Raw genomic sequence first — 144179 nt, 5'->3', positions numbered from 1 at the left:
AGGATGTTGAATGGTAATAGAATGTGAGATGTCCTTATTTTTAGTGCAGAAAAATCATCCTTACTCCTGCCCAAAATTCAAATATTGATTTATTTTGTTTTTTTCTTTAGTTTTTTTTCTTTAGATTTTTGTCTTTTAGTTTCACCACTTGTCGTGAAGTCTATGAATTTTTCTTCCTCATCAATTGAGAGTCCTTCGGAAGTCTTATGAAATGGATCCCTAATCCACTCGTAACTTGCTATCAGTTTGACATCAGCATGAAAATACTTCTTAAAATTCTTTACCAGCATGGCTAAATGATTTTCAATGGTTACAAAACAACTTTTACACGTTCTTCTTCAGCCTTGTAAGTTTTAGTACAATCATCCGCATTTGCAAACATTGTTAGGTTTTTTTGCTTTAAATTTCTGCTCCACAATTTCAATTTTCAACAAAAAGCATTAACTTTATCACTCGTATCCATTATATGTGTATTTGCTCCTTGGAGTTGAAGATTCATTTAATTTCTCGAATATGTCGACCAAGTACCTCAATTTCATCACAAATAAACCATTGCGAAAATTCTCGGCCTCCTGTCTGTTTTCTTCTTCTAGGAAAAGGGCAATTTGTTCTTTTAACAAATTCATAAACACGTTGCAAAAATTTCCCACGTGATGACCATCTTTCCTCGCAATAAAATAGAAACGCTGAATGTACTGAACCCATGTCTTTACAAAGTGCGGAAAAGATTCTTGATCTCAGGGGTCTCATTTTTATATAATTTACTACGGTTACAACCGTAGTTAACACAATATTCAAACCAGGACTCATTTCTTTCGAAGCCAAATCTTCTCTGTGGATCATGCAATGTGTGCACTGAGGCGAGTTTTGTTTTACAAGTGCTTGTATACCTTGGAATCTCCCGGACACTGAACGAGCACCATCGGTGCATACTCCGACGCAATTTTTCCATTCTGTTTGCCTCGCTCATAAAATCATTTAAAATAGCAAATAATGTGAGCGCTGATGTTTTGAGTTCTATTGGTTTGCAGAAAAGTAGTTCTACTACTGATATATTATCACAAATTCGAACATAGGAATTAAATGAGCATCTTTATTACTATCTGTTGCTTCGTCAAGCTATATTGAAAACAATTTGTCACGCAACTTCGAGAAAAGCTTACACTGTACATCTTCAGCTATATCACCAATTCGACGGGCAACAGTATCATTTGAAAGATATATGGACTGCAATTGTTTTGAAAAATTATCTCGAAACATAGTTTCTACAACTCAATTACTGCTTGCAAAATAAGCTCTTCACCAATGCTGTGAGGTTTTTTACATCTGGCTATTTTATATGATATTTGTAAGATATAATTAAAGCTCTTTTATTCACAGACAAAGTCTCTTCAAAAAATGATTTTTGCTTTTTATATGATTTTAATTTTAATTCGAAGAATTCTCTGTGTTTTTAACGTACTCACTATGAAGCGTTTCCAAATGTCGTTTAAGTTTATTAGGTTTCATGCTATCTGCGGTTAACATTTTTGAGCAAATGATACACAGGGGCCATTCTTCTTTATTTACTTCAGTACTGGTAAAACCAAAATTTAAGTATTCTTGAGAATATTTCCTTGACTTTATTTTCGAAACCACACTCATCTGTGTACTTGTTAATGCTTGACTATCGTCTAATGCTTGCTTACTTCCGCTTAAAAATTTATTCAAGAGTCTGCATAAAGCTGCTGCCGTGAATATTTTATATGATGAATTGCAATTAACACGAAAATATATATAACATACACATTCACAATAGATTCGATAGCGATAAAAGGATCGACTCGAATGAGACTGGCTGGAATTGAAACTTGCGTTATCGAACATTTTCCTTCTTCCTATGAGAAAACATTTGCTCCGCGCATGCTCGAGACGGCATCGGTCGTGAGGATTCCCTTCCACAAATATTGCTTATTTTTTTCACTTTTGTTTTGTCATGCTTCTGTTTTATTTCTTTTATTGTTCGAAAAAATGTATTCTCAATTTCTAAATTTAGCTCACCCCGTCTAGGTTAACTTTCATTTACGAATTTTCCAACTTTCATATTCTTTTACGTTATCTCCCTGTTTGGTTTTCATTTCAAATATTTAAACTTTCTCCGCTGTCATTCGCTTCATCTGTTCACCGCCCGCTTGTCCAAAATGCAAGATATGGTTTCTCGCCAACGTTGGCTCGCTTTTACTCTTGTTTTGGCAGTTAGTTAAAAATAATTTAAAAACAGAATCCAAAATACTCAATATACATTATTGTTGTATACATTTTATTGTAAGCGGAGGGCGCGATGAAAATTATGATTGAAAACTGGGCCACGAATATTGAAAGGTTGAGAAACGCTGATTTAATATATAAAATCTAGTAATAATATAGTAGTGCTTAATATATAAAAATGAATTTTTGTTTGTTCGTATTTTATGCGCTCGAAACAAATCGATTTATACATTTGTATTATTCGACATTATTTTAAAATTGACAAAAGAGAAGTATCAAAAGCCAAACGGCACATGTCACTCGGAGTGAATCGCACATATATGAAACAAAATAAAATAATTATCATGGATGCCAATCAATGTGAGTGAAATGAAATCGAAAATATTTAGTGCAATCACTCATTTCTTTTCTTTCCGTTAATGAATAGTCATCTACACAAGATACTGTTATTAAACGTGCACGCACTGCGGTGAACCGCACTTATTATTCAGATTTTTAATCTCACTCATACAATATGGAATTATTATTATCGTTGCCGATCAAGATAAGATATATTATGGAAATTTCCCAGCGCAAACAGTCATTTTTCTATTTATTCACTGAATGACAAACGATATTTCGGTTATACAAGCGTATATCGTGTTGATTGCTTTGAAAACAAAAACACTCCCCAAACGTTCATCACTTAGTAGATCAACCAGAACAGCATTTAGAAATGAGCAAATTCATTCATTCCTCGTTCATTTCTCAAATGAACGAGGAATGACAAGCGAGCCATATGGCACATCGCTTGCGATGTGCAAATTCACGTGCTTCAACGTGCGGCAAGAATCGAAAGACAACTTTTTTGTACTAACCGATCGCGCGCATCAGAATCAGAAGACCGACATGGAGCAAGCATCGGGGAAACTACTCTTAACGGAAAGTCGAAAGGGATGTGCTCATTCCACGCATTCCCATTATTCCCATCGACACGCCTTCTGATTTCAAAAGATTGCATTTCCTCATTTGGCTAGCATTCTCGATGACCATGAACAAGGCGCAAAGTCAATCCCTTCAAGGGTGGATTGAACCAAGAAAATCCATGTTTTTCACATGACCACGAATCGGACAGGCAAGAAATTTATTTGTTTTGGCTGAAGACAGATAATAAATTGTCTACCCTAAAGCACTAAAATAAGATAGTAAAAAAAAAAAGAATAAATATTATATATACTTTTCCTTTATATATCATTCCATTTCAATGAATGTATTACTCATTGTCAACAAGAAAATAAATATATTTCTTTCTATCGTTCCTCATGTAACAAGATACCTATTTGAAATTTCAAACGATATTTCCAAAATTATTTCTTCTGCTGCAGCAAAGCGCCGGATACCAGCTAGCTTTTTATATAATAATTTTTCTTCTAGTTATATACAATTATTTTTATAATTATATATCATAATTCTTATAACTATACTTCCTCTTAAATTTCTATTCACATAAGGAGCAGCAAGATAAGTGATGAATGATAGCTTTTAAAAAATCTACAATAATGGAAATGAAAGATATGAGTGATGCTCAGCAATTTGTTTTCCGTGCCTGTCACATGCATCTATCCTGTATATACGCGTTTATACAATGAAATCTTTGGCAAACAAAAAAGCATTTGCATAGAACACTAAGTGGACGATAAAGCATGGAGGAAAACTGATTCAAATTTGTCAATGAATAAAATGCGTTATGAGTGATTATAGGAATGGTTTATAATGATAAAGAAATGTACCCATTAAGTGCAAAGAAATAAAAAAAAATTATTTCTCTCTGAATTGATAAGATATTAATTTCAACATTAACATTAGCATTTATTATCAATAATAAAAAAATATTTAATTTTATATTTTTTGCTCATATAACAAAACTTTCCATTCGGGGGCTTTCAGCGCAATGGAGAATCGGGCTCAGGTGTAATCGAAATAAAACTTTGAATGCCTTAAATTTTTCTTTGAAGAAAATAATCACAATTCTTCCGAAAAATTTTCATTATGATTATTTTGTCATGAATAAAATAGCAATCGCTTTTAACATATTGATTGTAGCTTTACAGATGCTTTTAAAATGCACAAAAATAAAAAAAAAATATGCATTAACACAGATGTACACATCTAAATATGGAAGCAACCCGCTAAAAGAAAATGTCTCCCAATGTAATCCTGATATATTATTCAAAAGATGTATTCTGAGTACTTTTTTCGATGGGGAATCTGTCTATTCCTGTCATCAAGGAAGAGTCTTGCAATAAGAAATGTCAAAGTTTGCCCAATTTTAAATATGTAGACAATTTCCTACGAAAATTTTAAGCTCAGAATCTTTTAGTATTCATTACTACCTTTAAAACGGTACTATTTGTTTTCATATAGGATGATCGATTGCAAAATAAATATGGGTGGCTCCTTCTTTTACCGCGGTAGTAGGTAGTTATTGCCTTATCAGGATGATGCTTTTCAAGCAAAGATGCAACAATGTCCGAGGTTTTCAGCATCTGCCTTATTTCACTGGAAGGTTATGTCTAGTGTTCCTCCCTTTCCTGACCAAATCTCCTCAGCACCTTTTTGCTATAACACAGAATGCAGATCCATTATCTCTTCGGTAGTTCTGACTATGTTCATCCACCAGTTCATCGATATCGTTCCTATCTACTTCTAGCCCCATAATCGGGGCTAGAGACAAAATCTCGTCGATTAAGACTCCTTTGGCATTTGCTCAAATCCTTCGAAACTGCTTTCGACGACGCTATTCTCTCGCGTAGATATAGGGGCTCTCTTCAAACAAACGCTCAGCACAGACTGATACAAGCGACGCTATGACGTCTCTTCGTCACTCGTCGTCACTCGTTCTGTGAAACATTGTTCGTTAAGCGAGCCACTTTTTTACATTTTTTCCCCCGAAATTATACGAATCACTCGTTATGCGAGATACTCATTAAGTGAGATTTGATTGTATTTGAAAAAATTCTCCTTTCATTTCAAAGTAGGGAATAACATTTTGCGATAGAAAATGTCCTTTGGATTTAAAGGTATCAGAGCTGCTGTACTACTAGTTAATGAAAGGGGACTTCATTATACGACGAATCTAAGCATAAAACTAAGCAGTCGAGGGGAGAACCCTGACTGTTACAAATGCCATAACGGATGAGAAATTTTATTCAACGATAGCCCCATCCCTATTCACTTGCGAATGCTATTTGTATGCTTTGCTTTTCTGGACGAATTCATAAAAACGGCGAGTGCACGTGACACAGAATCAGCGAAAACCTCCGGATTCGTAGCTGAAGAAAGACAAATGGGTATCGTAAATCTTTCGTGAATGGCCGATCTAAGATAGCTTAGACGATAACAACAATTCTGTTTACGTTACGAAGAGCAAGGTTGTCTCATATTTAGGTGTGAACTGTTCTCAGCAGTGCATTTTATTGTTTCTATTGTTGCGGAGTAGAGAAATTGTACGAAAATGTTACATTCGCGAATGTTCCGAAGGTGATCGAATAACAAAGTTGTAAATAAGGCGGTATTTTAATACTTTCCATCGTATATCTAACGTCATGACTTCCGTTTTTAAGGGCTAAAAGAAAATGTCAATGACATGAATTTACAAACTAGAGAAACGCTATCTGTTATCGTCTTGTTTGTTAACAACAAGGAAAAAGAGATTTTTAGAATGCCATTACAGATAAGAAACTATTCACTGAAACATAAAAAAATAAACTTACTCCTTCCGTCCAATTTCCACTGTCTTATTATCTTTTTCCTTCAAAATTAGGGAAAAAACTCGGTTTAGACAATCTTTTAACATAATACATAAAATAATAAATTTCTTTATTCTCCATATTCGTTTTTATTTCGCGAACTAGTTTTTCTCGGGTTTGGTAAGTTAATGTAATATTAAATGTGCAAATAATGAAAAAGTATCAGGACGTGCGAAACTATGAAAATTGATGGAGATAGTTCGTACTGTTTGCCCCATATGAGAAAATAACAACCTGTAAGTGAAGTAATTACCCAATTAATTCCACCGGGCAGTAATATGGTGGTGGTGGCCTGGTGGTAAGGTCTCGGCTTCGGAACCAAAGGATCTCAGGTTCAACACCCGTCTTCCCTGAAGCATTATCATGTAAGTGGGCCTAATGCGCGCAAAATCCGTTGGGGTCAAACGTCCTCCCGCTCTGGTGTGATGTGCAAAGCTTAGAGAGGAGGGCGACAGCGCAGGTGTGGACCTCGTCAACTGACCACAGCTCAAAATTACGAGATCCGTCCCGTAAAAACCCCAGTGTTGCTTTAAAACGGGACGTTAATCTAATTAAACTAAGCTTTAGGATTGAGACTTGGTATCAAAGCTACAATATACAGTCTATACATTTTATTACAAGATTTTTAATACAATATGAGCATTGTTATTAGGTAAGAAATGTATTTTTTGAAAACAAGAATCCTATTTGAAGATTATATTTTCCTCCAAGAATCCTACAAAAAGAAAAAAAAAATGGTAGATGGGACAACCAAAGTATAACGGAGGGAGTAAAATGAAAGCACAATATAGTGACTGCACATATATATTGTGAATGAAATGCCTCGAATGTAACAGCATTATATACACAGCGTCCTGAAAACGGGACTTGCCACATCCTACTATTTGCACATTCTCTGTAGCGTCTCACTTCTCTCCTTTATATCAATCATTTCAAAATGAAAGCGCAATGTAATGCTTAAAAAAAGACACAGAGGGAAAACACATACAGTGAATACAGCAGCTCTAAATGTTTAGTGCCCTAAAAAGAGAACTAAACACCCAACCTTGCCGTATCGTGTAGCGTGTGTATTGTTTTCTACACTTATCTCTTTTGCATGAATTACTAGAAATGAAAGCAAAATATGATAGTCTCTTTGATGCAGTGTGAATTGAGATGTTGCGAATGCAACAGTGCTAAATTCTCAGTTCTCCGAATACGGGACAAACGAGAGTTCACACACATTTGAATCGAAAGGAAGAAAACTGGTATAAAAAAATTCTACAGGTTATGGGAGCTCTAAAACATAGTTCATTTAAATCTCGATATCTAAGTTTTTTTAACGATTACAAAAATTTCTTTTTCTGTATCGTGTGTTCGAGAAAGAAAAAGTAAAATTAAAGCAGTTGAAGTTGAATGTAAACAAAACGCTAAATAGTTCATTTATTTATTTCACAAATTTATCATAGAAATCCGTGCGTCAATGGATCTCCAAGCATTTTTCTATGTTGACGCAAGGATGAGGCATTCGGCACAAAGGAGAATCCAATGCAAACGCACAAATGCGCCTTCATTCAAAGGAGGTTTGAGTTTTTGAATTTAATATCAGATATTTTAGAATTAGATGGTATTTAATATTTCAATTTAAAAAAAATCGGAATTTTTCCTTCATCTTCGAATAAAATCATTTTTTACCAAATTTTAAGCAATCTTTTTTTGCAACCGACAAAAATATAAATTTCTATCAATGAAAACAACAATAAAAAAATAAACACTGACTAATCAAAATCGAAGAAATGTATTTTTTTAAAATGACAGCTGAGTGGCAACTCATTCTAGAACACCCCATTTAATTACCGTCTGTTACGCCACCAAGGAAAACAAATTGCGCTAATAATAGGTCAGTAGGAATTTTGGCTTCCTCTGCCCAGGCACGTCAGCCGAGGAATTGATTTTCAGTCGACTTGATTTTGCATAATGAACAAAAAGTAACTGGTTTAAGCAGCGAGCTCAGTCCCACCGAACCATAATTTCCTGGGGGCTTTCCTCTCGGAGCGGCAGCGAATGAAGGCGTCGAGTTTTATTCTAGGATTTGTTTCATTTAAATTGGCTTCCTGAATTCGCACTGATCCCTTCCGTCACTTAAATTAAAGAATTTGTACAGATTTGTTTGTAACACTGGTATATATTATTAAGCAAGAACTCTGATTGATTGGCCTTTAAAGGTTAAACGTTCTGTTAGTATTAGATTAGGAATGTCTCTCAGATAATAGCTCTGAAATGAAGGATTATAGTTTGTTTTCAGCGTGAGGAGGCGAGTACTTTGTTTGTTTTAAATTTCCGTTGTTTTTATGTTGTTCCGTTCCGTTGTTGTTCTACTGATCAAACAGATTGCGCTTCTTTGATGAACAAAATGAGGGCCAGGAAGCAAGGCATGAAATGTTTATCTCCTAAGAAATAATGGTTGTTGTTGTTTTTTTATTTCCAAAATGCAAAAAATAAATAAAAGTTTTAATTAATATTTTTTAAAAAAAACTGGTTCGAATTAAGATGCTGATGGAAAGCAGAAAAAGAGAAATCAGGCAAAATTCATCCGTAATATTTTTTACTTTCTGTTGTTGTTGTTCCTACTTATGGCACTTTGTTTATGTGATTTTATTATTTATAATATTTTGTTTTTATTTAATTACTTTATTTGTATTTTTTATTCTTCGTATATTTATTCATACAGTAAAGATTAATACTGAACATAGATGGCGCAGTATGCGCTAACCCATATGTATGCTTGGAATGTGGGGGAAGCGCACTTAAGCTGTTTTTGTAAACACTTCTCCCTGAGAGTTGGTGTGTAACTGGTGCAAGTAGGCACCGCTCGCTCTTTTGTTAGCGGCAAAAAGAAGTATTCGTTCGCTCTTTGTTAGCGGCAATTTCTACTTTAATTGTATATAGTATTATGTGTTACCTTATATGTGTGAAGTCATCGTCCATGTGTTGTTATATGTGTGTGTGTGCAAAATAAATAAGAAAGGACAAGAAAGCATCTTTCCTTGGCTTAAATACACACAACCAGCTCTACACACTTGTCATAGACAAGCCCGCCCACTTAGTAATTTTAAGCCGAGTGAGTATCTCTTGTTTTTTCAGTAGCGCCATCTACGGCCAAGAATGTATCTTAGCTACTCATGAGTCGCGGTCCTTTTCCCGGGGCAGACTTCGTTCATACATTTCATACACTCATCCACACATCGTAATTTAGACTTGAATCAAAGAACCATCACCTCTGTTCCAATACCCCAAGTGGTATTGTCTCGACTTGGTGGCTACGACAGATTTATGCCTACTTCAATCGTCATGTGCACAAAGAGTTTTCGGCAGGGTCGGGGGGGGGGAGGTTCGAACTCATAACCAACCTAATGTCCTACCAACAAAGCTATCCCAGCCCTTCTTATTTTCTTGTATGCGAAATATTGAAAACGAATTACGATCGTCAAATTCGGACTCCAGATTTTTGTCGAATCTCCGCGTTGTAGACATCCCTGAGTTCGAAAAACATATTTTTGGCATTATGTCTATCTGCATGTCTGCCCGTCTGTCTGTGATAGAGATAATTCAAAAGCATTTTGACTTAGATGGATGAATTTTGGTATGTGGGCTTTACACCAAATATTTCGATTTCAATTAAATGTTTAGCAAAATTCTTTCAGAGGACTCCGGTTGTTCCAATATAAGTTAATTCGATAACTACAAAATGAGGAGAGCTAGATGGACAAAATTCGATATACAGATTTTAAATCTATATACCAAAGTGTGAGCCGAATCGTGCTATCAAAACATGTAAATGCGATATCTGAAAAACGCACCGACTTAAATATATATCTATGTCAAATTTTGTCACTACAAGTGTAGTTCTATGACAATTTTTTTTTTCCAACCTTACGGGAAAAAACTTTTATGAAAAAATTCCCACATTTTGGCAGGAATGAATCGCCAAAAAACTTTCCAAAGATGACACGATATTCAGTAAAAATGGCAAATTGACGCCAAAAGTATTGTAATTATTGTACGCCAATAACAATCCAGAGGTTCTCTGTGATTTTTATTAGAGGGTATGCGAGAAAGTTTTGGGGAAACCACTCATTCTGGTTTTCTTTTCAGTCATGAGGTTAAAAATATATATAGGTAATCATGGACGTTTCTAAATATTATACCATTTTATCATACCATTACTAAGAGCATCGTAGACGTCTACATATTCATTTCCATAAAAAGACAGAAAAGTGAAAAAAATACATAACTGTCACCGATGTTTATTTAAGTACATCTTTCTAATTGCGATGTCCGGCCAATGACAGGTAGAGCATAAATTTCTCCCACCCTCTCGACCTTCGTCCTAACCACTGCGCAAGAGATGTCATTAGGACGGCGCTTAAATCAGTCATGCGTTTCCTTTGGCGGATCAATTACAAGATCCTTTTTATAGATCCTTCCACTCTTACGAAAAGTCCGGTGTCTTTGGTTTTCCTGTAATCCGCCGAGAGCTAGACAATGCCTCGCAATTGTTCGAATGCTTTACGACACTCATCCATTTGAAGATTGTATGGATCATTCGCCCACATCACGAGATAAGGAAAATTTCAGTTCTTCGGCGCGTGTCATAAACGCATCCATTTCACTGTGCAGATTGGTCGAAGAGGCAATTGATCCGTGAGATATAACTTTGACTGACTGCAAAATTTAAAGGTTATAAAAGTTCATTTTTTAAAGAACTTTCTTGTATACGAGGTATAGAGGGAGTACTGCAATCATCAAAAAATTCGAACTCGAAATTTTGTCACATCTCCACGTTTTAGACTACCACGAGTACAAAAAACATACTTTTGGCATTACTATGTCTGCCAGTGACAAAGATAACTCGAAAAGCTTTGAGCTAGACAGATGAAATTTGGTATACGGTCTTTACACCAAATTAGATTTCTATCAAATACCGAGCAAAATCCATTGAGTGGAGGTCTGTGCGGGGTGTTCGAGTATAATTTAACACGATAATTACAAAACGAAGAGACCGGGATGGAAAAAATTCAGTACACAGATTTAACATTTATACTGCAGGACAACTATCAAATTTCGATCCGCCAAATTTAACAAGGAGTTGAAAGTCTGTCGGTCTGTACTTTCAAAAGGAAGTAAAAGCGAACACACAACTCAAAAACACAATGACTTAAATACATCAAATTTAGTATGTTATTTTTTGAGTATTTGAAATTACAATTGAGCTACAATTGTAATTTCGAATGAATTGTCATTGACTACAATTGTAATTTTTTGATGCATTTGCTAAAGAACTTGAAAGATGTAAGCAATGCCAAATTTTCCTGACCCGAATTATTCTACTTATTTCTCTAAAGGTCTTGGCTCAGAACTTAAAATGACACTTTTTAAATCTCACGTCAATAAAGCTGGTAATATCTCTCATTTTTCGCACATTAGGGACGATAAACGTCCCCAGAAAAGAACTTACAGTTGTTGAGATTCCTTTCAGCTCCAACATGTGAAGTTTGTGATGAAACATGGCTACTCACTGTGTTTGTTTTCTGCCTCTCATCTTATTTACGGTACTCACTGCGGACATCCTGAGCATTAAATAATCTAAATGCGAAGGTTTCTATCGTTTCCTGTTATGATAACGTTTTTCCTTCACCTAGTTCATTATCATCAATTTAAATTCTAATAATAAACTAAAAATTATTTGCTCTTTTTTAGAGCTAAATCATAGTTTTAATAATTTATTAGTCTTTAATCAGCAAACTCATAGCTTTTTAAGATTTTAGGTTTGATTAAGTTTCATATTAATTTTGAAAATTTGCTCCCGATAACAGCGCACTGAAAAATACTGCGTTTAATAAGGCCCCTTGCAATTCAAAAAGCGAAAAAAATAGTAAACAAATCAGCAATAGGGTTGTTAGAATTACTCCTATTGATCGTTTGGGATACCATATTAGCGACACATTCAGGGGCTACCCAAGAACGTGTTATCGTTGATCCTCTTGGTTTATGGTCAAAGAATTTTGAATGATGTTTAGATCACGCAGCACGAATGACATAATTCACAGACAGCATTCAATTTTATGTTAAAAATCTTTTTTCACGTTATGACTTATAAATCTTTGATTTATGGGATAACGGAAATGCTTCACTAAATGTCAGTGCAGGGATTATTACGTTTACGATCATATTAATTAACAGAATTTTTTCGATGCAGAATACTGGACTTGAACAAGTTGCGTCCAGTACAATTTTTCTTTCAATCACTTATTTTACATTTCTGCGTATGTTAAGAGTTTTCGAGTCGTAAATTATGTCATTCTTATCATCAATGTAAATTATTTCTTTAAGATTTTTAATATTATTTGTTACACTCTTTAATGTTTGAAAAGTTGTCATATGTAACGGTTCTTAGATCCCTAAAAGATTTTGGAGCTTAGCAAATCCATGCTTATTCGAAAAAAGAAAGTTGTACAAAAAAAAAAAAAAAAAAAAAAAAAAAAAGACTTAACTAGCTAAAAAATAAATTATCAAGTAATTTGAAATATTTTTTTTTATTTCTGTAGTTATTAGAAAAAATTAGAAATAATAAATTTCAAAGATTTTTTGAGATTTTTTGATCTATAATTTTGTTATGGAATCACAAAGAAGTAGCTATAAGACGTTGCCTCATAACGACGCTTCTCTAACTCGCCTTCTATTAAAACTTCTGGAATTTTATTGATCATCTGTAATGCTAAAAATGCGAAGTCATGGGGAGCATGACTAAGGCGAGTTGCGACAGGATCTTGAATGCAAATGTATCTTTCCATAGTTTGAGAAAATGTGGCTTGGGTGTAAAATCTTCATCAAGGCCTATCGTACTAATACTGTAAAAACACACAAACAGACAACTTGTCAGCTGATATTTCACGAACTCCTTTTCTTTGTCAACATTCAATTCAACTTGCTTTTGCATATATTTCGAAGCGAATTATTAACAATCATGCCAACGATTATTATGTTAAGCAATTTTTAATCTTAAAAAGTTTCTTTCTGACGCATCATTTCTTTTAGGAAAGATATTACCTCAAAACAAGCGGGAGCGGTCTCACAAAACATTCTCGCTACTCTCTAATAAAGGCGAATTTGCGGTTTAGACGAGTTTTTTCCCAACCGATTGAAGCCAAAATTTGACACAGAACTGCAGTTACAATCACAAAATTACATAACAAATTTGATAAATTTAAGTAACTGTATTTTGTTAAAAAAGTTATCGCGTATACATGGTTCTGAAAGTACAGACCGACAGACGGTCAATCCCTTATTTGAATTTGGCCCAAAATTTGATAGCTATCTACATCGAATTTTATCCATCTAGGTCTCTTCGTTCTGCCCTTATCGTGTTAACTTATATTCGAACAGCCGCACAGACAAAATTCGTCTGAACGGGTTCAAAATTTGATAGGAATCCTTTGTCACAGATAGACATGCATTTTCCAAAATTGTTTTTAGAATTCAAGGATGCTTAAAACACGGAGATTCGTCAAAATCCCGAGTTCAAAACTTTTGACGATGACAATGCTTTCTCTTCGAATACTTCGCATAGATCTGACGCTTATAAGCAAAGCTGAATGAAGCAGTGTGGACATTTTTAAGTGTTTTGGATTACAGTACCAGGCATTTCAGAGCAACATCTCTCAACAACAAAAGAAAAAAATCTTCAAACTTTTGCTGTATGAAACAACAAATCTATTTTTACAATCATCATTGGAAATCTTCAGGCGGTCCCAACTAAATCTTTGTTGTCACTTTTGAACCAACACACGCTTTGTTTACAACTCTCATCCCGCGTCTATTTTTAATTTGCAGCAGACACACGAAACCTCGTGCAGCCTTTCGGCGCCCAAGATGAATCACGTGACGCACTCACAACTACGGGAACCACGTGACTCATCGTAATGACGTTGATTCCCACTTACGAAAGTGAATCAAGGATTTCTGGAGGCTCCCGAATCAAACAAACCACCTTGAACTTGTTTCTGGGAGCTGCGCAAGTCATTCTCGCTTTTTGAAACAGATGGAAAATTACAATGTAAACTGTTATGGGTGTATTAGCAAAATTATTAGGAGGCGGTTCTATTTTTTGAAAGCTTTCTTTGTAAATCCTGGAATGTCACTTGAGGCTTAAAATTTTGTTGGGACGAAAAAATTCATAAAAGGCTATGAAATAATTCATTTTAATTTGTATATTTTTTTAAAAAAAAGGCATATACTGCTGATCTGTAAAATTAAAGAACTCGGAAATTCATTCAAATGTATCGATAGGTCAAATCTCTCTTTAGATTCTTTAATTCCTTATTAATATTCTAGCTGACTTAGGCGACAAGCTTGTTCGCTCATTATTGACATTTTAGGCAATAAAACAATAAATATAAAATGCATTTTTAATGAAATTCTCTTTACTATTTAATACGACTGGAAGACGAGAATTTAGTTGCATCAGTATACAAATTAATGGATGCAAATTATAAGATGCACATTCTACGAAATAAAAGCAGAAGCGAAAATCCTACTCGGAGGTAATATCCAAAGGATGTAATTTTTTTAATCGTAATTTTAACTCTGGCAGAAGCACACGATTGAGTGTTTAGACGAATGAATTTGAATTTCATCATAACTGAAACCAAATTAAGTAAAAAAAATATTGAAAGTAAAGTTGTAAAAATAAGCGGAAATAAAACTGTTATCATTAAAATGATAATTTTTGAATTTTAAGACAATACAAAAATAATTTTTGAAAGATAATAGTTTTGGAAGATAAAAATATCAGTTCCTTAAGAATGTCATAGCGATTATCCATCTAGCGATAATCTATTTCGTGCTTGATTAAACTTTCATACTTGTTCGGTTTTAAAAAAACATTAAGTTTTGAAGACAGAAACTTGCGCAATATGTCAAACATGGCAGGACAGTATTTGGAAGTCATATAAGGTTTGAGAACACAGGCTAAACAAACACGGTTTGAGAACACATTTTATTCCTTGCGCTGATCATTCTTTAAATTTAACTGGCAATTTTTCTGCATGCAATTTTAACACAACAGTTCAATAATTTATATTTATACAAAAATTTTTTTTTTTTTCTTTGCATCGAGTCATCGCTGGCAAATATTAAATAAACACAGTTTTTCGAGTTTCCAGTAAGACGTATTTACGGAACAGTTCGCAAATTACTTCTTCGGGGCGTTGTACAAGAAATACAGAAACTGATATTTTGACTTATTTATTTTTCTGATTACCCTTATGATACTGAGCGAGCATTCAGTTCAGAAATTATTCCAAAAAGAGTATGCAGAGAATACGTCAACGTAATTATTTTCATCTATGTAGCCTTCGGGTACACCATGGACAGAGGCAAGACACATCCGATATGGGGGTAAACATCATTTCTCTAATTTGCTTCAAAATAATTCCTATTAATTCATTTTACATTTAATGAAAGGAAATTAAAGATTATTTAGCTTTTAAAAAAAAATTCAGATCCGACTTTTTCTGCTGATTTAACGTCGTTAACATCCATCGCATTGAGTTCTTAGGCGACCGACTCAAAATGATCGACAAAATGCGACATCTTATTCACTTGTTGCCTTATCGGTTATATTGCCAAATGTAGTCAAATCACTTAAACCTTATTTGGATATTTCGATTGTTTAAAGTATATTAAATTTAAGATGGTTTTTAAATTGTCATATTCGTTAATGCTCAGCTCTCCATAACTATCCTGAAGTGGTGAAAACTTTTGCCGATGAAACTCCCAATCACTTGTCGGCAGTGGGAGGAGGGGGGTGGGGGCAAGCGGTTGCCGGTCGGGAAGGAGGGGGTTCAATTGTCCCCCTGCTGACGCCGTTTCTGTCCATGGATAGCTACAATAAGATCATGTCTAACGTCCAGTTTTACAATTGGCATTAAATTTTTCTTTTCTCAGAAATGTCAGTTGGACAGAGGAACTTAGCTTTAATCCAGAAGGAAGCATCCATCGTAATGACGATAAATTTTCAAATAATCCAATTTTCGCACAAGAGACTTTGCATTAGTAACCACTTTCTGTAAATGTGAAGTGTATCATTTTTAGTCTATGGTTGCACTTATTTTGTATAATAGTATGTCGCAGGATGATCGAAATTCAGTTAGTTCTGAATAACATTGTGTTTGAATTCTTTGACAGTATTTCTATTGTAACGTTTCCGCGTTTCCCTCGTTTGGTAATCTGCTTTCCGATCAGATGTAACGTCACCCGTTTTCCCACACATAGTTAAGTGTCTACAGACCGCCAGATGTGGATCCTTTTCACTTGGAGAGTCATTGTGTCTGGTCATTTGTTACTATCCAAATATGGAAACACAGATGTGTTCCGTCGCTTCAAACAGATCCATCATGTCTTCAAAGGAGAAGAACGTCAAAACATTCGCATGCTTAACTTTTGCTCCTTATGAAGAGACTCCGAGAGTCAACCACCAGCAACCGTTGTCATTAAGTGTCAAATTCAGGTGGACTTCAGCCGGCGTTAGTTGATTAATTGATTATAATTAACATGTGTTTGGGAGGTGTCAGCAAAAGACATTCCCACTATCTACTGGAGACCATCGAGGAAGCATTGCTGAACAGCTGTTGGGTAATAAGGAACTCAAATTCACCAATGAGAAAGTCAGAGGCGGAGATCTGACAAAAATAAAATGAGGTTTTTTTTTTTTGTTTTTTTTTGTTGCTGTTTGTTTGACAAGAAAGAAGAGATGAGAGCAGTGAGAGGCGTGGAATGAGAATTCGAAGAGGCGGTGTCCGAAGAAGTTGTTCCTGATTTTGTGCGAAGCTCCATGGGATTCGGATTTCTGTGTTAGGATGCACCCGATAAAGATCGGCGGATTTCTGGAGTGGCTCCTGAAGTAGCCGTTTGAGCTTACAACCTTTTAGGGGTTTTATGGTGTCTATTTTCCGGTTGGATCGAGGAACTATTTCGTGATCGAACTGTTATTTGATATTCGTAAATAATATTAACCTAGACTAGAACAAGTTGTTTTTGTGTGGCATATATAAGGCTGTAAATAGGAATTGCAATACCGGTATACCGGGATACCGAATACCGGTATTTTGAGCCATTTTATAATTTCGTAATACCGGTATTCACAAATTTAAATACCGGTTTTTCGGTACTTACTAGAAATTTTTTAAATTGTCTCCACTATATGTTCAGGGATCGCCAACATAGCAAAATAGTATACGTTTTTGTTTTTATGTCTCTCTAAAGGGCGAAATTAATTAGCTAATTAATGGCTTAATGAATTGCTTAAATCTAAATTAGCGAAACATGGATTATCCCTGAAAGAAGATATTGTATCCGTAACGACTAATGGAGCAACAGTTATGAAAAAAGTTGGAAAGTTGATTGGTGCAAATTAGCAATTGTGCTTTTCTCATGGAATTCAAATAGGATAAATAGATGTCCAAAAAAAAAAAAAAAAAAAAAAAAAAAGAACAGAAGAATCCAAATACTGTGGATATAGAAACTTCGGATTCCGACTTTGAAGAGAATGAGAGTGATATTGACAATGAAGATAATGACAATATAACTGTTGAAGACGATATTGCTAATGAGGATGAAATATTAACCCATCAAAAATTGCTTCCTATAATTTATAAAGTTCGAAAAATTGTTAAGATATTTAAACTTTCCCCTACAAAAAATGCCATATTACAAAAATATATACTAACTGAAAATAAAACGGAATATATGTTAATAATAGATTCTAAGACACGTTGGAACAGTTTACTCCTAATGATTTTTGAAATTTAGAATTCCCGATTTTTGAAATTTAGAAATCCAATCCAAAAAGCAATAATCGACTTAAACCTGTAAATTAAATTTCAGATAGTGAATTCGACTTAATATCCAGAACTATATCAGCTCTACTTCCAATAAAACTGACTATAGAGGCATTATGTCGGAGAGATTTTAATTTATTAACAGCTAATGCAACAATAAATTTCATGTTTCAGTCATGAAATAACAGCATACATCATTATCAGAAGAATTATGTATTACATTGAAAAATCGCACAGAAGAAAGGCATACCGAAATAGAAAATGTCTTATGGTATTTACATAATTATAATGATTTTTAAAATAAAAATGAGAAAGAAGAAAAGAAAATAATTTAAATTTGATTTTTATAGTAAATTTTCTTAAAATTTTTTACTCACAAATCTATCCACATTCGGAAGAATTCGGTAGTTATCGAAGATTATGATGACACTAATGTGGATAATGAAAAGGAATCGTCTCTAGAATAAAAATTAGAATTAGCGATAAATAAATTTAAAAAAATCAACGAACTAAAATACAATACAGAAATCAGCTATATCCAAAACCATCCGACAAGAAATTGATTTATTTGAAAATGAGGGATTTAGAGGTAAATACTTGGAAAAAGTATATCGCGCATTGCTAACAGTATCACCAACTAGCGTAGATGCCGAAAGAGCGTTTTCGACAGCTGGTCATTTTCACACAAAATTACTTTTCAGGCTTAAAGGCAGTACAATTGATACATTATGTTTTTTAAGATCGCATTTCAAAAATTTGTAATAGTACCACAGACTGAATAGTGATATTTACACTTTTTTTGTGATTTAAATAAATAAGTTGTTCCTTTACTTTTTTGTGATTCTTTATATGCTGTTATAATTTATAAGTTACAATTTTTTTTTTTTTTGATATTTACCCTCTCTAATAAAACTGGCAAATAAAACAAAAAAACACCTGCGTTTTCTTTCTTTTTCTAAAATTTCTAATACCGGTATTAAAACCGGTATCCCGGTATTAAGGTCTAAAAAATACCGAATACCGGTATTGAAATTTTGGTCCGGTATTGCAACCCCTAGCTGTAAATAAAAGAATTGTTTTGCAACGCTACTCTCTTGTTTGATCGATCAGGATCAAAATATTACGCTATGGACGTTGTCGCAGCTAAATGTTTCTCCTCCTCACTACGCGTCAGCTGTAAGACAATGATTGGAAGTTGAATCTCTTCATAGGTGGGTTGATTTACTTAAACCTATTGAATTTGCTCATGACTTGACGTCTGCTAACCTTTATTTATGGGATTGCTTATGATTTTCTGTGTAAAACACATCTCTTGTTGACGCAGCAAAGCTCTACCGAAGATTTCAAGAAGTCGGTCTTGATGTCACCAGTGATGAAGTTATTGTTAGATAAGTGCGACTTTCTGTTGGCATTGAAAGTATTTATTGTGAACAATTTTTTACTGCTTGAATTAACGTATTATTTGCCCATTTTTCAAAATGTAATGAAAGTTAATAAATGCATAATCCAGCGTGTGATTTCATCCTATTGATAACTTTTTGAAATATTTATATTTACTCTGAAAAATGCAACGAGTGACAGGAATGGGAGTCTCAAAAAATATGTAATCAATAAATTTACCTTTTAATATCTCAAAAAATTTCACAGATATAAAAATGAACGCTGCGTGCTTATACATGCATGTAAGAAAAATATTATATTTAGAGACATATTTTTTTTATCTATGGAGACCTTGTAAAAAATTAATTTTGGCAATTGTTTGTCATTAACTTCTACAGAAACCAAAATATTTTCATACATTTTCGTACCTTTTTTTATGAAACTTTAATTAACTGAAAGTATGTGTCTTAAATAATATAGTTTAGGAAATAAATGTCTGTTTCAATATTTTGGAACACTCTGTATATTTTTTTTATCTCGCCGTCTTCTTCGCCATCTTTAGGTTATATGCCAAAAAAAATATGTAAACGTACAGTTCCTTTTAGCCTTTCATTTTCTAACAAACAGATTTTTGGTCTTTCTTTAACCAGTAATATCTGACATTCAGGTACCCCCTCTCTCCTCTCCGTTGTTAACTGTTGCTGCCTTGTCATCTGACTGAGTTACTGGACTTTGAAAGGTTGAATTCAACATTTTAGAAAATTTGAATATTAAGTTTCCTCATACAGAACGGATGGATGTAAATGCGAAATCTGTACCAAGTCGAAAATATTTCCAATCCCTCCCCCCCCCTCTCTCCTCTCTATCTATTTATCTATTTATATATATATATATATATATTATTCCGGAAGGCATAATTTATGAACAAGCAAGAAGCGATGATATACAAAAAGTTTAATCGATCACAAAAATAATCGTAACCCTTTCAAAACAATAATCTTATAAAAATAATCTTTCTATTATCTTAAGATATAAAGTATTACCTTTTTAATGATATCAACTTCACTTCCGTAGAATTTCCCCCTTACTTTTAATAATGTGTTAAATTAATTTGTTATACTTTATATGTTATATGTTTTAAATGCAATGATAGAATTCAAACTCGTCTATCAAATCATTCAGTTACGTATTTTTGCCAATCATTAATTCCATAGCTGGATTTTCGCTTCCATTTTTATTTCACTGGATACACATTTTTAAAGTTGCAGTAAGTTGATTCAATTGAATTCATGTTTTTCAATCGCATGAAATAACAAAAGGAAATATTTTTTTCAAAAAATATAAATTCCATAAATTATTTGACAATCTACATGTCAATAATCAGGGCGAACAGATTGGTCTTCAAAGGTGGCTGGTGACTTAATAAACCTAAAAATAATATTTTCTAAATATATTTCTGTTTACAAGTGCTTTGGCATTCTTAAACGCACACGTTGTATTTTATTCTACGAAAAGTATTTGCTTGAACATTCTCTGAATTTGTAATTGCTGGAATTTTGTTTTTAGTTGTAGTTTAATAAAACTTGTTCAACATGCGTGAATTAAATCAAGGATCTGTTACCTGTGACTAAAGAGATTCGTCTTTCTTGAAATTGCTAATCTCTTAAAATGAAAGCAAATTGTTTAAAAATGCGACTACGAACCAAGAAATTCAACGTTTCTCCAACGGCCATGTTGACAAATTTTAGACTGGGAGTTCCAAGCAGTCTTACCATTTCCTAACTTAAAATTCCTTGCGAGTTTGAATATAAAAATTACATGATGTAAAAATATTTGAGTTTTGCTTTTTCTTACCAACATATAAAACAGATAAAAGCTGGCTAAAAAGAGGATACAGTTATTAGTTTTGAAATAAATGTTCATTTTTATGGAAAAATCTCACGATGATAGAAATTATGTCGCTGAAAAGATGATTTTCTGAATTTTATGACGATTTAAAATTTGATTTTATGCTATATAATCTGAATTATTATCCTCAAAGAAATAAAAAATTTCGGTTATGACCAATGAACAATTTAGATGAAAATAATTAATTAAATACTTAATTAATTTATAAAAAATCCTTTCAGGTTGAACATTGTCAAACTGTGTTCATGGCATGTTTGTCAGTGTTAGATCTAGCAAACTGGCCTACAGAAGACCAACACATTCATTTATAATGTGTTGTATACATATTCATTAATAAGTTACTTCTATCATTAATTTGTTATTAATGATAGAAGTAACTTATTAATAATGTGTCCTCTTGAAATAATGAAACAACAAAGCATTAAAATTTATTTTCGTCGTACTTTATGGGTTTGTTTCGCTATTTTGGTCAAGAATGAAAAGATAAGTTTTGATTACTGCTTTAAAACAGTAGATAGGATTGTGAAATGACTCATAAAACAATCGTAAAGATAGGAAAGTGGGAAGGTTAAAGCTATTGAAACAAAGCCATTTCTTTTCGTTGTAGCAATCTGTTACATTTTTTTAAAGAAATATAATTCTTTTCCCTTCTAAATATATTATTTTATATGTTTTTTAACCTTCCAATTATAAATAAACTGGAATGTTTGCAAATGTTGTAAATTGTATAAGTTTTCGAGAACATTCTAAATGAATAATAAACGATAGAAATAACCAGCAGGAGCGGTCTCTCCAAAACTTTCTCGCATATACTCTAATAAAGGTGAATTGCATTTTAGACGCGTTTTTTTCCTATTCATTGAAACTAAAATTTCACACAGAACTACAATTATAGTCACACATACTCATATTTGATATATTTAAGTTGGTTTTTTTTTATATATATTAAGCTCTTGCATGTATTTTCATCATTTTTTCACTTTAAATATGTATTTATTGAGAGAAATTGGTAAAATATATATCAATCAAAATATTTTTCATCACTTTCTACAACTTTTTCCCATTTTCGTTCAATAAGTCTCGCCATTGATTGTCTTCGAATTTTTTTGGTCCTCCAGGCAGTTCTTTGTCATTGACTTCGAAATCACAACACTTAAATCGTTGAAATCGAAACCGGCCATTGGGATATGATGGAGCAGCATCACCGTAAGTTTCTAAAAGTGTCTGATCGGCTTCGGCAGCAGACTTCTTCAAATCAAACAAAAAAAAGCAATGAATGTCGAGAATACAATTTGGAGCGTTCCATGATTGGGGTCTTTATACACTGAATAACTCAATAATACTAAATGGAAAACTTTCAAAATGATAACAATAAAGTAATAGTAAATTGGTAAACCCAAAACCATTGTCATTTATATAGATACTTCGCATGTTTACCAACAGATTTCGCTGATTAGAATACATGCGAGCACCTAATATTTAAGAAGTTTAAACCGTTTCAGTATTGTGTTTTTGAGTTATCGCGTTAACGTTCTTCTGAAAATACAAACGCGCAACCCCTTCTTGGATTTGGCTGGATATTTGATAGGCGCCTGTGCTATAGATGTTAAATTGCAGCCGTCTAACTCTCCCCGTTTTGTAGTTGTCGCGTTCAGTGACATTCGAAGAGCCGGGCAGGTATATTTCCTCTGAAATGGATTTTGTTCAAAATTTGATAGAAATCTGCACATTTATTGTAAATATTATATACTAAATTTCATCCGACCAGCTCAAAATGTTTTTTAATTATCTTTGTCACAGACAAACGGACATTTTTCAGAAATGTGTTTCTCGAACTCATAAAGGTTTCAAACACAGAGATTCATGAAAATTTGGAGGTTTTTTTTAACAATTATAATACTTTTTCTGGACATCATCTACGGAAAGGTAAAAAGTACAGTGGGTCATAGAGGACATGTTGAACAAAGGAAACAGCATACAGTTCTCCCATAACATACTAAATACTAGGCATGTAATCGTTTACTATATTGGAAACATTCAGTACATTTTCACTGAAAATTGACAAGCGAAATAGAAAAAGAAATAAAATGTGTCTTATTTACTTAATGTGGCTTCAAAGTTAGAAATAATGAACCTTCGGGTTTATCTCGGATATATATGAATTTCAAAGAAAGGATGCTTCTCTTTTGAAGTCTAATGATCTATTCGAAATGAATTAAACTTTTATTCGGCAAGCTGTACACTTGGTTTTCTTAGAAATCATCATTATGAATCCTAAAGGCGTGCTTTTTTGAAAATAAGTATTATTGCTTCAATAGCTGCAATTTGATATCTTTCTTTTGGATGGTTTCAAAATGACTAATATAATTTACAGTATTGACTATCTTAAATACTTAAGAACCGAATAATTTTGTAGGCATATTTGTAGGCGATCTAGGCATGTAAGCAAATCATCGGAGATCGAATCGACTCGTGTTATGTTATTAAGCAACATTTGAAGATTTTATGTCACCACTGAGGAATTTATTTTTAAAATTCCTTCATACGGTACGAAATCAAAATCAAACGATGGGACGTGTATACACGTTACACGTCGAACGCCGTACAAATAATGGCACAGCGAATTTTGCGAAAAATGCATGATAAAGCGAATGAGATTTCATTCTTATTAAATAAAAAAATGACACGTCAAACGCATCAAAATGATGATCTGGATTGACGTGTATGTACGTCGAACGCAGTTAACTGGTTAAACTGAAACATTATTCTGTTTTATGGGGCAAGCCTGCCGGTGATTCCAAGAACTTTAAAAATCTGTTTTACACATTTTAAATTCTAACTATAGTATAGTAATTCTAACTAAGTATAGTTAATTTCATTCTCTAAATCTTTTTTTTTTTTAAATGTATCTTCATTTTCAGTTGCTGGTTTCACATTTCATCCGCATTCGATATCAATGTAGTGAAGAAAAATAAACACGAAAAATCAAATCATTTTTTAAAATCTTGGCTTGATATTCATAACTTTATTTTATACCAATGTGATTTGATTTAGCCAACATACATGCTATGCGGATTTTGCTGGTTTGCAAATAAAATAATTTAATTGATAAAATACAATGAAATAAGAAACTCCAAACAAATGTAACATTTAAAATTATTTATTTTATAACACTTATCAAATGGAATATAACATTACCAGTGAATAGTTGATACTCTAATATATGAAAAATTAATTCATTATTCTTCAACCCTTTGCACTCGTAGGTCTCCTCTCTGACACCATTCAAGACGTGCATCATTCATTTGTTTATTTATTTTCATTTTGATTGTCAAAAATACCTGCAGAGAAGTTGGCAGAGTAACCTTTCGGTAGAAATGCATCTTAAAATAATTCTATATATTTATTTTTCGGAGCAATAAACAAGTCCACGTATTAGGAGAGTAATTATGCATCGACTTCCAAAATTTACGACCAGAATATAGATATCGTTCTTTCTATTGTATTTTTTTAATATTACTTTACAAAATACAATACAATCCATTGACAGATTGATTTCAATCTTTTTATAAGAGATGAATAAAGGAATGAAAAAGGATAAGAATTGGTGTTGTGACACTCTGAAAAATGAATGCGTGACCAATCAGTCTTTCTTCGGCATTCTTATCGAAAAACTAATTCTGTGCGCAAGATAAACATTACATATACGAAAAGTTCATGCCTCAACTTATTAAAGATTAACAAAGATATATCTACTCTTTATGTAAGTAAACAAAACTAGCTGAAAATATCTCCCAAAATCTTTCTCGTATACTCGCTAATAAAGGTGAATTTGTGTTTTAGAAGCGTTTTTTTCTCAACCGATTGAAACCAAAATTTCACGCAGAACTACAATTGCATTCAGGAAATCACACACCAGATTTGATATATTTAAATTGTGGCGTTTTTGAGATATCGCGTTAATACGCTTCTGAAAATACAGACCGACAAACGGTCAGCCCTTTGTTGGATTTGGTTCAAAATGGTCAAAGGTGTCTACGTCCTAGATGTTAAGTCTGTGTACCGAATTTTATCCATCTAGCTCTCTTCCTTTTGTAGTTATCGTGTTCACTTCTATTCGAACAGACGGGCAGAGTTCCTCTGAAGGGATTTTGCTCAAAATTTGATGGAAATCTATAAATTTGGTGTAATGACCATATATACCGAATTTTATCCATCTAGCTCTCTTCCCTTTGTAGTTATCGTGTTCACTTCTATTCGAACAGACGGGCAGAGTTCCTCTGAAGGGATTTTGCTCAAAATTTGATGGAAATCTATAAATTTGGTGTAATGACCATATATACCGAATTTTATCCGTCTAGCTCTCTTCCTTTTGTAGTTATCGTGTTCACTTCTATTCGAACAGACGGGCAGAGTTCCTCTGAAGGGATTTTGCTCAAAATTTGATGGAAATCTATAAATTTGGTGTAATGACCATATATACCGAATTTTATCCGTCTAGCTCTCTTCCCTTTGTAGTTATCGTGTTCACTTCTATTCGAACAGACGGGCAGAGTTCCTCTGAAGGGATTTTGCTCAAAATTTGATGGAAATCTATAAATTTGGTGTAATGACCATATATACCGAATTTTATCCGTCTAGCTCTCTTCCTTTTGTAGTTATCGTGTTCACTTCTATTCGAACAGACGGGCAGAGTTCCTCTGAAGGGATTTTGCTCAAAATTTGATGGAAATCTATAAATTTGGTGTAATGACCATATATACCGAATTTTATCCGTCTAGCTCTCTTCCTTTTGTAGTTATCGTGTTCACTTCTATTCGAACAGACGGGCAGACTTCCTCTGAAGGGATTTTGCTCAAAATTTGATGGAAATCTATAAATTTGGTGTAATGACCATATATACCGAATTTTATCCGTCTAGCTCTCTTCCTTTTGTAGTTATCGTGTTCACTTCTATTCGAACAGACGGGCAGAGTTCCTCTGAAGGGATTTTGCTCAAAATTTGATGGAAATCTATAAATTTGGTGTAATGACCATATATACCGAATTTTATCCGTCTAGCTCTCTTCCTTTTGTAGTTATCGTGTTCACTTCTATTCGAACAGACGGGCAGAGTTCCTCTGAAGGGATTTTGCTCAAAATTTGATGGAAATCTATAAATTTGGTGTAATGACCATATATACCGAATTTTATCCATCTAGCTCTTTTCCTTTTGTAGTTATCGTGTTCACTTCTATTCGAACAGACGGGCAGAGTTCCTCTGAAGGGATTTTGCTCAAAATTTGATGGAAATCTATAAATTTGGTGTAATGACCATATATACCGAATTTTATCCATCTAGCTCTCTTCCCTTTGTAGTTATCGTGTTCACTTCTATTCGAACAGACGGGCAGAGTTCCTCTGAAGGGATTTTGCTCAAAATTTGATGGAAATCTATAAATTTGGTGTAATGACCATATATACCGAATTTTATCCGTCTAGCTCTCTTCCTTTTGTAGTTATCGTGTTCACTTCTATTCGAACAGACGGGCAGAGTTCCTCTGAAGGGATTTTGCTCAAAATTTGATGGAAATCTATAAATTTGGTGTAATGACCATATATACCGAATTTTATCCGTCTAGCTCTCTTCCTTTTGTAGTTATCGTGTTCACTTCTATTCGAACAGACGGGCAGAGTTCCTCTGAAGGGATTTTGCTCAAAATTTGATGGAAATCTATAAATTTGGTGTAATGACCATATATACCGAATTTTATCCATCTAGCTCTCTTCCCTTTGTAGTTATCGTGTTCACTTCTATTCGAACAGACGGGCAGAGTTCCTCTGAAGGGATTTTGCTCAAAATTTGATGGAAATCTATAAATTTGGTGTAATGACCATATATACCGAATTTTATCCGTCTAGCTCTCTTCCTTTTGTAGTTATCGTGTTCACTTCTATTCGAACAGACGGGCAGAGTTCCTCTGAAGGGATTTTGCTCAAAATTTGATGGAAATCTATAAATTTGGTGTAATGACCATATATACCGAATTTTATCCGTCTAGCTCTCTTCCTTTTGTAGTTATCGTGTTCACTTCTATTCGAACAGACGGGCAGAGTTCCTCTGAAGGGATTTTGCTCAAAATTTGATGGAAATCTATAAATTTGGTGTAATGACCATATATACCGAATTTTATCCATCTAGCTCTCTTCCTTTTGTAGTTATCGTGTTCACTTCTATTCGAACAGACGGGCAGAGTTCCTCTGAAGGGATTTTGCTCAAAATTTGATGGAAATCTATAAATTTGGTGTAATGACCATATATACCGAATTTTATCCATCTAGCTCTCTTCCCTTTGTAGTTATCGTGTTCACTTCTATTCGAACAGACGGGCAGAGTTCCTCTGAAGGGATTTTGCTCAAAATTTGATGGAAATCTATAAATTTGGTGTAATGACCATATATACCGAATATTATCCGTCTAGCTCTCTTCCTTTTGAAGTTATCGTGTTCACTTCTATTCGAACAGACGGGCAGAGTTCCTCTGAAGGGATTTTGCTCAAAATTTGATGGAAATCTATAAATTTGGTGTAATGACCATATATACCGAATTTTATCCGTCTAGCTCTCTTCCTTTTGTAGTTATCGTGTTCACTTCTATTCGAACAGACGGGCAGACTTCCTCTGAAGGGATTTTGCTCAAAATTTGATGGAAATCTATAAATTTGGTGTAATGACCATATATACCGAATTTTATCCATCTAGCTCTCTTCCTTTTGTAGTTATCGTGTTCACTTCTATTCGAACAGACGGGCAGAGTTCCTCTGAAGGGATTTTGCTCAAAATTTGATGGAAATCTATAAATTTGGTGTAATGACCATATATACCGAATTTTATCCATCTAGCTCTCTTCCCTTTGTAGTTATCGTGTTCACTTCTCTTCGAACAGACGGGCAGAGTTCCTCTGAAGGGATTTTGCTCAAAATTTGATGGAAATCTATAAATTTGGTGTAATGACCATATATACCGAATTTTATCCGTCTAGCTCTCTTCCTTTTGTAGTTATCGTGTTCACTTCTATTCGAACAGACGGGCAGAGTTCCTCTGAAGGGATTTTGCTCAAAATTTGATGGAAATCTATAAATTTGGTGTAATGACCATATATACCGAATTTTATCCGTCTAGCTCTCTTCCCTTTGTAGTTATCGTGTTCACTTCTATTCGAACAGACGGGCAGAGTTCCTCTGAAGGGATTTTGCTCAAAATTTGATGGAAATCTATAAATTTGGTGTAATGACCATATATACCGAATTTTATCCGTCTAGCTGGAAATGTTTTTAAGTTTCTTAGTCGAAGACAGATATTTTTAAAAAAATATGTTTTTCAAATGAAGGAGGTCTAAAACGTGGTGATTCGTCAAAATCTCCAGTTCGAATTTTTTATCGACTACAGTACTTTCTCTGTACTTCTTTCGCATATGAGTTCTAATACTTCTCATATACAAAAGATGTTAACTACTTTTTTGTATGTGTTTCGTTTCCCACGTTTAAAAGTTTTCTGGGCTCTCTATTTATTCACGCAAGCGCACACTCGTGACAATTTTTCGGTTAGTTGCTGCAGCTGTGAAAATAGTCCAGAGCGTAAAGGTTCGAGTCAACTTCAGACTTCTGCAATCTGTCGTCGCCATGAGGACTGCTTTTGGTTGCTTTGATCGGTAAACTGGCGAAAACCAGAAGAAGCGGGAGAAAAGGAAAGATAGTTTCTTGTTTTTTTCCCCCAATAGAAGTTTCTTATCTGGAGGTTGCTGACTTCGAAAACTGCCCGCCCTCAACTCGTATATCTCAAACAACTCGCCGATTAACCGAAGGCTCCTGACAAGAGCTATTTTTATTATTAGAAAAGATAATCGCGACGAATGCAACCTGCTGATCTGGTTTAAAATGAATTCCCCTCCCCCTGAAATAGTTTACTCAAAAACTGCGTTCTTCCAGCGCATTTTTGTGATCTCGTTATTTATATCTTCTACAAATTCCCCTAGTCGAAAGCGTTGTCCTTTATTTATTCAGATTTTTAAGTTTTTCGATTCCAAAAAATCTTATAAAGGGCGATGAACTGTAAATTATTTAGAACAGAATTTTATTTAGAATTTTAATGATTCGAATTTGCTGAACATTTTTCAAAGCAGAGTATTAAACAAACTATTTTTTACATTAATGGTTAGCGTAGGTTATTTAAAAGTTTTTTTTTTTTTTTCCTTTCACAATTTGGTGTATCAAAGTGAAAAACCACCCTCATTACAAACTTTTGCCTTCTAAAGTTTTTTTTTTTTTTTTTTTTTTTTGTCAAGATGGATATTATATTTTTTTCAGATATCTAACAATTTATCTTTCAAGGGAATGAATATATATTTCCATGACCCAAATCAAATACACAACGTCCATTTAATTTTGAAATCCATTGTACATCCTGTGTGTGTGTGTGGGGGGGGGGGGAAGGACTTCGGATCTCATCAAAAATGAATTTGTGAGGTTAGATATTAGAAGACATGCAGATTTACATTGACCATAGTCATTTCATTCCGAACAAATTCATCGTTACAGACAAATCCATGGACCGGCTGAAGAAACTGATTCAATGGCCTTCATCGGCCGCTTAGGCAAAAACTCAATGTATGAATACTGATGCAACTCTTACACAATATCGTTTTCTCATCGCGCTCGCGTTATAGATGTTTAATATAAATGAGAAATGTAGAAGTTAAGTAATATAACGGATACCGTACTTCAAATCATAGTCATACCAATATATAGATAAATTAAATTCATGGCCGGTTTCTTTGATAAAAATATTCTTCGTCTATTGACACACCTTTCAAGAGTGTCCACGTGCTTTTCATGTGAAAGCGGGCAGCTGTTTACAAACTTTGCTCCCACTACCTGCTCGGACGAATGATAGCAGCGAATAAGTTCTGTCGTGACATTTTTGATATCAAGCATTCACTGAAATGGATCCTGATGGCATTCTGCATTTTATCTTCTTGAAATCGTATTGAATGTTTATGGTTTATTCTTTATCCCGAATGCACACCTTTTAACAAGATATGTGCTGTCGATGCTGACACGACACGTTGCCATTTGTTGCCGATTTGGGCATCGAACAGGACAATGAATGTTTAAAATTTATTTTGCACACGTGAGTCAGCCTAGCTGCTCTATCCAAGTCTAAGTAGATGATGCCATAACCTAAAACGATCTCTGTTCATCGGAACAACTGACCTCTGCCCATCATTCATAGCTTACAGTCATTATTAACACGTTACAATGAGTTTAGTTATATTTCACTTGAATTCCAGTTTCGTCCATAGTTTCCTTCACTTAAAACACATAAAACATTATCAGTTTTTTAAAAATAGTAATACGAAAAAAAAAAAAATTGAAATGTATTTATGCAATGCTAATGGAGTAAAAAGTTTAAGAAAGAAATGGAAAGGCCAGTTCCGAATTCCCGAAAGAAATTGGCAGTTTTGATCCATTTTTTTTAGATATATTTATGAGTGAAACGCTACAAGTGAAATGAAAGATAATGAGTTCTCAACATTTATATCGTCTACAAGTGAATTTAGAATGGTTAAACCAAGCTAGAAACTAAAGTAATATCTGGAATGAACATGAACGATGAATCTGAAGTTTTTCTAGGACGCGTTCAGGGCATAAGTGATAAAATCTCTGAGGAATCTAATACCAAGTTAACTGAAATAACTTAACCAGTTAACTGTTTTTGACGAATGTACTCATCATGGAAAAAGTACAACATTTTGCGCTATGACGAGTTTATTCAATGACAATTATTATATTTAGATAAGAATTGTTTAATTATTACATTTATAATTATTTACTATCTAATATATAATATAGAGATGTTTATGACCATTTAGATGCGCATTTTCCGAAGAGGTCGAAACAGTTAACAGGTTAATAGATCCTGGAGTCTGATAAACGCTAAGGCAATAGATTATATCATAATAAGCATGCCAGAATGTTTAGTAGAAATAAAACAGTGCAACATGTTTATTCTCATTATACTAGGTTTGCATGTAAACGCATATTTGTTTCCGAAAAAAAAAGTTGGAAAAGAGAGCATGGATATTGCATTCGAACTCGAAAACAGCGTTTATTGACTTACCATGCAATTCATTTTGTGATAGAAATTCTTCGATGCAAGGATTTAATGATTCGCAAAACAATACAAGAAATTCAGAGCACGAATAAAATTCCTGTTACAGAAACAACGCAAAAACATTTATTCTGAGAGTTAATTCTTAGAAAAAAAAAAAAAAAAAACCCGATTCAGCAATACATCAAACACATAAAAAAAATAGCTGAATGCTTGTACAATGTTTTGAAATGTGTTGTTCATGTAATAACATTTCTTGGCATTAAAAATTCGTACTTCGAGACAAAGGAAAACAGACATTTTTCAAATCACTTATCAATGAAACTTTTTTCGGAATTTTAGATTTAATTTAATTTTTACTTCATTTTAATTTCCTTTTTAATTTGGTCAACAATAATGTGTCGGAAATGACAGATTGTTGACTATATCTAGTTTTCTAAGAAAAGAAACTTTCTAGAATTTCTTCTAGTTTTGTAAGAAAAGAAATTATTTGCAGGCCTTTAAAGACAGAAATATGCTTTCCTCCATTAGAGTTCTTCCCTTGCAGAAACTGGATATCGGTAAAAATTCAAAATATTTCATTAACAGTGTCATGGCGAATGTAATAAACACAGAGCATTGCGCACAGTGCTTCCGTTTCACTATTTCAAAAGGACAAGGCCTTGCTCGATTGAGCTGTTTCCATAACTGGTTTTGAAGCAACATCGCTGTTGGGCGCAATGATCAAACGAAACAGTTACGTGAAATATCGTTTGAATGCTTAGGAAAAGCGACCCGACAGCAATCATTCATTGTTTATTTCATCCGGCGAAGTAAAAGTGATTAACCAACTGTTGTTTGTGTTCTTCTCGGCAAATAACACCGATAACGGGACACAGTGATCGAGCGTGGCTTTCTTGATTTTTTACCTGCACGTTCACAACGACCCCTCGTGACCTTGACTCCCTGGCGTCGTGAATTCGAAGCTATTTTCGCAATACCCGTTACAAATGAATGGCTAATTCTAATTACGAAAGAATATAGTTATTCTAACAAATTTTGTTAACCTGAAATCACCAGACATTCTGGGTTAATTAGAGATTTTCTTCTTTTTTTTTGCCCCGTTTTGAAATAGTTTTTCAGACTTGTCCGGTTTTGCTTAATAGTTAATAGTTCATAACTGAATAAGATTTAGTTTCAATGTTGAAAAAGTTACCTTCTGAATTGAAGAATTTTTTTTCAACCAATCCATATTTATGGACGACTCCGCTTTTCGGAAAAATGATAAAATAATAATAATAAACATTATTGTGTGTTATTTGAAATTTTTTAATAATTAGTCATTTCATCGCTCCTAACTTTTAAAATTATTATTTTTTAGATTTTATTCACTTATTTAATGGATTTTATCTAGTATCACCTACCAGCTCCTCCATTAAAATTCCGAATCGAAATTCAGAAAAGGTGATTGTTTCGGTTAAACCAAACGAATTATAAAATATTTCCAAAACCAACTGTTGGTTCATCGTTTAAACAGCGTTCGATGATTTTTAATGGAAAGTATTAGGAATTATTCAGATCATTCACATTTCACCTCTGACGTAATTTGAATTCAGGATAATTTGAATGTCTACACTGAATACATTTTTACATTCTTATTAGAATTATTATTATAATAATTCAGTAATACCACAACAGGATTAAAGAATCATGGAATAGATTTATTATATTATATCATAAATAATATTAAAATACATTTCACAAAAATTTTGGATCATTGTTAAATTGTGAACTAAAAAGGATTAAAAATGTTCTAACATTTTTTTTTATTTTTTTTTTTGCTTTCAAAGCCATGCCGAGCTTGTTTATTTTAAGAATAAAGACGATACCATTAATGGAGGATAATTCTATAGATTTTTTTTACGCAATAAAAGCAGTTAGCGAAAATTAAGACGCTTCGAATTCAAACAACCGGACAGACTTCCTCTAAACGGATTTTGTACAAAATTTGACAGAAATCTACAAATTTTTTTGTGAACGTCATGTATCAAATATCATCAAAACGCCTTTAAGTTACCTTTGCCATACACAACAATGTGTTTTTCAAACTCAGGGACGTTCTGAAACGTGGAGATGAGTCGAATTCTGGAGTTCGAATTTTTTGACGATTGCAATACTCTCGTATGGGAGAAAGTAAAAATGAATGATTAAATTTGAACTTGATTAGTATTTATCTATATATCTCCATCCCAACAATTGAATGAAGGTGAATGCTTGCATGTGTGTGTTGGCGGGCTACAAATGAGCTGCATTAGACTTAGAGTTTATAAATTTGGCACAAATATACTTTGAAAAGAGGAAATGTATGTATTGAAGGAATTTTTAAAAATTTGAATGAATCAAAAATTAACAAACATCCGTCGTCATAACTTATGAGAATATTAAAGTACAGATTTTTACTCCTTCTTAGCTCAAAAGTTACCTTGTCAATGAAATTAATTTAGCTGTCCAAAACTTATTATCGAACTTTTATTAAATTAAGATGTTTTTAAGTATATTTTACAATTTTTTACAGAATTGTAATGAACCCAAACCGTTTTCATTGTTGCTACTAAGATTTCGCTCGAATTTTTTTCTTTTATTATTGTAATGAAGTTATGAAGATTTGATTTATTTTTCCATTATTTAAAGCAAGTTTTTAATGATATTTTCAAAACTGTTTTGCACCTGAAAAGTTAAAGCTTAGTTTCAGAAGTAAGCAATTATAATTTTTTTTTAAAATTCGTACATTTTTAAATTGTAAAATATTAAAAATTTACTCAGTAAATTCACAGTTCTGATCAGATGATAATTCTAAACAGATCAAAATGAAAATTTTCACCTTTTATTGCACTTTGAATAAGGTTCCCTCACGAGGACTGACAGACCTCCTTCCCGCCTCCCAGCTTTCAAAATTAGATTATTGATTTTAATTTAATTAAAAAAATATTAACATGCCAAAATAACACTATATTTGTTCTCAGTTCATATTCATGAACATAGAAAAGTTCGCGTATACAAACATTAAATTTAAAAGAGTTTTAAGCAAAAACTGGTAAAAAAATTTACAAAACTTTTTTCACTAAACTCAACAGTTCTTTATTCATCTTTGTATTAAAGATTGCCGGAACTGTTGAGTTGTGAGTCAACCAGCAACAACGCAAATCGGGCTACATTCATTTGCAAAAATAAAAAAAAAAAAATCCTAAGAACAATATTCTTAAATTTCAGCTGTATTTAATTTAAACACGTTCGAGTTCATGGCCTTTTGAAAGAAAAATGGAAACATAGAAGTAAATTACCCTGAAAATCTCAAAAACAAATCTGAAGGCCTCGGAACCCCTAGAAGTTGCCTACTATTTCAAGATGAAGCGCTGACCCCCAAATTAACAGAAGTGATTGAACAAATCTGGACGAGAAATGACAAGACGTACTGCCAAACTATAATTAATATGCTTCTTCCTACTTTTCAATAAAAACAGTAATAATATTTCATTGTTTTTAAATAATATTTTAAATATATATTTGGAACTTTATACTATTCTATACCTTGGAAATACAAGAAACTCTTTCCTACCCTATTTGTGGAAATAAGGAATGACAAAATGAACGAGAAAGGATACAAATTAACGTGAAAATGGTTTTGAACCATTTTTTTTTATATTTAAAGTAGGAAATTTGCATGTACATTTATGATTTAAAACGTAGTAAAATACAGACTATTCATAAATTAATTGGCAACATTTTTGGCAGGAATCGGTAATTTGTTTTAAAAATGAATGTTTTTAATTTCTAATTAAAAAATGATTTTGAAAAAATTAAATTTTAAACCGATTCTTTAGGATTAACAATCGGGGATAATGGAAAGTTTATTTCATTTCATTTAATAATTTACAATTCGTTCTGAAGGTATTCATTTTTTCTGAAATATTTTACAATACGGCTGTAAAAATTATTTTTCCCCGTATATTTTTATTTTTTACGAAGTCATTCCTTTTAAATACAACCGAATCATGATGTAATGATTTTTATAATATTCGATTTTAAAAACGCTTACGCTTACGCTTACTGTTTTAAAATACGATGAAATATTATATTTGCGTTTAGCCTCAATTTTATTTTTTGCGAGAAGGTACAAAAAGAAAACGGTTGGATAATTGTCTACAAACCAACGATCCGCGAATCAAAACAAACACTTCCCATCGAATAGTCTGTTACCCTCCCCTTATTTTCAAGGTCATTCCGAACGCCAACACACCCCTCTGAAGCTTCTTTTTTTTCCCCCTCACTTTTATCCAAATATGACGAAAAATCAAATACGTGACGATGTACACACAAACACATGGTCTCCGACGCGCAGCCGCGGACACTAGGTCGAAAAAGAAAAATTTCCAAACAACGAATGGCGGGACGTTAGTTCACGTGCTTACACCCAACCAATAAGGGCAATGTGTTCACGTGCGAAAGGCATGATCAGTCCTAGCCGTGTTGTCTATCGATGGGGTTACCAGAATTGGCAAGATACGCAGACTTGGCATGTACAGAATTTTTAAAGTAATTGCGCAACAACTTTCTCTAAATGAACAATTCTATTTATTGAACATTTAATGAACCAAATCCACTATTTGAGCTTTCAAGAAAGTAAAACACGCTTCGTTATTATGAAACATAAATTTGAAATAAAATAATTGATATCCAAAATTATTTCAAAATCCACATAAGGTTGTTTGATGTAACAAAGTTATTAAGGCAAACACTCATTTACACTTTATAAACAATAAAATTATTTTTATTTCAAAATGTCATTGAAGAATTTTGTTTTTTCTATGTATTATTCTGGTAATCTATATTTTTTAATAAGTAAGAGAGAAAATCACAAGTTAATTTATTTATAATATATTTATTGCATATAAAATTTATAAATCTCAAAATTCATTTTAAATATTGTAGTTATTTTCAGATATTTCAAATTAATAACAATTTTAATATTATGATAAACAAATATAATAAGATTATTTTCTTAGAGAAAACATAAAACTGCAGATAATTGAATAAAAATAACATATAATATAAATAAAAAATTGGTTCCTTTTAAATAGCATTGAATTTCACATAAAAAAAATGAAAGCATTATCACAGGAAAGAATTTAACAATTTCTGTTATAGGTAAAAAAAAACAACAAAAAAAAAAAAAAAAGAGAAGTATTTAATGGCAGTTTTTGTATATTAGGAAATCTGTAATGGAAGATTCCGGCATTCCTTGGCGATATTCGCCGGAAGATTCTTATCTTTTTTGGCTACATCTGAAGTTTTGGATTCTTGCAACCTACTCTGAAATGTGTTACGTTTCTCTGTATAGTAAGCGTGTGTAATTCGTTAAACAATTTTCGATCGGATTCTAACACGTTCGGCTCCGAGATTCACGTCTTCTACAGATCAGATATTTTAAATCAAGTGTGTCACAATTGATGGCATGTCGCAGTATCACACTATTGTTCATCTTGTAGCTGGAGGGTAAGGGATCATATTTTCCTCGTCAAATTATTGTACCTTGATTCTTTTGTTTCAATTATAAATAAATCAGAACTCATCCATGTCAACTTTAGCACCCAATCAGTAATTTCTGCATTTTAGAATTCACAGTTTACTTTTTGATTAAAAGCGTAGCATATCGAAGATGTTTCAGTTTTAACTAATGTTAGTTTATTACAATAGATATACAATTATTGAAAGTTGCGATTTTCATTTATTGTACGATTAAAATGAATTGTTATAAAAATTATTATTTTACTAGAAATGAAAGTTGTTGAGATATGTATATATAATTCGGACAAAATTATTTGTGTGATTTTACAAAATTCTTTTATTTAATATGTACTAAACTGCATGATCACCTATTTAAGTTTTTGTCATTAATTAATTGCTATCTTCAAGGTAATAAAAATATAAATATATTGTGCACTGAATACAAGTATTCAACTCATAGAAACAAGTCTCTGATGCAATCTCATTTTCATTCGCGAAGAAATTTCATTTCTATAGTTTTGGCTCAAAAAACTGTTTTTCATTAGTACTTCTTTCACTTTTCTTTGTTCACTGAAGCATATTGATATCTATTAACTATCTTTCTCTAGCATTAAGGAATGACAGCTTTTACTGCTAAGAGTAGCGATTAATCCATTACAGTAATAAAACTAGTGCATTAGTTATGATAGCAACAGCTAGTTTTTATGATGGTACTTCATGTTAAATGCTATAGATATTTTTTTTGTTGTTCATTAGTTCTATAGAATTTTTAGCTGTTGATTTTAACCCACAAGTTATTAAAATCATGTTTTAATAGAAGCATTAGTTTTTTTTATTTTTGTTTTAATCATAATATATTCAGATATTCCATGATTGTAAATGATTCTATTGATTAAAACTGACTTCTGTTTTGGATAAAAAATTAAAAAAAAAAAGCAAATATGAAAGAAAATTCTGGAAACATTTCAATATTTTTAGAAAGAAAAAGCACGAAGAATTAAAAAAAAATATTAATATATTTCTTTATAATTTTTACTAGTTTTCATTCTAGCTGATTCATCTTGATCTGATTTGGATAACCATATTGAGCGGGGAAGCATTTTTCTGAAACTAGATTATTAAAGAATTCATTTTTAAATTGTATAGAGCAGGTTGATACAATTAATTAAAATTCTGGATATTTCTTTATATCTCGGAAAATGTAGTAAAAATTGAGATGTCTGCGCAATTTAATTTAGTGGACAAAATGTTTGTCCAAGATCACATAAAGATTTAATTTCCTAAGTGAATGAAATTTTCTCTAACATTAAAGAAATTTAAATAGAAGTATTTTAAATTCAAAGCAAGAGTAAAATTAGTTTTTTTTATAGATATTATATTTCCAGTGTCAGAAGGAGAGATATTTGCTCTACAATGGCATTGATTTGCTTTGGTTTGAAATCTAAAAAGGAGCTTCTTTAAGTTTACAACACTATCATCAATGTTTAGAGTGGCACAATCATCAAAATAGCTGGAACTCTGTAGCAAAAATAATGTTAAAATAATATAAAATATTATTTGTCTTTTAAATCATTATTTTTAGTAAATTAAAATTATAAATAAGTAATTATTTTCATACTCTTTCTAAATTATGTCTTATAAAATTAACTAACAGTGTTATTAAAAGCTTCTTTAATCAATATGTTTTCATTTCTTTTTAATGCATAAAAGTGACTTAATAAAATACTTGAAAAATTATCTGTTATTATTAGTTAGTTAATAAAAACATTTAATTGCTATGGTAAATTTTAAGGAAATAATGACTCATACAAATATAAAATTAAAAATTGTTATTTTACAGGAATATGACACAATCAGTTAAATGAATAATTAATATTCTAATATGGTGTTAAAAAGTAATTATTCTTTTATTTATTTATTTTATAACTAATAAGATTTGTATTTCTTACAAATTTATTTATTTTGCAACTAGGCTAATGTCATTTGTTATAATTGGCTATCCTGTTACTTTCAAAAATCATAGGCTGAAATCTGTATCTGATACAGTTCTGAAACTTTAGCTTGAGAGCACATATAATTTAGTTATACTGTTGGTATCCATGTATAGTGAAATTACTTTTTATTTAGTTTGTTACCATTAATTTAAATGCAAAGATAAATTTTCATATATGTAATGAAGTTTGTTGCAAATTGATGAAAATTTTATACTATCACATTTATAAAAAAAAAAAAAAAAAAAAAAATAGAAATTTAAACAGAAGGAAATATAAGCACTGTTAGAAAATCTTTATTATTTATTATCATTATCTATCAAATTGTGATTGACAGAATTTAATTATATATAACAATAAAATGTTCAGTTTAGCTGAATATTTTTATCTTTATTTATTTGCAGCCTCGGTGGAACAGCTGGTGCTATAGCTACTTGTCCTCTGGAAGTTGTCAAGACAAGGTTGCAGTCATCAGTTGCTAATTTTGGATCAGCTGCTAGCCATCAAGCGCCTGTCTCATCTTTGCCTCGTTTTGAATTTTGCAATTGTGCCACTTATGAAAGATTTTCACCCGTGATTTCTTCCGAAGTTGTTTCGAGGCAACCCACCATTGGTATTTGGAGGTGTCTTAAGTAAGTGTAATCCTCATTTTCTTAATTTATTGTATAAATTTCTTTATTTGTTTAATTAGGCGTGATTTTTCATAGGTAAGAATTGTTTCATATTTTGTCCTATTATATTTATTTTTTCTGTGTGCATTGCTTTTAAATTTGAATACATTTATTAAAAATTTTGTCTGATTATATCTATTTTTGATGTTCTGTACTATCATCTTACTTCTCTTAAAACTTGTATCAAAATGCTTTTTTAAATTGCTGTACAGTAAAAATCTGATTTTAATTAATATTGTGAACAGATCATTTGTATCTGTAAATCATACAAATTCTGTTAGAATGATTTGATTCAAAGTAAATTTGGAAGTGGTTGGTGTGGCATATGAAATATTTCCTGAATCAACAGTTCTCTGAAATTAGTGGATTAGATTATATGTTACATTTGCTTTCATTTCTGGAACTTAAAACATTAAAAATTTTACTCTATTCTACTTTTTAACTGGAATATATCTGAATACATCTATCTGTAAAAGAATGATTTCCATGTGTTAGATATTTGTTTTTATGCTCCCATCTTACTATTTATGTTGTGGTAATGTCTTGCTAATATATTAAATTTTTTTTTTTTCATTTGAATGAAAAGGGCTATTGCCTACAAATAATTGTAAATTATAGTTTTAATAATGGATTTTAAATATCGTATTATGGAAATTAGCTTATTCTGATTACTTATAGAATTTCCTTTAAATCTGAGAAAAATGATTGTAATTAAATTTCATGACTATTTTGTGAATTATAATTAATTAAAGAACCAAGTGATCAAGAAATTAATATCTGTAAAAACTTAAAATATGAAAAAAAAAAATAATAAAAAAAATGTGAAGAGAGATTTATTCTCCATTTTATGAAATAATTTTATTTTGTATTTCTTATAGTGTGTTCCTAAATTAAATTAACTGTATTTCTTTTATGTAGTACATGATGCATTTTTTACATGCTGTTTGATTTATTTTTGCTTTTTGATAAGTGTACAATGTTTAGTTATTCTAGAGAATACATGCATAATTTATAAAAAAGTTTTTTTTAATAGTTAATGCATTTTTAAGATGGGTATTCCTGATTAATGAGTATTAAATGCTCAGTATGGTAATAAACTATTCTCTTTAGAAAATAAATTTTAGAACTATTTAAATATTATTAAATTTTAGCTTGAATCTTTATTGAAGTATTTTTTAATATTCTAATTTGTAATTGTGATTTAATTTCTGGTACAATTTATTCTAATTAAAAGGGATATTTTTCTCTCTATTGAAATGATAGAATAGTTTTCTTTTGCAATTACTAAGTAACAAGGTTATAAGATTCTCTGTTTTTCTTTAAAATATTTTAAGCTCTTTCTGTTAATATGTTTTTTATAATATCCTAATTTTTTTTAAACAAATCAGTGAATAAATTCTTTATTAATTTTTAATACTTTCTAATTCTTAATAAACTTTTTTTTGGATAATTTGTCTTTTCCTCTTTTGTTTTACATCAAATTTCAACATGCTTTCAATTAATTAATTGCTGATAATTTATCTTTATGTATTATTTGTAAAGTAAATTAAAATTGACTATGAACTGAAACTTATATTTTATAAAATAAAATTTGAGTTAAAATAAACTGTTTTCAATTGCCATTTATTTTTTCTACTGAAGAAAAAAATGAAACTGTATGATTTTATTAAATTAGGGATTTATTGATTTCTTTTTTAAAAACTATATATTATATGATAACTAAATTCTTCTTTCTTAATCAGTTGACTGTTTAGTAAAAGGAAGTTGATATTAAACTTTCTTAATTCATGAGATTTTACCTCTGATTCTGCATTAACCATTGACTGATTACTATAAATTTACTTGAAATATTCCAACTTTTAGCATGTTTTTCTTAATCCTTTGAATATATCCATCTATTTTTATGACATTTTCTAACTGCTTGCTTGCAATATCCATTATGAGTGGCTATATTTCTCTCGACCTTAGAACTTATTTACACATACTTAATGTAAAATACCTTTATTTGTAAATTTTGGTTTGATATTAATGGTATATGAAAATTTAAAAGCACTTAAATATTTTTTTAAATACACTAAGTTTTGTCTAAATATAGTTCTGAGGTGGTTATATATTTTGAGCCCATAATCATTGCCAAACCTGCTTTTCCCAAATAGTGCTTCTTTTTATTTTTTAGGCTTCATTCACTGGGTCAAAATGAGTTAAGTTTGAGATGTTTTCTACCACTGTGTCATCTATTGCAATATTTTAGGTATAAAATATATAAAACCATTAATAACTTTCTCGTAAAAATTATTTATACTAGTTGTATTTCCACTGAACTAACATTCCTAATTATTAATTTATTTTGAGAATAATTAAAGATTATTAATGCTATACACAAGCATTCAATTTAATAAAATGATTTTTAAATTTATATGTATTTAATGTGGAAATTATGATGAAATTATTCTTTTCTTTCATTTAATTTAACCATGTTTGGTATAAACTTAATAAAATTTGAAGTAAAATAATGAAGTATCTACTTAAATAAATTATGAAGTATTTTCTTAATAGTTATATTTCTAAAAATAGGAATGTTTTATCTATTTCTTTAATTGAAATTTTAGTAACAGATACTACTTCCCTCACTATATTGCCTTGTAGCTAATTTTAATTATGTGTGAAACTATCCCCCCCCCCCCTTCCCCATCTTAAGTTAAACATTTCAGAACATCTATAAAATTATTATTTTTCTACAAAAATAAGAAACTCGTTTAAAACAATAAAATGAATATTTTTTAATTACTATTATTAAACTAGAACTATTAAATTGACATGAATTGCTGGCCCCCCAAATTCCTTTAAAATTAGACTTATAAAATATATGGCTAACTTAAGATACAAATAGCCACTGTTTATATATCTCTTACTGTGGTGGATGTATTGAGTTCTTAAGAACAATTGTGTGATTTTTCTATTTCACTGTTTTTTATTTTTGAGAAGTATAAATTCAAAATATTTTTATAATCAAATTAATGTAGAGAACATTACATAGTATAAGCTCATTATTGGAGTATTTTTATAACATTTCTAATATTTATTGCACTGTTATAAAACTTTTTGAAGTGGACATTATAATATTACTAAGAATATGAATTTAAACTGTGAATAAATGTCAGTTCTTAAATTTGATTCATATTTTTTTCAGTAATTACATGTAATAATATGATGAGTATCATAATAACATAAAATTGTTTGTTAGAAATCCACTTTTGTTATTTGGAGTTTAAAATCAGCATTATACATGAAATGTGAATTTAATATAGTATGGGCATTTAGTATTTCTAAAAGTAAGTAGTTTAAGTTAAATGAAATGTTAAGATACTCAATTGTTTAAAATTCAATACATCCATTTTGTACTATTATTTTTGAATAAAATTTACAAGTAATTGAATACATAGATTTGCTATGCTTTACCAGTTTGCACTCAGGTGGCAAATCAAATCTTACATCTTTGTTTATTTTTAATAATTGATTTTTTTTATCATTTTTCATAATTTTAAGATTTTTAAAATAAATTTTAAAACATTTTATACAGAATTTACAGAATAATTTAACTAATAATTTTCTGTAAATTTTATAGTTCATTAAATATGTATTTTTTCTGTGTCAACAATTAGTTTCTGCTTATCACTGTCTTATATTTTGTTTTTGGTGTTTTTTTAAAAAAATGTCTGATAAAATTAATGAAATATATTTCATGATAAACAGAAGCAATGTGATTAACAGAAATTGTTTCCTGAGATGCTTTGGTAGAGTATATCTTTCTCATCTAAAATTGGCTCATAAATTAAATTTAAATCATTCAAAATTTTTAATTTTTGGCAAAATTTTTCCAATTGCATAATATTTCGAGAATATTCAGAGTTGATATGTTGCATGTGTCCTGTCATCTGTGTTTGTTTAAATCAGGTGGGAGATGTTAACAAAGCGTCTCCGGGCAGGCTTGTGTGTGATGGATCATACTCTTACTTAATATTTGCCTTTAATATTTCGCTGCCTAAAATTGGTAAGTTTTCTCACCATGGTAGGTTCTTCCTCATCCATTTCCTTCTTATTTTCAGGCTTTTAATTCAAATCCCAAATGAAATGACGACCAATAGTATTCAATAGATATTTAAAAGAAAAAAAAGAAACTTCTAACGACAGTTATTTGTATTCGCTCAAGGTTATTTAGATGAATGGTTTACTTCATTTTCTGTTAATAATGCTTTAAGTGTGTATGTATAAATCATATATTTCATATTTTTGGTGAGTGCATTCATTTCTCTCTACTTCTAAAATGGTTAGTTTGTTAAATTTATGAAGTATATATGAAATGGTTAGTTTGTTAAATTTATGCAAGAGTTTTTTTAAATTCAAAAAGTAAAATAATAAGTAAGGAAATAATGCTTAGTTTATAATTTTAAAGCAGTTGTTCAGTTTTCTGTGGCTAAATTAAATGTTTATAAGAAATGAGTAACATTAAAAATTTTTAGTAATTCATGTCTAAATTATATAATTTCTAATAAAATGTAACTAAAATTTCAAATTTCTGAAATTAATAGCATATGTTGGAATTTTAATAAGATACAGGAATCTGATTTTTTTTATATATATTTATTGGGTGAACCAGTTGATTGTTTGAAACTTTTTAACTCCAGACCATCACCATTAAATTTTGTTCTCATGTAATAAAAGATTTTCCAAAATTAAAAAAAAAAAAAAAAAAAAGGCATTTATTAAATATGTTTTCAACTTTTGTAGAGAATTGTGATGATCATTTTCTTTTGATAAATGAATAAAGTATGTGAGCGTTGAGTGTGAAAGTTTGATTTTTAAAGAGTAGAATTTTGTCTCTTCTGATTTTTTTAACATGAAAAATAAATATTTTTATTTTTATTTCAAACAGTGCCATTGCATTGCATGCATAGTTACTTCATGTTAACTTAGCTTTTTATGCTTACAAATTTGTTGAAAATGCATTTAATCATAACTTATTTTAGCTTTCTAGTAACTGCATATTTGTTTTTTTTTCTGTGTAAATTATAAAGTTTTAATGAAGAATAATTAAAGTTTAGAAAACATTCTTATTATAAAAAACATTATTAAACGCGATTTTTTGAACTTTATCTCAGTTTTTAAAAGAAATAACCAGTGTTAATATGCACCTTTGTGGCCAGTTAGTTCACTTTCAATATTTATAATAACTACTAAATTTATCAGCCTTTAAAGAAGTTTTGCATATTTAGTAATTGATTGTTTATTTATTATCTTAAATTACTGACTCAAAGGAACAATTATTTATAAAAGACAAAAGATAGAGTTGAAGAATCAAAGTATTTTCCAAAAGAATGTGCAGTTCAGAGAATCTTAAGATAAACAATGAGTATCTGTGAAATTCAGAAAAATTTAGTAAAAATTAATCAACAAAAATGAAAGTTTTCATTTAAATAATATTATAACCTTATTGACTCAATCTCTTGATTTGATCATACCTAAAATGAAAAGGTATGGATAAAAACATTTCAAAAACAGTTTATATATCATACAGTATGCAAACAGTATCAGTAGAAAATAATTTTCTAGATTTTAGACAATGTAAAGATCTTTTTTTTTTTTTTTTTTTTTTTTTTTTTTAATGTTAAGAATATAATGAAGTTTTTCAAAATTAACACACTTGGGCATTAAGAATGTGCTTGTGCCAAATTGTGTAGTTCTGAATCTGAATTTTGTTATGTATAGAATGCCAACTTTAATTCTGGCATATATTGGCGTTCACCATTGGAATGATAACATCACTGTGTATACCTTTCTTAATAACATGTAATCAGTTTGACTTCCACTCAAAAAGTAGTTCCTTTATGATGTGGGTAACTAATTATTTTACTGTTATTCCTCTAGTGTTATAGATTTAAAAATCAGTTTTCTATTTTTGTTTGTAAAGAAAAACTTCATAAACATTATAGAAAGAATACTTTAGTAAAGCATTTATAGCATAATATAACGATAAATGCACTTATGTATTCTTATAAAAATAACATGAAAAAATTTAAATAATCGCAGTATTAGGAATAAAAAAAATAAGTAAATTCCAAAAATTTATAAAAGGAAAAAACATTTTTAACTTGATAAATTTAGAATGTTATATTTTTTTAAAAAAAGTCCTGGCTTAAGAGAAAGCAAAAGGAATTAAAGTTTATATATAAAGGTTATCTATTAAATACTTCTTGGTAAGATTCTATAATAAAAAATAAGTGTTATCATCATTAGAATTTAGTTGTTATCTAATAATCATTACACTGTTGTTTTCTGTAATCTCTGTAATTGTAAAGGTCTCAAGTTTTAATATTTTTTCTGAGAGAAGATAAAAACTTCCTAGATTATATAATGTAACATATATAATATTATATAATTTTGCTAAATAAATGTAATCATTGAAATATATATCTTTAATTCCCATGATATTAGTGTTCCAAGGTTACATAAGGGAAACATGGACTCTAATTTCTCTTTCATTTACTCTGAGTGGAAACATGAAAGCAGATTAACTATGTTACATCTCTTTTATTTTAATGCAGAATCAATATAAGATTTTATAAATCATTTGATGAGCTGGAGAGAATAGACAATACCCTATGTATGTGTTCCATAGATAGCAATACTATAAACTGGGTACTTTCTTCTAGAAACAACAAATTTTTATTTGGAATGAGGGTTCAAAAATACCATTTTAGGGTTAATCATATTAGAGCTGAGGAGTATAAAATAAGGTGTTCTAAAATAGTTCTTTTTTTTTATTAATTTATTCTTAAAAAGTCCTTTTGAGTTATAAAAATTGAAAAAAAAATCTTGTTAAATGAGGCATTTGAAATTCTACTGGAATTTCCAGAAAACTCGGATATTATTTGCTGCTGCTAATTTGGATTTTTAGCTTGGTTTTGTATTTAGGCTAAATTAAAATGTAATGGTTTATTATAATTTATTATGCATAATTAAATTAATTCAAAAGACAAAGAAAAATTTTAAGAATATAAATAAATACTGGGATATTGCATCAGTTAAATAACATGCAGGAATATTTTTAAAATTTATAAGCTCATAAAAATTTTAAAGCTGCTACTTCCTGTTATCCAACAATTTATAAGTTTTAAATAATTCTTATATTTTTGTATTTATCAAAAAATAAATAAAATTATGATTAGATTAGTTTGATTAAATGATCTTATATATAAATTATTCTATTTTTTCAGAAGGCAATTAGTGCTCAACATTTATTATTATACTTGCATTGATAAACTTTGTTTTTATATGTATGAAATGTCTTGTATAGCAAGAATTTAAAAAAAAAAATTGAATCAAACCCTGTTGACTTATCAGATCTTTTGATTACAGTGGTTGATAAAAAGTCCAAATCTTATGCAATTTGTTTCCAAAAATAGTTTTTAAGTATTAACTTTTGCATTGCACAATCAGATGAAATGTTTGAAGTGTTTTATTGCTTGAAAATGCAAGAGTAGATATTTATTATCTCACATAGATAAGCATTTTTATTTTATATTACTGAAAAACTAAGCGAAAATACTGTTTATCTGTTTATATTCTATGTTTATTTTTATCAAATATGTGTTTGTTCTATTTTGAATGGTTTAATTTAAACCATGACATAATAATCATGAAAAGTTCATTGGTTTCAATGTAAATTGTTCTTAAACCAAAGAATCCAATTATGAATATTTATTTTTATGTGTGTATGAACGAGTGAAGCAACTATTTCTTTTCTTTCAGGCACATTGTTGAAACTGAAGGTGCTAAAGCTCTGTTTAAGGGTCTGGGCCCTAATCTTGTTGGTGTTGCTCCTTCCAGGTTAGTTTTTATTCTTTCTCTTTCCTTTCAACTTTAAAGACTTTTTTTTTTTTTTTTTTTTTTTTTTTTAAATCTGTTCCAATTTTTGACTTTTAAAGGGATGCCTTGTATTTATCCTGATTTGAAATATAATGTTCCAAGTCATTTCAATTTTTACTAATGAATGAAAACTTTATATTAAAAAAATAAAAGAATTAACGTGATCCTATTTTTTTATATTAATTATTTTTATTTTTAAGTACAATATCAATGTCAATATCAGTAACCAATTTTTACTATACATGGGTCACCTAAATCATACTCAAATAATGTAAATGAATGATTTTGCAAAAAATAGTAAATGTAACTGCAAATTTTTTTATATCTTCTCTTTTGGCATTTTTTGAAGCTTATTATTTTTTTTTAAGAGAGAAGTGAGAAATTGATTTTTTTTTTTATGACTGCTTAACTTATATTTCATATTCTCACGATACATCATGGCATATATGCATGATTGAAATCATAGCATTTTATTACTGTATATAATGTTTAGTTATAGATATTTGCATTTTAAAAAATTATCCTTTTTCAATGTTTATAGTTTGGGGGAGAAAAATCCTAACTCTTCTTAATTCAAAATTCTTAAGAAATCTATTAAACAATTCTTACATTCCCTAGTTTCTTGAGTTGGTGCCTTGAAAATATTTAAAATATCATTTCATCTTTGAAAATTTGAATAGTGCTCAGGTTAGACTCTGCTGTAATTTTACTTTTTTCATTAAATTTTCTAGTGCCTTATAAATATTTACTAAAAATGCCTGTCTATTATACAGAAAATTTTATTAAGAAAATGAAAAATTAGACACGTTATGAATAATATTGACATTTAATAAAAAAGACACCATGAATAGTTTATAAAAGATACTACAGTATAATATTTTTTAGTAATAATTTTTTAATCAGAATAGTAATAATTTTTTTGAGTATTAATATTTTCGTCTATTCTGTATTATTTCCAAACATTTAATTTTTGGGGGCTTATATGTTTGGCATTATTGAATTTCAACAATGCAGCATAGGTTTTATTTTAATGAAACACTTTTGAATGCAGTACTAGAAAGATAACTATGTGTAACATTATTAAATTATAATTAATAGTGAAAAATGATGCAAAATTATATAGACATATTATTCAAAATTATGATTATATTTTTTACTGTATTCTTATAAATTTATATAATTTATTCATATGTAATTTATTTGGTTTCTCTTTTGAATAACCATTTTCTTTTATTTTAGGGCCATATATTTCTGCACCTATTCCCATACAAAGAATTTTTGTAATGAAAGGTTAACACCAGATACTCCTATTGTTCACATATGTTCAGCTGCAAGTGCTGGTATGTATTGTTGATTTCTTTCATTATTTAAATAATGGAATTTTAAATTTTATGTGTTATTCAAAATTTTCTATTAATTCTTTTGTGACTGTCATCACCCATACGCCTTCTATTCATTTTCATCTGTTAATAAATATTATGTGGGAGTATTATCTTTTAAAGCAGGGGTTAGTGCTTATTCTCAAGCTGTTCTAAATTATTATATATAGTAGACTCACAACTTTCTGGCCTAATATGACATGACTTAATAGTGATAAAACTACACGATTAGTCAAAAGTTCTGTAAATGCTGACTTCCTTCTTTACTCATGCCATTAAAAATATTCTTTTTATATCAAAACTGTTTTCTTCATATTTTTTTAACATCTTGTATAATTTGTAAATATTTTGACTTCATTATATACTTTAAAATTTAGTACAGATAAAAAGGAAATCCCAAAACATAGTATGCATTTTAAGATACATTTTACTATCACTAATTTAACATTTAAGATAATTTTATTATCTAATTTTAAAATCATGTACACTGAAATATGAAAGTATGCACTTTTAAAGTGATCAAATGTAGATTGATAATTTATATTTTTTAGAAGTGTTGACATTTATTTTACTGCTCATTCATTAACATTCCCTGTTATGGGAATATCCAACAATGAAATAAGATGAAAATGCAATATCCTAGTTGGAATAAAAAGAAAAGGCAACGTAGAACTAAATTTGAGTTTTTTTAAAGTACACTTAGAATACAAAAATAGCTTTGGTAAAGACTATCACATCTTTTTACTTGTCCAAATTTTTGAAAGTGGTTCTTATTCTATGCTTGTTTGAACAAAAATATGCAAAATTAAGTGTTTATTTCAGAACAGGGGTATACTTGATTGAGGAACAAAGTACTTGTTGTTTTTACACATTTAACTGAACTTGTTTCATGTTTGTGTGGCTGAAATTATGTAATTAATTTTTCAATCCATTCTTTATGCACTTGTGTTTTTAAATATTCTGCTTTTGCATAAAGAATATATTATTTTTAGAATTATTAATGAATTGATTATTTGAATTAAACTTTGTCTAAATATGAGTAGTACCATTTGGTATGGGAAAAGAATTGCTTTCAAAAATTTCATTGGATTTACAGCAGTGAGTTATAAATTAAACAGAAGGGGGGGGATCCATTTTTTATTGTAAAACTATATTATTATTATTATTTAAAAAATTTCTGAAATTAACTGTTTTATAACCATATTTATTTAAAGCAATAAACTATTTTATGAAAATAATCATTTTCATATCCAAAATAATATGTTGAATATTTACAAATGCAGACACATTAAAGCTATTATGAGAATGAAATGGATTTCATCCCCCCCCCTGCACCATAGTTAGTTATATCAGCACTTTCAGAAACAAAATTAAAAATTCGAAGATTTTATTTTATTGGCTTTTTTTTATTTGCTGTTTATATTTTTTGCAAATATATTCCAAATTTCAATTTTTGAATTCAGTTTTATGAACAAAAAGAGAACATTTGCATCTTTGATAAGTAAAATCACAAAGTTTATCACTTCAGATATATGTATTTGTAATTGAAATTTGGAAAAAAATATAACAGGAATTACGTCAAAAATATTATCTGAAATTATATATAAAATTGAAACATAGAAAATTTAGTAAATTGTTTGAATATGATGGTGTAAAATTGAAGGATTATTTATTTTCATGTGTGTGTGTATCCCCTCCCCCCTCCTTGAATATTTTAAAATCTGCAATACTTTATTTCTAAGCATCAAACATTGTTTTAATGTTGAATTATAGAATGATAATTTTATCAGATGGAAAAAGAGGGTTATTTTTTCAAATTTATTTTATAAAAAAAATTTAAAGTTTATTTCAGTTTAAATTTTAGCTAGAAATATCATCAGAATAATGTAGGCAATAGTTTGATTGTAAATTGAAGTATACAAGTATTTAATTTAATGGTGTAGAAATATTTAATTAAAGAAGTCATTGTTTGAAATTGTAATCTCTTTTAAAATATGTTTGAACAAATGATTAGATTTCTTTTAGGTAAATATCTTACTTGATTCTTATGATTGTATTCTTTCCTCTTTCTTTTTTTTAGGTTTCATGTCTTGCTCATTAACAAATCCCATCTGGTTTGTTAAAACACGCCTACAATTAGATCAAAGGTTAGTACTGCATTTCTTTTTCTTTTTTTCCTTTTTCTCTTTGAATAGAAATAAACCAATTTTGTATTGATAATAAAGGATAAATGTTGTCAAAAATTAAATGAAGATTGACATATATTTTTAAAAATAAAAATTAGGAACTTTATTTACTGTATTACCTGTTATTCCAAAATTGTTCAATTTGCTTTAGTGAATGAAAAATAATTGAATTTTAACTCATTTTATTTAAAATTTAGATTTTTATCAAGTTTCTAATGCTTGCTTGTAATATGTAAATATATCAGAGACTTGGTCAAAATAATTGTACCTCTCCCTCCTCCCCCTATTTTTTGAAAAAAAAAAGTGTTTTTAATTTATTGACAATATTTTAATAATATTTATATTTATATATAAATGCTAGTAGTTAAAAAATTGAATCGAGATTAACCGTCTAGATTTAAAATCTGGACTAACAGACTATTTAGCGAGGTCAAAGGTAAGCTTATAATAGAAAAATTATTTTGCAATGGAAATCTTTCTTAGAATCTACTTAAAACAAATTTATAATTTCTTGCTTTTTTTAAAAAAATTTCTTATCTTTTACCACTTTTTAAAATTTATTTGTATAAGAAAAGATTATCTTAAAGATTAAATGTACAGAAGCTCTATAAAGACATGAATTCAGAAAAAAGGAACTAAAAAATAAGGCTCTTAATTGAAGAAAAAAAAAAAAATCTTGTGTTTAGTGACAAACAGTGAATTCTGAGGGAAAAGCTGATGTGAAAGAAAGCCGCAAAGAAAATAGTAGACAGAGCTCCCAAATTCTAGAGAAATATAGCTCCCAAATTCTAGAGAAATATTCATCTAAAGAAAATGTTTTCCCACGTCTCAATAATTTCTTGTATGTTTGAATCTTATATTAAAAAAAAAAAAAAAAAAATGAAACTGCTTGTTATACCAGTGTGACTGAAGCTCTATAGCAAAGTTCAAGTTGAGCCCTTTCAATAAAAGACCTGCAGGGGTGTTTGTGCTCCGGGGAAACCCCGGAATTCCGGGGATTTTGAACTTCAATACCCGGAAATTCCGGGGATCGTCGTTCAAAAGGAAGTTGGAATAATAATGAATTATTTATTTTGATCTGGGTAATTTTGTTTGCTTTGAAAGCAGAAAACGCAAGGCCAGTGTGTGTGGTGAAAACTTTTCCTTTCTTTCTCCAAAGGCAGTGATAATGCGTGAAAAGGGGGAAAAAACTTCTTTTTTGTTCTTTCCTTATTGCGAGTTATGACTCATTCCCCCGGTTCTCGGACATTCTCTTCTGGATTCTTTTCGGCAAGTAGGCGCGGCAGAAAAAAAAAGGGAGAGACTTCGTTCGACCAGATGTGCGATCACGTGACCTGGGTTCAAAGGTCTTAATTTTGCAAAATTAATGGTTATTAATTTTGCAAAAAAAAAAAGTAATTCATTGACCTTTTATAAGTAGGTCATTCAATACTTCATAATTGTAATTTTTCATTCCCCCCCCCTTCTTGAAACTCCAAAATGTCGGTAGTAAGTCCGTAAAAGTTTCAGGGGATTTTTTGCGGTCCCACAAACACCCCTGGACCTGTAAAAACATGAGCACGTGCCCACACAAGCACAGAAAAATAATGCTTTGGAGACATGCCACAAATGTCCATTAATCATGAAAGTAACATTTACTAAAATATGCTAGTGAGATACATTTACAATAAAATATTGGCTTTCCCTTTATATTTGTTGTTCTACATACATATAAATTTTCCTTTATTGTCTATCAATACAACTTTACTATGTGTCTTTGTTTAAATGCTATTGATTTCTTATTCTTGTGTAAATATTTGGAAATGCATATAAAAACTAATAAGGCTGTAGTTTTGATCATTTTTTTTTCTGTACATTGATTATTTCATTTGTGGTTTTGTATCATATTTTTGGATTTCCTCTTTTTTGCCTTTTGATCAGTCACAACCCATTTGAAGGGTTGCTTTGAAGGTGCTTTTTATCAAAGATCATTATTTGAATTACTATATGTATATTAGAAAAGTAGATTTTATCATAGCTTACAACAATCCAGCTGTATTTTTGCTACACCGGGTAACTGTAATTTAATTTAAAAGAATTATCATTTTCTCTTATATATATACATATAACTCTTTTGCTTTTGTAAAAAATCCAGCTGATAATTTAAGTTAAATGTTTACTATGATAATATAAACAAATGAATCTTTTGTTTATGTGAAATAAAAAAAAAGTTGCATTATACTCTGACTGCTTAATTTCATGATCCTTGCAGTTATTCAAAATTTGCTGATTGTGATGTTAATAATCTTCAAAATAAAATAAAAATGTTAAGTTTTTTTGAAATGTTGTTTTTATGAAAAATTGTTTTAAGTTAAGGATTTTCTTTTTATCCAAGTTTGGTATATTGTAGATGATTTTTAAAATTCAGTTGCATTTTTATATTAATATTCATGAAATATTTATTCATGTTTATTAACTTGTGTCACATTATTGAATAATTGCATGCACATTCGTTTTGTTTCTAAATGCCAGTTGCAATTGAAAGTGCTAATTTACCATTTGATTATTATCTGCTTGTGAATTAGATTTTATGGCTCACTCTTCTGAAGGGCATTGTTTTATGGTTTAAGAAATAATATTCCGATTATTCATGCAATTAAATTTGAAAAGTCAGTAATATTTATGTAACAAATAATACAATTAAAACAAATTATTATAATTATTTTAGGACTTACGGCAGCGTTTCAACCATTCAGTGCATTAGAGACATCTATAATTCCAAGGGGATCCTTGGCTTCTACAAGGGTATTACTGCTTCCTATTTTGGTATCTCAGAAACTATAATTCATTTTGTTATATATGAATTTATCAAAGCCAAGCTGAAAGAAAATCGAGTCAAGAACTCCTACCAGTCAGACAGGAAGTCAACTAGAGACTTTGTTGAGTTCATGTGTGCCGGTGCAATTTCGAAAACGTGTGCTTCATGCATAGCATATCCTCATGGTAAGTTTAGTTATGTTGTATTGCTCTTCAATTTCATTTTTATCAGGATTATGCTCGCTAACGGTATATCTAGACGTTATGGGTGTCCATTGAGTATTTAATGTGAAAGTCTTTAAGATACTAAACTTTTTAATGTCTTTAATACTGTTATAATGTCATAATCATTCTTAATAATACTGTTAGTTGATTTTGCATGATCTTGTAACTTAGAATAAATAAATAATTTATTATTTACATTTGATTTCAGTACAACTTAAAAATATTCTTTTTTAATTGATGGTATGGCATAATAATTGTTGTTTGACATAGCTTATTTTACCAGTGCACATATTAATTTAATTTTCATATTAATGATGAATAGCATCGTAGCAGAATCCATGCTCTTATTATAATTATAATATTTTGTGTCAAAGTTTGCTCTGATTCCCACCAGGAATTAGTTCTTGATCATTCTTTTCTCAAATTGTTAATTTTAACCTATGCTTTATTTATTTTTTCATTATTGATGCTCGATGCAGAAACTTTCTACATTTCGTTTTCTTAAAGTAATGCAGTTGTGTATCAAAGAGTTGATACCAGCTCTAAACAAACTGGAACACTTTTGCATAACATAGTAAACTTCAGCACTTTTGTTTTTACATCTGTCTAAATATATTTGTTTTTTAATTTGCTTAATTTAGATATTAAATTATATTGTATCTTATATTTGACTATATTTTTGAGACGAGACAAATTTCTTATAAACACATTTTTGGAATTAAATTTTGTCATTCTTGAGATTGAATATTTTCTTTATCTAATTATTTTTTTATATTTTTAATATCTTGAGCATGTTTTGTGTAAATTTATTCATTTTATTGTGCAGTTAATAATATTTATTTTATTTATGACTGTTTATATTTGGCATAATTTATTAGTTTAAGAAGTTCAGATTTCTTTTATCTTTTTTACTTTAAGTCCTCATCATGTCCAATTTTTTAAAATATGTTACAAATAAACATACGAGATCTCTCTCTCAAAAATGGTTTACATATTTAAATAATTTTTATTTGAAATTATGTTAGATATTTACAAATAATTGATGCACAATTAAATAGATAAGCTTATTGGTAGTACATTATTTAATAATTTTATTTGAAGTGGTATTTGGTCTCGTCTTGAGATTTCTTGAGAATATAATAAATTTGAGAGTTACTGTTTTCATAATGAATGGTGCCTTGAAGTGTGATTATATAAAATGTTGCCCAAAGCAAATGTCAAAACAGTTCTCTATTCGAGTCCTTTAATTGCAATCCTTATATTACCCTCCCCACCTCTTTTCGAAAAAAAAGTTATGTAGATGGGATTTGAAGTGAAGTCTAAATAATTATATATGCAACTTTTTTTTAACTAATAAGGCTCAACAGTTGGTCAATGCATCTTAAATATTTGAATTAAATTTAACTAATCAGAAATGAAGTAGAATTTCAATGGTTAGTAATAAGTTTTGAAAATATCTCACACAAAAATAATTGTCAACTGTAATGCTTAAAATTCAAAATTTTAACATCAAGTTTAAGTTCTAACTCTCATTTTTCCAATGATATTTTTAGTTGTGCAATTTCTCTCCAATTTTAACTATTTAAGGAAAAAAAAACTTTCATGTATGATTTGAAACAGTTGTTGAAATTTAATTCAGACCTTTTTTTTTTTTTTTCTTTTTTTTTTACACTTCACCTAACCGTTCAAGATTTTTTTTTTCTTTCTGTTGACAAAGGTTATGGTATCTCAGATAATTTCTTAAATGAGGAGTTTTACTTAAGCAATGAGGCTAGCAAGTAATTTTTGGTATTGGAATGAAGAATTCTTCCTTGTCTTAAGCATAGTAATTTTTATTTCAAGATTAGATTTTTCATCTCATACATATTAAATTACATAAACCATGTAGGATATTTTCATAATTTCAGAAACTATTGTTATTTTTAACCATTCATGCATAGTTATTGACATAAAATAATTAACCAAAGAACTCATCTAAAATAACATAATTTCAGAATGGACATGAATTTCATAAAAATTCATAATATCCTTAATTTATTTAAGCTTAGTGACAAATTTTTAGTTTGAATTTTGGTATTGAATATTGAGCAAATGAACTCAATGAAAAACAGTTATCTGGATATTTGAAGTACATTAAAAAAATATAAAAAATAACACATCTCAAAGGCTATTTTGAAAGGTTTATTTTCATACGCACTACTAATATAATATACTAAGCTAATATTGAGGGGATTGGGGAAGTGCTAAGATTTCTTAGTTTATCTGACATGAATTTACTATGAAATAAATTCATTTCAATTCAAAAAATAGGGAAAGTATCCAATTAATAACTCTTTTCCCTTTCAGTACTTCTTCTATTAAACAGAAGTGGTTTTTTTTCTAATAACTTTTATACCTGCCACTTTTGTTATTTATGAAATTTATCACCAGTTCTTCTTATATGGTTCAATTGATAATGAATTCTAAGTGATCTATTAGACATTTCTTTTTCTGCTGATGGATGAGAATGTTTAGTGAGCAGAAATGATTTTTCGAGCTTAAAGAGCTTAAAGTCCAATTTCATGTTATGTTTTTACCTAGTTTATCATATACTATTGGCATGATTTGTTTATATGTATGATGTAGATATTTTTTTATTGATAAAAGCAAAGGCAAATATATTTTCAAACATTCATGGTTCGTTTGTCTGTCAGAAATGATGTTTGCGTAGTAGTTTGAGAATTAACCTAGATAATGGAATAAATAGAAAAAGTTCTTGGCAATAATAAAATTACTTATTAAATTAAAATAATTTATTTCAAAATTTTGCACTTTCTGGTAATGGCACCTAGGGTGTTTGTCCCATTCTAGTTATGCTGTTGATGCTGCTTTATTGCTGTGTAGTGTTTTTTTAGGAATTAGAGGTTACAAGTCATAGAAATATAACCATTTTTTTAAAAAATTAGTCATTTCAAATGTACAATAGATATTATTTAAAATTTCATATTATTTTATGTTTTGGAAAAACATTAAAATCGTAATTACTTGTACTTACCTAGTGAGAAACAAAATTATTTAATTGACATGTGATGTGAATTCACTGATTTTCTGTTTAAATTTCAGAGGTGGTACGAACAAGATTACGCCAAGTGGGTGACAAATACAAATCATTCTTTCAAACTCTGTGCTTGGTATTTAAAGAAGAAGGACATCATGGGCTTTATCGTGGCTTAGCCACACAACTGGTTCGCCAAATTCCTAATACAGCCATCATGATGGCGACCTATGAAGCAGTTGTTTACTTGCTTACTAATTACCCCTGTACAGTTCCTGCAGTGCCTGCTATACAAATGTGCAAAGATGAAGAAACCTACTAAGGAATGAGTCCTAGTTGAGAAAAATTGAACTTGGTAGTTAACTATCATAATGTTTTTTGTATATAGAGTTTATCATATCATCTATGTTCCATATGCATTGTCATCAATCATGAATTCAATATATACTATACAAGATGACATTTTTACAATGTTCTTGTATATAAGTCAATAAATACATTAAGGTATTTATAAATCTATTTAGAGTAGTATTTTAAGTCTCCTTTTTTAGGCATATGCATTTGCAAAAATAAATTGAAAGTTTTTTTCTTTTAATATCTTGAAGTTTTTGACATTTAAAAATAGCTGGAATTGGATGATATCAATCTGTATAAAATACTGCGTTGTGATAAATGAACTGCAGTTTGTTTGGTGCTTGTTATGAATGTCCTGTGTACATATATAAATGTTTAAAGTTATTTTTATATATTGAATGTATGTAATAGTTTATTTTTTCTAGTCGTACAAACTATATGAACATTGTGTTATGCTCTTTAAATTGTTAAAAGTAATGAAATGAAATACAAATTACATTTGGATTACAATAAATGTGAAACTGTCTTTAAATATAATATTCAAATTAGATTGATTTAATTTATCTTGTAGATAAAATTTTCCATTCTGAATCCTAGAATTTCTTCAGAAAAAAAAATATCTATTAAGTTTTTTTTTTTTTTTAACCAGCAAGAGGATAATTTTTTTCATAACTAAATTGAATGAAACTTTTGAGTAAATATATTTCAGTTATTTATTTGTTATTAAAAATGTTCTCTTTACTGCATTTTGATTGAAGAAAATCAAAATGAAAGAAGAAATGTTTTTACCCATTAAGTTTGATGTAAAAAAAGTTATTTTGTTCTCAATTTGTCATTTACTAAAACTTCCTTTAAAAATGTATATATTTATGTAATATAGAGCTTAAAGGATTTAGTCCTTTTGTATAGTGTACAGATATTTAAAGAAATAAAAAGAATTGTTTAGATTTCGGAAGTGCTCACTTATTATTTTTTGCAGTATATCATTTTAAACATATGAATTTATAGCATTTAGATTTATTTGTCTGACTAATGTTCAAATTTTAATTTCAGATATACTTTTGGTTGTTTTAGACACAATGAAACAAAATTTACTAAAAGAATATACTGCATATTAAAGTTTCATTCTATATATATATATATATATATATATATATATATTTCATTTTATGAATTATAATTATCAGAAGTTTTTTTATTTGGGAGAAAAATAATGTAATTTTCACAAATTCCTACTTTATAAGATAGATTCTATATTTTTATTTGCTAGAATATTTAAATTTATATATTAAATTGCAAAAACTATTCAAGTATTAATTTCTAATTGCATTGGGCTTGTAATTTTTGCTATTTGGATTCATAATTGTCATTAATACAAGCATTTGGTCTTAATTTTCTGCACAAATTAATTGTATTAATAGTTTCTAGCTGATTTCTTTATAAGTTCAAACTCAGTTACTGAAACTTTCTAAGCAACATGCTCATTTTATTTGTTTCATTTAATTATCAATAATTTGTGATCTATAATTCTGGATTAATTTTATTTATTAAAATACACAGTGAGAAAAATGATTAATATAATAGTTGAAACATTTAAAAACTTATTTTGCAGGATATAGTGCTTGAGTTAATAATCCAGTCTATTAAAAATTATATAAATAAATGACATTGTCAATAAATTTTAAGATTGGTCTGTTAAAAAAATTAGGTTTGCAATACATAAATGTATTAAGTCTAAATAAGAACTATGTGCATCTAATATAATTTCAAAATTTCCCTAGTTAAAAGAGTCATCTTAAAATTTGAGCAATTAAAATTCAAGTTTGACATCAGAAAAAAATGTTATTTGCGATGAATTATTTTAAAGCAACATAGATTAATTATGGATTGATTTATGTACTTATCCTTATTCTATAAAGCATTTATTTCCTCACCTTTCTTGTTTGCAAGGCATTTCAGGTCAAATGTCTAATGATAAAAGATTACAGAAAGTGTAAACAAGATTTGACAATTTAATGACAGCATTATCTTAAATAAATACTAGTATTTTCTCATTGACTTGCTTGCAATTCAAAATAATAATACTTAAAAAATAGAATACTGTCTGTTGTTTTTTGCGAAATATTGAAAACCCACGCCAAATGTTGAGAATTCTTTTCATGAAATGATTTGCAAAAAAGAAGTATTCATCATTGAGAAATGCAGCTGGAATAATGATTTTTTTGTTATGCCAATGATTTTGGTCAGTGACGATTGAAATAACCTCTGAAATATCTACTTCTCATGGCGGTGATTTAGTACGTCTCATACAATAAAATTTTGTGTTTTACTGAACTAAAATTGACTTTTACTTGTCTTAAATAATTCAAAACATAAAATACATGCACAATTTTCTTGCAAATTTTTATGGAATTTTGACATTTTAAAGATATTTAAATCTAATTACAAAATCCTTACAATAAAAAGTTATTAAAAATATATTTCTCTAAGCCCTACAAATATTCATTTTATCACACAATAAATTTTGTAATGCTGTTTTATTTGAATATAAGCATATATTTTAGTGATAAAAGAATAAAACATTACATTTTATGTTTCGGCCTTTTTTTTTTTTTTTTTTTGCGCTTATTACAGTGTCACTGTTTGTTTAAAGCAAGGTAAATCGTCTCTTTTGAAACAAGATTTCAAGTGCTTGCGATTAGAAAGGATTTTTACATTGGATATTTCACTATGCCGATATGGTTATTATGAGGAGAATTAACAGAAGAGCAGTGTGTTCTTACAGTAAATCGACAACTCTGAAAATATACATGTAAAGAAAAAGAAAATCCATTTGAAAGTTGAAAACAATATATTAAAACATCTGTAAAGCATTATTTACAATTTAAAGTATACAAAAATGCAGAACTTGGCATAATATCATACACATATAAAATTATGATCTAAAAAATACACACTTTTATATACAAGTGAAACTCATTCTTCAATTTAAAAAAAATATATATATTTCTCCAGGGAGAGTTGACTCCCCTCCCCCCTTCCAGTTCAAGCATTTTGTGCTGCCACCTGCCCAAAGAAGTTCGCCTTCTCTTTGAATGCAGCCTGGCGCTTTCTCCTCAGCTCTTCTTCCCGCTTCCTCTCCTCTTGTTCGGCGCGAATCTCCTCCTCGAACTTCGAGCTGGCAGCTTGCTCGGCTATCTGGCAACATGAAGAAACAAGGTGATTAAGATACAGTTCCGAATTATAATTATCCGGTTTATTTAGTTATATTAACATCCCGTTTTAAAGCAAAATGAGGGCTATTATGGGATGGACCTCGTCATTTTGATCAGATGACGAGGTCGACACCTGAGCTGGCACCCCCTTCTCCAAACTTCCACACTAAACCAGCAGGAGGATGTTTAGTCCCAACGGATTTAACGTGCACCAAACCCGCTTACACGACGGTTCTTAAATGGAATCGGGTCTCGAACCTGAAACCCTCCGGTTTGGAAGTCGAAACCTTACCACCAGGCCACCGCGGCCCATTATTATCCGAAGAGGATTTCAAAAAGCCCATGAAAAGATATTACTATATTTAACTTTCCAGGCAGCGTACTGTAGTAAATGGGTGGCAGTGGTCTCCTTAAAACTTTTTTGCATACTCTCTAATAAAGGAGTTATCCCCTGCTCTCCACAAAATATTGTGGACCTTGAGTAAGGCAGAGAATGCCTTGCATAGGATTTGCGTACAATAGTTATGAAATATTAATCTTTGGCGTGAATTTAACATCTTTATCGTGCGACTTTTGGCGAGTTTTTTGGCCATTCATCTCTCGCATGCGATTAATACACTCATGTCCAAAATTCAGGTCACAAACATATGAAAAACTATTCACTGTGTTGCCTCGAAATTTGGTACAGAGGTACACTACAATGGAAGAAAAAACATAGACACATAACAACATGGAAAAGATTTTAATTGAGAATTAAGAAACAGGGTATATCAAAAAGTGTTACATTATGAATCAGAGATAAAGCATTTATCTCGGGAAACGCCTGTCTAATATGGAGTGTGACCACCGTGCACTGCTATACAGGTTTCAAAACGAGCTTTCATACTGTTTATGAGGGTGTCAATAAATGCTTGGGGCAACAAAGCCCATTCTTCCAAAAGCGCGGATTTTAACTCTTAGAGGGTATTAGTAGGGGGATTACGCAGTGCAATGGCTCTTCCGAGACCATCCCAAACATGTTCAATAGGATTGTGATCCGGAGACCTCAAGGGCCAGTCCATACGTCGAATATCCTATTCCTCAGGAAAATCATCAACGATCTGGGCTCTGTGTGGACGCGCGTTATCGTCCATAAATATGAAGTCTCGGCCAAAAGCACCCCGGAGCAACTTTACATAGGCTTCACGAATCTCATCTCTATAGAGATGTGCATTGACAGTACCCGCATTGATAGCGAGCTCCTCGCTCTCTCCAGATGAAGATTTGACGAGTGTCACTCTGTGTGGTAAATCTCGACTCATCACTGAAAAGAACACGCCCCCATTCTTACTGTGCCCAAGACTGCTGTGTTAGGCACCACAAGAAACGAGCTTTTCTGTTGGATGCAGTCAAAGGGACGCACTCAACTGATCGCCGGGCATAAAGGGCCCTCTCTCTAGACGTCTGTATACTGTTTGTCTAGAAATTCTTATTCCAGACGCAGCAGCAAGGTCAAGAGCAAGTTGAGGAGCCGTTGTCAGCCTATGCCGTCGTACGCTTAATGCCAAATAGGAATCCCGTGCAAGCGTCTTTGTTCTCTGACGGTCTTGGCCGGCCTTCCTGGTTACAGTACCACTTGTTTGGAATTGATTCCGCAACCTGGATACCACTTTCGGCGCCACTTGTAATCATCGAGCCACCTCCGCTTGAGACTGCCCAGCTTCAAGACTGCCAACGGCTCTCCATCTCAATGAATCGTCTAAATGATTATGAGAACTCATTCTCACTGGAAACATGTTAAATTTTTTGTTTTAATTCAATATTCACAAAATTGCAGACAAAAATCCCAGATGCCTAAACGGTCTAATTTCAGTAGTTCCTCAAAAACTAACGCTAAACAACATTTTATCCCACAACAAAGGTTAATATCGTGTTGCCGGTCCTTCACAATGTATAAAATATAATTTGTTTAAATTTTACTGGTACCCATTTAGAATTACTTTGAAAAACACTTTTGTGACTTTCATTTTGGACATGAGTGTAGTATCCGAAAAACGAATCTGTGCTTTAGGCACGTTTTCATCAACCGAATTAAGCCAAAATTTGACATAGCATTGCAATTGCAGTCACAAAATCACTGACCGAATTTGGAATATTTAAGTTATTGAGTTTTTGAATGATCTCATTTACATGCTTATGAAAGGACACACCGACAGACAGACCCTCCATAGGTGCCTAATACAGATGCTAAATCTGTGGACCGAATTTTATCCATCTAGTTTTTTTCGTTTTGTAATTATCGCGTTAGCTTACATTCGAACAGCCGGACAGACAGGGTTCCTTTGAATGAAATTTGCTCAAAATTTGACAGAAATCTACAAATGAAAGACCCAATTTCATCCGCCGAACTCAAGACGTTTTAGTTATATTTGTCACAGGCAGACAGAAGACGTGCATACTGCCAGAAATGTGTTAGATTGCGGGGAACGTGGGGATGAATCCCACATTTCATACAGGTGTGTGTGAAACGTGGAAATTCGTCTAAATCTCACGTTCGAATTCTTTGACAATTAAAATATTTTATATTTCCTATACGAGAAAGTAATGTTTCATAAATATTGATCAGTATCGAGCGATATTGTGAAAATAGATAGCCGAGCCAACACTATTGTTCAATATTTAACAATACTCAAAAAGGTCAGAAATTTTTAAAAGCATTACTATTGAGAAAATCTGGAACAAAAATATTAATATTAGTTCGTTTTAAATAAGATTTTAATTATGTAAAATCTAGCGGAGCATTTTTTTCATTATAAAACAACTATTGCATAAAATTTTACAAAAAAATATGAAAAATTATACTTTCAATTACTTTGCAGTAATTTTATTGGGAATTCCTCGATAATCAACACTGTGATGACTGTATTGTAAATTCTGCTTTTAACAATTTGATATAACATATTATTTCTGTTTCATTTGAAGTGATCTTACAATTTGGATACGTTTGCACGCACTTTGTAGAATTCTGCTAACGATCTCTTTATTTCTCGCCGACGAAGGGAGGTGGGCACGCAATTTTACAAGACAATTTCTCCTTGGAAAGGGACAACTGCTCCCTTCTCCCTTACAGTCGCAGTCCCTGCCACATGCATTCGGTTATAGAAGGCGCAGCAACGACTGGAAATATGCTTCACAATGCAGGGATATTGCATGCGTGACTAAGGAAAGTCGCGTCGAGATATTTTTACATAAGCAAACAAAACTTTACTCTACTTTCCGCAACTGAGTTCAAATATTTTCTCCGTATCGTCATTGATAAGCTACAATCCTTTGCATTTAGTGCTTTGGCCAACTTCGATGGGGAGAGGGTTTTTGCGAGAGAAAATGTTACATTTAATACTTTAAACGCCCCGCTAATATTCTCCTTTCCATTTGGATCGTAGATCTTCTAGACGTTTAGATTCATTTTACACTCAAGACGTTTATTGTGTTTTAATAAAGTCCATTAAAATATTTTGATTAGGAAAATTTAGGCGCCTTTATTAATAGAATATAATTTTTTTTTCCATATCGTAGGCTTTACTGTCAGTCATCGGCGACTGTCGCGGTTTGTACGGAACATTTCAGATCAGTCACCGGTAACTGAAGCGGCTCGAACAGAAAGTTCAGTGTCAATCACTGATGACTCACGTGGCGCTCAACGTGCTAATAAACAGAAAATATGGTTGCACAAGAATATTCCTGAGAACATTGGCCGATGGCGGATGAAACTACTCACTTTAGCCTCAAAGAAAGTCTTAGCACCGCCCACACCTGCTTCATCAACATCGATTTCTGTTAAGGAAGCCAACTTGGAGAGGCCGCCATCTATATCAAGTTCACCAGCTCTAGCTTTTCGATAAATCAGCATGAACTGAAATTTAAAAAAAAATCAATTATTAAAAATCTATAACACATCAAAATTAAGAAAAATATTTTTAAAAAGGCTTGTATTTTTATTGGAACAAAAACAATTTTTTTTTATTTTATATATTTTCATATCTTCACATTCTAATTTATTATTCATTGCGATAAATATAAAAACTTGAAATCAATTCATTTATCAAATTCACTACTAAATGGCAACATTTGTATGGAATCGTAATTCAGTCACCGGATATTCTAAAAATGAATGACGGGAATCGAATATCAATAAAAAAACAACAGAATGCGATAGAAATGTATCGTCTGCGGCCTTATGCTTGGGAAATAAGGAATTTTATCCCACCAAATTGTAAATTTAGTCAATATTGCCACCGACAGATGGCGCTACAAAACGAAGGGAATAAAAGTTGGTATGAAAATGTTGCACGGACTGTTGTAGAAAATGAACAATGACATTTTCAATGTAAAGCAGGATTTACATTCAGCCAGCTACATCCATCCAGTAAGACCACGAATGCGCATAAATTGTATAGTAGCAAATTATTGTCCCGTCGAGACAAGTACTTGCTCGTCAGCTCATGCGTGATCTTAAAATTGGATGATTGTAACAACCGTAGTGTTAGTAGATTGTAAAGTGTAGACAACCACCTTAATCCTATTTGCAGCAACAACATAGCGCAGTCTGCGGCAAAAATGAGGTACAGATTGGAGATCGTAAGTACTTTGTTTTAACTACACCTGTTGCAGACCCCCTATAGCCCTTTCTGTAAGTGGCAGTGTTAACTAAATTTGCAATTTGGGGGTATAAAATTCCCTGATTTTCCCAAGCATAAGGCCGCAGACGATACATTTCTATCGCATTTTGTTATTTTTTTTATTGATTTTCGATACCGATTTATAGACAAATAAAATTATATAAAATTTTGAAATATTATAATAGTTTGTTCATTGTCACCCAGGACATGCATGTGTGTGATATTAGAAACACTAGAAGAAAGAGTGAAATATCGACAGTAAAATTCCATTTTTATATAAAAAAAAAAGTTATTAGTGTACTAAAAAAAAATTACGATATGCGAGTGCGCCAAGCTACAGAGAAATCGTAGTTGAATATTGAAATTTAATCATATGGCATTAAATGAGATGAGCCAATGCAATCAAACAAATCTCAAAAATTATTTAAGAAAAATAATCAATTGCTGATCGAGATACTGGATGTAAATCGAGTTTCTTTTTTTCTTTAAATTTAAATATTCACAAAATTATAAATAAATAGATTTTATTTCAATGCGATCAATATACGGATAATATGGTATATAAATGAATATCCTAACCTTGTTTTGTTTTCTTTTAGCAGGCCTGCAAAGTTGTTGCTCATCGGAAATAATAGTTGGAAGTTTAAACTCCACACAGTTCAATGCACAATATTCAATATGACCCTTCCAGAAATATGAAGGATATCGAAGCAGTACAATACCTCGTCTTACAATTTTCTTCTGTACGCCTGTTGTGAAGTTTTGAAAGGATACAGATACATGCGTACTGCGGTACTTGATTTTTTTTTCTGAGACGTACATTAAACAGCAAGAGTTTATCTCCTCCTACCCCAACTAAGACATGCAAATCTGCAGGTTTCAAAGCATCAAAGAGATGCAGAAAGAATATGGGATGATTTATCGTATCGCTTTGATATCATTCGTATTTTTGGAGGTGCTTGCTGTGAAAACTTTGTAATTGTGTCGAATTTGAATTTTCAACTGTTATTTGTAACTTCCAATGGACAGCAAGGTTAAACTAAATTTTGTTTTCACATCATAGTTCTGAAAAGATGGGATATTCGTTTATAATCACACTGCATTTAAAACAATTCGCAAAAAATAAGGACCAGGCTCGCAGTTACAGTTACTGTACCATTTCGATAATTTTGACTTTATAAAAACACAAGAAAAATTTAAATACGCCATACCGATGGTCGAGAAATACCACAAAATTATATATAGCCAGAATACCCATTTTCAATGACTAGAACTTCGATAATTTTGCCACGTTTTGTGCTTATCGAACAAACTGCTCCATGTTTATTGTGCAATTATAACTTATAATCTACAGTTTTAATAAATCTATATCTACAATATTGCATCAAAATAGTTCTACAGGTAGAAAACTAACGTAAATATGCAGAAATCGCGCTAATTGCTTTTTGTCGAATGGCAACAATCAAATGTAAATAAATCATCTTACGAATTTCAGTCTACTTCAAGTTAACTTTTTTACAGCTGCACTGAATCCAAAGCTTTGTTTATTTAATTAATGGCGCTACAAATATTATTAGAAATGTTCTAGAAATAGTTTTACTGAATTTCATTAAGGTAGCTAGTTGCGTTTTTGACATTCACACAAACACGAATTCAAAGAACCAATTCTTAGGAATTTGAACCAAGACTTGATACAGGCGTCATTCATTCATTCAGTTACGTTTTTCGAATTACCATGTTCATAATAACGGACACATAAAGTTCCAGAAGATAGATTTCGTTCGAAATTCGATAGAAAGCTACAGTTTTTGGCGCAAATATCAAACTCCATCCATCCTCCAAAAAGAATGAACAGAAATGGTTTCCCTAAAACTTTCTTGCAAACTCTGTAATAAAGATGCATTTTTATTTTAAATGAGTTTTTTTTAACCGATTGAAATCAGAATTTGACACAGAACTGCAGTCACAAAATCACATACCAAATATGATATGTTTAAGTCACTGCGTTTTTTAGTCATCGCATTTACATGCTTCAGAAAGTACAGAACGACAGACATACTTTATTCTTCGTCAACCCATTGCAGAATTTGGCTCAAAATTTGATAGGGGTCTATACTATAGATGTTAAATCTGCATCGAATTTTACCCATATAGTTCTCTTCATTTTGTAATTATCGTGTTACGTTATATTCGAAACAGCCTGACAGCCCCCGAGTACATTTTGTTCAAAATTTAATATAAATCTATAAATGTGGAACATATACCAAAATTTATCGTCCTAGCTCACAGCATTTTTGAGTTCTTTGTCGCAGGCAGACGGACATTTTCCAGAAATGTGTTTCGATTCGGGAAGGTCGAAAACCTGGAGTTCGAATTTTTTGCCGATTATAATACTTTATCTATTCTCTGCATACGAGAAAGTAAAAAAATGTCGGCCAATTTTCATCAACACGAAGTCCCAGATCTCACCTCTCTGAAGCTTATTTTCTTATCCAAGTCTTCGTCCACTTCCTTGATCATTTGCTTCAGAGCCAAGTGGGTTTGGGGAGCCCCGAGGACCTCCATCATTCTCTTCAACTCCTCAAGGTCGATGAAACCATCGTTGCCGACATCAAATCTGCAAATCAACAAGGTGTTTATCCTTACAAACAAAGATATTTTCAAAGTAAATTGCTATAAATACACAAGAGGATCTAAAAGGAATCGATAAAACGCTAATATGCGTGGCATAGAAATAGCTTGTATTATTTATTGTATAAGGGCAATAATCAAACATGAATAAATCACGAGGCTGCTTCAAGCGAGCAGTTGCACTCAATTGGAGGCTTCGCAAAACAATTAAGCTGCAAAATATTATTAGAGATGTTCTGTAAAGAGTTCGCCCTAAAATAAATAATGATTATTCTATAAATTGATAATAAAATTCTAATATTTATGAAATAATGAGTTATTCTATAAATTGTAATAATTAGATATTATTAAATTCACTTTAGCTAATTTTATTCCTTATTTGATGAAATAGCCAAGTGTAATATATGAAATGCTTGAACTTTATACTTTGGCAGTAACATAATAGCGAACAAACTTCCAAAAATAAAAATGTTGTGTCTAAACAGGGGGCATATCACAGACCACCCATTCTGTTTCATGAGATCGATAAACATGAAAACTCTATTCGGAACAACACGCTCTAAAATTGCTCATAAAATTATATATTCTCATTGTATTTGTTTCATGATACAATTTTCAACTGAGAGCCACTTTTAATTATTTAGGGAACAGCAATAAACGGAGGAGAAAAAATAATAATACAGAGGAGAGTTATTTCCCGTGTGGTGACGATGAACGAGAGCTTTTTAAAAATCGATAGTGCCTTTTCCAAAAATAGAGCCCGCTGTAGGTAGCCTACGCGAAGGCATACCACGCCTACCTGCGGGCCGGTTATTTTTGGCACTTTTTGACAAGAAACAGGGGCTTACGGGAATTGCCCTTTTTGTTTCTAAAAAAGAACAAATGCTTTCGAGGATCTGCCAAGAAAAACGCAGTTGGTGGTCAAAAAACATCGCAGTCATTCCTTTCTCAACAAGGCATTTTCTCGTTCATGAATGAAAGTAATAACTGGTGGCTCTATCGTAAGAGATCATATTGAAAAAAATATAGTTAATTTTATCCGATATTTCTTTTGATTCAAGAATACAAAATTTGAAATTGCTTTTGTTTTTATTTCTAAATTAATAACTTAAGGTTAACTTATTTCTAGGAGCAAAAGCTTGAGGATTATAGTGCATAGTAAATATTACAGCCTTGAGATTATAGTATATAACAAAAAAATATAAGAAAAAAATTATGAAAAGAAAGAATCTTGCAAGAAATTAATGAAAAAAAAAATTTGAAAAATTAACGAAGGGCCACCTTTCACAGGAATGCAAATCCGGGATTTTTTCTGTGAGGAGCGCGACAATTGTCTAAAAATTCATTCCTTGTGACTCGAAAATCTTTCAAAATTAACTATGGTTGAAAAATACGAAAAAATGATGTAGGATCTTATTTGATGAACCTATCTTGAGAAAAAATCTTCCAAAACTGATACAAGCCCTTTGACATACGAATTTACTTAATTTCCTAATCAGATGACGTATCCTATTTGGAATATTTATTATTATTTTAATTCTTAGATTAATATAAGGATACTAGAGATAATGGAACATTTTAAATAACTTTTGCATTTTAAATTAATACTTTTATTTAATTGCAGATTTTAAATAAATTTAGTAATTCGATGTGCGAGTAGAACTCGTCATTGTAAGCAAAAGAGTTACGCTTTGAATAAGGTTCATCTTAAAATGGCCGAAATAGACGAATCAATTTGAAATGAAAGCAATGAAATTTAAAATAGTTTATTATATTTCATCATATCTTCATACTTTTCTTCCGCAAAATTATTAATAATTTACTTTCTTCAATCTTTAAAGATACTCCACGGCTTAAAATATTAACCCTCCCCCTTTTCCGCCCATGCATATTAACTGGAGTCCTAGGTTTCACGACCAGGTTCTCGCGTGTCTTAGAGTTAGCATTAAACGTATTAAAAAGCCCTTAGAGACAGAATTTTTAAGGTAACGTGCTGCGAAATTTGTCGACATGTCCAGATCAACATTGGTAGATTACATAAAATCGCAGCAACATCAGTAGATTAAATAAAAAACGCAAGGCTTCAGAATATTTTCAGATAAACTGAATTTAAGAAACTATAAATAAAAATTATTAAACTACAATTATTAAAAAATGTAGAAAAAGATATTTTATATCCACGAAGAGATCCTAAAACCGCTCGTCATCTCATATCGGCCACGCCTCTGAATCCGACGACGACGACACGAGTCCCAATTCATAAGAAAATGTATTTGTTTTCTTGTGCCAAAAATCGCTAAATCATAACACTTGAGAGAGCTCTTTCGTTAAGAAATAGAGACAGTCATTGCAATATTCGATATTTAGAAAACTTATCAAGAAAGCACTCGAATCTTGCAATAACTTATCTCAACCCTCTTCATTTGAGAGTTGCAGATTGTCGTTATCTGGAGCAAATGGAGTCGGAAAAAAAATCGTTGCGATTCCATTGAGAAATCCATAAAGGAAAAATATTCCAGGGGAAGAAACAAAACATATCGACAGAAAGAGGAAATAGAAATGATTTTTGGTGATTATATAAGATGGGAACATTCTCATTCTCGATTTCTTTTCTTTCTTTCTTCCTTCTCTTTGTGACAGAAGCAGAGTTCCAAAATGAAGCGTTCATCTCCTTTGTTATCTTTCGTTTTTTTTTGACACTATAAGATACTTTCGAAATAGTTGCTTATTTAAAACACAAATTGTTTAATGCAATTAAACATCCTAAATGACCAAGCACAGTCGGGATTTTTAAACTGTTTAATCTGAATGTATAAACAGTCTAATTCCAATAGTTAAACCTTTACTATCGGAAAGATAATTCGATGCATAGTTATTCACTTAATACATGGGCCTGTTTATTATACCAAAAAAAATAAATACATGCAACTGTTTTAATTTGAGATTCCCCGATAAATGAATTACATGTTTTAACATTCTGTAGGTGTTTTTAACAATTAAAATTAAAATAAATAAAATGTCAAAATGATGCACCGTCTTGAATTATGACTGAGAGAAGATATTCGACTGCAAAGAGTTAAATATACAGGTCGAATCATTTTATACTTAGTTAATAGTTTATATGTTAAAAAAAAAACCAACAAAAAAAATTCATTGAGAAAAATAAAAAAAATATTTTTAAAAATATCAGTGGATAGTGGTCCTCCAATACTCTCCAATAATGGTTTTTATACCAAAGAATGCCTTGCATGGCATTGGAATTCAATAGTTACCAAATATTAAACTTTGCTGTGAATGTAGCATTTTTACAGAGTCTCTTATCATCCTTGGCGAATTTTTTTGGCGTTTCATCACCGACATGCGATTATCGGAAAATCGAATTTGTATTTTATGCGCATTTTTCTTAATCTATAGAAAGAAAAATGTGTCACAAAATTACACTAGTAGTCTCAAATTCGATATATCAAAGTCATTCCATTTTTCAGTTATCGCGCTTCCATGTTTCTAAAAGAACAGACAGTCAGTATCTAGTTGGACTCGGCTCAACATTCGATACTTGTCTATTCTATAGATATTAAATATGTTTACCGAATTTTATCTATCTAGCACTCTTCGCTTTGTAGTTATCTTTTTAATTTACATTCGGACAACTGCATAGACAGACTTCTTAAGAATTTTGCTCAAAATTTGTTAGAAATTCGTAAATTTAATGCAAAAGACCCTATGCCAAATTTCATCCGTCTAAATCGAAGCGTTTTTGAGTTATCTTTGTCAGACAGACAGACATAATGCATAATGCCAAAAATATGTTTTTTGAACACAGAAGGTCTAAAACGTGGGGATTCGTTGTCATTTCGAATTAGATTTTTTTTCGACTACAATACTTTTTCTATGATACCGGAAAGCAAAAAATACACTGATATTTTTGAAAATTTGTTATGCAGAATTCGAGAATTCTGCAATATTTAAATATTCATTTGCTTCAGATTGAAAAAAAAGAAAAATCACTGGAATACTCCTTTTTCGCTAGCATACTAAGCTGTGCGTTTGAGCGCGAAAAGGGGCTCAGGAAATCTAATTACTTTTTATCGAATAGTGTTTTTATGTGTTCATGTTTTTCAAATAATTGCTAACACTGTTGTCTTTCTATTTAAAATTTGAATCTAATATTCATTTTCAGTACTTTCTTTATAAAACATGAGTCATGCGTAGAACATCCGTTTAACATAAATAAAATATAAAATTTTTAGAATCATTACGAAGTTTCTGGATTTTTCATGAAGACAAAAATACATCCATTTACCTCAGTGTACAATGCCGAGACTGAAAGACGACTGCGGAAAAATAATGTGGAATTGAATGAGAAGCTAATGGCTCATGGTTCGTTGAAAGTGCTTATGCACCTATCCATCTCAATATGTTAACATTTGAAATACATTTCGTTCTTATGCAAATCAGTCTGCTGTTCATTCAAGTCATTTATTTCTCTTGGATTTTGATATTCCAAATACTTTCATAGAAGAAATAGTTACAATCACTGCTGGCAAATAATAATAAAGAATAAATCTGTAATCCCTCTCGTTCAATGAAATCGATAGAAATGTAATATTATACGAGTTGAATGAATAGAGCAGAATCGCTTTAGCAATTGTCTGGAGGCGTTCGATATTAAATTTAAAAAAAAAAAAAACTGTAAAATAGAGCAGAAATATAAATAAAATTTTAAGTTTATTAAACTACAGAACATTTAAAGGACTTGTTTCTTACTAACACAAAAAAGCCCGTGGGCGTTGGTTTGAATGGCTTCTATCAAGAGAGGAAGCTACAATGGAAATGCATTATACTGCACTACTTTCTGGAAGGTTTTCCAGTGAATTCCCAAAGCAGTCTGGAGTGTTAAAACTTACGAAAAAAACACCCCATCTGCAATACGAATTCAAGCCAACAATAAAAAAAAGTATAAAAAGACGTGTTATTTTCTTTATATAAGTCAAACAAATCAGTTCAAGAACAAAAATGGAACAATTTTAGATACAGTGCAATCAAATAGCCATTGACTTCAAAACTACACACAAAATAGCTTCTTATGAGATATTAAAAATCAGGACAAAATATTCTACCAGTTTTTCATGCCTGGAACAAGGAATTTTCCTAAATGCAGAAGTAACTTGAACTGTTCTCATGAAGAAATGGAGATAAAAAAACATTTAATAATGTTCGTAATAATTTAAAACATTAAATTATTATTAATTAAATAATGAAACATTAAATTATTAAAAAATAAATTTATATACATATTTACTATATCAATTTTCAATTGTAATAAATAAAAAAAAATTACAGCGAAAATAAAAACAGAAATTTCATGACTAGCATATCTGAGACTAAACATCTGATTTCTTAATTCTTTTTAAGGAAGATTTTAAAGACTTTTTATGAATTCCAGAATTTGAAAAGTTACCCATTCTCACCTTCAAAAGATATGCAGACATTTTTATTATTTTAATATTTCTGCAATATTTCATTTTAATATTTATTATTTAAAGGAGTGTTAAACAGCAACACTTATCAGGCAGTGTGTATGTGTGGGGCGGTGATTATTTAAACAACTCGGTCATTACCAATTACAGACTAACGGGCATCGATCTCATGGAGGCTATCAAAGAAGGTTTTTTTTTTTCAAGAAAATGACAAAAAGAAAGTTCGTATCACGATTTTCAATTTTTTCACATAAATTCAGGCAGAAAACGTTTAAACTCTAATTCCATCGACAATTCGCGAATACTTATTTTTGTCTTGTACTGAAATTATAATTTGACTAGTCACGGTTAATTTTGTGATAAACATGAAACATGACAGTTGGCGAAAAAATAAGGGTGTTTATATCTTCGAATCTTTTAACGTAATTCAATCCATTCTCAGAACCAACAATCACGAGATTTTTTTTTAAACCATGCTTTATTGCTTACATCACGCTCCAACATGAGGGAAAAACAAAAAAAGAAGGCTGGACAATAGGTTCATCTTATTTAAAAACAACTGCGTAGAAAACTCCTGACAAACAATAAAACTTATCCTCAAATCAGTCACGATTTTACTCATCCACAGGATTTTCAATGCGAGGGAAAGACAGCTTATAATAAATTAAAAATAGATTAAAAAACCTTTAGAAAGTCAAAAAAAAAAATGTTTTTTTTTTTTGATAGACAAGAAAAAAAGTTTTATTTGTTACAAAAATAATATGAAAAGAATCGCCTGAATTCATATTTTCATGAATTTTGAATTATATTCATGCAATTATGCTAATAACAGTGATAGTCATAAGGTGACCGAATTTTTCACCGTGTTATTTTATTTGTTATATTTTTCTTCCGAAGGCCAGCGAGTACCCGAGGGAATGTCCATTTGCATGTTTTCATTTTATTCCAGCGGCACATCAAATTATTTTCGGAACAACACATTAGGAAGATGAAGGAAAATCATTTGCTCGAAGTAGGTCAGTACTTCGTGCACAGCAGACGATAAATGGGAAAATGACTTTATAAAAAAGGGAAGAAAAAAATGAATTCTAGTCACGTGCTTTCGAACACGTCGTTCAGGAATGGATGGAATTTGACTTAACAGAGCAGGTATTAGAGAAAACTCGTCTTCAAGGAAAAAAATAAAGCTTAAAAGCTTTTAGCGAGGGAATTTATGCATTATACATGTAGCTTCTGGAATTGATTTCTTTTTAAATTTTTCATACAAGGAATGATAGAAAGGAGAAGATACAATGATGGCCGAAAAATTTTAACTGTTGATGAATTTACACTTTTCATATTTCCTAGAGATTAGAAAAAGTTTTGATCAGCTCGAAAACGCTTAGAATTTGAGACGCGATTCTGATATCAGAATGATCGCTTTCTATCCAATTTCGGGAGGAAAAATATCCATGGAAAGCTCGTTCATTCATTCGTGTGCATGTAAACATGCGAAGCGCCAGAAACATGAAATTTCGCATGTGGTTCTAACATCAAAATTACAATTGCACAAAATTTGAATGAAATTGCTCTATGGAACGACTGATATGTGCTTGAGCACGATAATGCGAAAAATGAAATTAAATTTCACTTAGATAAATGAAATTTATTTTATGATCTTGCCACCAAAGTAGTAAACGTTTATTCAAAAAAGTTGCCAAAAATACATATTCAATTTCGGGTTTGGTAGGTGGTGGCTGTTCTGACATGTTGTCATAGGTTAAGTCCATTCGGTACGTTTCATTAGTTTAATTGGAAAACAGAGTTCTAAAAATATATATTTTATAAATCATAAGATAATTTTTTGACAATTAACATACTTTCTCTATACTTCATGTGTGAGAGAGAGTAATAAACGGATTAAGTTTTAAATTCTACGTTCACCTTGCGTGAAAGGTTTACAGAACCGAGCCTTTAATACGATTCAAACAATAAATAACTTTTTAATGCTCTTATTTATGGAAGATAAGGACGAAAGAGCTTTCACTTTACCTTTCTGATATCCAGAAAGAAATGGATCACCACCCATTGTTGTTGGATATCAATTGTGTGCTTTCAAGAGTCCATCTTGTGCCACGGATCGTCTCCTTACAGGAAAATACCCAGTTCTATTTCGGCTTTGGAACATTTCCTGGACACTTTCTTTCGAAACAAGCTTTCGTTCGGCAGTTTAGATGCAATCCCAAAGGGACGTTCACACACTTCAAGTGTGCCTCAAGTTTCTTTACAGCAGACCACTGATTTGAAAATAGCACGGTCAAATACATTGGTCACTACAAGAGGCATTTTGTCAATGAATTATTGAACAGAAGAAAATAAAGAGTACGACACAGGTTGGATGGCGCATTCATTTACACGACAAACTCTAAGCGAGCAGGGCTCGGTATCGAACTTTGGATACTAAATGTTCGGAGGACTCAGCGGTGCACGCTTCTCATGAACTATTCCATTAAATACGCGTTGTATACTTTATCTTTTTCCTTAATCCAGTGACAAAAAAGCGGTTATAGCGGTCGTGTTTTACCTTTGCGACTTCATATATTGCAAGAATGATTTGCTTCCGATTGACTAGTCTATTTTTAAAGACTGGAAGCGACCTTTTGAGATACCCTGTATATTTATATGCTTTATTCACAAACGTGAACACGAAACTAGAATATTTTTGATTATATTTGAGTCAACAAGAAACATATTGTTGGGATGGTGAAATTCTCGCCCGAGTTCGTGGTTTAGTTTAGTTATATTAACGCCATTTTTTTTAAAGCAACACTAAGGCTATTTTGGAACGGACCTCGTCATTTTGAACCGCGGTCAGATGACGAGAACGACACCTGAGCCGGCACCTCCCTCTCCATACCAGCGGGAGGACGTTTGTCCCGGACCCATTTAACGTGCACCAGACCCGCTTACACGACACCCGAATTCGTGGATAAACCTAACCTGTCGAAAAACATTTTCTAACAACTCTTATACAAAAAGTTTCTCGAGAATTGCAATTGCATTTTATGCTAAGCTGGTTAGAAAACTCTTTCATCCTCATAGCTATATGAATTTAAAGAAGAGGGAGGGGGGGATCCAATTATTCGCGATGTATCTCCGGAGAAAGAGAACGAGCTTTCCATCTCCAGGGAATTTCTCTTTTAAATCTGTAACCTCATAGATTTATTTAAAAGCAGCTCATTCACATTTGATGCATTCGATGCAGTAAGAATTCGATTTATCTCGGGCATCGGATATAGAAAAAATAAGTATATCACCGATTAAAAATGGCCGCCTCTTCGTTTTACGATTCAAAAATTTGAAAAGAAATTTATTTTTAAATATAACAGTTGTAATATATATATAACTTGGATTAAGGTAGAAGATTCTACGGTATCTCGGAGTCGATTTTTTTTGTGTGAAGATTTTGCTTTCTTGCGTACAAAGAAAAAATAATGTCAAGAAAATAATAAACATTTTTTTAAATCATGCTTTTACTAGTGTACTTGCTAAGAAGAAACTGAATCGTAAAACTCTGCAGCTAATACAATAAGGAAAAGAAGTCAAATGAATGTTGTAAAGAACATTCCTAAATATTCATTATTGAAGACACACAAATAAGGTCATTTCTATTTATTCAGAATATTTAAATCACGCTCTTACAATCTCCAAACATTTCACGCTGAAATATCAGTATTTTTTTTTTATTACCCATCCTTTTTGTTATTACGAAAAGTTTCATTTTATTCAGACCACCGCATCTTTACTTTAGATTCTTTGCACCCAAGTTGAAAAATAACCAGCCAGTGGTCTTTCCAAAACTTTCTTGCATATTCTCAGATAAAGATGAATGTGTGTTTGAGACGCGTTTCTTCCCAGCCGATTGAAATTATAATTGGATACAGAATAATAATTGCATTCAGAAAATCTCGTACTCAAATGTGAGGTATTGCAGTCGCAGCGTTTGCATGAAAATGCTTCCGACAGACGGTCCATTCCTAGTTGGATTTGGCTCAAAATTCGACACATGTCTGTGCACAGAGTTGATCTCTCTTCATTTTGTAGTAATCGTGTTCATCTTCATACGTACAGTTCGACAAACAGAGTTTGCTCACAATTTGATGGAAATATAGAAATTTGGTGTGAAGACTGCACACCAAATTTCATCGGTCTAGCTCAAAGCGTTTTTGAGTTACCTTTGTCAAAAACGGGCGGGCAGGCAGGCATGATGCCAAAAATTATTTTTCGAATTCAAGGAGATGAAAAACGTGGAGATTCGTCAAAATGTCGATTTCGAATTTTTTTGACGATTACAACACTTTCTCGATACTTCTCATACGAGAAAACAAAAATGTCGCACCATTTCATCGAACTGAAGTCTGCTTCTCTCAGATAAGAAGGAACTATTCCTTCACAAAGTTCCAGTTCGGATATCGTCCTCGTCATCTGACCACGGTTCAAAATGACGAGGTCCGTCCCAAAATAGCCTTAGTGTTGCTTTAAAACGGGACGTTAATATAACTAAATTAACTCGACTCGATGCTTTTGACAATTTTGACGAAATTTGACGCAATGATACAGAACTTTTTTTCGACTCTTTTTGCAACCTCTTCAAAGATCTTTCCTAATGTCAGCAGCACTTATCAGTGGGGAAGGTAAGATTCCGGCATTTAATGGAGGAGAGAAGGCCGGATCATTTCTCTTTCCGATTAGATAAGGACAAGAGCCACTCGACGGCCACCTGCCCTCGATATCGACGTTTCCACGGGGAGACAGATTAGCAAGAAGGGCAAAAACAGTCCGGATAAGAGATAACAGGAGGCGATTGAAGTGAAGAGAAACGGTTCGTCCGAATCTTACCAATCGGAGCTCTCAACAATAAGAAAGAGTCTATCAAGTAATGAAGTCAATAAAATATGTTTTAAGCTCCTTCATTTGGTAAAGTGATGCAGACCGTGGTGGCAACGTGTCGGATTCGAGGAGAGGATTCTAGATTCAAAACTTAGTTCTACAAAAGATACTCCGTTTATATAGGCCTGGTGCAAATCACATCCGATGTCCATTGGCAGACGTCCTCCCACTTGCGTAATGTGGAAGTTTCGAGGGAAGAAGACGACACAGATGTCGGCATCTTCTTCTGACCATGGTTCAAATGGACGTCCATCCCAAAAGAGCCTTTATGTTAATTAAAAAGAGGCGTTAATATAATTAAACTTGTCAAATGAATGTCTTGTTTTTGTGACTAGTATCAATCAACGAGGACGACATCGGAGCTGATATTCACTCTTTAATTTTCTATATGTTTGAATCAAAATGACTTGCACAAAGCACAATGATGAATAGTTCCCCAAAACACAGTGATTGAGTGATCTCTGAAAATTAGATTTCAAGGAAATTTTGTATTTAAATAACCAAACAAAATTCTATTCCTTTTCTTTTACAAATCCCCTCCCCCTCTAGATCAGTATTTGACTGGCATCTATCGTTAAATTAATAATTCTTGAATTAAAATTTCTAAAAATATCAATCATTTAAATATCTAAATCGACGCTTAAAAATGAATTATATCAACTATCTCAAAACCAAGATATATAGGTTGAAAATAGGTAATAGAAGGCACATTCAAAACCTTAAAACAAAACCCTCCATGAGAAAAGAGAACAGAAAATCTTATTGCAAATTATCTATTCAGTTCATTTTTCTATAATAATTTTGCACCCCGATATTTAATAAGTATATAATGATACACATGTGAGGTCATCATTTTCAGCGTTTCGGAAACTCAAAAATATAGCCATACGCTCCTAGCAACTGGCACAAGAGTTTTTGGTATTCAACAACTTTTATAATCATTGCCCGACCAGGATGCGAAAACGATGCTTCCTTCAGAATGGCGAGTACAAAGGATTAAAAATAATTAAAATTTACGGTAGAACCTTTCCACGCAATGAATGCACAGCGAGTACCACGCTCATAACATTGATTAACAGGGAAGCATTCAAAAAGGGGATTTTTCTGCCATTCTTTCAAGCATTATTTCCACACGATGGGGCGGCTCTCAGTTCACTTAGACCTTGAAAAGTGTGGGAAGCCCGCGCATTTCAATTCGTATTAAAGTTGTTAGAAAAGGAATATTAAAAGCACTAATAATTGAATTTAGTACATCTGATAACTTTCATACGTGGTTCGAGTTCTAAAAGCCATGATACAAGAAGATCCATAAAAATGTTCCCAAACTCGTGTCACAAAAACCATTTTGCAATCATTAGTATTCCTGACAGGAATATGCCTAAAATACTTAATGAGTGAACGGATTAACAGTTTCTGAGAAAATTCTAATAACCCCGACGAAAATTTGCAAACTTCAGATGATCCAACTTTAACAAATAACTGTGAATATTTAATGGATTTCATTGCATATAAGTTCTATATTTTTTGCAAACTCATTTATTTCCTATTTATTAAAAAGAAATAGAGAATTTTCATCCGCTTCCTCATGAGATAAGAGTGTTAAGATTTCTTATACTTGCATGTTCTCGATGAAAATGCAATATATCGAATAGTGTCGGTTTATCAGTTACTGAATTAATTATAACTAAATTTTGATTCGCAAGAATCCGACTATTTGGAAAATTTTAAAATTCCATTATATATTTTCCTCCTATCATCTATTTCAAATATTTATCATATAGAAGATTAAGAAGGAGAATATAAAAATGGGTTTAAAAAAATTTGCCATTAATATACTAAAAAAGAAATTTTTAAAAATAAAAAATACGGAGTTCAAAACAAAATAGAGCAGTAGGCGTTGCAAACACCATTCAAAGGGAAATGAAGCTACAATGAATATCCTGAGAAAAAACACATCCATTAAAAAGAATTAAAATGCATTAAAAATGAGATCCAGTTCAAATTCGCTTACATTATTTCTATCAGAACTTCATTCTAACCATTGTGTTTTGAGCTTCTATATCTTAGCAAGCATTTTTTTACTTTTTAGTTCTGTAATAATAGAATGATTTTAAAGGAGTTATTGATTTCAGACTCATCACATTTGCTTCTTTGGAAGGCAAGGAAAAAAAAAAAAAAAAATTCCTCCTCAGACAGGTCACTGATCCGTCAATTCCTAAACAATCTCCCCTAGACGTTCCACCACCTCCCACACAACAATAGAGTCAGCCCCGTGGAGCCAGACAAGGCCAAGAAATAATAAATCTATCGCAAAGAGAGGCTTCCGGATGACCCATTCAGCGTCCTCGACCTTTGAACCTAAATTCCAGAGCACAGATAGCTTGTTTTGCTCTGCTGGCCCGCAGACAAGTGTTCGAAATAGTACTGCAAGATGGCTATCATTTCTATTAACGCCACACCAAGCGATTTTTCTTCGTCCGAGGCTTTATTGGACATTTCCCCGCGATGCATATAAATTTTCATTCAGCATCATCCGCTGACCGATAAGATCTTCGATACTCGGGCTGCGGGTGTTTGACATGCAATAAAAATAGGGCATCGGCACGCAGCAGATTTGGGATCTGTTTCTGAATGAGTGACGTCACTCGCTCTATGCTTCCGGTCAGCTCTTCTTCGGTTTTTGAACTTGTTACAAAGCTGGCGAAATAGAAGGTAAATTTAATAACAGAACAGTTTAGAGACATTTTTGTACGTGTACAAAAAAACACTCATTTTTAAATTTAATTTTGACAACCTTCTATTGTTTCTAACCAGGCTGAGGTCTCCCCGAAACTTTCAAGCATGCTTTCTAAAAAAGATGAATTTGTGTTTCAGACATGTTTTTCTCGATCGACTGAAACCAAAATGGAGCAGAGAACTACGGCTGCAGTCACAAAATCAGGGACCGAATTAGATATATTTCATTCAGTGCTCAATTATCATGTTTACATGCTCCTGAAAGTGCAGACAGACAGACAGTGAACTCGTGGTTGAAATTTGCTCAACATTTGACAGGTATCTACACCACAGATATCCAATCTGTGCATTGAATTTTATTCATCTAGCTGCCTTCGTTTTGAAGCTATCGTGTTGACTTACGTTCGAGCAACTAAGCAGACAGACTTCTTGTGAAGAGATTTTGTTCAAAACTTCACAGAAATCTACACATTTGATGTAAAGACCATGTAACACACTTCATTCCTCCAGCGCTTTGAATCACCTTTGTTGCTGACAGACATATTTTTCCAAATTTGTCTTTTGAACTCGGGGAGATCTAAAACGTGGACTCGTCAAAATTTTGAGTAGAAATTTTTTTTGACGAATCTCCAATGCAATACTTTTTCTATATACTCAATCTAGACTCTCTTGTATACAAGTATATAAGAAAGAGTCTATGCTGTATACTTGCAAAATGTTCTCTATATTTTGTATACGAGGAAGTAAAAACAGGATTTTTTTTCTAATTCCAATCATTTTCTATCTTTTGATCTTTCATTTATAATTATTAGAAACACGTTCAATTCATCCTATTCATGCACATCATTCAAACACATCCTATTCATCGCCAAATGGCGTCATTCGTATTGAAATAAATTGAATTCAAATCATTCTTTGAGCAAATAAGTATGTTCCGAAAATAATCAAATAATTTGTTACTGAAAATATACAATGAGATGTTTTGAAACCAATTTATCATCAAAAAAGGGGAAAAAAAATCAGAAAGGTGAAAATGAATAAGATAAAGGTTTTTAAAAACATTTAAAAAATTGCACTCTTATAAATAATTTTTAATAAATCTACTCTGAATTTATTTGAAAATCAAGTTCAATTAGGAATAATAACATGCGTACCTAATGAAACAGTGGATGGCTCTTCTAAGCTACAGCCACTCTTTCTAAAAATATGTAATTATGCGTCTTAATCGTAGCTTGGAAAGCATGTCGAATAAAATCCCGAGTGACGCCCGTTTAAGAGGTAATAAAGAGAAAAGGAAACAGGGAAGTGCATTGAATCGCTTATTACTTACTACTCTGAATTAGAATGAAAGTGACGACTCACAAGAACCTGCATCAGTTTTCAGAGTTTGCTGACTTCGAAGAAGTTCCAAAATGAAGCCAGTACAGAGGCTTGAAGCCATAAGAGCTTTTTAGGATCACATTGGAAAGTGAGAATAAGCCATTTCGAAATTTCGTGATAAATGAAAGCATTCAATGCTAAAAATTTACGCTGCAATCTGCGTATGTTGTTTCAAGAAATTCACCTACACTTTTTTAAAAATGCACTAAAATAGTTGTATTTTTGAATTTTTATGTAAAAAAAACAATGAGATAACACTCATTAAACTAAAATAAGTTTAATGAGTAGTTCGGTGGCAATGGTTTTTTAAAAATGGCCCATTTTTTTTATTCGGCTAAAATTGGTATAAAGCAAAGATGTTTTACTTTAAACATTTATCAAATGATTTGCTTGACATTTTGAAGACAGCTTAAAAAATATATTACCTAGCTCTTGAATGGTGAAGCTGTATTTCCATCCTTTCTTTAAATATTGAGGGTTCGATAAATAACACGAGATTTTCATTTTTTTTTTCACATTATGAAGCACTAAAACAACTATAAAATATTTGTAAATGTATAAATTACTTATTCTCTAGTTCTTAAATTGCGGAACATATTGAGAAAAAAAAAACACATATCAAATTTGAATAAGAAATTTGTCTTAGATTTTAATTTATGAGGTCTTTTTATATTTATTATTTACTTTTATTTTTCCAATCAAAAGCTTCAATTTCAAAAAAAAAGTTTTTAAAGTTGCAAAGCATATAAAAAAGCACATAAATGTAAATATAAAAGTCAATATCACTTTCCTCAAAAATGTGCTTAAAAACAAAATTGAAATAGTTTTATAAAGAAAAGTGTTCTAACATTAAGAATTAAACTTTTAAAAAATTTTATTTTCGCAAAAAAATGACTTTTCAACGCAGTCATCTACCTTAAAGTGTCGTTTCAAGTAGCGCGACGCCACGGCCAGCATCGCGCTTTTTCACAAGTATGATGTGTGAGGAAATGCAAATTTAAATCGGCAGATCGCACTTGGAGTGAATATGAACCGACTCTATTGTCACAATGTTGCAAATAAGCAAAAAATGCATCTGCGAGTTGAAATCGCACGCCGACTTCAAATTCTGCCAACAAACTTTTGATCCTAGAAATTCTTTGGTATTCTTCGCAGTCCACAAGTAAGGGGAGTGTTTGACACTGTACAATACAGTAAAGAAAATAGGAGAACACATTTTATGCTGCACTCTTCCATCGGATGGCGTCCAAAATTGGACCCATATCCGTCATTTAGGCATTGTCCATCGTATTGCGTTGAGAGTAGCAAATAGGTAACAAATGAGCTGGAAGCTATTGTTATGTCTGGCGAATGTAATGCAGCTTACTATTAAAATCATATTTACAGATTCTTTGAGCAACACAATGAGTAAGAGTACGGTTATGAAGTATAAAAAGCCGTTAAAAAATAAATTTAAGCTGCGTCTTATAAGCGTGCGAAAATTAAAACAAAACAAAAAAAAAATACGAAAAACCAAACAATATTCTCACGATTCTCTCTGGTGCGATATTTAAAGAAAGAAACCGAACAACAAATGCGTAGCGCCATCTGAAGGTGACGTCACTTGATAGAAACGCTGAACATGCCAGTAATATCACGTAGTGAATTTTATTCTTTTAGCTCAATGCGCCTTTGAGTTAGTTATACGTGAAAACACAGGCACGCGATCCTTTCTTCAATGGATCTGTTCCAAGATTTGATTCAGATCGATAAGTCTCTTTATTAAATTATTTATCAAATTTCATCTATAAAGAATGTGTTTCTGAGTTATCGGGATGACATGCGGATGGATGGAGAACTAGCAAATCATTCCACTGGCTGATTTCTCTTAAAGTGCGAGAGCAATTTGCAGCTTTGATTCAGTCCGCAGATCAAAGTTCGCGTCCTGTGGAATTCTCAGTTATCGTGTTCACAGGCAGTATTTTGTCATTCCAAAAATGTTTCTTTCGTATTGCGGCAAGTCTGAAAGTTGAAGTTTTGTCAAAAATTTCAAATTGAATTTTGTGGCAATTACAAAATTCATTTTACATTACTTTGTAAACAGAAAATAAAGGGGGGAGGGGGGCAGAAGTTCATTGTATCACTTCAAACAACGGATGACTATCACGAAAGATTGATTATTTGGACGGATTTCAGGCATGCAATGCTCATTTTCCTCAAGCGCCATTTATTTATTTATCCGCCGTGAATCGGCGGATGGTGTGCTCCTCTGACCGAGAAAGAGATACGTGACATACTAAAATAACATACATTTTTAGTACCCAATATACACGGTCGAGGTTGCAGTTGAACGCCGAAAGCAAACAGCACATTAACACACTCGTTACCGACAGAACGTTGCGATCAGCCGAGCGGGGATAATGGGATCTTTCGCAAACGATATTTGAATAATATTTTGATTTTAATAAAACGAGTGGAAGGATAGCGCTTTCGGAACACCATTGCGAAAATGAACATGAACGGAATGTGAAAATGCATACTCGTGCTTAGGAAATAATCGCTTTTGTCGACCCGCTGTTTCGTTGGAATAAACGTTTGTTAAAATTTTTAATTAAATACTTTATTAACTTTGTCTCTAAACTTCAGATTTTGATAAATATATAATTCATACCATTTTAGAAGCCTTAAACCAAATTGCCCATTTCATTATGCATTTTCTAATTTTCTGTTAACTCCTCTAAAATTTGTAAAAAAAAAAAAAAAAAAAAAAAAAAAAATGGATACAATTTGCTATTTCTAGCCTTTTAACAATGTAACCTCATTTCTAACCTAAAGCAATGCAAAATTGGCATTTTTATTTATTTTAATAGTATTTTAAATGCAAACTTAAATATTTCACCATTTATTCTAAGAATTACGTTAATAAATATATTGTTTGTTTTCCCGAAAAATGTTTTGCTTTCAAAATCAAGATAATGATATTTTTGACGCACTTTTTGCGACGCGAGGATATCAAAATGAATAACGCATGATAAATAAATTGAATATTCCGCAATAACCAATTTTTTTTAAAAAAATCAAGAGCGTTTTCTCCGTAATTTTAGCTTACGAAGAGTAAAAAATCTAAAATGGGAGGGGGGGGGCGTGAGTACAAGCATAGTTATTAACGTTCATAATAATTAAGGCAATTCTTAGGAAAACATAAAACAGTACAAAATAATTTCAACTGCAATTCAACATTTTCTATGCAAGCTTTTAGCAAATATATTATTGGTCGATGGATTATGAACAGGCAATGAAGCATTTTTTTTTTTTTTTTTTTTTTTTTGTATGAAGAATAGAGAAATCGTTAAATAATTCGAACTCGAGATATACAAGCACCTGCAACTTTTGGATCATCCCGAATTCGAAAAACACATTTTTGGAATGATGTCTGCCTGTTCCTCTGTGACAAAGATAACTAAAAAATACTTCCAGCTAGACGATTGAAGTCTGGTATATTCTTTACACCAAATGTGTCGTTTTCCATCAAATCTGTACTAAAATCGGTCAGCGGATTTTACACCCATCAAACTTTGAGCCAAATCCAACGAAGGGTTGCGTGTGTCGGTGTGTTCGTTCAGAAGCACGCAAACGTGATAACTAAAAAACGCAATTACTTAAATAGATCAAATTGGTGTGTGATTTTGTGATTGCATATTGTGTCAGATTTTGGTTACAATCTTTTGGGGGAAAATACATCTAAAACGAAAATCAGCCTTTACTGGAGAGTACGAAAAAAAAATATAAGGAAGACCCCTCCCGCTAGTTCCGAAAATATTTAATAATACGGCAACAAACAGCCTATTTTGCAACACGTTATCGAAGAGTATTCACCGACACAAGCATATTCAAATAAAGCAAAGACTCACGATTAAGGTTAAGAGAAGTTTCACTATCCATGCTACCTTTAACATTTTTTTTTCTCTCTCGTCTTATCTTATCGTCTGAGGAAATTAAAATGAGCAACGGGAACATTCAGGGGAAAGGAAAGCGCTGGTCAGCGGAATTCGTGTGATTTAGTGCAGAATCGAACAAAAGTACAGGCGCACTTCAAGATTGCTTTTAAGATGTTGGATAAATGATTCACAAGCGAATCGAAAAGAGTACTTAAGGTATGTGGGTAAACAGAATGGAACAAAGATAATACTGTGACGCAATATCGAGCCGAACAATCAGCAATAAAAATATATTGAAGAAGGCACCATCAAACGTTATTCAACACTGAGCATCCGATGAAACATTTAATCAACTAATCGTTAATGCAACCCTGAAAATAGTATAATTTTGAAGTTCATATTAAATAAGTGAACAAAATTTTAAAACTACAGTACGTTCAGAAATAAGCAAAAGATTTACTATAAAATTTCAGTACCAGCGAGAAAAAACAAATCAAATGGAAATGTGTAGAAAAAAAAAAGAATGATATCTTCAAGGAAAAATAAGTTTTGGGAATCGGGAGTTTTTCGATTAATAAAAAATGCTAAAGGACTCTACAAACAAGCTTCAAAACCTTTATTCTATATATATTAAACTGCCTTCAAAACCAGAGGCAAGAGTGTTATTTTCACGTTTTACACAATTCATAAGGGAACGACTTGAGAATATAATTTTTTTACAAACAAGATTAGAGCAAAATAAAGACCCGAACAATATTTAGAAATTCATGTATTCATTCGGACTAATCTGAAACCTTACTCGACTCAAGCGAAGTCTGATAAATGTGCCTTTAAAATGAGCCCAACGTTGTTGAGAACGGGGAGATGAAGAAGGGGTTTGGGAGAAAAAAGAGTTTTGAAGCTAAGAGCGCGGCTGCATGCTTTCGGTGCCGAACTTGAGCTCCGTGAGAGATGACGGAAACCGATGCATCCGCATCCGCTGGAGTTCCTTATCCTCATCCGGAGCAGAACGGTTGGCGACCTTCCGATGCGCTGTCAAATAATAACAGACTTCGCTACAGTAGGCTTGGGTTCTTAGGCCTACTTAACACATTGAGTACTGGTCACGAGATTTCTCGTTTTTAGCAGGCCGAACGTTGTGGTCGGTTCATGAGATGTCGTTTTCACGTTTCTTCATCTAAAACGATGCATCACCAACCAGAGGCAAATATTTAATGCATTAAGGACCACAAAGAAATCAATAAGACATAGACCTGGGACAGCACGTTTTTGGGCACGTTCTAAAATCATCATAATTTTGTTATTTATGAAGCAATAACAGAATAACAAACGAGACACTCAACACAAGAAACTCGTGAGTGGTCCGTAACAGATGGAAGGCGAAACACGAGGAAATTCGTGAGCAGTCTTTAATGTTTTAAAACAAGATACTGCTGCAAATCCTGCCGAACACCATTGCACAAGGGAATATGCCTTACCAAATATCACACTCTAAAGCATTATTCAAGTCTGTGAAATAAATAACAGCTAAAATGTTAAAAAAAAAAAACTTATATAATAAGTACATGTGAAAAATATATAGTAATATTTAAGAATACTTAATGTAAATATAATACCAAATACAAATAAAAATTTGCATGTATGAATCCTAATGCTTGCCAAACATGCATCTAGAGCGTTCAAAAAGGTGCGGTCCTGGGAGCGTGCAGAGCGACGTACGCAATGTTTTTAAGAAGAAGTACATCTTCATCATTTGCTTTCTAACAGTCTTTCAATTTAGCGCCAATCACAATGCAATGTGTATAAGATACTAGCTGGCACACGCAGAGCGCGGATTACTTCCCTTCCACAAAAACTAACCAGCAGGAGTGGTCTCTGCAAAACTTTCTCATGGACTCCCGAATGAAAGTGAATTTGTAATGAAGAATATTGTATTGAAATGAAGTGTATGCAAGAAATGTTTTTTTCCGCAACTGATTGAAAAATCCGGATAAGTCATTAACGGGATTTAAAAAAAAAACTACAAATGTAATCACAAAATCGTACACTAAATTTCATATAATTAAATCATTGCGTTTTTCAGTTATCGTATTTACATGTTTCTGAAAGTAAAGACCGATAGACATTTAACTTCTTGAATTCAGCTCAAAATTTGATAGGTGCCTTTAACAGATATTAAATCTACGCAGCGAATTTTTCCTCTTTTCGTTTTTTGTAATTATTATGGTAAATTACATTCGAAGAGCCAGACAGGCAGATTTTCTTCCACGTTTCTCAAAATGAGAGAAAGATCTACACATTCTGAGTAAAGATACCAAATTTCATCTGTCCAATTCAAAGCGTTTTTTGAGTTTTCTTTGTCACAGAAAGCATAATGCCCCCCCCCCCAAAAAAAAAGTGCTTTTCGAAATCGGGGAGGTCCGAAACGTGGAAATTCGTCAGAATCTCGGGTTCGAATTTTTTGACGATTTTCAATACTCATACTTCGTATACGAGAAAGTGAAAATGGTCAGCTTTTAAACTTTTCTTCACCTCAGCATCATTCTTCGAGAAAAGAAACGATTTTAAACAATTTTCTATGAACTAAACCTCCGTTTTATAAAAAAATTATGTATTCATACTATTGCCTAATTTAATGTTTATCGCAATTCTATTAAACATTTTAAACTTTATCTTAGAGCACGTGCGATCCTTTAATACTTTTTTTTTGTTGTCAAATATCTAAACTGAATAACGAAGTTCAAATACGTCTTCAGCAATGGCCTGGAGTAAGAGAACAGAAAATGTGAATCGGAAGGCTTTCTGAATGGCTCGATGGAGGTAAAAAGGGAAGATTTTTGGTCTGCGATTTCACAACACTGGATCAGATAGTTGGTAGTCAACTGTATCTCCATTTTAGAGGAATATTTAAATTTCGGATTTTTATACTTGAGCCGCATCTGTTCTCTTTTTCCTTATAACTCCCTTCTCCTCAACCTCTTTTTTCTGCGAATTTTAAGAACTCAAAATAAATAAATAAAAAGTGAGAAACGAATCCTTCCTTAATTAACCGTGAATAAGAATAAGTTACGAATATTAAATCCATTTTATTTCAAGCTCCTCGCCAAATTCGACTAGTTTGGAATAATTAATACTCGGTTTCTCGGAATGAATGCTCGTTAAAATTTTCAACTCAATAATTTATGTCACTCGATCTCTTAACAGCTCTTTCAGCAAAATATTTTTAAGCTTTAAATTTTGATAGCCATAACTCATGCTATTACAGAAGCTTCATTGTACTATGCATCTCTAAATTTGACAGCTCCAATAAAAGTCTAAACTGAAGTGTTAATGATTAAACTTTAATTAATGCAAAAACATTTTTGCTGAAACGAAATATTTTTTTAAAAAATATGAATATTGAAAACAGCATTAAAGTCTTGCGTGCACTACAGAGTCATTTTTTTTTATTTAATATCTCTAAGGATTATTCAATACAATAATCGGATACATAACGCAATTCAATTTTTAGCTTCACTTTCAAAAAGATTTAAATAACAAAAGTAATAATTTTTTTAGTCTATAAAAGTAAAACTGCATAAATGTTATGTTCGCTTTTGATCCAAAGGGATCGTATTCAGTGAAATATTCTTGGCACTTCAATTCTCTGCGATCTAATCTGACTGAGTTATGAAGCTTTGAATGTCAATTGTCACTATTTTAGGATAATCAGCAATTTCATAAATTTACGAGAATCAGTGTTGGGGAAGCACCGGACGCTTAGTGACATATTTTCTCTGAGACGGTCAACGTAGTGGTCTAAAATCGCGCGTCTTTACAGAATAATAATATCAAATTCTCATAACTCACTCAGTTTTAGCAAATACAAAATGTACCATTTTGTCTAAAATAGTAGTGTCTCAAAAATATTTCACTGAATTTGACGACCAGCTGATTAGCAAAGGATATTGGTTATCTTCCATTTCAATTAATTCGTTTATATATAACTTCAAATCGTATCATGAAATTGCTATACATTACAGATTTGTTACTTTAATTGTCTTCCATACGCGTTGGTCATTGTGTTCATGAAACTTTCAAATGGAATTCAATTAAACCACGATACCGAGAGTTTGTATGAAATCAGTTAAAATTTGAAATCCATCAGCACGTTTATAGACTGAAACTACATGAAACAATATTCTTCGTTTCATTTAGACCCCTTTTCCCACTTTTCCTCTTAGGTGAACATACCTAATACCAACTGTTTGGAAAAGAGGCGTTGCATTCCGATTAGATATGATATACTGTATAAAAAACTGCGTTTTCCTTAAATAATCCAGAATTATTTAAATAATACAGACATTTAAAAAAAAAAAAACATTTTTCCTTGCAATAGATTTTCTTGAAAACATACTTTTGTTTATTATGATTAATGCAGACTTAATAAAAATTAGTTTTCCAGGTTTAATTTGTAGTAAAATTGCCTTAATCGTCTAATTTGGATTTTTGTCAACATAATGCAACATGTTTATAAAACATTTTCTAAAGCACGCTTAACATGATCATGCAAGTTATTTATTTTTTTTAATTTTGTATGAAATTATTAGAAAATATGATTACAGCATTTTTCTAAAAAAATTATTAAAAATAGAGAATCCGTAAGTCAGTAAAATTGGTGTCATTGAATATTTTTTTGAATTTTAAGGTGATGTGAAAATCATTTTCGTACTGTAATATTTTCGGATAATATTTAATTGATTAACGTTTCAAAAAAAATCGCTCCGAGGTGTACATTCCCATCATTCAAAATACTTATGAGCCACGTTTGGTAGCTTTAGGTGAAACAATTTATTTATAAGTAAATGCGAATAAGTTCAAATATCTTAACCCTTTGGGTACATTTGACGTATCAGAATGTTTGTCTGAATTTATATTTCATTTTTTTCTAATATTAATTAGATAAAATTATGTCAATATCATGCAGCAATATATCTTCTGAAATATATGAAATAAAGGAAATACTACGTAAAATTGACTACTTTTACATGTTAAAAAATGAAATGCACTCCAAATACAAAAACGTTTTCAAATAATCGTGTAGTCAAAGGGTTAATAATAAAGCGATCGGCTTTTCATAAGATTCAGCATGACATGACAAGCAAAAACAATGAATCCGCAGAAACTGCAGAAGGTCCAAGCTTTAAAGTGGCGATATGACACATTTTAAGAGAAGTTGCTCTCGTTGTCCACGCGACCCCATTACGGATCGAGAGACACAGTTTAAGACATGACGATTTGAATCTAATTATTTAAACTCACGATGTATAATGTCTCGAATAGCACCATCATGGACCCAACAAGGAAGGTGCGATTCGTTCTTTCATATAAACGCCTTTATGTTTCCCGAATCGACCCATGAAGGTAAAAGTGCTTTATTCAAAGCAATAAAAATATGAGAAATAAACCAGAAGTTTTAAAAGAAAACTCAGGAAAAATAAAGGAATTTTTTTTCCTTGTATTTCTGGAAATGTTTGCTCGAACGGGTGCTTGATGAAGCGAAGCGAAAACGCAATAAAAGCAGTTTCAATTTAAACTTCACCAAAGTGAACGGTTGAGCAACCAAACGAATTTCGATAAATAACGAGAGAATAGACAAAACACTGCTTAGTCAGATAAAAAAAAACGATTTATTACTTATCCTTTTTGTTAAGATAGCATTTTTCGCATTTTATTCCGGAGAACGAATCTCTTGCTTCAGATACATCTATATAAAATGCAAATTATCTTGACCGCAAAAGTGACAACATTTTAATCGACTGACGAAGAGAAACGTTTCTACTTTCTCGTATGCGAAAATATAGAAAACTGCAACAAAAAATATCTAGTACCGTCATCATGGAAAGATGGAAACTCGAGATTTGGACGAATCTCTACATTTGACTTCATTTCCCTGAGAAAAACACATTCTCGCTATTGTATCTGTCTGTCTGTGTCAAAGATAACACAAAAACGCTTTCAGCTGGATGAGTAAAACTTGGCACATTGTCTTCACATCAAACTTGTAGAATTCTATCAAATTTTGAGCGAAATCCGTCTGCCTATCCGGCTCTTCGAATACAAGTGAACACGGCAATTAAATCGAAAAGAGCTAGATGGCATAAAAATTTAGCAATAGGCTTGAATAATAATTTGATGCACGTCTATAATGTAGAAAATCATCCAATTTTGTGTGAAATCTAACGATAGGCTGAACGTCTGTACTTCCAGAAGCATGTAAACTACGTTCATTAAGAAACGCAATGACTGAAATGTATCAAATTGGGTAGGCAACTTTGAATCGCAGTAACAGTTCTGTGTAGAATTTTGGTTTCAGTCGGTCGGGGAAAAACGCACCTAAAAAAAATTATTTTTATCCGAGAACGTTTTATGGAGACAACTCTCCGTTAGTCCTTCATATCCACAAATACACTGATGAAAATGCAGATTTTTCCGTACGCCAAAATTGAATAGAAATCAGTTTTGGTTGTATCGAATTTCATCCGCCAAGTCAGCTCCATTAGGCGACTGCATTCGCGGACCGACAAATGTAAATTCACGCTTTTTCCTAATCAGATCCAAGAGGGTCTAAAACAGAATCGTCTGTTCCGATTCTTTTTTCGATTTCATTTATAAAAATACAGAAAAAAAAGTCTATTGATTGGAGCTAACTTTATTTCTAACTTCATCGAGAAATTATTTCAAAACCCAACTGGGAGAGAAGAGAGAGTGAATTTTAAGAGCAGAATTCCAAGCCTCATTTGACTTCTTAAACTCACTCTCGCATTACCATGCGTGAATGTTACAAGAAAGCAAACAATACTCAAACGTTTTCCTCTGAATTTGACTCTCGAATGCTTCGGGGCCTCTTAAGCTCTGTGTCAAAGGGTTAAAAAATATCCCCCATCCATCAAACGCACGTCTCCACACTGACCAGCGTCATCGTTGCGGTATATCCTGTTGCGAAATGCGCTGCGCCATCGCTTTGATTGCCAGGCGATGCGGCGAGGAGGGATGACAAATGGCCGAACGCGGCGACTTTACAGCATCTAGCTTTCATTCCAACAGGCCATTTCGGTTGAGGAAAGTTGCTGCAAAGAACGAAAACAATCTCAAGGTAGCCGAATGCTTTGTTCAGAACATCCTTGAGCATGTGATTCTTGCAAAATGTTCAGGTTCACTTTTCATTTCAAATATTCGAAAAACAAATATCGTAAGGTAGCTGTAATGAAAGCATTTTCTGCATTTCTGGGTGGGGGAGGGGGTTCAATTTGAAGCAATTAAGTACAAGATATTGAGAACAACGAATTAAATGTGTCGATCCGGCTGTAACTCCATAACTTATCAAAATAAGAGAAAAGGAAATAATTCGTTAAATATGTGAGAACGTTCGGGATGAATTTTTTGAAAAACGTTCGGAAATAATTAAATTTTTGAATATTTGCATAAAAGAGATCAAATTACTATCTATGATATCAAAATAACCAATTAAACAGGAAAAGTTTTTAAAACTTGGAAAAAAAGTTTTTTTTTTTTTTTTTGGCTAAAAAGAGGTATAAAGCAAAAATCTAGAGGTTTATCAATTGATTTACTTAAAACTTTGCTGACAGCTTAAGAAATATTTCATCTAGTTCCCGAACTAAAAAGTAATCTATATTTCTATCCATTCTTTAAATAATGGGGGTTCGACTGATAACACTACATTTTCAGTTTCTTATCGCAATGTGAAGCATTAAAATAGTTACAGAATATTTCCAAATGAACAGATTACTTATTATCTGAATCGGGAACTGTAGAACATATTGAGAAATTATTATACCAAATTTGAACAAAAAACATGCATTATATTTTAATTTACGAGGTTTACCGTAAGGAAATTCTATCAAATATTAGGATTAGAGAAAATAACATTTAAAGGTATAAAATGGCATTAGAAAAGTATTAAATTAAAACTATTCATCCCATTTTGATTTTTTAAAGGTAGGTGACTATGTTGAAAAGTCGATTTTGCTGAAATGTGATTTTATTTTTTTTTAAAAAGTTTTAATGTGAGAGTCAATTTCTTTATAAAACTTTAGTTATATCTATATTTTTGGGGAAGTTACCTAAATGCAAATATAAAAATCAATGCACGTTTTAATGCCATTTTATATCTTTAGATGCAGTCTTCCATAGTCGAATAGGACCTATTCATCGACTGAAATCAATTCATGTCGAGTCATTCCTTTCTGGCTCAATTAACGAGCTCGCACACAATCGATCACGATGCGGATGCAGCTGAATCGGATATGTGGACCTCGGGGAGGTTCGTTCTAATATCGCCTAGCCGTAACTGTCACCCCAGGGCATCGGAACATTGCAGATGTGGAGAAATGGGTGTCGAAATGCCTCGTGCCTAATGAGACTATGTGACACTGAGCGATCCGAACAGCGCTTTGAAATCAAGAGGAGTAACATTTAAGCAAACGCTGGTGATTTTTTTTTTACTTTCTAGTGTACGAAATATACAAAGAACGAGCGGGAGGGCTCTTCTCGAAATTTCCTCGCATATTCTCTAAAAGAGTCACTCTCTCTCTGCCTGCATTACAATTTGGACCTAGGATAAGCCCGCGAATACCTTGTATAGCATTGGCGAACTATATTTATGAAATATTGACCAATACGAAAGCACTTTTACTCAATCTTCCGTGTCATCCTTTGCGGTTTTTTTTTTTTTTTTTTTTTTGGCGTTTAACCTCTAGCATGGCAAGTAGTACCCGAAAACAGAATGTGTTTTAAACGCGTTTTTCCCAACTCATTGAACAAAAATCGGACAAACCATTATAATTGTAGTCACACATTTACTTATCCAATTTGACATATTCGAGTCAACGAGCTTCTGGGTTATCGCTTTGATGAGTTTCTGAAAGTACAGACCTGCAGAGGGTCCATTCCTGGTTGGATTTGACTCAACATTTGATAAGTATTTACACTTTAGGCATTCAATCTGTGTACAGAATTTTACCCATGAAGCTCTTTTCGTTTTTTAGTTGTCTCGTTCACTTACATTTGAACAGCCGGACAGATAAACTTCCACCGAAAGAATTTTGTTCAACATTTGGTTGAAAAACAACCTATCGAATTTCATCCGTCGAGTTCGAAATGTTTTTAGTTATCTTTGTCGCCAACAATGTGTTTTTCGGACTCGGAAAGGTCTAAAACTGTACTTTCGTCAGAATCTAGAATTCGATTATTTTTTTTACGATATTTACTACGACAGTTTTGTTTGACACATAAGCGCCCCATTTGGAAGCACAATCCATTTATTTCTGGATGGATTTCGTTATTTTGAGTCACGAACAGATGACAAGAACTTCAGCTGATCTGGCACCCTTTCAAATTTCTGCGACACACTAGCGGAGAGGCATCAGATTCTCGATGTTAAATGTACATCGGCTTGCATACTCGGCGGAGTTTCGATGGGACCAAGTTCCGGACTCAGAACTCTCCAGTCCCGAAGCTGGGACCTTACCCACCAGACCACCGCAGCTCATTTGCTTACAATAAGTAGATTTACGGCATTGCCAGTAGAACAACTATTTACGGGATCTTTTCGAAACTTTTCAGTAGTAACAGTTTCAACATTAAGCAACTCATTTCGAACTTGTAAATGATTAGTATCTAAAACAGTGGAGGTCTGTCACTGCATAAAGACATAATATTTCATAAAAGAAAGAATAAAAGTAGATCGCGATTCATCTCGTGGCTTCTTTTCTAAAGATAAGAAGGGAGAGAGAAAGGGATCTAGAAATCTTGACGCATTGACCTCGATTTCGAAAGAGCAAACCGTTTTAATTTCGTAAAAACACTTAGTAGGTCGATGCTAGTCAAGGTTCTGAAAAATTATTATCCAACCTAAATTGATCAGAGAAGAATACTGTTAACAATCCTTACAGACAAGACGGCTTCACATGAACTCTTCTTTCATACGTTTCATCCGAAATTTGACAATACTGACAGCCGGAACCTTTGCACTCGAATGTCTTCTCTCAGTCACCATTCAAGAAGGTGCATCATTTTGATATTTTATTTAAACTTGTTAAAAATACCTATAGAATTTTTAAAAGATATAGATTCATTTTTCAGGGAAATTCTAACTTAAAACAGTTGTATGTATTTATTTTTTGGTATAATAAACAGGTCCATGTATTAAGTGAATGATGCGTCGAATTATCTTTACGAGTGTAAAGGGTTAAAGCCACGTAATAAAAAAAATCATTTCTATAACATCATTCCTCATCACGTTTCATAAACACACAAAGATAAAAAAAAAAAAAAAAACACCACAATCCGAAGTTTTATATATCTAAGATTATTGCGCCTGGAAGTTATTTTCAGCTGCAAAAGTGGTTTATTTCTATATTAACTACTTGTGTTAGAAAGACGTTCAACGCACCTCGAGATGCTTTTGTCACAAAATCGCCAACGACCCGCTACACGATCTTAGCAGTTAAAAGGATGTTCGCAACCCTTTCATCACTGAAATTATTTGCCGAAGCATATATAGGATCCAATACCTTATAGAAATCGTTCTTTTTTCGATATCCATAAAGGTATTGGATACTTAAAGTGGCCTCCTTGCTAGTTGCAGTGGACTGTTCCGGCACGCGCACTTGCGAGTCTCAAGGGCGCAAGATATGAACGTCTCATTTTGAAGGAACACAAGGGCAACTTGACGACGATCTTTCGAGCTGCAGTCAGGCAGAATAGCACTGGATGAATTCCGTCCAAAATGTTATAAAGTCGGCTCGTTGCGATTTTGTGCTATCGAATTCGAAAACAAAATAGCGGGCAAACCTAGCTCCAAAAATAATCATGTGACAGATCTACAATAGACATTTCGGGTTAACCTTTTCTGAGGATTGCGAGCTTTCTCTTACAATACGAGAAAGTAAACCGGGAGTGTTCTCTCTTACTTCTTCGTTTACTAACACGTTAAGGCGCTTTTTGTGCTTCATAAACTAGTGGACGGATGTCTTCATGTCGGTCGGTAGGGTCGATTCTATTGATAAACCTGTACGATTGATTTCATCCGTCAAATATTGATAGAATAGAGAGACGAATGGTTCCGAGTTAATGCATTCACGTGGACAGAAAGGCAGACTGCCGATAGACTTTGCCTAAAATTTTTGAAGAAATCAGAAAATTCGTTGCAAAGATCATTTGCGAAATTTCATGCCTATAGACGCTTGCGTTTTTCGTTTTACAAACAAATATAATGCTAAAAAGTCGGGTTTTTCCCCCAATTTGAGGATGAAGAGATTCATTCACTTCGAGGTAACAATGTTTTTTCTCTTTGTACATTTTGCATTAATAGTAGAACAATTTTCATCATAATGAATATTTCAGTATAAATAAAACCACCCACTACCGACTCTTTATCTTCCTCGTCGCATTCTTCGCCCCATTCCTTTGTCTGTTTGAGAGTGCCACGTACACTTGGAGAACGGGGAGCCTCCGCCAATTCCACAAGGGCGTTGAAACCACGAAAGTATTTACTTGATAATGCGGTATTACAATTGTAAGTTTTCGGAAAGGAGAGTGAGATACCTTTCTTTTCATTATTATTATTAACTGCAATACGAACCGCATGTCTCTAGACTACTGAAATAAACGATTCGAATGGATGGAAATGATAAACACTGAACATTAGTTTGAGACAAATGTAATTGTAAGTAGAAGAAAAATTCCTAACTATTTTTGTCAAACATATCTCACTAATTTCTCTTCAAAAAAAGATTTCTGCTGAAATTTTTTCCGTTTGCTTTTTCTACACTTTTTATATGGGTAATGATTGACGGGGCAGGCACTTCTTTATCAGGGAATAAGCGATGCGGTGCGTATCAAGCACGGAAACAAACGGTTTTCCGGTTGGCGGGGTATGGAAGGGAAGTGCGAGCAGAACGAGAGGAAAAGGAACGACTTCATAACGCTTATGTGCCGATTTGCAAATAGATTAAAAAAAAAAAAAAAGTGTAATGACTCGCAAATGAACCAGCAGGAGAGTGGTGTCTTCAAAACTTTCTCTCCTGCTCTCTAATGAATGAGAATGTGTGTTTTAGACGCGTTGTTTCTCCAACCGACTGAAAAACTAAATCACATACTCAAATTCATACTTGAGTTTGTGACTTACTTGAATATTCATACTTGAGTATAAATCACATACTTGAGTATGTGACAAAATCACATACTCAAATTCGATATCATTAAATCACTGACTATGAATTATTGCGTTTACATACTTCTAAAAATACAGACCGTTGTTTTTGGCCCCATTGGATTTGTTCCAACATTTGATAGCTGTCTACAATACAGATGTTAAATCTGTGTCCTGAATTTAATCCATATAGGTTTCTTCATTTTTTTAGTTATTGTGTTAAATGATACTCGGACAGCTGGACAGGGTTCCACTCAATGGATTTTGCTCAAAATCTAATAGGATGTAAAGACCCTATACCAAATTTCATCCATCTAGCTTAAAGCGTTTTCGAGTTATCTTTCTCTCAGACAGACAACGGCAAAAATAAGTTTTTCGAACTCATGGAGGTCTAAAATAAGGAGAATCTCGAATTTTTTGTCGATTCTAATACTTTCTCTATGCTTATGTGATAAAGTAAGAAGATGCCGTGGATAAACAAACGAGTTAGTTTTCAACTGACAGTAAAAAATTAAATGTATTTCCCCCATTTAATTTTTAATAGAATTTTTTACTACGTTAATGAGTTTATAAAAAGACTACTTCCATTTTAATTAGCTTTCACTTCTTTATGCAATTCCGATTTCGTCATTATATATATCATGGAATCTTAATATCTTTTTTCTAAATTTAATAACCAGTCCCTCGCATGGAATTAAAATTGCAATGAATCGATTTGGTGATAATTGATATAAAAATGAAAAAACTTAATAGCAACCACCTCGATCTCGACTCGGAACAGCGCCCTCTGTTTGGGAAGACAAGACCATTCACTTTCGGCATGCAGCTCCTATGGAGGGAAGCGGGACATGCTCTGGGCGCCCACTCTGAGTTTCGGAGTAACATGTATAGTGCTACTCTTCAGTTCTTCATATTCAATGTCGGATGGGTATTAGAATTCTATTAATCCTTTTGTCCCTAGAAGCCAACAAATTATGTACAAAAATATTCACATTATTGTAATAATTGAATAACTGTACATATAATTTAAAAGCATCGACTGTTCAAGGAAACTCTCAAATCTATTCTCATAGTCAGCACGGAAGCGAACAAATTTTAATAAATCAGAAAATGAGAAGAAAAAAATGACATCTTCACAAATATGAAACTGCCTTAAGAAAAATGTGCAGAAATTTTTTCCCTCCAACGAGCACCCGTTTTATTTTAATAAAAGTTGACAAAAAAAAAAATCGCCGCTGATGCAACCTAATTAGGTAAATGACTGCAACCGAAACGTGCAAAAACAGTTATGTTTTTTTTTCTCCCGCGACTGAAAGGAAGAAAAGAAATTTGGTAGGAAAATTAGTTTCCAAATGTTAAAACTCGAGTTGGAAAGAAAAATGAACTCGGCTGATGAAAGATCATTCAAAACAAAAAGAGAAAGTACCAGGTTCTTGCCAATACGGGTTGAATGTTTCGAAATCGAATAGAAGCAGGCTAACGAATACAGCTCGCCACTGTTCCAATTCTGGAAGAATTGACTCTCTCTCACTCTCAAAAGAAAAAAAGTACGATTCATTCGCAATAAGGATTGGTTTGTCAAGAGAATAGCATCCTTGACTTCGTAGGAAAAAAAATTTAGGAGTAACCTTTCATCCATGCTATAGTGGTTTGTTAAAGTACAAGTTCAGTGGGAGGTTCTCATTTCATACACAATATGAATCGCTTTGCGTTGCCTCCGAAATTTGTAATAGAGCGAATATGCATTGGAATATCTTTAACGAACATTATTCGTTCTCAAATCTCACTCGTAAAGCGAAATAATATATATATTTTTTCCCACAAAAATCATGTAAAATGGGATAATACATACTATTTCGAAAAAAAAAAAAAAAACAACATTCAAACATATTGATGATAATGTAATTTATTATTTATATTGCAGGCTTTTGTTTACAAGTTTTTTTGAAAGACATTTATCTAAATTTGGTGGAAGTGAGACAGCATTGTCGTTAAGTGAATTTGTAATGAACATAATTATTGTCTTGTCAGGGGGATGCTTCCCAACGTACGATGCAATAATTTCCGATGCTTTCATCTGATCCGCAGCTTTTTGCTGTGACACAGAATGCAGCTGCATATACTCTTCGGTAGTTCTGGTTATGTTCTTCCACCAGTTCATCGATGTCTTAGTTATCCACCTCTAATGCATCATCTTGGCCAGACAGAAAATCTCATCGATTTAACCTTCACAGGTACTTGCTCAAACACCTGGAATCGCATTCGACAACGCTATCTGGTGTCTCTTTAAACAAGCACTCAATCCAGCAAAGATGCCTCTGCGCCACTGTGGATTGCAAAAACATTGCTTATTAAACGAGTCACTTCTTGATGTTTTGCTTTTATTATTCTGAGAATGATTCGTTATTGTTCGAGCGGTTTTCAGTGAGATTTGAATATATTCAAAAACACCCAAAAGAATTTCTTAGGAAAAGCGCAACAATATAATAAATAATTATTGATAATGGTCGATGATCCAAATAAAAATACACCTAACTGAAACAACGAGCCTTATAACGGAAAGTTGCGAAATATGCTATTGTTTTGAAAGATGTCATACAGTTTATTTTTTTTTTATTTTTTTTTTTTATGATTTTATAAAAATGTTAATTCCAAAAGAAGAAATGCGTTAGCAACTAATAAATGATAAGTTTTATAGTACTAAAAATCTTATAATTTTTCTGTGTTTTGAAGTATGAATTATAAAATTTATTTATTTACCTTCAATTTCTTTTATTTCTCAAACACTGCTATTTACAAATAACAGATGATAATATATGTAACAATTTCTTTCAGCTACTAATAAATTTTTTCTACTTTTTACCTTTTTACAGTCATTTACTCAACTCTTGTTTGATTTTGCGAAGACCATCTTAAAAAATTTCGACCCCCAGTTCTTTTCCTTGAATTCACCACTTTCTCACAGGAAGTTAAGCAAGAATTTCTATGCCATAAAATTATTGACTAGACTATATAATGCTGAAGGGGGGGGGGAAACAGATTTTCCTACTTCGTTCCAGTTTTGGGAGAAGATACGCAATCGCTGAATGACGCCTCGTCACTGTCAGAAACACTCATTGCAGAGGGCGATAAATAACATTTTATTTGATAAACAGCAAGGACCACACAGGAATAAGGAAGAGAGCAAAAGAAATTCAAAGCAATGCTCGGGCTTCAAATGTCGTTATTGGCGGTGAAAGTTTTTGTGCCAGTTAAAAGCCATGTCACCATACTTTAATTCAAGCATCTACTTATTTTAATCTAATAGTTTTAGAAACGGATTGATCAACAGAAGTTGATAAATCAAACCTTTTTATGTTTAATAAAACCTCTAATATCATAAAAATGTTTTAATTACAAATTTTTATGCAAATAGACATCTGAAGTGAAATAAAAATGTTACTTCTTCTCAGAAAATTGAAATAAAATTAGAATAAACCAATGCATAATATTGAAACACGCAAGATGCGTATAAAAAAATCCAAGGAATAAGTTTCAAACGCTGATCTTGAATCATCGAACACTTCTTACTGCAACGAAGTAAACTGCAAATAAATAAAGAAACGAGAAAGCACCACAAGTGAAACGGGATTAATCTGCGTTTGTATAATATTAGGGATTTTTTTTTTTTTTTTTTTTTTTTTTTTTACATTTCTTGGCCAGTGAATTACAATCTTGAATCAATATTTATTCTTCTCGATTTCCTAATAATTCTACTTCTTTCCGATAATCTTATCTTAGTGTTGCGGTCATACGTTACAAGCCAGATCCATGTGATCTTTAGTCATTTCACCTCCAGCTGCATTTGCATAGTGTTCAAGGTTTTAATTCAAAGCCCACTTCTTGTACAATACGACAAGAATGTGGTAGTTAAAAGAAACTACTGTCCAACCTCGAAATGGTCAAGTGTTGCAAACATATCAAACAGAAGAACTATTTAGAATAAATTTCAAATTTTCAAGTAAAAGGTGTTTTTTCCGCGAAACAAACTAACAACAATACGAACAATTCGTTAGTGAAAGCTCGGTTTCTCTATTCTTCTATGTCCCCTCACTGTACTGTAACGAATTTTGTCTTTTCGATAATGCAGATATTTAACTAGCGGGAATGGTCTCCTCGAAGCCTTCTCGCATATTCTCCAGTAAAGGTGTTATCCCATTTCTTTCTCGCATAAATACGGATATTAGGTACGTTCACGAATGCCTTGTATGCCATTATCGAATAATATTTACGAAATACAGATCTATGGCCTGAATGTAGCATTTTTAATGAATCGATCGAACAAGTATTTTGAATGCTCTTTTTTTCAACCAAATGAAACCAAAATCTGACACAAAACTACAAGTGCAATCACAAGACGGCATATCAATTTTTATTGACTTAAGTCATTGCGTTTAGAGGCTTGTGGAAGTGTAGCGAGACATACCGTCAAACCTTCGACAGATTTGGTTTAAAATGTGATAATATGCATTTCAAATGCTAAACTTGCGTACTAGATTTGATCAATTCAGCTCTTCAAGTCTTGTAGTTATCGCATGTATTTGTACTCGAACTGTAAGAGAGACTTCATCTCAATAGATTTCGTCCAAAATTCGATAGAAATCTAAAAATTTTGTTCCAGATCCATTTTTTAAATTTTTATCCTTTTAGTTCAAATTATTTTTGAGTTATTGTGTTCACCGAAAGTCGGATAGACAGACACGCGTAAGACCCAGAATGTATTTTTCGAACTAGGGGAGGTCTGAAACCGTGGAGATTGCCAAAAACCACGTGAACGCATTTTTTGACGACTACAATACTTTTTTTGTACTTCACACACGGAAAAGTAAAAATAGTTTGAATTCTATTCCAATATAACGGTGAAAAATGAAGGTGGTTGAGAAAATCGACAAAAAGGAGGCAAAAAACTTTCTAGGGAAAAATTATTAAATATAGTACAAATTCTCAAAAAAAAAAGGGGGGGGCGGAGATTTGTTCAGAATTAAATAGGTTATATGCACTTTCATATGACAGTTTTTTAAAAAAGACATGATTTTAGGAAATGAAAACAAACAGAAAATCGATCATCAGAACTGTTCCCTACCAAAAAAGAGGCAAAAGAACCGAGACACTAGAACCGAAAAATATTTGCCGTCTAGACAGTGCGAGAACAGGAAAGAGACGACGCAGATATGAGAATTAGGGTTTTATGCTCCCCCTCTTCACAAACAATTAAATTACCACATATAAGACTAAAACTCTTAATCGATTTTCCTGGCACCAGGAAATTTTCTTATTCTTTATCGAAGCGGGAAAATGAAAGCGGCAGGGTTTCCAGTTTTGCATGGACAGAAGTGTTACAATACTTTGATACTTAAATTTCTTATTTCTATTGAGTTGATCAATAAACTAAGAAAATTTTAGGAACTACATTGAATATTATACATACATCATTTTTTAAAACGTTGTTGATGCAGCTAACAACAACTTGCGTCTCAGGATTTTATTTGCAGCAAAAGCGAGCCATCATCTTTATAAAATGTGTACTTGTGAATTAACTACGTGGATAACTGAAACAGTTAGAGCAACTTCTTAGAACAACAGAAAGTGAAGTAAAAGACATTCCTTTTGATTACATTGGTTTTTTTCCCACCGAATGACAATATGCAAACTTAAAACTAAATTCTATTCAAAAATATCATTTATCTGAAAACATATATTACGATGACATTCAGAAATGATGCAAATGGACGCCTCAACGCGAAGAGTCTTTTCCCCACAATATCAGTTTGAGATGTCGGTGACTTGCTGCCGTCCGTTAGGAAAGACAATAGCACATCACAATTCATCATCATAGAGGAACATTCGAAACAATGGCGGCTTTTTCATTAGCTATCGTTGAAGTGCTGCAACTTTATAATATCGCACTGAGCAGTTGGTGATGACATTTTTGCATACTTTGCTTTTAATTCTGGGTAGTGATTCATTTCCAAACAAATTCTAAATTAAATTTTGAATGCTGAAATTTTTATTTTAATCAATACTGATTAAAATTGAATTTCAAAAGATTCTTACGAATTTTAATAAATTCCTTACTTCAGATTATAAAAAAAAGGAACTGCGAGGGAATAATAACAATAATAAATATGAAATGCAAAGTAAAAATAAATGCATAAGCAGGAAAATTATTTTCGTCTTTTTGTTTCTCAGAAACATTTTATAGTACAAGTTATTCTAATGTCTCTAGGATTGCCCTATTAAATAGTCATATCTGCCATCCAACGTGCCCATGAAATAAATAAAAAACAGCATATTATAATCGTGCATGTGTAGAAGATAGGAAAAGAGGATTAGGTGAAAATTCAGTCCTGGTAGAATTTTTTGTCCCTCTTTTTGAAAAAAAGAGAAATCTTTCTCCCCGATTTGACCATAAGATTACACATTGCATTCGATAGTTGATGAATTTAAAGATAATACGGTAAATTACTGAATAAATTTATCCACAGGAATAGATAGGAATGCTGAAATCCCGCATTTAGGAGAAGTCGTCTATATGTAAATTTCCTCTGTGTAGAATAATTTACGCATATTGAACTACTTTGAGCACATTTTATAAAGAATGTGCTATCCGACTGTATAAGATTGTATACTGGCTCAATTCTAATAATGAAACCCGTGCTGAAACAAAATAAAAAAATTAACCTTCATATGTTCAAAAATAAAATAAAGCACTTTCATTCCGTTTCCAACCGTATCCAAGGCAACTTTAAAGTTTTTCGAAACTTATGATTTCAGGTTTTCTAATTTTGCCAAACTAGTTCCCAGAAAATTCACACTAGTTTAACAGGAAAACAAAGGTTGAATAACGAAGCAGCATAAAAAGAGAAAGTTGATTGTTGTCAGGTGAAAGCAATTCGAAAATTTCCACGTAAGTCCAGAGAACTAAGCCAGAATTTTAAAATTTCTTTCCAGAACAGTTTAAACTTCTCAAACACGTATATCAGAAGGAAAAGTTGACATATCTCATCCTCGCAGTGTCGGTGAAAACCCCATCCGCAGCAAGCAAGGTAAAAGCAGTGGAAGGCTGGGACGGCGGGCGCATTTCCATTTCGGATGACTCGAGATATTTAGCCCATCTGTCGCCGTTGGGCGCAGTTTGTTTACGGCCCTGGGTAAACAGCAGCGAAAATGACGCGGATGTAGAAAGCGACGGTTCAACTTACCGGTTCATGGGATTCTTATTTACAAGAAATGACAACTAACCTAAAAAGGTTTTTAAACAGGAAAGTCATTCGTTTATGAGAGGAAAAGAAAGAATATATATTTTTATAATCCTAGAAAAAAAATTCTTTTTGAATTCGATCATTTTTTAACAGCCATGAAAAATGCTTCACGAAAAAAAAAAATGTTTCGTAGGTTTTCCATTCTAAATGCAAATAAAATGCTTCATAAAATTGTAAAGGTCATTTTATAACTTCTAAATGTTTACAATATTTGGTAAAAAATTAATAATGATCAAACATTTGGAGTTCGGGATTTTAATCTTTTAGATCACCCCGAGTTCACAACATTTTTGTCATTTTGTCTGTCTGTGTGTGTGTCTATGACAAAGATAACAAAAACATTTTGAGCTGAATGAAATTTGGTATAAGATCTTTATACCGAAATTGTAGATTTATAACAAAATTTGAACAAAATCAATTCAAAGAAAGTCTGTCAGGCTGTTTGAAAGTGATGTTATCGCGATCATTACAAAACGAAGAGAACTATATCGGTAAAATTTGGTAACAACTATAGTGTCGACCTCCATCCAATTTTGAGCCAAATCGAAAGAACATGTTAGAAACCTGCAAATCAGAAAAGCAATGACTTAAAAATATCAAATTTGGTATATGATTTTGCGATTGCAAATGAGTCTTGCGTCACATTTAGTTTCAGTCGGTTGGGAAAAATGCACCAAAAGCACGAATTCAACTGTACTGATACTATTAACCGTAAGCCAAGGATAAATCGCCAAAAACCTGGTAAGTGATCACACGATAAGAGTGAAGAAAAATACCAAATTCAAGCCAAAGATTATTATTGCGAAACTATTGTACGCGAAGCCATGCAAGGCATTCTCTGGAATAATGCCTTTATTTGAGAGTGTGCGAGAAAGTTTGGGGATTTCGTTCCGCTGGTTTTAAACATTGCATTTGTTTCCATTTCCGTTTAGAAGAGTATGTGAGTAAATAACAAAAGTGTGCGAAACATCCTCAAATTATTAAGTTTCTCGTTGATACTCAATACTCACCGAAGTATGTTCATAAATATAACAAAAATAGTTTAAGATGTGAATGTATTTACAATATATTTTTTGTGCGATTTCATCATTCCCAACGCTGACATTATGCACAAGTGCTGTCCAGTGGGTACGTGCGCTAACGAATGGCGCGACTGGTGACTCGGTATTCAATTTGAGAATGCAATCAGTTGGAATGTATTAACCATTTACGATCATTGTTATAGAAATATAGTTCAATATAGTAACTCTTGCAAAGACTTCAAAATTTCACGACTCATGCAGGGTTAAACGTTGCAAATCATCCTATAACTGCACGAATATGTGTGAAAATGATGAATTTTAACGCGGAAGACTCTCTCTCTCTGTCATATTATATAACGCTAACGTATGTGCCAAAATGGGGTCTTATTACTTATTGTCGAATGGCAACAGTCAAATAGAAACAAACCATCATAATGTTCCAGATTGCTTCATTATATAGCTGCAGTCATTACCGGAACGCTGCAACATGGCCAACATTTTGGTTCGCTCATTACCGGAGCCGCAAAATATGATCAGAATTAGGGTTTATACAAAAACCGACTTTTTGAAAAACCGGTTTTCAAATTCCATATTTCCAAAAAAACCGGTTTTAGCCGGTTTTCGAATTTTTGTCAAAAAATAGAATATGGAAAAATATTTTCTCTAAGTTATATAAAATAACAAAAAACGAAATTAAAGATTACATATACATATTATTTACACAAAATAACGAAAACTTAAACAAAAATTTTGAATAATATTTGTATTGTTTTCACTAATTTTAATTTCTCCTAAGAAAATAGGATTTTAAAAAACATAAAATGGCTGATGGTGACTGAATTTTAAAGCTAAGTCTAATTTTGGACACAATATTGTCTGAAATTGAAAATACTTGTTCATTAACTACTGAGCTCGGTTTTATAGTTTTCATGGCATCAAATAACAAATTTAAGATTTTTGTTCTTTTATTCGTTGCCTCAAATAATGAAAATTCAGCTTTCAGTGTCTTTGGATTTGCAAGTTTTTCTTCAGGGTCTTCAAGAAACTTATGAATTGATTTTTCCATGGCTTCTTTTAAAAAAGCATTACTCTGACGAATAGTTTCTAAGATTTGCTCTTCATCAGAATCGGTTTCCACATAAGAATTTGGAAATAATCTAGAGAATATCTTTCCAGATAACTTAATAATTTCGGTTTCTGAAACTAAAGAAAGTATACTAGATTTCTCCGCTGAACTAGAAGTGTGCGAATACAGCAAAAGAGTCGCTAATTCTACTTTCTTGAATTCGTTCCTTTGAAGCATATAATAATTTGAAACTTACTTCAGTGTTCAATTTTTTTTAGTTCATTTAACAGAAATTCAAATATACCTACACTTGATAATAAATTCGCATCTCATCGCTTTAAGCCCTCAGCTGCTAGACAAATCAGTTCCAACCAATATTTATTTTTTATTTTTTTTGAAAAATTGGAATATCTAGGCGCTCCGGAAAACCGGTTTTCTTACTTTATTAAACCGGTTTTCGAATGTGACAAATTTACTTAAAAAACCGGTTTTGAAAAACCGCCAAATCCTAATCAGAATGTCTCGGATGTGGGCTTACTGTTTCACTCAAAACTTCCTTCAATCAAAGGAAAGAGTACGCAGAAGAAACCGTCGACAGATGTATAATCGCTATGACCTGCCTTTGAAAACTGACGCCCATATCTTGAAATCTTTAGAATTCATATCTTTCAATAAGAATAAATTAACTGATGACCTATCTACATAGGCATACTTTTGACAAAGTAAATTTATTTGAAGGGGGGATATGGCCTTGTTTAAGTTTTCTTGAGAATATTAAATTTGCTGATGAACGTCATCCCTCATGATGCAGGTTCTTCATTCATACAAGGGATCTTAAATAATAGAGAACATATTCTATTTGATATATTTCCTCCCTTTTTAAAATTTTTCTGACTTGATTAAATCCAAATATTTGTCTATTATGCGTTATTTAACGATGATCGCTGTAAAGGGACAAGGATTCTTTAATTCTAAATTATTTTATTCATTAATTATGTTTTAAAATGCGGCTGAGTATTGCACAAATCACAAATTCAATTTCTTGAAAAATTTTTATCTTGGACCAATGGAAAAGAACATGAAACTTTATTAACTTGTATCAGATAATAGCTATTTGATCACTACCAATACGCCATTAATTGCTTCAGAAGACAGTTTATTTATAAACACGTGTTTTTGAATCAGCAGCATAACGTTGATTTAAATGAAAAGTCAGTCACCTCATATAAATGAGCCCGAAAGTTAAAACAAGGACGTTGGAAAGTTCAGAGAACGACAGAAGTGGGAATGCCAAGTGAAGCGGGTGAATCTGGGAACACGGCAATTAAACAAACGGCGTTTGTCCAACAGATGATTCATTTGTGGTTAAACAGGCCAAGCTGTGAGCTTGGTCTATTTTGATGCGAGAGTGTGACAATGCAATTAAATTTCATAATTATCGGTTGGAATTTAAATGGTACCATTTACGTTGCCCTAATCTGAACTTAAAAACAATGCAATTATCATTGCATTTATAATTTTTAGCATATAAAAAAGAGCAATATGTATTATGTAATCTGAGTTTTTATGGAGCAGATTCTGAATTATGGTTTAAACAAAGTCAGATCATAAGTGATGCGCTGAAATATCAAATGAATAATGGATTTTGAACTAAGCAAAAACGGACGAAAGTATGGAATTTTCTTTTCATTGTTTCATTGCCTAAATAATATTTATATTAAACTAAAATAGCATTATAAAATATATTGTTCGACAAAATAAATGTTTAAAGAGCCTAGAGAAAAAAGTGCATTTTAATGACTTTTTCAAAACGATATATCTTTGAAAGGTCCCAGGATCTTAATTTGTGAGGAAAATAAAATTGATAATGAAGGATTCGGTGAGTCATTAAAAGAAAACTGCGTGTACATTTTATGTTTTGAGTTCTAAATAATTAAAAGTTAATTTCCCTTCACACAAACATAAAATTTTGATGAAAATTGAGCGCATTTACATAAAACTATTTCTACTATTTCTTAAAAAATTAACATTTAATAGGAATTGCAAAAACATAGTTTTTTTTTTCAAATAAGTTTATAAAAGGTAATCAGGAAAAAAATTAAAAAAATAAAAAACTGCCAGGAATATTTTTAAATTTTTAAAAATTGCACATTTAATTTTTATGGGTAATATATTTCGTTTAAAAAAATTGTTTATAAGATATTTGACGCATTTATATTTTATTCATAAGATATGCATAAACAATTTCATAACTAAGTGAATAAATTCGCAAAAGTACTTTATAGAGTCCACCGTCCCTTTAGCATGAGAATGCTTATAGGTAGGATACGATCTGCAAATTGCGTCATGAGTGATGAATATTGGCCTAACGTTCGACAGGAGAAAAGCTGGACCTAGAGCTTGGCAAGAGTTACTTTTTGGGTAACAGGTGTCTACCAAGGAGGAAGTTTATACAGTTTTTAGTAAACATTTTTTTATTAAAAATTATAAAGTTAAATATTTTTCCTCAAACTCATATACTTTTACATCATTTTAACATTCAAAAACTCTTCAAAGGTGTCCATTTTATCTCCAAAAGATTTCTCTATTTTTTTTTTTTTTTTTTTACAAATTTAAAAGTACATTCTACAACAGCATTTTCCCACTGTTTGAGTTAGTGCGTTAATAAAAAAACGCTTGTTGCAACAATATGAAATAAGTTTATTTTGTGAGACCACTGATCTTAATAATAGCAAATGGCAAATTAAAAAAATATATTTCATGAAGAAACGATTCAAGCCTAAAACACTCTTTTGCTATGTATGAGGGGAAAGGTTCCATTTTTTTTTCATTTATTAAACTATAACTTGTAAGTGACGTTCACGCGCCCAATTTTTCCTCACAAATTTATTAACTTCGGAGAATGCTTTGAAAATCGATTACACTCTAATCTTGTTTATAGCATACGCTCAACATTAAATTTTTCTTCTCTTATAATTCTATGGAAATTTCAAGGCTGTATTGCCAAATTTGTATTGATTTATATTATAAAGACATTGAATTTCTAAGCAATCCACCGTCATGAAATTGAGCACAGAACACAATTCGTTAGGTATAGATACGTATATATTAGTTTCCATGCAAAACGAGCGGAAAGGATTAGCGATCTATTGTGTTGCAGTGAATCAACTATGTACAAAAAATATTGATCGTAACAGCGATCATTTTCATATGACCATGAATCATTCCGTCGAGGCGAGAAAAATCCCAAAATTGTCTGCCATTGAAATATGAATCATGATATTGACACATACAGCTTTTGAATGAAACGGAAAGGGATGGCGATATATGGTTAAAGTAAAAACTGCGAAAAAAAAAGTCTGTCTTTGTGTTATAGTTCTTACAAAATTTCATGTTGATAAATTAATTGATTGTTCAAAGATGACGGTGCCAGATTTGGATAACTGTTGATTTCAAAAATGTTTATTATTATTATTATCGCGCAATCGAACAGACACATCTCCTCTGGATAAATTTTACTCAAAATTGGATGGAAATTTACAAATCTGACGTAAAGACCGCGTATTAAAAATATCATCCGACTATCTCAGAATGTTTTTATTACAGACAGACATAATGCCAAAGATATTTTTTCCAACTCAAGGAGATCTAAAATACGGAGATCGTCAAAACATTTGAACTCTCGGTTTAGAAGACTGCCACGCTTCCTCTGTAATTCGTAAACGAAAGTGAGCAACCCTGAATTGGTTCCTCCCGTGGCTGTTTAATGACGGTGGTCTGAAAAGTTTTATAGCAAAAGAATGTAGTTGTAATGGACGCTTAACCTCCAAGGTTGACAAACAAGCGAAATAAATGAGCTAACCCGAAACTTACATATACGCATTGGACATGAAAGAATTAATTTGAACTATTCAAAACATGTAACGAAAAAAAAAAAAAAATGGTTAACTGAACTTGTTGGGAAAAAAAATGTAAAAACGGCAAAGCGCCCCATAAATTTACTGTGGGTAAACACGCGCGGTCGCTGCACCGCTGAATTCTCAGGAAGTGCGATGATGCAACGACGAAACCATTTTTCTCGAAATGAGTCAAACGAAAACAAATGCCGATACATGACATCACCGTTATCCAGGTATTACTCACTATCAGAGTGAGCATCTGATTTGGCGATTCCTCGCCAAGATGTGGTTTCCTTTGTAAGAACACACAAGATCATGTTCCGAAGGTCATTGGCAAATGGCGATAAGCAAATGAGAAACCATAAAACAACGAAATAAAAGTCATTAAAAACCAACCGCAGGGAGATATTCGCTGTTTATTTCGGTCGTAAAGTGTTTAGTGAGAATTGCGAAGTATGCAAGAGACAATGCAGTTGACAGCTATTTAATGACAAACAATACTCTAGGAACAAGCAATGCTTTAATTCCATGCTTAGTTTGCTTTAATTCCATGATAAATGCGAATACTGAACAAAAAAAAAATTGAATTTTCATTCATTTTGGGAGTCATTTATTAAAGAATGCAAAAGAACGAACTAAAAAAAAATCCTTAGGTTTTTTTTTTTTTTTTTTTTTTTTGAATGGTCAAGTAGCATTTTTTTTTAACTCTATAAGCACTAAAGCAAAACAAAAACGTGATTTAGAAGATTCAGAAATTCATTCATATTATTAATTCGACGATTTTTCGCTAAAAATTTTTTATGCCTACATTTCTTATTATCAAGAATAAAAAAACGTTGTTTGTAACGTAGTTCTTAAAAACTCCTTGTTTCATTAAAACGCAGCCCAATTCATGAAATTCGTATTTAAGCATACTATCTTAGTTATAACTAAATTCATTATAATCGGATGGTCATTTAGAAAGGTAGACGAACATCAAGTTAGATTTATTGTGTTACAATCCATCTTGAAACTCGAGAAGTACTAGATTTTTTTTTTTTATCGATGACAGTTGCAAAACGGACAACTTCTGAATTTGCCTGTTTAGTTTAGCTAAGTGAATGTAATGCTTTGTAGCAGACAAAAACTATTCGGAAAGGAACCTCTTTATTTTGAACCATAGTTAGAGAAAGAGAACGGCGTCTGATTGACACCCCTAATTGATACTTTCTTCCAGTAAATATGATGTTTTATTGCTGATGTAAACCTAAACATCTATTAGGTCTACATATACAGTGAATGTTTTGGTGAAAGCAGGTTTCTATCTTGGAACTCTTTGAACCCAGAGCAGAATCCAGCGCAGTCCACCTTCTGGTGGTGAAAATTTCGTTATCTTGATTTTCACCCAAACAGCAATTTACGGACGTTCAAGCAGCATGTGCAGCAACGGAAAAAGAAAAAGCCACCCTGCTTTATTGTGGCATCATTCATCGTATAGTCATACAAAAGGTATCATTCGAAAAGGTATTAACATAGACTTATCCATTTTTAAATTAAAAATTCCATAAGGGGGCGTCTGTATATTGAAATAAGGACAAACTTCAAAGTTTTCAATAGTAACACCTGTTTTTCTCAAACTAAATGAAAAGTTATCCCGAAAAAGTTTTATTAGTTTAGGTCTATTAGTTTCGAAATTATGGGATAACAAAATTTTGACTTCCTAAGGCTAAAATTAAATTAAAATTTGAACTTTTAATTCATATCTTAAAAAATAATATAGCTATTGACCTAAATTCTTTCATATAAAAATATAAGGTATATTAAATATTTTATACAATATTTAAGATAATAGCAATTTTTAATCAACAAAAAAACTTCGAAATTATTGTTTAAATTTTTTTTAAATTACACAACTTGGGTATAAATCGAAGGACAATGCCAATTTATGAGAACATGCAAAATTTCAATTCATTTCTGTATTGTCACTAAAACGGTGCTTTTAAGCGCGAATTCACGAATTTCAAAGTGTCGGTTTATCATCCAAAGTTTAGCCATACGGCATTTCGCGAGCGTTCGGCGAACTAAAACTATCAGATAGGCTGGAAAACCGAATCGCGCAGTCTTAAGCTTCCTAGCGGATATCTCAGCCATCGGGAACCGAATCCCATCAGGCATGCCGAGTGAAACTTTTCCGTTGGGCCCAGCGGAGCGCTTCCAGCGGGGTCAAGCTTGGAAAATGAGCTTTTGATTGCTTCGATAAGCGATGCAAGTCCGTCCGACTGCCCCGGATAATCGAGATCGCAAATTGAGGAACAAGGCCAGTGATTGCCTAATCGTGTTTGCGAGGCAGCACTCTCTCTCTCTCTGATGGCCATCTCGAGAGAAAGGTTGCTGCAGCTGATTACTGAAAGGGTTGACTGATCTCTAGAACTCTGGTTTAGTAGTGTATAGATTAAATAAATTGAACTTAGATAGATCAACCTCCACCGTATACATTCACTCATCCACGGAAACGTATTTTCAAAACAACATAACAAAATCTGGAAATTTGTAATATCAGGAATACTTCGAATGACCACTTCAGATGGACATTTTATCCTATCAGTCGTATATTCATTTTTGAAGGATTTAAGCAGATTTAAGAGAAATTCATTTAGCTTATTAGATAATGTTTAAACTTTTATTTGATTTAATAGATTAAAAAAAAAAGTTTTTGAAATAGCCAGATTTTGATTTTATTGAAAAATCGGAAAAGAGCTTAAGCCAATCATCTTTTTAGGATTTACTTACAAGTGTCGATTTAAGAAAGGAAATTATAGGTATCTTTTTAAAAGAATTTGTTTAGATCGACAGATTTTTAACCCTTCACTCGGAAGGTGAAAACCGCTGATTTAAGCATTTTTGTAGGGTATTTAGAGAGCACTTGTAGCATTAAATAAATAAAAAAAAACGGAACTGGATTAGGAAATAAGAGAACATTTTAGAATTAAGTTAAAAAAGGTTAAATTAGGATAAAAATTTGGAAAATAATTAGGATTAAATTAGATTTAGAGATATCAATTTATATATATATATATATATATATATGTGAAAAGTCAACGACCAGCATTAATATGTGAAATATATTAAGATTAAAGGACAAAGGACAAAACATTACTAATATAAAACACAAAGGTACATGAGCGTGCGCTGCACGTATTGCAGTCTCACTGCCCAACTCTCGTCTGCCAATAATGGCGGGAAAGCATCATGTGATGCATGACGCAACTTGGTCAACATGGCGCTATACAGGATACGAGATCTGTTAGTAGTTCCCACACACACATATATTATATATATACTTTTACATCTTGCGTTGTTCGTAGCTCAAATTTAGATAATATTTAGAACATTAATTCGTCGAATATATCGGAATAAAAAATCATTTTTGGCATTAGTTGCCTAGAAGAAAAAATCATTCCTTCAAGCGTCGTTTACCAAAAAAGATATTAGTTCTAAACAGGTCTCCATAATTCACGCAATTCCTGAGAAACATACAACATGAATGAAAATGTGGAAAAATATGCTAAACAAGTATTTCAGGAATGAAATAATTTATCATTGCAAAAATCGTAACTATAAGCATAAACATACAAACATAAGTATGCTTAGAATATGTTCGTTTGTACTGTTCTTGAAGGTCATTGCAAGATTCCGAAAATAACTTCGATGGTAATCGGAGAATAGATTCTGAATTTCGAAAACCCTTCGTCCTTCTCAAAAATCTATAAAGCTGACGCGACAAGATTGAAAAGCAGGTGAGCAATCGAATTTACGAAGACGATTATCTATGTTATGATTCAAAAATAATAAAAATGAGCTAGTTTATAAACTATAATAGGGTCGGAAGTTTGTGAACGGAATGATAAAGGTTGAGATATTGCACCGATAGATTGTATTGTAAATATTCTGGAATATAATTCATACTTAACTGGATTTTTCAATAAACTGGATCTCAATCTCGATTTTTCAATAAAAAATTTTTAAAAAAATTTGTGGATTGGCTCTATTTTCCGCTATCTTGTTCAAGACCCCTACCCATTTTTTGGATAAAAGGCTAAATCGTAGTAGAGATAGAAGTAAAAACAAGTAATATATATATATATAAAAAAAAATGTAAGTCAATTCTTATTTAGGTCAAAAAAAATTTTTTTATTTTAGTTACTTTTTATTAAATAATTACAATTAATATAAATATGTATATACATATGACAGAATTGCAATATTAAGTGGCAAAACAGAGCTTGGCGACTATATAGAAATTATTGGACAAATTTAATGAAAATATTTGAAAAAAAAAACTGCATTAACATCAAGTGTCATCCACAACAAGTTTGAAAAAATGTATTTGAACTTGAGTGGATGAATAAAAAGAATTTTATTAACGATTGAAAATTTGAACAAGATATATAAAAGAGGGTATCGGAAGAGAGTGTGAACTAATGGTAGGAATTGGAAAAGAGAACATGCAATGGAATCAGCAGATGTGGTCTCCCCAAAACTTTCTCGCATACTCTCCAATAAAGTTAGTTCTCTCAGACGCCATAAAATTTGGATCTTGGGGAAGAGTATGAATACTTTGGTAGTGGCGAACAGTAGTTACGAAATATTGATTTTACGCTTGAAAGCATTTTCACTCAAACTACCGAGTCAATTCTTCTCATTTTTACAATTTATACTCAATTCACCGCGATTTTTTTGATGCTTTATCCTTGGTATCCGGTTAACAGTACCCGAAAAACTAAAATGTATGTTTTAGAAGCGCCTTTTTCCAACCGACTGAAATCAAAATTTGACACAGCAGTCACAAAATCACATACCAAATTTGATAGATTTAAATCATTACGTATTTGAGTTTATATGCTTTTGAAGTTATAGACCTATATAGGGTCCATCACTTCTTGGATTTGGCTTCAAATTTGATAAGAGCCGACAATATAGATGATAAATCTGTGCACCGAATTTCATTCATCTAATTCTTTTCGTTTTGTTATAATCGAGCCAATTTATATTCGGACAGCCAGACAAATACATTACTTCTGAACGGAATTTGCTTACAATTTGATAAAACTTTACAAATTTAGCGTAAAGACCATATACCAAACTTCATTTCTCTAGTTCAAAGCTTTTTGAGTTATTTTTGTCACATACAGGCATATGGACATAAACCCGATATGTGTTTTTCCAACTCGGGAAAATTTAAAAAGTGAAGATCCGTCAAAAATTCGAGTTCGAGTTTGTTGATGATTAGAAAACTTTTTCTACACTATGTCTATTCGAGAAAGTAAATGGTTTTCAAACTGATTCAACTAAATGAAACTTTAAAAATAAATGTCATATGTGGAATGATATGTTATTCTGCAATATCTATTCATCTGTTACATGTAATGCTATTTCGAGTAGAATGCGACAAGCCTCGATACCTCTTAACACGGCACTTTCGCATACAGCGATTGTTTTTATTTACATTTATTTCTTGCAGGCAAAAGAAGCACTCCATTCGTTTTAATTAGTTGATTACATTAATGAATCGCCTGAGCATCTGCAAAGATTCGATACATTTAAGATTCGTTTTGGGACTATTCAAATTATGATCGGTTCACAAATAGAAAACCCTGCTCTCTAGCCCTAAATTTTGTTCTCATCATAAGCATGTAAAGATAAATATTTATTTCAGTTACTTTTCATTCTGATATCCCACTCATGACAACAATTCTGTTGGAGATATTTATTATTTCAAGCCGTATCACGTAAGGGCATCAGAAATGCCAAACGTCAGCAAGTGACAAATTTAAAAATCAAAAATTCAAGCACTCGATTTTAGAGTTATCTAAAGCCAAGAAGTACTAAACTTTGAATTTGCATAGAAAATTAAAACTCTTTCTGCTAAAATATGCAATGATTCCAGAAAGGTTCAATTACGTATGTTTAATCCTGAATACCTCGATCTATATCTCAATACTCCGTTTAGCTGACATTGATGCAGTTAGCTGTATGGATGTCCCATTTAGGAGCATCACTAGGGGTATTTTGGAACGGATCTCGTCATTTTAAACTTCGATGAGGTGACGAGTTCGGTGCCCGAGCAGGAGCCCCCTCTCCAGACATCCGTACCATACAATAAGCAGCAAACTTTGAAGATAAGTATCCTACGTTTTAAATAAAATTCATCACTTTAAAATGAACTTCTGAATAACTGCATGAATAAATCCATAGCACAATGAACCCCTTGACATACGAATTTACATTTCCTCATTAGATGGCACATCCTACTTGAGACATTATTAGTTTGATTCCTATCCATTGCAGATTTTAAAAATTAAAAACACAGTCATTCGAAGCGCGAATGACACTGTTCTAAGCGAAGGGGTTCAAGAGGATGCGACCGAATAAACCCGATTTTTCGAAACAATGAATAGTAAAGGTAATTCGCTACTTGAAATAACAGACGACATTCAACATAATTGGCCATTCTAAGAAAAGCCTCGACACATTGTCATCAAAACTATTCCAATACTGATGTGCCATTAAGTGCCATCATTTAAAGTGTCGATATAAGCGAATCAAATAAAAAAAAAAGAAGCAAACTGCTAATGTGTATTAATAGAATTACATATTTCTTTTCTTGCACTAACCCTCATCCGTAGCATTGGCATGATAGAAATTGGGGTCATCCAATCCCCTGCAGCTAATTTGAGGGAGAGCGTTCTCCTTTATTGCACTCCATGCATTCCGAGGAGAGGCTACGCTCATGACAGATGAATGAGCAATGGGGCAGAATCAGTGGAAGTGATTAACTAATAAAAAGCTCATGATGAGCTAGCTACAAGGACTAATGCATATCGGCGAGAAATATATAATTACGGCAAAGACGGCTTTATCAATTACTAAAAGAATTTCGAATCGTGATCACGATGGCGCATTTAGACAATATGATGAAACAAACGCAAGATAGTTTTGACCTCTCATTCACCTCCCCCCCCCCTCCCATCAATGATATAAAATTAGCCATCTGTTTGATACTGCAATGCACGTCGTTTAGAGTTAATTGTCCGCAAAGCTCCTGAGCCAACTTTAGTTCAGTTACATGTATACCCTGTTTTAAAGCAACACTAGGGCTATTTGGGAAGGACCTCATCCTTTTGAACCACGGTCAAATGACCAGGACGACACCTGAGCTGACACACTCCCTCTCCAAACTTCCATACCACACCAGCGGAAGGACGTTTGGCCCCGACAGATTTAGCGTTACCCACTTACACGACGGAACCTGAAACCATTCGGTTCCAAAGCCGAGACCTTACCACCAGGCCACTGTGGCCCGTCCTGAGACAAGAGATGAGTGTCTGTGCAACCAGCGGTCACATCAAAACGTTCTCGTATACTTTATAATTAAGATGTTATCCCAGAGAATGCCTTGCATGGCATTGGCGTTTTGTACTGTTTATTTTTAAGTTTCATTTTATTATTGAAGTAATATATACTGTTCGTTAAAATTGAAATTTCAACAAACATGTTATGTCACTGTATCAGAATTACAATTTATCAATTATGGATCATTCACTAAAGCTGTTAGATAACTGCTATTCTTCATTGCTATTTTTCGTTGCTATTTTTTGTTTAAAAATTGATACGTTTTAATATAATTATTAACAGAACTTTTTTTTTTAATTCGCTTCTTTGGATATATCAAATTTCGATGTTGATCTTACGAGTTTATATAAGCCCGTTTCCACCGCAGTTGTTTTCAATTGAGTTCCTGCTTTTGAATTCGCAATGTACGATGAACGAACAGCTGGCGCACTTCAGATGCAATGCCAGCCAAGTTTGCTCACATCTGACAAAAGGTTTATTGACTTACTCAACTGACTTCTTGTAGGACACGAATGGAATTATTTACTTAAAGAAAAAGAAAAAGAAAAAATGTTTGTTCCGCGAGGGTTAAGTTTGCGTAGCCCTGTCTCGCATACATTTGATATGAGTCGCTATTTCTGAAGTTCAAGAACGAAAAGAGGAGATTTGTTTGCAGGAAACAAACGATACATACAAAAGAATTCATTAGGACTATGAATTAACGGGGGGGGGGAGGAGGAGGGGAGCGCGGGACAAAAGGGAACCGATAAAATTGCACCCCAGCGTTAGAATGTTTTTGTTCTTGCAACAAAACATATTAGTAAAAGCGCGAGAAGTTGAAAGCAATAAATGCCATTAGGAAATTTCGAATGACAATTCATTCATTAAAATTTCAAGACAGATTTGAGCAATTACTTCGAAATATCGTAGTTCAATAATGCTTAGGTTCATCTGTCTTCAAATTGCTTTTTTAAATTATAATGTGGACACAAAATGCCCTTAACATCGTCCCAATCAGCGGGAGAGTTATACGACTATAAAAATGAAAAAATTGTTATACATTATATATAATTTAAGAAAAAAATGTTCAATAAACTGGTATCGCTAAAAAAGCTAATAGCTTGAATTTTAAAGTAGAGTAAAATAATTTGAGTAAGAATACTCTCTATTAAAGGTGTTATCTCAGGGAACGCCTTCTATGGTATTGGCGTACAATATTTACGAGATATTAACCTTCGACGTAAATTTAGCATTTTTACTGTACCTATCGAGTGATTCTCGACGAGATTTTTGACGATTCATCCCAGGCATGCGATTCATCGTATCCAAAAGTTAAATTTGTCTTTTTGACATGTTTTTCCTACCGATTAAAACCAAAATTTTGTATAGATTTATGATTTTAGTCACAAAATCCAATATAAAATTCGATATATTGAAGTCATTGCGTTTTTGAGTTATTAATGTTTATATAATCCTGAAAGTACAGACCATCAGACAGTCAATCCCCCATTGGATTTGACTCTACATTATACATGCTAAATCTGCTTACCGAATTGTATCCATCTAGCTTTGTTCGATTTGCAGCCCTCGCGTTAACATGTATTCAAACAGCCGGACAGACTTCCTTTCTCTGAACGGATATGGCTTGAATTTTGCTAGAAATCTACTCATTGAGTGTAAAGGCGATATACCAAATTTCCACCGCTTAGCTCAAAGTATCTTTGGGTTATCTTTGTTATAAATATAATGCCAAAAAATGAGTTTCATAAACTCGTAGAGGTCTGAAATGTTGAGATTTGTCAAAATCTCGCGTCCGATTTTTATTTTTTTTATTTTTGACGATTACAATATTTTCTGCATGCGAGAAAGCAAAGATTTTACCAATGAAGAAAATGGGTCCAGCGGTCCGATTTGGGGTTCTTTATATTTCCTTATTATTTTAAGCACACACGTTTTAAATCTTTTCAAAGGAAGCATGTACTACCCATGAAGCAGCTACGAGACAGTTCTAGGTCTGCCTTCGTTTTGAATCATTTTTGCAACATGCAAGTCGATTTTTCGCAAACATTAGCCAGTGGCAAATAATATTCACCCTGTTAAAATCAAAATTTATAACAAACGTATCTAGATTTCCAATACGTTTAGAATATTTGCTATCCATAACCTACTTTGACTTCATTTAGGTTTTTCTATCTTTGATTTTAAAAAATCACATTTTGGTACATTCATGAAAATTGCTTTTTCCGTTTTGTTCTTTTTTTACAATGAAGCTCCATTTCCAGTACACCGAAATATTGCTGAAGAAAGTTCTGAACAGCATTCGAATCGACATCCGACTCTCTACACCCACATGATGACGATTGCCCACGATGTTAGCTCGATCACCCATTTTCGATAAGATCGGGGCTCGATTTCACATACACATATTTTCAGATTATAGAAATACATATTTTCCGATTGAAAATCGTGGAGTCAAGAACTGGCAAATATTTTATTCGATTTAAGATCATAGTACACTGCAGTCATAAGATTCGCAAATCTTTCGCCGACCGTAAAGTTTATCTACATTAAATTTAATCTCACGTTTGGAGAAAGAAATAATTCTTGAAGAAATAAAATTTTAGTCACTCTTTATTGGATTTAAAATTTTTAATGTATGTTTTTCAAACGTCGAAAACCAATATTAGAACTATATTTCTGATAAATGCATATATTTATTAAATCCACATTAGAATTTCTTTTCTTATACGAACTAACTGATAACTAAACCGATTTCATTTTCATTTATACATTAAATTTCCAATCAGGAATGAGTAGGGCTACTGGGAATGATACTCATCATTTTGAATAACATCGGACGACGAGCGTGACGTTCAATGCGATCTCCAGCTGACCAGATTTCTACATCGAGCTAACACAAAGTCGTTTCATGCAAGTCAGAAAATGAAAGTAAATATTTGATGAAATCAGATTTCGAACACATGACCCGACGTGCTCGAAACCAAGTCGGTTCTGTTCATCTATAAGGCATCTTCGTCACTTTCAATGGCAAATTTATTCCCTCACTATTTTCATTAACATTTTCATCTTTGTTTGTACAATAGAACTTTTCTTTCGCCCGATAGCAATGACCAGCATGTTCGATTCATCAAATGACATATTTGGCTGACTGTCATCTACATAAATAAAATGTAGTAGTACCATATATGTAATAAAATGTATTAGTGCCATATATCGACAATCTCTAAAATATTTCAGTAGTATAATACCAAGAATATTACTAATGACCCTTTACACTTGTGAAAGTAATTCGATGCATAATTATACAAGGATTTGTTTATTGTTCTGAAAAATGAATGTATATAATTGTTTTAACTCGAAGTTTCCCGAAAAATGAATCACACCATCTAACCACGCTGTAGATGTCTTTGAGAATCGAAATTAAAAAATAAATAAAACGTCAAAATGATGTGCCGTCTCGAAGGGTACCCAAGAAAAAAAAAAGCGTTCATCAATGCCAACCTGAGACTGCGAACCGAACTGTGCTGTCGAGCACAGCAGGAAAATAAAAAATGAAAATGAAAAAATGGTTTAAACTTTTTTAATAAGTAATTACATTGAAAAATATTTTTATTTAAGAGAAAATAGAATTCTATTAGAGAAAAGAAATTTTAATCTTTAATTTAATTTCAAGTTGTAAAATTCCGAAAGGAAGTCGCTGTTCAATGAAGGTTACAACGTGTAAATAACTTAAAATATCGAAAACAATTTGAAGTATTACACGAAACAAATCAAAGCTTGCATACAAGTGAACTCGTAGTTTATAAATATAAAAGCGAACTACACACAAAAAATGGTTTAAATATTAATGAATTACTGAATAATAATGCAAGAATAAAAACAACTTACTTTTTAAACATTCGTTCGTATTCTTTGATCTCTTTCATCGAAAATTCCTTGAACTCCGTGTAAGGGTTGAAATACTTTTTCTTGTTCGGAATCATCGCGGTATCTCCATTGCCATTACCTTCATTTATAATCTGACGCTGCGACAAAATTGCAGAAAGTTCGGAATCCGCCATTTTAAATGAAATTATGTTATCAATCGAACTTTCAAAAAAAAAATTATCTTTGCAACCGCTACGGCCTCGAGCGTTTCACAAGTGAAATCGGTCCGTTACGAGAAGCGGGCAACGTGAAAATGTGTGTTTAGTTTTTATTACTAGCTCGCTCCTACTTTTCGCCACTTGCTGACCCGTTTAAATGGGAAAAGTAGAAAACGGCGCTGTTGGAGAGTCCTGTCCAATCGCTGATCTTCCCGAGATATTTCCCCCTGCGCTCGCTCTGAAATTCCCTATCGTCAAATGACGGCGAATTATTTTGTTTGCGTTCTTAGTCAATCGATGCAATTCATGCTCCAAGTTTCGGAAAAAGGAATACGGGACATACTTCGCATTTGTTCTTTGCACTGATTCATTATAAGATATAAAATATCTTACGATAAGATATTTTAAGATATTAAAAAGATAAAATATCTTTGCATAGAGTAACACTGCCCAAGATTGCTGAGAGGGCCTGCAAGAAGATCATTATATTTTTTCTCCTAATTGCCATATGAATAAAACTAGTAAAATATATAAATTTCACAAAAGATATAATATATCATACTACAATCGAATACTAGCCGCCTTTGAAGATCAGTTTGTTCGCTCGGATTATTGACTTTTTAAGCTGTTAAATGATTAATGTGGAATTTTTTTTTTCTTTCTTTAATTTAATTATTTTATTTGAAACGGCTGTGAAACATGAAATTCAATTGAATCAGTTTACTATAAATTAAAAGAATGTATATATTATCAAACAAACGTGAAAGAAAAAAAATCTTACTATAGAGTTTGACAAACGCATGCGATTGAGTTTCATTTCATCATAATAATTAAAAGCACTGTCAAACAATGTTTTTAAATGAAATGAAATTAAAAATATTAAATGAAGTGAAAAAATAAAGAAATTTGGATTCATGTCATTAGAAAGATAATTTTTGAATCTTAAAATAATAATAATAAAATACCACTTTTTCAAAATAATTATTTTGAAGCCAAGTCATAGCAACTACTCATTTTGGCGAAGGTTAAGAGTATTTTTGCGCTGAATTAGATTTTCTCTTTGGAGCCAGTTTCAATAAAAGAAATCAGTTCTTGATTTCTTTTATACTATCTTTCCTGCGACTGAATGGACTTTTTGGTGAAAACCTTCAACTAAGCATTTCTAATAATACTACTCCCTTTGGCAATCAGTTTGTTCGCTTAGATTATTGACTCCTTAGGTTGTTAAATTATTAATTTGAATGCATTTCTTTTTAAAAAACATTTCGCTTTCAAATGTGTAATACATTAAATACACTAAAATACATTAATTCGAATAAAACAGTTTACTACAAATATTGTTTGCCAACAGATTCTAAAATCCTCTGCACTTTTGCGCTAAGATGGGTTTAAATCGGCAAAATAGGGGTGAGAGAAAAGGTGAAAGAAGGAGATGTTTACATTTAACAATAAAGTACATTCCGGCAACATGTCCATCCTTCCGCGTCTCACCCCTTAGTGAGATAGAATCGTTCCACCTTAGCCACAGCAACGAGTGGCCGGGTCTGCTAGTATATATATATATATATATATATATATATATATATATATATATATATATATATATATATATATATATATATATATATATATACATACAGTGAATCAAGGAGCTGTCGAATTGCCTCTCCTCCCGGGAATTTAATTTTAATTCTTTTAATTCATTTGACAATTTTGGCGCAGAAAACTATCCTGCCGGCTCTTAAATGTAACTATCCTTTTTCAAGCAGAATCTCGACGAGCACAACACAGAACGACACAAAACGAAATGAGGAAAATCTCAAGAAGAGAGGGAAAATATTTTTCCCAGTGCTTATACACTGTGTGAGATTTTGATAGGGATTTCTTACACGCGTCGACCACAGCCAAGGGATCTTTTAGAAGAATTTGTTTATGTCAGCAATTTTTTTATCCTTTCTCCAGGAGCGTGGGAACCGCTGACGAAAGCATTTTAACAGAGCTTTCTGTTGCATTCATTAAATAGAAGAAGTGGAATGAGATCAGGAAATAAGAGAATATTTTAGAATGGAGTTAATATGTGCTGAATTGAGCTAAAAGTTAAGAAATTATTAAGTTAAATTATATTTTGAAATCTTAATATATATAAATTACGTGCCACGTTGTTTGTCCGCGATGGATTCCTAAACTACTTAACCGATTTTAATCAAATTTGCACACCGTGTGCAGTTTGATCTAATTTAAAAGATAGGATAGCCCTTTTTTTGAATTTTTAATTAGAATTTTAATTATTAATTAAAAACTAACTTTCCCGCCAAAAAATCTTTTCATTTTCCCCACCGCCAAATGAGTACGGCTTCAGTTTTTTTCCCCAACAGTCATGAGGCTGGGCTTAAAATTTTTCGGCTGATTATTTGAAACGATTCTATTTATTTTCTTAATGTTTGAGGCATTTAAAATTAAACATTGTTAATTAATCGATCTTTCAGATTCATTCTTAAATACTTTTGAATTAAAATAAAACAGAATAAAGGAAAATAAAAATTTCTAATCTGCATAGCGTTACCCCAACTGGCGTAGAAAAACTCACGCATTTGCGTTACGTTTCGAATCCGAATGTTCGAATTATTTATGATCCTATCCGAAAACGTTTCTCAGGAATAAGATATCATTTTCCACAATTATTTTTTAATGCATACAATAAATTTGATACGTTGCAACGGATAAAGTATCACGATCTTATGTTTGAATTTTGTATTACTGTGCACGGTGTCAATTCTCAGAAATAAGATATTTTATTTGAAAATTAATTACAAACGTTTTAACGGATCACTGATTAATATAACATACTAAAATTCTGCTTTTTTTAATTATAAAGAAGTTTGGAAAAATACTTGGAGGCGCACACGGATAATTATTACTTTTCGTTTTGAATGAATTCCGATTCTTTATCTGACTGTTTTCTAAGAAAAATGTTGTACGGCAATAACATTTGTTACCTTCATTGAATTTTCAATTAAATGATTTTATTTCTTTTGTTAAGGATATCGTAAAAAAGGTAAGTGAACGAGCAATAATAAGTTTCTCTAATCGGATAATAAAAAAATATTAACTCATTTGTATGCTAAATGAAATTTAATCTTTTTTTATATAAATTATTGAAGATATGATAATAAAAAATGGTTACAATAATCGTTTCCGTTTTTCATTTCTTTACTAATAAACTGCATGTACGTATCAAGTTATGTCAGCTATCATTCACTTCAGCTACAATGCTTATCATTATTTAATAAATGTTTCTGAAACTGATTTCATTTTGTAAATGAATTTTGAATTATTGCAACAGACAAATGTATCAATGACGGAATAAATCTCATGGCAACTTCATGTATGGAATATAGAATTTTTTTTAAAATCTTCCCTTTAAGCTGAGGAAGCCAGAATCTGTATCACTGAAGTTAGAGGATTTATTATACATCATAAAGGGTTTATACTAAGAAGGAAGGTATTAAGAAGGAACAAATTATTTGTTCATTATTTGACAGTCACAATTATCTGTTAGCTCTAAGCGATTCTAACAGATAGCGGTATCTGTTGACTGGATTGACTATTCTAACTGATGGCGCTGTGTTAAAAGTACCAACGTTTCACATAAGCTACAATTTAATGGCATAACCACCACGTGTTGCTGAGGCTAAAGTATAAGTTAAATTTATTTCGTAGTGAAATTCAATTGTTCTTACTTTTTCAATTTTTGGTATTAGCATAGCCAACCACATGTTATTTAGACTGAAGTATAAATTGAATTCATATTATAGTAAAAGTAATACAGTGGAATTCTTCTTGCTTTTTAATTATTAGTGCTTCATTGTTCAACAATCTTTAATTAAAATGCATGTTTAAAACAATCATTCTTATGGCGAAGTGTTGAAACACTTCGATTGGCCATAAACATGCGCGTACAATTGCAAAATGATCCATCAGCACAAATATTTTCTGAACAATTACTAGATATTGGGAACGGTAAAATAGAACTGCAACCAAATACGCAATGCATTAAACTGCCAGACAATTTCTGCACTGTTCTTCAGGGAAAAAATGAATTGATTCAGAGTATTTTTCCGGATATACAGAGTAAAAACCTGAATCATAACTGGCTCAGTGATCGGGCTATTTTGGCAGCCAAAAATGTTGATGTTGACGAAATTAACTTCCAAATACAACAGTTGTTACCAGGCGATCTGATGTCTTTTAAATCAATCGATACTGTTGTTGATGAAAATGATAGTGTAAATTTTCCAATTGAATTCTTAAATTCACTAGATATACCTGGAATGCCACCACATAACCTTCGATTAAAGATTGGTTCACCTATTATTCTCCTGCGTAATTTGAATCCACCTCGATTATGCAACGGTACGCGTTTGGTCATCAAAAAGATCACCGGAAATATACTTGAAGCTACCATTTTAACTGGAAAGTTTTAAGGAGAAGTGGTCCTGTTGCCACGTGTTCCGATGATACCATCAGAATCTACGATACCCTCCCTTCAAAAGGTTACAGTTTCCAATTCGTTTAGCTTTTGCCATGTCTATAAATAAGTCTCAAGGCCAAACAATGTCCATTTGTGGTTTAGATTTGGAAAATCCATGTTTTTCTCATGGGCAACTAACTATATGTTGCATGTTTACGTGTAGGAAAACTGTCAAATCTATTTGTGTTACAGACAGGTTAACCAAAAATATTGTGCACCGATTAGTGCTAAATTAAATTGAAATTAAAAGTATTTATAATTCAAAATAATAAACATTATTGTCAAAGATTTAAAACTATCTGCCCTACCTACCTCATTTATAAGTTTAAGTGTTACGTGTTTTTTACTAACAACTTTGTAATGTACTCATTTGTTACAAACTTGAATACAAAAAATAAAAAACTTTAAATTTTTTTTTGTATTGATTTTTGCTGAATATCAACGGTAGTAGAAAATCAATCATGGAGGTCCCCATGTTTTTTTACAAATGTTATCTGTGTATAAAAGCATGGTGGTCCCCATGACTGGTGTTCTCCTACCATTTCCCTTGAATAGCTTACTACTATGTAATATAACAAAAACCTTAGCCACAGCAACGAGTGGCCGGGTCTGCTAGTATCATTATATATATATATATAATATTAAAATCATTAATTTAATACTAATTTAAATGAGAAAAAAATGAACACTCTTATTAAAAGATGAATCTCATTGCCTAGGGCCCTAAAATATTAAAATGTGCTACGATTGCATATGTTTTTATTTTCTGGTGTGCGTAGTAGTACAGAGAAATGACTGTGATTGTCAAAAAATTCGAACTTGAGATTTTGACGGATCTTTTCGTTTCGGACTTCGAAAAACGCTGTCTGCCTGTGATAAAGGTAACTCAAAAATGATTTGAGCTAGATAGGGTCGTAATACCAAATTCCTAGATTTCTATCCATTTTGTGCAAACTCCGTTCTTACGAAGTCTGTGCGTTCGGCTGTTCGATTATAAGTGAACACGATAGCTACAAAAAAAAAAACAGCTACATAAAAAAAATTCGTTACTCAGATTTAAAGTTTATAGAATAGAGACTTATTCATTATTCATCCAAATCTCGAATTTTTCGAGATTTTGAGGAATCCGCACGTTTTCATCGTCTTCCTGAGTAAGAAAAACACATTTTTGGAATCATGTCTGTCTCTGTGACAAAGATCATTCAAAAGCACTTTGCGCTAGACGGATGAAATTTGGCAATGGTCTTCACACCAAACTTGTAGATTTCTATCAAATTTTGAGCAAAATATATTCAGAGGAAGTCTATCTTTGAATATCAGTTGACTGATATCTGTTTGAATATCAGTTAACACAACAACCATAAAACGAAGGGAGCTAGATGGATAAAATTCGGTACAGAGATTTAACAACTACAGTGTAGCCAAACTGAACGAGAGGTTTATAAGCAAGTGCATAGGATAACACAAAAACTCGATGGCTATGTATCCAATTTGGTGTATGATTTTGCGATTGCAATGGCGGTTCTGTGTCGAATTTTTCTTCAATTGGTTGGGGAAAACCCCGTCTAAAACACAAATTCGCCTTTTCTTGAGAGTATGCGAGAAAGTTTTTTCCTAATTGTCCTATCAATAAAACTGTTAAAAATGAATAAAATATAATCATAATATTAACACTTTAATTAAATAGAATTATTAAAACTCCTGCATACTTCATTTCATTCAGTAGTTAGAATATTTACAAAACCCAACATCTGCTTCAATAATATCAGGTGTGAGCATAAGCGTCGGAGAGTTTAGGAGTCTTTCATTTTGAAATGTTTTTGGCCTTATTATGTATTTTGACAGTTTAATTTTAAAAAAAATATATAAACAAAACTGGCATTGAACTGCAAATTATTCAAATAGTTTCTGAATATAATTATTATTTAATTGGTTCATTTTTACCAAGTGACAACACATCACAGGAATCAATTAAATTTTGATTCCTGTGATGTGACGCCGCTTCGAAAAGAATCTGAGAAAAAAAATTGCTTACTAGGTTCTGTTAAGTTTATACTTATGAATTATAGATTAAAGACAGAAAAAAAAATACAATTCTGTGACTGAGTCATTTAAGAATGACAGATGCCGGCTAGCTCAAACAAAATTGTATTTAAGATCTAAAGAGCTACAGTCACAAACAATTATATACAACGCAATGAACGCATAAAACAAATTAGACAAATCCTAAAGTCGTAACATTTCCGACGGCTAGTGAATGTGTACTAGTTTCTCTCTATAGCCGCTAGAGGGCTATGCTTCCATTTGTTGCAATTCTTTATTGCCATGATAAAGAGTTTTTTAAAACTTTTTTTTATAAATTTTGCAGGTTACCTGAAGACGATTATGCTGTGTTAGAATCTTTTCATGGCAATGTAATCCAACACTATCCCCATTCTCTTGTTTTTATCAGAAAGAAAAAAAATTTTTTTTGAGAGAATATTATTTATATACAGAGTTAAATTTTTGCTACAAATCTAGGTTTGTTTGTTTCTGTCAGTTTTGTCTTATTTCTCACAAAAACAGTTCTTCGTCAATCGACTTTTAGCCGAACTTCAATGTATTTAAGATATATTGTTTAGCAGGCTGAAAAACGTATTAAAACAACCATTATTAAATGGTATATCCATCAGTTCTATATATCAATATATTAAATCACTAAATGATAAGATTTTATACATAAGCACAGTAGAAATTTATAAAAAGAGAAAGAAAAGTATGATAAATTGGTTTAAAAAGTGTCTGAAATATTTATTGAAGAACTATGTATAAAATAGATCACTTATTATTTCAGAGCATTTTACTTAATTTAATATGTAAGACATATATTTTTTTAAATTTCGTCTATCTTTTGCAATAATTTTCAGTAATGAATGTAGTTAATATTCGTTTTTTCTTTTTATGGAGGAAATCAATAGTCTAAGTTTAGTAAATATTATCTTCTAGTCTTTCAAACTGTTCTTTTAGAATAGAAAACAAAAATTCCCTATGCAGGCGGTGAAATTCCCTACATCAATCATTAACACAGAAAACCAAACCACGTGCTTGGCGAACAAAGTTTACCAACCCGCTCTTTTTATCCCTCATTATGTCATTTTTATCGCCAAGATAGCGCTCTCCATTGATCACTATGACGAACATTCGTTATGATTTCCGGTTCTGAAGACGATTCGGCGTTTGATATGACGCACGGCTGTGAAATATGGTGAGACGGAAATTCGTTTGCTTTGCGTGATTTCGAGATTCTTCCTCTCGTTTTACCTGGAAGGTGAGAATTCGAAACAGTGCATTCACATCGTTCCAATTTGTGCTTATTTATTTTTGCAGATACACCCACAGGGTGATTAAACTTCTGTAAACACGAAATATGTTAAACGAGTGGTATGGACGGTACAACGAGTATATCGACAGCCATTCGTGCCAGATAAGAAATGTTTGAGCTTCTTTGATGAGTTTTACAACAATGACTTTCTAAAAAGGATTATATGGGGAAAATATAACAAGAGTGATAGATTTCCAAATTAATTCAAAAGCAGGAAAATTTAATGCACGTAATTACTTTCAAAATTGATCCAAATTGCAACGAGAAATTTTGTTTATTACCTGATAAACGTGCTTCCGTTTCTTACTTTAAATGATTGCGTTTTAATAAGTATCTTTAAATAAGAATAAAGTTTAAGGTATGCGATTACTTTCAAGAAGAATTTTTGGAAAAACGCTCTAAAATGGTCACATTTTTGAATTTTTGCCTATAAAAGATTGAAATAACATTAGTAAAATCAAAAATACCATTTTAGTGATAATTTTTTTTTTTAAGTTTTGGAAAACAAAAAAAGAGAGTTTCAAAAAGAAGTATAAAGTAAAAACCGTTTATTTTAGAGATTTAACGAATGATTTACTTAAAATTTTGAAGATAACATAAGAAAAATATTACCTAGTCCCTCAATTAAAAAAAATACGCTGTATTTCGATCCATTCTATAAACATTGGAGTTGGACTGATAAATAACGTGAAAATTTCCATTTTTTTCGCATTGTGAAACACTAAAACAACTGTAAAATATTTCTAAATGATCAGATTATAAACTTATGTTAGATATGTTCTTGTTCAGGAACATATTGAGAAATTGATATAAAAAATTTGTGCAGAAATTATGCATTCGATTTTAATTTATGGGATTTTTTGTAAGAAAAATTCTACCAAAGATTAGAATTTTTGTAAAATAGCATTTAAAGTTGCAAAATAGCCTTAAAACGTATATAAATGCAAATATAAAAAATCAATGCAAACATCTTAAAAAATGAAACAGAAACACATTCAAATGGTTTTATAATGAAAAATGTTCAGACCTTAAGAATATTAAATAAGAAAATGTTCATATTTTGGAAAAAAATACTTTTAAACATAATCAAATACTTTAATGAGTGAATTTTTTGCAAAGTTTTCAAATGTAATTGAAAGTTTTTAAAAAAATTTCTATTTCTTCATTCAATCTTTTCTGTGAATCGGAATGAATCAAGTATGGATTTATATTAAAAAACAATCGTAAGAAACGAAAAAACATTTTTGAAATCTCTAAAATCTGCAAAACATGGCTCATCAAAACTTGCTGTATGAATCATAATTAGAAATTTTGAACATGTTGCTTTAAATAATATGAAATTTTATTGAAGATATTTTTAAAATGCTCTCTTATAGCTATTTTTCCACTTGTTTTTTGCATGCTGATTTTATATAGATACTCTTTAAGTGCAATTTTTTACGTACTCGTACTTTATAGCTATATTTTTAATGTACTATAGACTGGCAAAAGGCCACTCATTCACTGTTTTCTCCTGCGTGCTATTTAAAATTCGAAATAAAGAATCGTGAACCTGACGTCTTGTGAATAGAAAACATTCTGCAAAAAAAAAAAAAAAAAAAAAAAAAAATAGATAAATAAATAATTAAAATAAAATAAAATAAAATAAAAAACCCCCTTAGAATGGATTGTGCAGATTTTACGTCGTCACTGTTCATTGGAGTTTCTCTTACTGACAAACAGACAGTCACATGTATTTTCTGCACTATACGGGTATACACGAATAATATCTCTCGTAGATTTTTTGATCCATTTTCGGACATACTTTGTATCAGGAACAATGGGCATAAGCGTGCCCTCTCATGAGTCCGCACTTCAATGACTGTCAATCACCATCGACCCAGAAGGGAGCAAGTCAGAACTCACGTACCAACGCTACGTTTTTGGCTGAGTAAGGAGAAATATGTTAACTAATATTCTTGAAAATTTTAAAAAGACATTTGGAAGTTGGAAATGGACATTTGAGCATTTAAAAAGACATTTGGATATTCTAAGGCAAGCCGCTTTCATCATAGGGACGTCGTCAGATATTATATAATTTGACTTTATTTATTTTTATTGTCATTTTTTGGTACGTATATTATTGCAAATCATTTGTAACAGCTTATTCCTTGAATTTACAGATATACTTTCAAAGCTAAAATACCGTTACGAATTTATTATGTTGCTTCCTACTGCAGGTAGCTCTATCGTAAAGAAGACAGTTTTACAGATAGCTCTAATGGATGCTGAATGGATGCCGGATGAATGTCTTCCATTTTTGGCGACCATTTGGCAACAAAATCAAAGATTCCAGAATCGCCAGGAATTTTGGCGATAGGTTTATAGGCGATAGGCGGGAATGACGTTGATTTTTCAAGAATAATCTTTGTCCTGTCACGGAAACTATGAAATGCCGAGATATCGAACTGGAGTCAACTATTACCGAATGAAACGAACTGGAGGAAAAAGTCCTGGAGCTCCTTAGCAGGTTTTACTTTTAACAGTTTCAGAAGGGGGGGTGGAATCAAATTTTTATATACTCACAAGAATTTTTATCCAAACCCTTGTGAGTACGCTATCGAGTAAGATCAGAAAGTGAAGAGCGGTTAAGGAAGTGTTCTGAAATTATATAGTTTTAGAAAAGAATTTGCCAAAGCAGTGTTTAATTCCATAAAAAAAAAAAAAGGTCACGCGCAACTCTAAAACATAAAAGCAACAGCGATTTCTTTCGAGCTTCTAAATCGGAGAGACATAACAATGTTCAAGCATTCGAACTTTATATTAAATTGGAAAAAATTTAAATGATCTTAATAAATATATCATTTTTATCTTCTTGAATTATTTTTTTAAAAAAGGTAACTTATGCACTTTAACCAGAAAGCGTGGTCTTCAGGTAACTTTCTGGTATTCTCTTTAATAAAGGTGTCACCCATCTTCCAATAAAATCGTAGACTTTTGGCAAGCCTTTAAAGTCACAAATGCTCAGATTTTTATTTTCAGACACCCGCACATGAGTTTTTGTTTCGTAGTATTAAAAAAAAAAATCAAATATGCATTGTGCATCCCTTTTTCCCCACAGATAGAAATCAAGATTTAACATAGAAATTACAGTTTTAATACCAAGAAGATCGCATACCGAATTTCAATTATCTAAGTCATTGTATTCTAAAACTATCGCTTCCACACGCCTGCAAGACTACAGATCAGCAGAGGGCCAACTCTTCGGCGTATTTCATTCCAGAAGTTTCTAACTTTAAATACCGAATTTGTGCATCGATATCATTCATTACCCTCTAAAAGTGCTCACTTCTACTGGAAAAGAAAAATTTCACGTGAATGAATTTCATCTAAAATTTGATAGAAATCGGTGAAATTCGGTGTAAAGGCCGAATTTCTTATGTATTTGAATTTTGCTCCAGACGTTTTTGAGCTATCGTGTTCACAGACTCATCATTCCCAAACTGTGCTTCATGGACTTTGGGAAGTTTGAAATGAGCTTGAGTTCATAAATCACTAAGTGTTTTATGAATTATAATAAATTTTTTTATAAACAGCGGACTATTAAAGGATAATTATATTCTTTCTGAACTTCTAGCTCAAATAAACATTGTCAACTTGCTATAATCCGAATGGTCTATTCGGTAACAGAGCCTATTTCCTGATAAAGAAAATAATGTTAAATAAACTTTTCTGAAAGAAAAGTGATAGAAATATGAATGTCAAGTCATAAACAAAATTAAATTTTAGAGGAAGGTACAGAAGTGCATGTTGAGTAGCATTACATTTATATTTTTGATATGGTAATAAAAAAATGAAAATAATGAGATGAACATTTGACAGACATAAAATCAGATATTGGAAACCATCAAAAGGCCACTTTCCTTGTTTTTAACTGGCAGAAATTGTCTACAATATTTTTGATAGTACCATCTTGAATAAATATCCAAAGCAACTGACTTACATCACAGAGATGGAAAAATATAGGGCCAGCGAAAAAACATTTGTAAAATTTAAACCATTTGTTGTAAAGTTTTATCATTTTTAAAACAACAAGAACATAAATAAATGCAATATTTGAGGTTATTTCGAATAATATTACATTTTAATTTATCACAGTTTCAATCACGTTTAACTTTTACGCAGATGGAAAATGAAATAGGGCCAGTTAAAAACTAAGCTCACAAAACAGTTCATTATTCCGATTTCATTTTTTTGTATGATGTCTCGCAGAGTCCACAGTTTGTCTAAAAGTTGCCACTGTACTTTTTTCCACGAATCAGATTCAGTAACTCATATTTATTGGCGTCCGCCTGCATAAATATCACGAGTCATTATGCCCAACACATTTTCAGAAGGGTTCGGGTTTGGGCGTTTTGATGATCAGTTCGATCATTCTACTTCATTGCGCAATAAACTACTGCCTGATGCATGCAAAGTGGCGAAAATAATAGGCGAATAAAACTGATTGAATGGGTCGGTTTTGAAGGGTGAATCTTATAGTTTTATTTTGCGGTAAATCTCGAAATAGGAGTAAGGAGTATGTAAGGAGTGGCAAAGGAAATGGACGATCATTGACGACTTATCTAGAGACCATGAGGCTTCACATAAAACAGATTTTGGCGAAATCGAACCAGTGGTTGAGGCTGGGTGACTCGTAAATTCTCTTATTAACTATGCAGATTGTTGATTTATATATATATATATATATATATATTCTAGGATCTTCTTTAATACCATAGCTTTCGAAATCAGTGAATGATTGAAAAATGCGCCTTTCACTACCTTTCAGTCTATAACTTCGATTGACATAAAATTTGCTATATATGCATATTTTAATCTACCATATAAGATTATCTAACTATTTGAAAGCATTTCTTAAATGAGAATGGTTTTAACGAAAAGTCAAGATCAGGCAGAGCATCACGAAGTAGGTAGACTTGTTCTGTCTTTTACACTATGAGCTCTATCAGCCTACAACATTTTGTATATTTTAATCTATCAAATGACCAAACTAATAAAAAGGGTTTCTAAAATTAGAATTTTAATGATTAGCCATAGTTATAACTATGCGAGGTCTATCAAAAAATGCAGCTTTCACATTCATTCAATATATAATTCCGGTTAATACTAAACTTGTTATATATGTATTAAACTACCGTTTCAAATAATAAAACTGTTTGAAGGCAGTCCTTTAACTAGAAAGATTTTAACATAAAGACCCATTTCGATCAGAATACCGCGAGATCTTTTGAATTTTTTCTTCAAAATTATCACTTCATATTCAAAATATTTATTTGAATAAGCAAAATGATTCTAAAATAAAATGCAAAGTTTAAAAATTTCCAGGAATTTTTTCATTAAAAAAAAAAGAAAGAAAAGAAAGAAAGGCATTTGTATTTGAGCTGAAATTCAGAAGACGGCTGAAAATTCACGACTAATAGGGTGGTTTATAGACAAAGCCAAAAAACTCAACGGCATACGAAAAAGGCTTTATCTAACATTCTATCATTTATCCCTATACGAGTTGGATCTTGGCTAAAGACGTATTGGAAGTCCCATGATTTGATTTCTGTGTCTGATCGAATCAAATCATTGACATTTTTTAAAGAACGTAATGAATTATATTACAAAAATGTAAAAGTTTCGAGGAATTTAAGAAAATAAGAACAAAAAATTGGAAGAACGGGATTTGAATAGACAGTTGAAAATTTACGTTTCACGCGTGGTGTTTCTATGCAGTAAACCCAAACCTCGACGTAACTTATATGAAATTAAACATATTTCTTTACTTCTTCTTATCCAAAATGAAGATAGGCTCTTGAATAAAGGCGCAATATAAATCCTATGGAAGTATTTCATTCTCTTCACGTCATTTTTTTTCCAAAAATAATTCTTCATAGCTAAAATATTCGTTTGATTAAGCAAAATGATTCAAATATATATTGCAGAGTTTATGAACTATAAAAAAGCTTTTATTAAAAATCAAAAAAAGAAAGAATAGCTTTGATGGGAAACTAATGAAGCTAAACATACTTCATTTACTTATTCCTTTCCGAAATGAAGATTGCGGTTTGAAAAGAGACGCAATGTAAACCCTACGACAAAATTTCTGAATCTGGTCGGTGGCAAATTCGCTCTAGTTTAATGCATTTTTTTTTCAGAAATAACTATTTAATGTACTCATTTGTATAACAAAATTGATTTAAAATGAGAATGATTCATGACATGAAAAATGATTCATTACAAAGTTTACAAATTTCAAAGAATTCTTCAATTAAAAAAATTGAAATGATAACCGAGTTTGCAGCTCAAACATGCAGCTGTATCCACTTCTCTCTGAATTGAAGATTGGATTTTGAGTGAAGACCCAATGCAAATTCTATGGTATGCTTTCAGAGTCTAAATTCGTATTTTCGAAGGTTTTTTTTTTTTTTTTTTTTTTTTTTTTTAAGCGAGCGCTTTATATTCAAAATAGTTACATGATTGAACAAAATCATTCAGAACTAAATTGCGGAGTTTAAGAAATATTAAAGAATTTTTTTCATTAAAAAAAAAGTGAAAATATCTCTACTTGAGCTAAATTTGAGCAGACAGATGCGGATTTATGATATTTATGCGATGTTCAACACAATAAATCGAGACTTCGACAGCACACAGATAAAATTCATATTTACTTGAAACCGAAATGAAAATCGGGTTTTAATAAAGGCATAAATGAAATGCAAATGCAGAAATCTAGTAGAATTCGAATTTTCAAAAATATTTTAAGCTTTTTATATCCAAAATCATTTAAGCAAAACAATCCAAAAATACGTTACACAATTTAAAAACTCCAAGGAAATTTTTACTATACATCATAAAACACTGTAGCAAACCTGTTCATCTCCAGCCGTTTGCTGGTTATGGCGAATATTATGATTTTATTCAAAATCGCGTAAAAATCCAAATTAAAAAAATTCTGAGGCACATTTTCACACAAAGTAAGCACATATTCTAAAAGAACAATTCATATTCTTTAAGATGACACTAGTTTCATGAAAACATATGGATTTAAAGCCAAATAATAATTGCTAAAATGTTGGCAAAATTTCAAAATTTTCATTCTGAATTCCAAAAACACAGTACAAGCTATAATTTGTCAAATTTACCAAAATGTGCCTTACCAAAATCAGTTATTTTGATTTTTATGGCCGTATGTGAGGTAGGTTATAACATATCTGAAAACTTTCATAACAGCGGATTTGCATACATTTTATTTATCCGTAATTGTTTTACTGGTCAATTGTCTCTTTCAATGAACCCATTTCCGCGATGTATTGACAATGAAATATCTAATTTTTCTTGAAATGAAACCCTTTTATGGTTTATAGAGGGCTCATTTGAAAATTGATGTTATGGTCACGTTTTTGGTAAATTTGACAAATTATAGCTTGTATGGCGTTTTTAGAATTCAGAATTAAAAATTTTGGCGACACTTAGATTTTGAATTTTGCTACCGTTTCGGCACTTATTACTGGGCTTAAAATCCAAGTGTTTTCATGAAACTAGTGTCACCTTAAAGGATTTGAACAGTCCTTTCAGAATATGTGCTTACTTTGCGTGAAGATGTGTCCACAGTTTTTTAAATTTGGATATTTTCGTGATGTTGAGCAAAATAATATTTGCCATAACTAACAAATGGTTGGAGATGGGATAGGGTTGCTAAAGAGTTTTATGATCTCCATGGATTCTTCTGTCACCCTCCTTCGTTTGTCAGAATTGATCAAATTCACCCAGTATATCAACTCTGACAGTTGTAATCATAAACTTTCTTAACAGAACAAAATTAATTTATATTCTTTGGATTTTTTTTAAAGTTTGCTTTTATTTCCAGATTTATTGTTTTAATTACTAGTATTTTGTATTAATTGAAGTTAGAATGTGACAAATGCTGCCATGGTTTCACTTTCCATTTACCAACCAGGTGGCAGCACGAGTCGTGGTTATCTGATAAGGCCCATGATTTGGATGCGAGTACAAATTTTTTTCCTTTAAAGCCCGCTTTTACTTAGTAATTTTTGAAATCGCTTCTTACAAATTGTAAGATTTTTCTGTTACCTCGTTTTGCAGAGTAATAGTAATATTAACGGCCTATGGCGGAGTTAGGTATTTTGCTGTATCAGACAATGCACGGCCCCCCTCAATTACTGACCGAACAATTTAGTTTCACATGAATTGTAAACTTATTAACATGCAACTGATTCATTTCATTTCAGTAACTTTGTGAAAATATTTTTACTTAATTTTTCATATACATATAATGGGAAAAACGATTTAAATAATAAAATTGATAATTTTTGACAATGGATTATTAGATATTTCCTTATTATTATAGATTATTAATTAATTATTCCTTGTTCACAAATATAAGTATTTAAATATTAAAATTTTAATATTTAAATACTTATAATATTTTTGATGCAAATACAATATTAAAAATTATTACTATATAGAATGTGTCCCGTGTAACACAACAAGTTGATGAAACATAAATGCTCTTTCATATACTGTTAAAAATAATTATACTTTAATCAATAATTATAATGCTTCAATGTTTTCATACATTGTCATTTTAATATTTTATAAAAAATTTTCATTTCTTAAAAAATTATATATTTGACAACAGTATTTTTTTATGAATAGTGAATACTTTAAATACTTTTAACATGCATTTTTAAATATTTTTTTAACCTGTGGTTCCCTGGAAGGTCGTTTAGTCTGAAATCTGCCTACGATCGCCGGAATTTTTATACACCGCGATGCATTTTTTCCATTTATAAATAACTTAATAGTTGGTACCGTAATAGTTAATAAAATTATTTACTTATTGCATTTTTGCTTGAAATTAGAAAAAAACTTGAATGAAACTTGCTTGAAATGAGTGATCTATAAACAAGCCATTTAAACTAAGAATTTGAGTTCACAATAAAATTTGTTTCAATTCTATTTCTTGAAAATGATATTTCTTATCTTTGTGAAGATTTATACAAAATATTTTTTTCATGGAATGTACAGTGTTCCATGCATCGCACCTGAAATCTCCATCATTCTGCTACATGTGAAATAAATGCGCTTGCTAACAGATTTTCTTTCTAAGAGACATTTTTTGGTACAATTCAAATAACCAGACGGATTAGTTTTCCCAATACTTCCTCTCATAGTCTCTAATAATGGTTTTTATATCAGAGAACGCCTTGCATGGCATTGGAATACAATAGCTACCAAATATTAACCTTTGGCATTCATTTAGCATTTTCACTGAATCTCTCTTGTCACTCTGGGGGAGTTTTTTTTTGGGGGGGGAGGAGATTAATATGATTAATAGAAGATCCATTTATGTTAAGACGCGCTTTTATCAACCGATGAAAAGAAAAACCTGAGAAGACTCCACTCGTATTCTCCAAACACTATATCAAATTTGTTATATTTAAGTCATTGCATTTTCGGGTTACCGCCTTTACGTGGTTGTGAAAGCACAAACCGACGCAGTCAAATTTTTTGTGAATGGACGAATGTGCACCTTTCAGCTGCCCGAGTTTCATTCTTTGATTTTACTAATATTAAGACTGTAAAATATTTATTGCTTTGACTATTTTTATTTTCTTTATTAGTTCTTCATCTGCATGATAAACAGCAAAGGAAAAATTTGGAATGGACAGAACGAGTTTGTTCTGATATCTAACTAATGTTATTAATTATACTAATGGTTTACGCATTTTTGTGAAGAAAAAAAAACCCGATTGATTAGTGTTTACAGTGTGTGTAGATAGCAGGATTGATAAGATAAAAAAAAAAAAATTCTAGGTTTCAACAGTTCTCCCCCCCCCCCCCCTCTCTATCAAATCTGACAACGAACTTATCGCTTGATTTAAAATCACACATCTTTCTGGATCCTCATAAGAAAATTTATTTCCCTCCAATGCAGTGAATTTCAACTGACCATTCCATTTTTCCGCCAGTTCTTTTGCATCAGTTATAACATTATTCATAACTTCCAAGAAAGTTGAGATTTACAAATACATCTAAAGCACCGAGACGATTATAATTTTATATATATTAAACAAAATAAATTCATTTTTGAAGAGACTTCATTGAAATTTCGTTGGGGGGTTGATATCGATAGGAAAAGAGGCCGAATTTCGGTTCTCTTATGATATTTTAAGAGGTGGGAAGGATTCCAAAACATAATACAGGCAGAACTGAGATCCAAAGCAAAAATGGCAGCTGGTTATACTAGTTCAGAAATAAACATTTAAAAAAAACTGTAAAAGAGAGAAAACATTGACCGAGACATGCACATTGCATCATCATTGGAATTTCTTTATCATGCCACTGTTCTATTCAGAAGAGGCAACACTTAGGGTGCAGGAGGGGGTACCCCCCCCTCTCTATTGATGATCTCTTGCTCCCTTCTCCCTCGATTAAGAGCTTCGTCGGCAAAAAATTTCCATTTCGGAAGGGATGCGTAGAGAGCTAGACATCAAAGTTTCTGATAATTTAAATATTGTTTAAGATTATTATATTGTAAACAGTCGAAATAAGCGAATTTTGTCCAAATTTGGGAAACCAGTCGATGATCGTCCAGATGTTAGACACGAAATCTGTTTATTTAATATGTAATCTGCGCTACATTTGTCAGAATAATCGACAAGTTGTCGTAGGATATCGCGTTTCACCCACAATTTTCGATCATCGACTTAAAAATCAAAATGTAAGAATTTCTAGTTCCAACTATTTAGATTCCTCGTTTATAAATTTGTTAGAGGAAATGAAGAGTAGTAGTATTATACCAGACTGGGACATCAGGATAATGCGGAGAACGTACGAGTTTTTCCCGACTTCAAATTTCATTTAACACTTAAGAAGAGTATCCTATCATTTCTTTTTGTAGCAATTCATTTCAAAGGTTCTCATTTATTATAATTTACTTTGTTTTAATTATTTTCGTGGCTTATGTTAAAACTAATCCAATATAATAGAGACAACCAACGTCTCTCTTTTGCAATATGAGTTGGCCTAATTCTGCAGAAATATCAAAGGGGTGGTGGTGATGGAAGGTCACTTGAATGAAAAGTAATATGGCGGCGATAAGACAATTCTGAGTGCGAAGGTCCAAGGCAATTTTAGTTTTTTCAATTCTTATATTTTGAAATTCAAATTTTAATTTTCTTTTTTTATAATTTCATTTTCAAACACAGTTCGATTAACCATTTTCTATTATTTTTTGTAATTCTACTGTACAATTATTTCCCAACATCATACAAATAGTTAAATATTGCAAACAATTTTATCTTGCACTTAAATATATAATTACCTTGATCTAAAGAAGAAATCGGATAATATTTTGATGGTAAATTGAAAAAAAATTGCTTGCCCTCCCCCCCATCGGAAAACTTTTAGCACCGCTTCTGGTTCGACTTGGTTTAAAAATACACGTATTAATTTATCGTAGCTTTAGATGGATGAAAATACTGGAGTAAGAGCTACATTCGTATAATCTGAAATTGTAGTCTTTTTATCACTTATAATTTTAACGATGATTTTATTTGTGATGAAAAGCATTTTCGTTCCTTCGCATTCAGTTTACAAATCTAGGATTTTTTTAAAAAATACTATAGGTTCTCAATGAACAGAAATCTAGTCTAGAATAATAATTGCATCCAGTCATGTGCCATATTTATTTTTTTCATTTAAGAAATATAGAAAAACCATTGTGATCGTTGAGAAATTCGAACTCGAGATTTTGTCGAATCTGCACGTTTTAGACCACGATTTCGGAAAACACTTTTAGAAAATGTCTGCCGTCTGAGACAAATTCAAAAACACTTCTAGCTAGTGGACTGAAGTTCAATTTATGGCCTTTACATCAAATCTGTATAATTCTATTAAATTTTGATGAAGTCTGTTCGGTTTTTCGAATATAAGTTAATTTTTAGATTTTCATTTTTCTGTGTATAAAAATTAATGTATTAAAAACAATATAAATGTGCGTATAATTCAGTTATGAATACGACAAAAGCAATTATATGAAAACAAGATTTTTTCTCATCTGTTCCAAATTCTTAATTAGTTCTAAGGAATTTCTCAAAAGTATTTTTTGAAACTTGCTACCTTTGGCGACCCATTGGTTTGCCTAGATTACTGACTTTTTAATCTGTAATATAATGCATTTTATTAAAAAAATTCTCCTTGTTATTTGAAAGGAACTGAAAAGATGAATTCATTTGAATTAATTAAAATTTAAAAAATGCATATATTATGTAATAAAAGCGAAAATTCTATTACGGAGTTAATGATTGGTAAAAGCACGCGATTGAAATGTTTTGATGCATGAGTTTGAATTCCAACAAAACAATACTAATTTTAATGAAATCAATTTCATTTCTGTATTTTTTGAATCTTAAAATGATGCAACGATAATTTTTGTAAGATATTAACGTCACTTTTCACAGGCAAGTCTGCGATTACCCATCTGGTGACAATTAACCGCTTAACTGTTTTGCCCGAGTGCCATCGATTTATCGAATTTTGATAGCTGTAAGCAAAAAATAAACCATTCATAACGATTATAATTCAATATTAAAATTACTTCGATTACACAGATAAAGCAAATATTCATTGGATTTCTATTTGAATCAAAATAAGAAAATATTCCCAAAATAGAAGGTATCATTTTATTAGATAGCAAATAAAATAAAACTGTGAAGTGGTTAAGCTTTCTGTTTGAAACTTATTTCCTGGCTTCTTTCCTCTAACTAAATTGACTATTTTGTTGAAAAGGCGAATCCTTTCCAAAGCATTTAATATTTTTCAGCTCCATGAATTCATTAAGCGAAGTTTAGTGC

General features: G+C 31.8%; 2 protein-coding genes across 3 annotated transcripts; one reads left to right on the top strand and one right to left on the bottom strand.

Annotated features, from left to right (window-relative positions):
- Positions 1 to 36710: 36710 nt before the first annotated feature.
- On the top strand, positions 36711 to 58404 carry LOC129975039 (solute carrier family 25 member 36-A-like). Of its 2 annotated transcripts, XM_056087910.1 has the most exons (8): positions 36711 to 36883; positions 39291 to 39518; positions 41734 to 41808; positions 47367 to 47444; positions 48723 to 48823; positions 50943 to 51009; positions 53756 to 54030; positions 57172 to 58404. In XM_056087910.1, the coding sequence occupies exons 1-8, from the start codon at positions 36843 to 36845 to the stop codon at positions 57423 to 57425; spliced, it is 1119 nt and encodes a 372-aa protein (XP_055943885.1). In that variant the 5' UTR covers positions 36711 to 36842; the 3' UTR covers positions 57426 to 58404. The 2 variants fall into 2 exon arrangements, with proteins under 2 accessions (XP_055943885.1, XP_055943886.1); XM_056087911.1 differs by lacking the exon at positions 41734 to 41808 and having other exon boundaries at positions 36713 to 36883.
- Positions 58405 to 60289: 1885 nt separating this feature from the next.
- On the bottom strand, positions 60290 to 123556 carry LOC129975739 (EF-hand domain-containing protein D2-like). Its single transcript, XM_056088924.1, has 4 exons — positions 123186 to 123556; positions 67800 to 67947; positions 64430 to 64564; positions 60290 to 60655 (listed from the first exon to the last, which is right to left on the bottom strand). Exons 1-4 carry the CDS (start codon positions 123356 to 123358, stop codon positions 60503 to 60505), a joined length of 609 nt encoding a protein of 202 aa, XP_055944899.1. The 5' UTR covers positions 123359 to 123556; the 3' UTR covers positions 60290 to 60502.
- Between the last annotated feature and the right edge of the window lie 20623 nt (positions 123557 to 144179).

This window comes from Argiope bruennichi, chromosome 7 (genome assembly GCF_947563725.1).
Source record: "Argiope bruennichi chromosome 7, qqArgBrue1.1, whole genome shotgun sequence".
Lineage (NCBI taxonomy): Eukaryota > Metazoa > Arthropoda > Arachnida > Araneae > Araneidae > Argiope > Argiope bruennichi.
This window is presented reverse-complemented; position numbering and strand designations above follow the sequence as displayed.

Coding starts and splice junctions, on each gene's coding strand:
- LOC129975039 (XM_056087910.1), top strand. CDS start 36,843: ATGTCGCAGTATCACACTATTGTTCATCTTGTAGCTGGAGG. Junction 36,884..39,290: donor GTTCATCTTGTAGCTGGAGG/GTAAGGGATCAT, acceptor ATTTATTTGCAG/CCTCGGTGGAACAGCTGGTG. Junction 41,809..47,366: donor CATCTATTGCAATATTTTAG/GTATAAAATATA, acceptor CTTTTCTTTCAG/GCACATTGTTGAAACTGAAG.
- LOC129975739 (XM_056088924.1), bottom strand. CDS start 123,358: ATGGCGGATTCCGAACTTTCTGCAATTTTGTCGCAGCGTCAGATTATA. Junction 64,565..67,799: donor AGAAAATAAGCTTCAGAGAG/GTGAGATCTGGG, acceptor TTTAAATTTCAG/TTCATGCTGATTTATCGAAA. Junction 60,656..64,429: donor AGACTTTCTTTGAGGCTAAA/GTGAGTAGTTTC, acceptor TCATGTTGCCAG/ATAGCCGAGCAAGCTGCCAG.